This window comes from Vidua chalybeata, chromosome 1 (assembly GCF_026979565.1).
Source record: "Vidua chalybeata isolate OUT-0048 chromosome 1, bVidCha1 merged haplotype, whole genome shotgun sequence".
NCBI lineage: Eukaryota > Metazoa > Chordata > Aves > Passeriformes > Viduidae > Vidua > Vidua chalybeata.
The window spans coordinates 2,811,529-2,953,757 of NC_071530.1; the positions used below are offsets into that span (position 1 = coordinate 2,811,529).

Sequence of the window (142,229 nt, forward strand, 5' to 3'; positions counted from 1 at the left end):
TGGCTCAGATACAACAGCTTCAGTGGCACAGGTCCCCCTGCAGATAACGGCAGTGGCAAAGACTACATCCAAAGGCTGAGGGAAAACCATCTCTTCTTCCATTTTCTTCCCATTATCCATGCTGATATTGTTGGTGAGGTTCCCCCTGCTCCACTTTAAATTAATAAAGGCATTGGTTGCTTTTGGATGTGCTCCTTGGTTTCTCCACAGCCAGGAGAGACCAGAGAGCTCCTTCTCAGAGTTCACACTGGCCTGATTGAGCCAGTAGGACCAGGTGCTCAGTCCTTACCCCAGGGCTGTAAGCACAGAATTCCTTCTTCTCATCACTCATCACCCTTCCCTGAAAAGCTCTTTTTTGTTGGCCCCACAGCAGTCAATTTGTCTCACACACACGCACACACCTCCCACCAAACCCAACACAGAGCCTGTATATGTGAAGCAGTGGCAGCAGTCAACATTCCACAGGATTCCTCACCCTCCCCATCTCTGACTGCTCACACAGTTGCCTGAAAAAAGCCCTTTTAAAAGAAAAGAAAAAAAAAAAAAAAGGGGGGGGGAAGAAAAAGATAAAGCAAAATTAAAGTAACAAAGAAAGTGGTGGAGCTGTCGGTTTTCTTTTATAAAAGACAGATCGTTTATTGATTCAGTCCTTCCACTTGCAACCTCTTTGGTAACAGTCATAACACTTCCAGACTGGGAGAACGCAGTGGAAAGGCCTGGTTCTGACTTCTCACCAATTTCAGAGCTCAGCGAGCCCCGACGTGCCTTGGTGAGAGGCCAAAAGCAGATTTCAAAGCGTGGCCAAGGACCTGGCCTTGAGGGACAACCCAAACCAGCCTCCCTACCGTGACTTTTTGCACTCGTGGGCGGCTCAAAGAGCAGCCCCAGCACCCCCAGGCAGAAGATGGCTCGGGGTGGGGATGTCTGACTGGGAGCTGTGCCCTGGGAGGTGGCTTTGATGAACCTCTTGGGACCTCCTGGACATTGGCCAACGGGACCATTGACGAAGCAAGACTCACCCGTTCCTGCGGTAGACAATGACTTGCCTCAGTTGGCCCCATGGGGATGGACTAATCCAACCATCTCAGCCTCCCCCTCCTCACACCATCCCAAAGAGAGTAACTGCTGTACTTGGAGTTAAAGATAAACATATATTGATTACACATGGTCATAAAAAAAAAAGTAATAATAATAATAATACATTTCCTAGAACATTACTTAAGACGCTTCCGAAAAGCATCCAAGCTTCCCCTCCCCTCCCCGCCTTCCCTTAATCTATACAGAATAAAGTGCTTTGTTTAGTTTGTTCACACTTGTAGAGCCACCAATACACTCTTAACTTGGCATGTTTGGGCAACCGATACTGAATGCCGTAAAATAATTCAGAGCCGAACACCAGGCATGAGAAACTAGTTTGGAGGCAAGTGCTTGGGGTTTCATTCATCTCCTTCAAGTTCCATGCTACAGAGGTTGTTCTTATTCCTATTTTTTTTTTCTTCTCCTTTTTTAAAAATTATTATTTTCTTCCTTTGTAAGTTCAACCCAACTCCCGTCGTGGTTCCGTGTCTCTAGGCAGGGGCTGCGTGTGGGGAAGCTCTCGCCGTCCGTGTGAACAAAGGGCGTCTGTCCGTCTGTCCTTCCCTCCTGACTTCGGGCAAACCAAGAGTCACCTCAGAGGAGTTGTCTAGCAGCGGATGCTCGTCTCTATTGCACTGTCACAGCCACTCCCACCCATCCGTCCATCCATCCATCACCTTCCCACCGCGCCAGGGTTATGGCTGTGGTCCGAAGGGCCAGCTGTGCCTCATGGATACGTGAGGCGAACTGGTCTGTGCTACCAGGCTCCTGGGATATATAAACCAAAAACGACCCTCCCCACATGATTCCCTCCCTCCCCAAAGTTCAAATGAATGGTGGAGTCGGGGGGGTGGGAAAGAAATTTCCGACCCAGACAGGTCTGGGGTTTAGGTGTGTGGGAAGAGCTGTCAGCTGAAGGTTGCGCTATGGCGTATTCAGGAACTGCGTAATGGAAATCAAGCCCCTCTCCACCCTCGCGGTCTGTCAAAGAAGGGATGTGAGAGATTAAGGTGCAAGAGTTAAAAAAAAAAAAAGAATTAAAAAAAAAAAAAAATTAAAGTAAAACATAAAAAGCTTGAAAACAACGGACCCAGCTCTCCTGCCTCCTGCCCTGTCTAACCCCAAGGGGTGCAACAGTGCCAGCCGGGACGGGTCCGGGATGGACGAGGCACTGCGGGAGCGACTCGTCTGAGCTCTTAGTACGCCAACGAAAACCAGACATGGAGACACACTTGGGGCTGAGTCAGGGTGTAGACAAAAGGGCTCGGAGGCCTTGTAGGACTCCTGGGAACTACGCAGGCCTTGGAGAGGGGAGGGAGCAGCAGGGATCTGGTTCTCCAAAGTGCTGTGTGCATGGTCACATCTCAATGTCTCCAAGTGGCTCTACGAGCAGGCTCTCGAAGGGGATCGGACGTGGCTGGGATCGGTCACTGGGCTTTCCGCTGGGCTTCCAGCCTCAAGGAAGTGCTCTCATCTCACAGAGATGTCCAAGGGGGGCAGGTCGTCACTGGGAGAGGATGAACTGGGACAGGAAAAGGGAAAGCCACCTCCAGGAGAGTGGAATAAGGGAGCACAATGTCGGCATGGATGTTTACAGGAGGGGAAGTCTATCGGCTGATGGGCTCCATCACAGAAGACCTTAAAAGTAAGGTGAGCCCTCCTCAGGGCACAGCACTCCCATCCTGTCTCAAGGCTGAACATGAGGGAAAAGGAGCACAAGGAAACCCAAGGGGATGGGATCTGGGAGGCAGCAGAGGAGGACACAGCATGGACCACTCTAGCACCTCCACGGGTTTCACAGAATGCTTCTCTAAAGCAAACATCTTCCAGTATGGGTCATGGTCCCTTCAGACAGCCAATGGCCCCAAGAGCCCTCATGCCTCACAGGTGTGTTTGAGGCTTTGCACCATCCCACAAGCCCCAGGGTCATGGAGGGGGGCAGCAGAGAAGCCTTTGGAACCCACCTGAGAAGGTCAATAAGGTGAGGCAGCTCTGCCATAGCAACCTCCTCGTGCTCGGAGCAAATGGAGATGGGGGTGAGCTCACTGGTACTGAGAGCCACGCTGGGGATCCACAGGATCCCAGCCAGCACAAAGATGGAAAGGACTTTGTGGCTCCAAAATGCTAACATCAGTCAGCTTTCCCAAGATGCTGGGCACCAGTGGGGCACCACTCAGCAGGAGGTGACACCAGTCACCTCAAAGAGCACTCAGGAGAACGGCAGATGCTCCCCAGTCCTGTCCCTGTCAGACTCCTGCATGTCCCCAGTCAGCAAAGCCCCTGAATCCTCCCATGTCTGCAGGGACAGCCTCAATGCTGCCCAAGTGCTTTGCTGATTTGGTCCAGGAGACGAAGCACCAAGACTTTTCACAGTGCCAGATGTGGCTCCCTGTCCCCAGCATTCTGCTGTCACCCAGCACAAGCTGCATATGAGAAAAGGCTCCTGCAGCCCACTCAGTGACCTCTTTCCTTCTTACCTACCAACAGTGCTTCCACCACCTCCTCCATGACCTGGCCCACAGGTGACCTCAACACCAGCTTTAGAAGCACAGGATCAGCTGGAACACCCCCCACCTCTTGCCAGCCCTTCTCTGCCCATGCTGGGTGCTCTCTGACTCCACAGGGGACACTTTCCCCAGTAGGGACCCCACAGCCCTGGTCAAGACAATGCATGGCACCCTGGGGCAGAGCACAGCAGTGAGAGACCCTGCTGGGACCTCAGTGCCCAACAAAAAGGTGACAGCAAAGCCTTCCTCTTCTCCTCCTCCTCAGCATGAAGCCAGCCATATTATTTGTAAGTGAAAACAAAGACCAGCTCGACTTGAACATCTTCAACAAGCACTAAGTAACACCACAGGGCATCACCAAAACAACCACAACTCTCACTGGTCCCCTCTGGTCACCCCAAACCAGGACAGGGCAACAGATACCAGCACCACAAGGAGAAGTGAAGCTTGGGAGACCAAAGCAGGCAACAAACTGGAGATTGGGACATCATCATTCTCAGGATGAACATGGTCCTGCTTTAGCTCTGAACCTTGCAGTGAGACCAACCTGGAGCTCACCTGTCCCTCAGGGGTTTGTTCAGATTGTTAAGGCACTATTCTGGGCCGATTCTGTCAAGAAACAGAAGCGTCCTGCTCCTCTGTCCCAGGCTGCCCTCCTGCCAGTCCCAAAGGTACCTGAGCTCTCCCAGGAACAGCTCCCCGACTCCAGAGCATCCCCAGGAGCCCAGCTCCTCCTGGGATCAGCAGAAAGGGCACATCAGAGCCCAGCTCCCTTAGGGCACCCCAGAACTGAACCGACAGCGAGTTGCCCCGAGATGCAAGGTGGGTGTTTGTGCTTTTGCCTGTGGAGGAGGAAAACCCGTTAGAGGGAAGACGTGTCGAGGGCTGCTAACGAGAGCGTGCTAATGGCTTTCCAGTGGGGACATCTGCTCGCTCGCCACAGGCCATTGGGGCTGGCAGTGGCGGGCTCCCCTGGCGTGCCCACCTTTCAACCCCGTGGGTGAAGAGCCTGACTTGAAAGACCAGCTTTACAGTACAGGGATTCAAGCACCACTAACTAGAATTCGGCTTCGAAATATTGATGCACCGGCCAGCAAGCTCAAGCCCGGATATCCTGCTCCTCCCAGCCTCACCAGCATCCCAGCAGGAAGATGAAACTGAGAGTGACACCTTTTACCTACACCCTTATGGACGGACGGCGGTTTCCCCCCCAACACCCACGCTCCTCGACGGGGAGGGCTTCCTCCTGCTCCCCCTCCCTGCGGAGAATGACTGGTGAGAAAAAGGAATAAAAACCCAAAACAGCCCCAAAATGAGGAGGAAAGGGGGGTAGAGAGCAAGCAAAGCCTTGGCTCCCCGGGGGAAAGGCGTTCCCGAAGGGCAGAGCAGTCCGTGCGGGCGCGTGGCCGGGGTGGCGGGGGGCACCTAATTGTTGTTTGAATTTATCCTCCCCGCGGGAAACAGGGGAGGGGGTGGTGGTAGGTGAGGAGGAGGAGGGAGGGTCTGTGGAAGAGGATGGAGCAGCGGCAGGGGCAGGGGGGAGACGCCGGGGCCGGGGGGCAGCGGAGCCGGGCTGGTGGCGGGTTGGGGGACGGCCGTGTCCGAAGCCAAGGGGTTGCTGACGCGGAAACATTTCTCCTTGTGGGCTTTGAGCATGTTGGAGAAGCGGAAGCGCTGGCCGCAGACGTCGCAGGGGTACGGCTTCTCCCCCGTGTGGGTCCGGCGGTGCCGCTTCATGTTGGGGCGGCTGGTGAAGCTCTTCCCGCAGATCTCACAGATGTAGGGCTTCTCCCCTGAGGGTGGGAGAAGAGGGGCGAGAAGCTGCTGGTTAGGCCGGGTGTCAGAGACTGGGAAGATTTGATGAGACAATTCGGGGTGCATGCGTGTGCCTTGCCCTCGTGAGGCAGTGAATGGCCCCACATCCCAGCCCTAGAGCCTCTATCCCAGCCTGGCAGTGTCTGTCGATCATGGCACATAGTGAGGCAATGCTCCTCTCTCTCCTAATCCACCTCCTGAGGGCCAAATAACCAGAATTCCCATGTGGGAGAAAAACCAAGGGGTATTTAAAGCCAAACACCAGGCCATCCCATTCATCTAGACCCTACCTTTGTCTTGGAAGTTCTGTTTGAACCCAGGAGTTGGTAGCTATATATGTGATTTTCTGTATCTTTTCTGTCTTTCTCTCTTTCCTCTTCTTCTAATTTCCTCTCCTTGGAATATTTTGAGTACCTTAAGATCGAATGTGTTTAAAGTTTGCTAAGTTGAACGGGCCAAGTTTAATGCTGTGAGAAGTGTTTTATGTTGGTTGAATGCTGTACTAAACCTTTTGCCAAAGTTCCCTGATTTTTCTCAGGTTTGCCAGCAGATTTTGTTTTGACCTCTTGAAAAGACCTTGTTGGTATTTCTCCTGAGTGTGAGATGAACCACAGTAAGCCCTTCCAAAAGTCATAGAAGGAGTTGACTGGGGCCTTATCAGTGCCCCACAAAACCCCATCCTGCCACCCACCCAAAGATATTACCCCCATCCCATCACTCTTTCCAGGGAGAGCCTGGCCGCAGATCCCAAGGGGCGGGTCTCACCCGTGTGCGTCTTCATGTGCTCATCGAAGTACTGCTTCATGTTGAAGTCCTTGCCACACCACTGGCACATGAACTGCTTGTGGCCAATGTGGATGCTCATGTGGGAGCGCAGCTGGTACTTGTACTGGAAGCGCTCGTTGCAGTTCTGTGGGGGCGAGGAGTTGTTGATGAGCACCCAAAATATCCCCACATTCCCCTCAAATCATCATCAGCAAGGAAATCCCGTTTTTTCCCCTCAAGAAGCCCCCCAAAACAGGCTTTTTGGGACATACCCAGCCAGGTTTGCAGGCTGGATGGGCTTGGGGTGGGTGCAAAGTCCAGGCACTTGGGAACAGATCCTGGCATTGGACAAGTTTCATCATAAAGTTGGTGGGACTTTCAAGCCAGGAGGCGATGCAAAGTTTGGAAAAGCGTGGGATCAACCCTACAGCTGCACTGGCACAAAGCGCAGTGGATGCCCCAAGGAGTGGAAGATCTCTCCCCAGATCAGTGTTTTGGCCCTCGTTTGCCTTACCTCACATTTGAAAGGCTTCTCCCCGGAGTGCTGGAGCGAGTGGACCTTGAGGGACATGCTGCGCTTGAAGGACTTCCCGCAGGTCTCGCAGGTGAAGGGCATGTCCTTGGTGTGTGCTGGTGGGGACAGGGGCAGGTCAGCAGCCTCCACACACCTCCACCATCCACCTCCCCACACCCCAGCTCTGGCTCCCAACCCCAGCAAACCCAAAGCATCTCTGGAAGATCAGTGGCAACAACGTTTCAAGCATTTCCCTTCCAAACGCCCATTCTTTTTGAACTCTTTGGCGGCTCCAAGGCCCAGGGACCCAAACACTGTTGTCATATGCAATTTGCTTTTCAAAGCCCAGCACTGGTATGGTCTGGTCTTTTTACACTGGTTACACTTCAAACCTTCCTCTGATCACTTCTGACCAACATAAAATAAGTGGAATTCCCCAGCACCACGTCCAAACCCAGCACTGAGCAGACATTGGTTCAGCATTGAATATCAGGTCAAATTTCAAGATGGGGATGTGAGAAAACTCACCCAAGAGTAAGCCCAGCCCTGAAGGCCCAACATGACAGCAACAGAAAACACCTCTGATTGCCAAACTGATGGACCAACACCCCCAAGATCTCCCCGTGGTGCCTCCCACACTCACCAACCATGTGTTTGCGCACGTGGGCCATGGTGTAGAACTTCTTCTCGCAGATCTCGCAGGAGAACTTCTTCTCTGCATAGCCATGGACAATCTTGTTGTGCTCGTGGAGAGACCAGAGCTTCTTGAACCCCTTCCCACATGTCACGCACTGCAAGGACACAGGAGATGGTCAGGGAAGCAGGAAAGGGAAACATGGAAAAGGAATATCATGGTGAAAGCTACAGCTGATATCAAAAATCATAACAACCAGCAAGCCTGATTTAGACCTTGTCACTTCAAAACCTCCAAACTTCATATTTCTATCCATGGGATGAGCAAGGGGGAATGACCTTCCAGGGAAGGATGTGGAATCTCCATCAATGGCTGTATCAGGACTTGGATAAGCAACAGCTCATGTCCTATTTCCAGCTGGGAATTTTATTCCTAAAAGAAGATTTTATGTAAAATATCCCAACCCTCTGTGCATTGGAAATTTGCAAAAAAATATGAAAATAAGGAGAATCCCTATCCAGGGCAGTACAACTTCAGTCTTCAGCAGATATTATGGATACTTCACTACTAAATTAGTTTTCCAAACAGATCTACGATTCCATGATATCCAAAAGGACCAAAATGGACCCAAACCACCAGTCCATCAGCACAAGGAGAACAATGTGACATGGAAGGTCTTCCCCAAAAAGTTAAGGTAGAAAATCACTTCAGCTCTAACAATTTCAATGTTCCTCTGGAAGTTCCCAGGAAAAGCTCCAGCTTCTGTGTGAGACCTCTTGGAGGCATGTGAGACCAGTCCAATGCTCAGGGAAACACAGGAGAGAGATATCCACCAAGGAAACCATGCCAGGAGCCAAGGGTCAACTCCTTCCCCTTTACCTTTCCATGGCTCACGTTCTTCTTGGTCAACAGGGTTAAAACCATCCCTTCTTTCCTTGCAGATTTGTTGAGAAAATAATTCATGCCTTGAAGGCTGAATTGCACCTGTGAACCTGGGGAGGGATTCCTTTACTTCACCTCCTTCCCAGAGGAACAGATGCTCCTTGATGCTCCTTTGCTGTGATACGGTGGAAAACACAACATCATGCTGTGAAGTCACTCTATTTTTCTATATGTATTTATATTTAGGTGCCCCAAAGGAAAAATTAGGGTCACAGAGCCATTCCCAAGCCTCATCATCTTCATCTTGCCATGCTCAAATGTCAACATGAGCACTCCTCCAATTCCTACTGTTCCCAAGTATGTATTTCCATGGATCAGAACAGCTTTGTCTTAAGGGATATTTCAAGGCAAATTCAGTACTAGAGCCTAATATCAAAGACACATCAATATCCATTTTCTCCATTTAATATGAAAGAGGCAGGGGAAATTCAAAATGAAAGGCAGAGGGAAAGCAGCAGAGGTAGAAAGACCCCCAGGGCTGGGCCCAAACACCCTGGAGAACCGAGCTCTGTGTCCTCACTTAGTGCTGAAAATCATCACTCAAAAATATGGAAGTAATGTCCAAATGAGGGGAAAAAATGAGGATATAAATTCTTTCAGGTTAAAAGGAAAACCATACTGAAGCTGGCAATAAAAAGAATTTGAGGGACAACTCAATAAAGCAAAGGATGAATCATTTTTCAGATGGTGGAGGTAGGATGCACATTATGGAGATGGGGAATGAACACAGGGAGCAGGATGATGCTTAAATCCTAAAGCTTTATGGATGAAATCTGGGGACAAAACAAAGAAAGAAAGCAGCAGAGCAAACTGAGAAAAGGTGGATAGTCCATCCATGGATCTGATTAAAACACAAGAAATAAAAAATGTTATAGGAAGAGTGCCGAAAAAAAAATCCTTTTCCATCCAGACATAATTCTATGAGATGTTGATAAAGTTATTAAATATTATCAGATCAAATGGGGTGGATTTGGCTATTTGTAAAATTAAAAATGCTTAATTAAGTGGGAGACAATGATCCCTTTTTCTGCAGAAGGAGGTCACTATACAGACAGTTGTGGTTCTTCCTATTCCAAAATGATTTGGAAAAGGGATAAAAAGGAGGGGGCAAAACAAAAAACAAGCAATGAGGTGACAGCCCCATGTTATCCACCTGGAAAGCAGATGAAGCTGAATAAACATTTCGGTAAAACTCCTTTTTAACTGCCCAGGTTTCATGCTAGGCCCTGAAATAGCCACCACCACTCAGGTATTGGAGCTACACTCATCCATTCTGGGAAAAAGCATCCAAAAAAAGCAACTTCAGTGCTGTGAATTCACCAGGAAGATGCACCAAAGGGTCAGTGACTGCTTCACCTATGAGCCAAGACCGTTCCTGCTTCCATGTTCCCTGCTTGCCAAGATCTGCTTCATTCCCTGTTTTATTTGGGATGCCATCAGTGAAGGGCTCCAGTAGCACTTGGGTCGTGTTACCTTCATCAAGGAGATGAATTCAAAATCTGGTCATTGGTGGGAAGGGTGATGGGAGAAGCTCTCCATAAATTGGTATATTTGTAATTATTAGCAGCAGCATGCTGTAAAAACAGCTCATCAGGAGTTAGGAGACGGGAATTTGGAGGGATCTTCAGTGTTTGCTGCTCTGATTTGGTGCCTCCCTATCCCCCCAAAACTGCAGTGATTTAACAAAGCCAATTTGCCAACACAGGGATGTGCTAATGACCACACCAAGCCCGAGCCATGCATGGATGTCAAACACACTCAGAAATTTGCTAATACGCACAAAAAAAGCACAAAAGGCAGATTAAAACCATTTTAACTCCTGTCAGCAAATCTTCAAATTAAGCTAAAATAGGTTCAGCCCGTGTAGGAATGCTGGAGTGTCTCTCCATCAAGGGCTCACAGTGTTTTATCCAGATTAACTGAATAAACTCAAAAGAAAAATTACTCCTCAAAAATTAACTCGGTGTTTCCACAAAGGTAGTCAAGGGGAAGCCAAAGCCCTGTGGCACAAATCCTCTGATTCCAGGCCACTGTGGGACCCTCCTGAGTCTGAATACAAGTCATGGGTGAAGGAAGGTTCCCTCCCAGCTGCCATGTTCTGCTGGTTTTGCATATAGAAGAAAAATCTCATATCTCAAATTCTCAAAATCTCAAATTAACAACCAAAACCGCTACACATGTGCCAACTGCAACATCAATATTATCTGAGCACGAGCCCATCCCATGGTGGAGCTGGATGGGATGACCTCCATGGTGCTTGGGATGCCCTTCCCTCACTGGGATGTCCCACAGTGGTGGGATGTCCCCCCCTGGTGGGACATCCATGCACTTTGGTGGGGTATTTCCGCCTTGGTGGGACATCCATCTCTAGCGGGATGCTCCACCCCGGGGTAAGGCATTCCCCCCTTGGTGGGATGTTCACCCCGGGGTTCACCCTGGATGGATCCATTCTCACCTGGATGTTCTTCTCACAGTCGGTCTGGTGGTGCAGCAGGAGCTCGCTCTCCAGCAGGAAGCGCTTCCCGCACTTGTCGCAGATCTGCATCCGGCTGTGCGTGACGTTCATGTGCTTCTCCAGGTACCAGCGGTTGTTGAAGATCCGGGGACACTTCTTGCATGGATAATGCTGCTTCTCCTCCAGCTTCACCTTCTGGCCCAAGCCATCTTGCTCCTTCTTTCTCTTCCTTCCCCTCTGGCCTTCTTCTTCCTCCTCCTCCTCCTCTTCCACCTTGGCCATCTCCTGGGACCTGGTTGCCATGGCAGGTTTAGTGGCTTTGGGTGCCCGGCTGCCCCTGCGGGGCTGCCCACTCTTTTCCCTTTTCATCTCTGAGGCATCTTCATCATCATCGTCCTCTTCTTCTGTCGTCTCCTCCAGGTCTTCCTCCTCGCTGCGCTCCTCCTCCTCCTCCTCCCCCACCTCCGCATCCTCCTCCTCTTCCTCCTCCTCCTCCCCTTCCTCATTCTCCTCCTCCCCGTCCTCCTCCGTGTCGCGCCCATCCCCGTCCGGCCGCCCCATCACGGCCGCCTCGCTGGCGGCCGCCTTCCCCTCCGTGCCCTTGGAGACGTTGAGGGTCTGGTTGTTGAGGTTCACCTCCACGATGATCTGCTCCCGGTTGTAGGAGCCCTGGCTGTCCAAGTCCTCCTCGGACTCCTCGCCCTCCATCTTACAGACAGCGCCGGGACCTCCGTCCTTCTCCTCCTTGTAGTACTGCTTGGCCGGGCCGGGGGGGAGCGTCCCACTGCCCGTCCCGTCCTCCACCCGCACCGAGAAGGGGTCGTTGCCCTCCCGGGCGTAGATTTTGGCGTGGGGGGCGTCCACCTCCTGCTTGATCTCGCAGTAGTAGGGCGGGGGTCCGGCGCAGCCCTCGGCGGGCAGGGCCATGTCGGTGGCCAGGCTGAGCGAGCGGGTGTCCAGCAGGTCCTGGCAGGAGGACGCGATGTTGTTCATCTGCAGCACGGCGGCCGCGTTCAGCACGTCCTGCACATTGCAGGAGTTGACGAGCAGCTTGGAGGTGTAGATGAAGTTGAGGATCTGCTGGAGGCCCTGCGAGGTGAGGGCCTCCAGAGAGAGCTCCACGCGCTGCAGCTGCTTGTTCTGGGTGAAGAGGGAGTGGAAGAACTGGCTGTAGGCTGCCAGGACCCCCTTGTGCGCCGGGAAGATGCTCTTGTGCTGCACCAGCACGATGTCCACGTCGCACAGGTCCGGCTGAAAGAGGCGCTGCTCGTTCAGTCTGTCCATCAAACACGTGAAGTGGAGGGCTACATCCTCCACCAGGGAGTACTCAGCCGAAGGGTAGTCAGTCGTTTTTTCGACTATCAGCTGTGGGGAGGAAAGAAATAAAATCATTCAGGGCTCTTTCCCTGCAAAAAAAAACACCCTTCTGGCTGTGCCATCCATCCTTCTCCATGCATCCCCAAGTCAGAGGTGCCACCTGAGAGACTCTACTGCCAGCCCCAGCTTGGAGGTGCCAACCAAAACATTCTGTCACCAATCCCAGCTTGGAGACACTAACCATGAAGTTCTGCCACCAGCCCCAGCTTGCAGATACCAACCAAAATGCTCCATCACCAACCCCAGTTTGGAGATATCAGCCAAGAAATTCCATCACCAACCCCAGTGTGGAGAAATCAGCCAAGAAACTCCATCACCAACCCCAGTTTGGAGATACCAACCAAAACACTCCACCACCAACCCCAGTTTGGAGATATCAGCCAAGAAATTCCATCACCAACCCCAGTTTGGAGATACCAACCAAAACACTCCAACACCAACACCAGTTTGGTTGGACATACCAACCAAAACATTCCATCACCAACCCCAGTTTAGAGATATCAGCCAAGAAATTCTATCACCAACCCCAGTTTGGAGATGCCAGCCAAGAAACTCCATCACCAGCCCCAGCTTGGACATGTCAACCAAAATGCTCTACCACCAGTCCCAGCTTTGGAACACCACAAAACTCCACCACCAGGCCCACCTGAAGACACCAACCAAGAAGCTCCATCACCAGCTTGAGTCCAGGAGACTCAACCAAGGAGAAGAAGCCCCAGCGAAAGGGCAGGTCAGGGCCACACTAGCAGCTACCGATAGCCCTTCAAGGTGGGTAGGAGGCACCATGGCCACCAAGGAGGTCCAAAGGCAGGCTCAGGTGGCCACACTCACTCAGAGATGTCACACAGGAGAGGGGATGCCTTGACCTCTTGAATAAGATGGAGATCCAGGTGGATATTTGCCCCAAGCAGGAAGCCAGTTTTAGGCACCTGCTGAGATGTAACCCCCTAAACAAAAGGAAATTAGGAGTTTATAGCTCCCTGCTTCTGCAGATAATAACATAAAGCCCAATATCCTCTGATATTTCTGAATTACGCCGCGTGCTCTCACTCACGACAGCAGCTCACTCACAGCTGGATTCATTGGGATGATTTATGCACTTTTTAATGCTCATTTTCCATTGCCTGGGGAAAGGCACTACCTGGAAAAATTCAAATCAGGGAGAAGCACAACTGAGGCTGGGAAATGCTGCACTGCCAACCCTCCCCAGGCTGAGTTTTCTGGGTATTTAATCCAACTCCCACGTATTTCACATGGTCCAGACCATCCCTGGTGTTCATCCCCTCTCCTGGTCATACCTCAGCCCCAGGATGAGTCTGCCTGCTCCACCCCAAATCCAAGGGATATCCCACGCCCTAAAACCTGTGTCCTGTATTAAAAGAAGGTGGGACACACCCTTTCCCTTGGCTTCCTTTGCTGAAACACCCAAATCCTCAATGGATACACATCCAGACCCCATAACACCCTCTTTCCTGACCAAGGACATGGTGCAGAACAGTGGCAGAGAGGGGGGGTTCTACCTGCCAGGTTTATCCTGCACCTCCTGCTCCAAAAAGAGATTTTCAACTCCCATTTTTTCTGGAACAAATGGCAGCTCTTGATCAACACACAAATTCCAGCAAGACATGTTCTGTTTGTCTTCTTTTTTTTTTTTTTTGTCTGGTGAGCCAAAGGCAAAAGACAAAAATGTTTAAATAATAAAAAAGGGTGTTTTCGTCTCTGTTTTCCCAACAAGCAAAAAAACTCTTCCTCCTCCCTGCCAAATTTTTTCATTTTCATTGCATTTGTGCTCCACAACCAACCCATCCAACCAGTAGGGTTTGCATGGTCCTGATAGCCCTGGAGAATCCCAGCAAGTGCTGGCACCCAGGAAAAACATGGAAAAACCAGTTCTGCTCCAAATTCTTGGCTCTGCAGCCTGGAGCAGGGCAGAGAGGTAGGAAAAGGGTTGGGTACTTACATATTTTATATTCTTTTTATCGTTTATATATATTAATATTTTCAATATTTTATACATCCATGCTTATGTATAGTTAAACTACTTATATATAAAAATACATAAATGTATAAATTTATAAACATTCTTTATATATGTATTTGTTACAAAATGCTGCATCCCAGCTGGAACATCCATCCACCTCACCATTTTCCGAGCCTCTTGCGACTGCCAAGAACATTTTGATGAGATCTTGGATGGTTCAGCCCGCCCCCAAAGACACGTAGAAAATAATTAAGGATATAATAAATATCAAAAACTGAAGAGACAGCAGGAATTCAGCACAGCAGTTTGCTGTTTGCCAGGTTCTCTCTTGAAAAAAAGCCTCCGGGGATCCATCTCATTCTCCGTTTAGGATACCCCAAGCTTGGCGTAGGGACATCCACGAAGGAATGGGTGCAAAATAGGGGAAAACGGGTCTGTGGGGCGGCATCGCCCCGCCTGGGAAAAAAAAAAGCCGGCTTTTTTTGCCCTCCGGATCGAGGATTTTTGGCAGAGGGGGCTGATCCCTCACCCAGCGGCGCTCCTCGCCAGGCGGCTCTAATCAGTCCCAGCAGCGGCGAGGACAATGCGTGTCTTGGCCGCGTCCCGCCGGTGACTTCAGCCCGGGCTTGTCAGCGGGAGCCTTTTGCTCTTTATTGCTCTCAGATGCTTTTCGTGAGCTTGCCCGGAGCCAGAGCCCCGGCCGAGACAAGAGGCGCCTGCCGGGGTGAGATTCCCCAGAAAGACCCCAACTTGCCCCAAAATGCCCCTCCGGCAGCTCCCGTCCCTGCAGCTCCAGCGGAGCGGAGAAGCCTGACTAATGGGCGACTAATGGGAGGGTTAAATCCGGTGCTCTTCCTCCGGGAAAATGCAAATATTTGAAATATATATCCCTTTTAATATTTCTTGTATTAAAAATACATATTCAGAAAAAGGAAAAAAAAGAAGAATCACGAGTTTTGCTCTTTTCCACCATCACCACCCGGCCCCGCTGGCTCTGTTTAGGGCCAGGAGCAGGTCAGCCATCCCATCTCCATCCCCTGCTGCACCTGGGCAGCTCACTGGATGCACTAAACCCTAAAACTGCGGGGCCCCACCACACACTGCCAACCTCTAAGCAAAAGTTCTGGCATCATCAGCGCAGAAAAACACCCCGAAAAATTATTAGAAAGCAGCGTGGCCACGAATTCCACATGCCGAGGCGCCTCCAGCCAGCCCTCCCCGCCCTGACGCTGCCCTCCAGCTCTATTTTAAGAGAGTTTTCACGTGGTGCTGCCAAAGTCCCATCCCAAAACAGCTGCTGGGGCAAGAGGACGGCCAGAGGATGGGGAGGATGCTCGGGGAGAGGGATGGGGGTTGGATGAGCCCCGATGGCAGGGGATGGAAGGGAAGGATGAGTAAGGAACGGTGGTGGAAGGAGATGCTGATGGTCACTGGGGCAGGGCAGCCTCTCTCCAGCCAAACCACCAAAAATCCCACCACAGGAGGTGGAGCCCAAGCTCCATTTCCACCTGTAGCCTGCCATGTGCCTCAGTTTCCCTAAACAGACCTACCAACACCTGCCCACCTGCCCTGAAAGGTGTTTGCTGCTGGATTTAAATCAATGTACTATGACAAAAAGCACTTTCTCTTAGCAGCTATTGAGAACGAGATCCCTAAATGTTCCTGCAGCTCTAAACCTCCCCAAAGGACCAGAAGGTTGGGCCACTCTGGATATATTTAAATACTCAAATCCTCAGTCCCCCAGAAGACCATCTCTGACATTCACCAGCCTCTTATTTAATTTTTTTTTTTTTTTTTTTCATTTCTAGTGCCCTCATCACCACAGCACTGAGGACCATGAGCAATTCTTTCCCACATAAACACAAGGACAAGGGGTTTTAGGGCATAAAATTCACATTTAAGTGGTGACAAGACCAGCTGCCTGTGAACCACTTTCCATTCAGCACAAAAATTGGGGATTTCTTTAAATTTTTCACCCTCAAGATGTACAAAAAAAAAAAAAGCAATCTGCTTTTCTGTACCATTTCCAACCACCAAAGCATTCATAGTTGACCTTCAGTATTAAATTGCATTAAAGAAAAGTGCTTTAATAAGGAGCTAAATACAATGTCAGCACTTGCTCCTCAAAAAAAAGTCCCCCATGCTCTCTTCTCAATTTGGACATTGCTGCGCTTCAGGACAAAAGAGCTGGGCTGGAACTATTTAATGTCAAAACTTGACTTTTGTTTAAGAAAGAAATAACATTAAACCCCCATTTTTACAGATTAGCTCGGACGACACAAAGGGGCATCGTTACAAATCCCAAACACTCGCGCTTTCGGTTTTAATCCTCGGCTTCCTACAACTTGCCCTCTGCCTTCCAGACCCTTGCATGAAACCTTCAGCCTTTTCTCCTTAGTTTTGAGGCCATCAGAAGATTTTTCCCGAAGTGATGCGACGCTCGTGTCTTCCCACAGCTCCCCAAACCAGCACACACCGGCCCAGAACGAGCAGCGCTGCCTTGGACCGGGCACATCCCGCTGCCCAACCAGCCATTCCCGGAGCTGGGAACCTGGCAGAGGGATAACCCACATCCCAAAGCGCCTGTCCCTCGCCTGTCGCCTACCTTCACCGCTCTGCTGTCCCCTCCCTCCCCGGGGAGCTCTCCGTGGGTGCTTTCGGCACGGGACCGCGCTGGGGGTGGGGTCTGCTCGCTCCTCCGACGGGTGTTTTTATTTAATTACGAGAGGGTTGTCCGGAAAAACAAGCAGGAAGGGAAAACAATAGCCCGGCCACAGCCCCGCCTGGCGAGGCGCCGGGTGCCGGCCCCGAGCGCCCACCGCCGGCATCCTGCCCGCCGGGACGTGCCCGTCCCGCTGCGGAGACCTCAGGGATGCTGCTGACACCATCCCAAGCGGTGATTTTTTTTTTTTTTTTCCTCTCTGTGTTGTCTAAAAGGCTTAAAGGTGCCCAAAGCAGAGCCAAGTGCAGCCACAGCGAGAGCAGGAGAGGGGAAGGGGCTCAGCGATGTTCCCTGAGCCCGGCTCATCTCGGGGGGTTGGGCACCCCAAAAAACATCTCCCAGCCTCTGCTGGGTGAAGAGCATCAATCCAGCTGTGGGACAGCCAGATGCTTCACAGGTTTGGTTTTTTTTTTTTTTTTTCCTCCCTTTCGGTTGTTCCTAGTTTCTTATTAATGATATCCAGCATTTACAGGCTTTGGCTCAAGGATGCTTTTCCCAGGGTAGCAGCACCAGGCCCACCAGTGCAATGGAACAGGGACAGCTCCTTCCCCCATCCCTGTCTCCCTGCAACCAAGAGGACACCTTTGCAAAGGGGAAAAGGTTCACTTGGGGTTTTTTTTTTGGAAGTGCCATGGCCACCAGCAGCGTGGGGAGAGGAGCAGGATGAGGTGGGATGAGCAACACCCACTGGGAGCAGGCACTGCCTTCCCAACAGCACAGCCCACAGAGGGTTAATGGCTTTGTGCTTTTTTTTTTTTTTTTAATCTCATATTAAAAAAAAATATAATAAAAATTAAACCCTATCAGCAGCTCTGGGTGCTTTTCTCCTTTCCTTTTGCACACAGAGCTGCAAAGCCACTGTGACCCTTCCCAGGATGGATGGATCAACCCCACTGTCACACCCCATCCCCAAATCGTCCCAGTGAGGTGATGCTGCTCCTGGGGGATGCCACCACCACGATGGCATCGAGGACACTGTCCCTCTGTTCCACCAGGGTGACAGTGAGGGCAGTGCCATGCCCTGGGAGCCCATCCTGACACGTGGGAAGTCGAGCGCTGTCCCCTGCTCAGACACAGCCTCTGCTGCAAAAATACAGAGGTTTCAGCAATGCCGCATTATTTAATCCCAGGACAAATCCCAATCCCTGCAGGAGAGCAGAGGCACCAAAACCTGGATGGGAGCACCTTTCTGCGTGTCCCTGTTCCCTCGGTCAGGGCTGAAAGAGGTGTGGCTCAGTCAGACCCAACACGTGGTGCAAAAGCCCTGCGGGTGATTCCAGAGCCAGGTCTGGGGGTTAAATCCCGATGGGATGCTGGTGGATTCCAGCAGAGCTGGCACGGCCCTGGCAAACGCTGAGGGCACACAGGACAGCCAGGCCATGGGGGCCCCGCCAGCGCCTGGCACAGCCAGTGACAGCCGGCTGATGGAGATGTCCCTGAGCCACCATGGGATGGGATGGGATGGGATGGGATGGGATGGGATGATGGGATGGGATGATGGGATGCTGCCCTCCATCTGTGGGATGCAGGACCGCCCACAGAGTCACTGCCAGGCTGGAAGAGCCCGGGGGACACACACACACACACACACGCACGCGGGGGACACGCGCACACACACACACACACAAAGCCACTGTCCCCTCCCTCTCCTGCCTGAGAAAAACAAGCGGAGGGAAGGCTGAGGGAGGAAACGAGGACAAAACCCAAGGCTGAACTCCCCAGCCGGGCTGTCGGCCAAGCGGCTGCGCCAGGGGCCAGCTCCGGACCACTGCCCAGCCCGGAGTGCCACGCCAGCCCAGGGGAGGCATCACCCCCAGCGAGCCCCGGGATGTCCCCACTGCCACTGAGGGAGGGCGTGGATGCAACAGGACAGGCGGTGCTCAGAGCCCCCCAGAGCTCCCAGGATCCCCCCCAGGAACCCCAAATTCAGTGCTGGGAGCAGGGATGGCCGCAGGAGCAGGGATGGCTGCAGCGGGGCAGCCACCACATCACTTGTGCAGAGCAAAAGGCATCGTAACCCCGAGCCACCCCATTGCCATGTGCAGCCAGGGATGCAGGAAGGGGCTGGGATCCCCAGCAGGATGGATGGATGGATGGGTGGATGGATGGATGGATGGATGAGGGATGGATGGGGTGGATGGATGGATGATGGATGGATGATGGATGGATGGATGGATGGATGGATAATGGATGGATGGATGGATGGGTGGATGGATGGATGGATGGATGAGGGATGGATGGGGTGGATGGATGGATAGATGGATGGATGAGGGATGGATGGATGGATGATGGATGGATGGAGGATGAGGGATGGATGGATGGATGGGATGGATGGATGGATGGATGGATGGGATGGATGAGGGATGGATGGATGAGGGATGGATGGATGGATGGATGGATGGATGGATGGATGGATGGGGTGGATGGATGGGGTGGATGGATGGGGTGGATGGATGGGGTGGATGGATGGATAGATGGATGGATGAGGGATGGATGGATGGATGATGGATGGATGGATGGATGGATGGGGTGGATGGATGGATAGATGGATGGATGAGGGATGGATGGATGGATGATGGATGGATGGAGGATGAGGGATGGATGGATGATGGATGGATGGATGGATGGATGGATGGATGGATGGATGGATGGAGGATGAGGGATGGATGGATGAGGGATGGATGGATGGATGGATGGATGGATGGATGGATGGATGGATGGATGGGGTGGATGGATGGGGTGGATGGATGGGGTGGATGGATGGGGTGGATGGAGCCTCCTCCCAGACACTGCTGAATGAGGTTTCCATCAAAGGGCAGCATCCCCTGCCTGGCACCACAGTGCCCATCCCTGGGGCAGCCACCACGACCTTCCAGGTGGATCCCAGGTGATGGGATGTGACAGCTCCAGGGCTTGTCCCACACCCAGCCCTCAGTAAAGCCTAAAACCACAGCATTTCCTAACCCAGCCACAAACTTGCCAGAGAGATCCAAGATTCAACCTGTCCCAGCACGCTGGGCAGGACTTTCCATCCCAGAGCATTTCTCCAAACCCTGGCTCTGACCCCTGGGATGGTCCCCATCTCCAGTTCCATCCTAACCCAGCCTTGACCAGGGCTCTTTGGGAAGCACCAGCCATGCTCCTCTAATCCAGCCATGAAATGGTTTGGGCTGGATGGGACCCTAAAGATCATCTTGTGCCAACTTTCCTGCCATGGGCCATCTTCCTTTAGATCCAGTTGCCCAGATCAAGGATCTGGATGCACCAGATCCTTCCTGCCCAACACTTTTAACATTTTTATGAACATGCATTATTTTTACCCTTATTTTTATCACCATTTTTTCTGTAGCTCGGGGAGCAGAGCTTTAACTCAGACAGGGTGTCAGCAGCCCTGGCTCCAGGCAAAAGATGTAATCATAAAAACAATAATAAAAAAAGACAGTTTGTTGTAATTAAGTCTTCTACCCATCACATCTGCGCCACCATGGCCAGTCTTTCCCCATATCCAAAGGCATCCCAGTTATCACCATCAGGAGAGGGGGATGAACACTGAGTGGGCTGCAGAGGGGACAGCAACCCCAGAGGACACGGGGACAAGTCCTCAGGTGTCCCCATGCAGGAAACCCAATGGGGCCATCCCTGCCCTGCACAAACCATCCTAACAGCACAACCCATTTCCCTTAGAAGTAAGGGAAAATTAAGGACAGGAGGCACAGAGCTCATCCTGCCCACCAACGGCCACTCCTCCAGTTTTACAGGGACCCATGGAATGTCAGGGGACATCTGGGATGCAAACCACCTAGAGGATCTAGATGTCCACGTTTTTGGGGCCAGGCAAACGTGGCGGCAAATGAAAAACTTCATCCCTTGCTCTTCCTGGAGAGTCACTTTGTCACGGGCAGCACCAGGTCCCCTCTATAAAGGCTGAAATGCAGCAGCGTGGGAGAGCCCTCAGTTTTCTCCTCCAGCTGGAGCACGGAGGGAGAACTGAAAACCAGCAATTCCCCCAAAACCTTCAACGACCCTCTGATGTTTTGACACATTCAGTTCATCCGCAAAAGGTTTGGGTTGGTTTTTTTTTTTTTTCCCCTCCTTATTTTTCCACGAGCAGAAAAATCTGCATCTTAAAAATAACCAATATTTTATCAACTCGCGGGCAACAGACCTCCCAGTTTCTCCCTGTCTTTTCCAAAGGATCCATCTCCAAAGGCGGCAGCGGGTTATTTTTGCGGAGGGGGGTGGCAATGCCTCTGCTCCAGACGCGAGAGACACGAACACAGGGCCGTTTATCTCGCCTGCTGATAACCGAGCGCTCCGTTAATTCCTCCCGGGGAGAACAAAGCTCCGCCGTCATTCCAAGCCCAGGTGGCAAAGGGGACCCTCCGGCCACCCCGGGAAAAGCCCCCGGAGCGGTGCCGAGCCCAGCCAGCATCCTCAGGGAAACTCTGCAGTTGGAGGCAGAACGTTTGCACCCAGCGAGATTTCACCATAGATCCAGGGGAAAAAAAAAAAAAAAATTTAAAAAATAATAAATCCCTTAGTGTCTTTCCAAGGAGGAATTTTGCTTTGTAAAGCAAATCTTCCTCTGGTTCTTGCCGAGGCAGGGCGTGGAAGGAAGGCTGAATTCCCAACTTTTCCCCGTCTTCCTCGCTGGGCTGCTCGCTCGGGTGGGCTCTGGGTGTCTCCATCTCCACCTCGGGGCATGAAAGGCTCCCAAAAACACCCCGGAGTGTCCCCCGGTCCCTCAGCATCTCCTCTGGGAAGGGATGCAGGCGCGGTTTCAGCAGGGATTTCAGAGGCCGAGCGTGACTGCCCAGCGTGACCCCAAACCCAGTCCCGACCAGTTTAACCCCAGTATGGTGCTCGGGGAGGGGGGGAGGTGCCGAGCCCCATCCCACCATCCCATCTAGCATCGTTTCCTTATTTTTCCAAGCTTGCACTTTCTTCCCCTTCCCAAAAATCCACTCGGACGCTTCCCGGGGCGTTAGGACGGGCACGGAGCCAGCGCTGGGGCAACCACAAGCCCGCACTTTTTGGGATGGGGGAGGCTCCGAGGCACCGGGAGCCGCGATCCCAGCACATCCCGGCGGGATTTCCCGTGGATCTTCCCAGCTCAGGCCTGTCCTCCGCAACTCCAACTAAACCCCCCCGCCCAAAACTCCACCGGCCGATAAAATAGGTCACTGCTGCAGGCGAGAGCCACAGCTCTGGTGTTATTATTATTATTATTATTATTATTATTATTATTATTATTATTATTTAAGAGCAGCACTGGAAAATCCCTTTTCGTGGGGGGGGGGGGGGGAGGGGATGCTGCGCCCTCCCTGCAGCTTTGCTCCTCCGGGATGTCGGGGAGCGCCCAAGACCCCCCAGATCCCCCGGGAAAAGAGGGCCCACGAGGGGAACCAGCCGTGGAGGGGCGGGGGGGAAGGCGGGCAGGAATTGGCAAAAGGATGGAGTCATCCGGGGAATGGGAATGGCCGAGGAAGCGGCGGCTCGTGCGCCCCCCCACCCCCCCCTCTCCCAGCGAATCCTCCGGCCTGGGGGCTCCAAAAGTGTGCGCGTCCCCCCAAATCCTCCCAGGGACCCCCGAGCTGGGCTGGGGTCCTCCCAAGGGAGGGCTCAGACCCCTCCTCACGGCCCTTCCGCACCCCCATCCCCCTCTAAGGCACCCCAAAGGTGCTGGAGGGGGGGGGGGGCGTTTTTAAAGCCATTTTCAGCAAACGCAGCCCATTCTCGCCTTGCGGGAGGGGGGACCCCCATGCAGCCCCCCCCCCCGGCAGAGCAGCACCGGCCCCCAAACCCGGCCGGGCTGCGCTTTTTGTAACCCCCCCCCCAAAAAAAAAAAAAAAAAAAAAAAAAAAAAAGCAACCAAAATCCACGGCCCCCTCCCCTTCACCCCCCCCCCACGCCCATGCAACCTCCCCCTCCCGCATCCACCTCGGCCGCCCTGGCCGCGATTTGGGCAAGTTTCGAGGCCTTTGGGAAGTCGGCAAAGCCCCGGGAGCGGCGGAGGAAGGAAGGGGAAGGGAGAGGGGAAAATAAAAGCGAGGAGAAAAGGGAGAAGGGGGGGTGGGGTGGGGGGGGGTTCAGGCTCTACCATTTTGATGCAAAGGTCTCCGCGCTGAGGAGTCCCGGTCCTCCTCCGCTGGCCTGGGGTTTGTGCTCTCCATGAAAAAAACAAGGAATTGGTGGGTTGGGTGGGTTGCTGGTTTGGTGGCTTTTTTTTTTTTTCCTTTCTTTTTTTTTCTTTTGGCTGCCTTATTTCTGCTTTTTTTTTCCTTTTTTTTTTTTCGCCTTTTGGAGGATGAGGGGGGGAGGAAATCACCGCGCCAGCGCTGCTTGCATCCCCGTCCCTCTTTTCCTTTTTTCCCCCTATATTTCCCTTTTCTCAATTTTCCTCTCTCCCTGTTTTATCTTTTGGGTTTTTTTCTTTTCTTTTCCTTTCCTTTTTTTTTTTTTTTTTTTTTTTTTTAAATTTTATGTTTTCCTCCTCCTCCTCCTCCTCTTCACCTCATCCTGCCCATCGCCATGTTCGCCCCTTTTGGGAAGCCGGAGGAATGCGGAGCGGCGGCGGCTCCGGCTGCCAAGAGCCCCGGGGCCGCTGATTGGAGCCGCCGCATCAGCTGGGGCCGCGGCTGCCCCTTTAAAGCGACAGCAGCCACCGCCACCCCCACGGGGACACCCCCCTGTCCCCTGTCCCCGCACCCCAACCCCTCCGCCACAGCCGCCTCTGCAGCGCAGCATCCCCCGGGGAGCATCCCCTGGATCCCGCTGGGGCGGGGAAACTGAGGCACGCGCAGCCCCCGCCCGACCTCATCAAAACACCCCCCCAGGGTTTTTTTTTTTGGGGGGGGGGGGCAGTAAAACCCCGATTTGGGGTGTCGTGGAGTGACGTCCATCCAATTAAAGTGGGGGTTTTGGGGGTGTTTTCCCGCTGTTTGGATGAAATGGGGATGCCCCCACCTGGAAGTGTTTAAGGCACATTTGGAGCATTAATTGGGAGCATCCCCTGCATCCTGCTATGGAGGGGGAAACTGAGGCACACAGCTCCTTACCCCTCCCCAGACGCAATAGAAAGACCCCAAGGCTTTTGTGGGGCATAAAACCTCAATGTGAGCTGTTGTGGAGTAACAGCGATTTATTTAAAGTGGGATTTTTGGGGTTGTCTCCCACTGTTTGGAGGAAATGGGGATCCCCCCGCCTGGATGTGTTAAGGCAGATTAAACACATCCTCTGGATCCTGCTATGGTTGGGGAAACTGAGGCACACCACCCTCCTCACCCCCTCCCCAAACCCAATAAAAAGACCCCAAGGCTTTTTGGGGCATAAAACCTCAGTTTGGGTTGTAGTGAATTAAGGTTGGTTTATTTAAAAATGGGATTTTGGGGTGTTCTCCTGCTGTTTGGAGGAAATGAGGATCCTCCACTGGGAGGGTGTTTAAGATACAAATGGTTCTTGGGAGCACCCTCTGGATCTTGCTGTGGAGGGGGAAACTGAGGCACACAACCCCTCACCCCCTCCCAAAACCCAGCAATAAGACCTGAACGTTTTTTGGGGCTTAAAACCCCAACTGGCTGAATCATGAGTCAACATTAATTATTACAAAAGGGAATTTTTGTTCTCCCACTGTTCAGAGGAAATGGGGACCCCTCTGGGATGGTGTTTAAGGAACATTTCCTGCCAGCAGAGGGATCCCCCAAACCCCCTCAGGGCCTGGGATAGGACCTGTGGGACACACCCAACCCCCAAAACCCTCCAAAACAAAGCAAAGCTTCATCATTTCACCCCCAGCTCTGCTCGGCTCTCCCTGATGCTGAGCCAGGGGTGGATTTTATCACCCCAACACCCCCAGCCTCACCCAGGAGCTGGGTACCCCAAAATCCTCGTTCTGGGCGCCGAGGGGGCAAAGCTGGAGCAGCTCCAGGGTGTCCGTGGTGGCCCCGTGCAGAGCCCCACGGTGCTCCCACACCTCCAGCACCAGGACAGGCTCTGCCCCTCGGCAGGAAAAGCCCCAGGAGATGCTCAGAGAAGCTCAAAGGGATGGTGACCACCCCAAAAAACCCATTTGTGCCCCCAACCCTCCTGCAGACACCACCCAAAATAGCACACCACCCTAAAAGCAGAGCAGCACAGCAGCTCTGAAGGGCACTGGGGGCATCCCCAGAGCCCCAGGGATTTTCGTCCCACCTTCCCAGCTCCCCTGGTTCCCCCAGCCGCTCCCAGCTGCCGACATCCACGCGGGAACGTCCTGCACTTGTTTAGGCTCAGCCCTGGTTGCCGTGCTCAGTAACTTCTTCCAGATGTGAGCAGCTCTTTGCATAACGTCCCCGTGGCCACGTCCTGCCTGCGCCGGCTTCATTTCAGAGCTTTCCTAATTGTTTTTTTCTTTTTTTTTTTTCTTTTTTTTTTTTTTTTTAATGCTCCTTCTTGCTCTCAACCCTGCACTGCTCTACAGGAAAAAATTCCTGGCCAGTGCCACCAGAACATCTTGCCTGTCAGAAAGCTTTTTGTGAGATGAGTGTTTGGCCTGTCCGACATCTCTCCTACCCTGGAAACTTTTCCAAAAAGCTACATAAGCTCCTGGAAATGCAGCCAGTGCTGGGGGTGAGGGTGAGATGAGGCTGGAGGTGGGAGACAGAGATTTAAGCTCTGCTCCAGGACCCAAATCCCTGTGGCCTTTGCATGGAGGGGCACAGGGGACCAAGGAGCTCCAGGATCTGGAGTCCTCATAGCTCTGGAATATGAAGATCTGCAGGGGTGGCCAAAGCCCTGATGCCTCTCTGAGGGGCTCACCAAGAGGTCCTGGCTTTTTGCAAGAAGCTGAGCCCACCTCTCACCTGGAGATCTGCTCTTTGCCAGGTGCAGTTTTTCCTTCCTGGTGAGGGAGAAGCTGTTCCTGCAGGGGCCTCCAAGACAAGGGGGAAAACCTTGGAAGGCAGTGAGACACTTGTGTGAAACCCTTCACTTGAGCACAGTGGCCACAGCAACGCTCCTGAGAGACCAGCAGGTGGTTTCTTGGCCACGGCCACCCAGGGGCTACGTGGGGTTTGCTGAAACAACTTCCTGAAGCTCCCTGCAAATCCCACCCCACGCAGTTTGGTGAGATCCCAGCCAGCCTGGCTCGGGGGCTTTGTTGTGTTGGTTAATGGGGCATGTGGGGCACTGATCTCTCGCTGGAGCTTCTTCAGCTGCTGGGATTTCTGGCTGAGGGTAACTCCAAGCTCTTGGTGCCTTCATACAAAGTTCTGGAAGTTCTGGTGTCTTCCTGGAGGGCTGCGGGCTGGGAAATGCCTCTGGCATACCTTGTACAGCATCACTGCCTGTGAAAAATGATCAAGGAAAGGGTAACAGGGTCCACAGAGGGATCTGAAGGTCCAGAGTTCAGTTCAGTTGCTGAACAGGGAACAGGTTCTCCAGGAAGGCAAAGTTCTGGAGAAACTGGCAACAAGGGGCACATGGAGCAAGCCTGTTGACACAGAAGTGTTGTGTCTCCTCCCTGGGGCTTTCCAGCAGCGTGGTGGCCACAAAAGGGACATCTCCTGCAGCTTTACCTCTTCCTTTCTCCCCCCAGGCCATGAGATGGCAACTGCAAGGTCACAGAGGGTCTTAAATGAAAGATCAGCCACAACAACACAGAGGAAAATGTTTGGGGAAACCAGGAGAGGTTCCTGTTTCCTTGGTTTGACTGACAACTGGTGTTTCCATTTGCATTTCCATGGTTTCAGACTTCCCCAAAGGAAGTGCCGTCAAGGAGAAGGGACGAGAAGAAAGCTGAGACCCTGTAAGATCTCAGGGAGCTTTGGGTTTGTGAGGAACCACAGAAGAACCTGGAGGTGTTTGTGTAGATGGGGCACCTGGGGACAGAGTTTGGTGGTGGATGTGGCAGTGCTTGGCAGTTAATGGTCGGACTTGATGATCTTGAGGGTTCTTTCCAACCTAAATGATTCTGTGAAGAGCCAAGTGGACCTGGACTGATGAATTCCGAGGTGGAGCCATGGCTCTGCCTGCCCAGGATTCCCTGTTTTTACAGCTGTGCTCTGCTGAGCATCTCCTCTAGGCTGGAATTCCCATGGAGAGGTGTTCCAGGAGATGGTGAGAGGAGGTTCTGTGGTGTGCCCCCTTCCTGAGCAGGTCAGGGCTTGGGCAGAGCAGGAGGGAAGAGCCCTCCAGATTCCCTTGGGACACGGGATGGAGGCTGGGAATGTGGTCAGCCCTTTAGGGAAATATCCTGGGCTTGGCCAGAGGTTTTCACTCAGCAGCTGGTTTTCTGAGCGGGATCATGGAAAAGAAGGGATCAAATCAGGCCAAGGGAGGGAGAAAGAAAGAATAAAAAATAGGGGAAGCAAGAACATTCCTGGAGGCTCTCTGGCCTCTCTCCCTCCAACCTCCTGAGAGGAGCAGGAGGAGGAGACAGACAAAACAAAAGGCACAAGAAAAGAAGGGGCCAAAATAACACAAACACGAGGGTTGTGAGGTCCAAAGCAAGCAGTGCCGGGGCAGGCCCCTTCCCAAAAACCCGTCAGCTTTCGGAGGATCCGGGGGTCCTGCAGAAAACGCTGCCCTTTTATGGCCAGGCGAGGAGGGCTGAGCACAGGATCCTGCCCTACTAAGGGAAAACATCTCCTGCTCAGTGTTTGCAAGGAGAACACCCACAGTGAGTATAGACAAGCTCTCAAAGGACGACTGAAATACTGCTGCTTGTGTTGACCCCGATTCTTCTCTTCTTTTTTCCTTTTTTTTTTTTTTTTTTTCCCTCTTTGAGTTCTCGCTTCTGCTCCAAACCAGGGAGGAGGGGGGTTGGAAAAAAAAAAAAAAAAAAAAAAGACATTTAAAAAGAAAAGTGATGATCCAGGCAGGGCTGGCTGGGTCCAGGTGAAACCCTCCCATCATGGGGTGGGGAGCAGGTTCAGGAGGGTTGGCTGGGGAGGTGGGTGAAGCCCCCTGAGCTGCTCCCCTTCCAGCAGTGGCTGTGCTGGTGTTTATCCTGCCCTGGGCCGGTGTTTATCCTGCCCTGGGCCGTGGAAGGGCTGTGATCCAAGCAGGGAAGACGTTGTTACTCCATCTCAAGCACGACGTCTGCGCCAAGCCCATCCATCCACCGCTGCAATTCCCTGCCCCAGCTGACCCAGAATTTTGCTGCCTGGGAGGGAACCACAGGCTCCCAACGCTGCAAAAGCCACTCTATCCCATGGCAGGTGGTATTGTCACCAGGAATAACTTTTTGCCTCTGCTTGGCTGAGGCAAGGAGAGGAATCCACACTACAAGTAAGACCCTGACTCATGGAAACCCCATTGAATTTGTATTTTTCTCTATTTTTCATGCACCCAAGAATTTATCCACCCACGGGTATCTTCTGGATCTGCCAGCAGCCAGGTTTTAATTCTCAGAGGAGCTCATATTGGATTCTAGGCCTTTTTTCCTACCAATTTTGTAATCACCAGGTTTAATTTTATGTTTGGCAACACCAGTACTAGGAAGTTTTAACCTTTGAGTTAGTGCACAGCAATAAGAAGATCCAAGAATTAATGAACAAATGCTTGGATGAGTGAATTTGGTTTGGTGGCTGGGTTTTGGTGGTGGGGGGCTACAGGGGTGGCTTCTGTGAGAAGCTGCTGGAAGCCTCCCCCATGTCCAGCAGAGCCAATTCCAGCCAGCCCCAAGACTGACTAAGTGCTGGCCAATGCCAAACCCATCAGAGATGGGGGCAGCCCCTCTGGGGAAAACAGATTGAGGAAGTGGGAAAAAAAAATCCCTGCAGCTGCAGACAGAGTGATGCCTAAGGTTCAGCTTTTATATTTTTCAGATTCTGTGCTGCTTTAGTGTGTGGGTCTGGGTTTCATATCAGAGGATGGTGAGCTCTGTGCACAGAGCAGGGAGACAAAACAATTCCCTCTCCAGCTGGGCACCAAGGACAAATGATCCAAATCTCAGGCCCAAGAGCACAAACAAGGTGGGCTGGAGAGAGAAAAACAAGCAGGATGGGAGTGCCTGGGCTAAAGCTGGAATGGGACAATGAACTGCAAGGTGCAAATGGAGCAGAGCTGATCCCAGTGAGAGCCCCCGGGAGCGCTCGTGCATTTTGGGACCATTTTGGTTGATCTTGGGTGCAGCCCTGGCTGGGCTCTGGTGCTGCCCAAGGTGGATCCATGGAGGAGATCCTTTGAATAAATCCCTGCTTTATTCTTTAGCTCTGTCCAGTCTCTGTTCTAGGTCAGCCTGCACAAGGGATCACGAGGAGTGAGGATCTGTGAGAGGAACAGCCCTGCAGACCCCCAGGTCAGTGCAGGAGGGGGGGCAGGAGCTGCTGCAGGCGCCGGAGCTGCGATTCCCCCGAGATTCCATGGCGCAGCTGTGGAGAGGCAGTGGTGTCTCTGCAGCCCATGGATCCTCCTGCAGGACATGGGAAGAGGCCATGCTGGAGCTGGGGGATGCTCAAAGCACCTTCTGACCCTGTGGAGAGCCCGGGCTGGAGCAGGCTCCTGGCCCACGCTGGAGCTGCATCCATCACAGCCCAAACATCTGCCCAGCTGTTGGACTTCAAGAAGTACTTCTTGGCTACCAGAGCTGGAGCCAGGTGAGGCTGTGCTGTGTCTCTTCACGCTGCCTGACTCAGCGTGGCTTCAGCGTCTGTGCATCCCTGGCTGTGTTGATGCTGGCAGACATCGACTCGTTAGCAGCGAGACTCATTAGAACTGGGGCTTTGGGGGACGTTTTCATGGAATTCCAGAATGATTTGGGCTGGAAGGAACCTTAAAGATGATTCATTTGCAACCCCCTGCCATGGGCAGGGACACCTTCCACTATCCCAGGCTGCTCCAAGCGCCATCCAGCCTGGCCTTGGACACTTCCAGGGATTCAGGTCACCTAAATGTGATACAAGTGAGGAGATCACAGACCAGCTGCCATGACCCTGCTTTTGGAGCTGGCTCTGCTCATCCCTTTGGGTGAGTTACAGCAGAGCATTGCCAGGTCTTCATTTTGGGTGGAAAATGGCTTATTTGAGAATTATTTAAGAGCAGGTTTTACAACCAAGGTCTGTGCTCTGCGTGCACCGAGCAAGCCGAGCTGAGCCAAGCCAAGCAGCCCAAGCCAAGCTGTCCTCACTGCTGTTGTGTTGGAGGAACAATCTCTATTAACAACTTGACTTGGCAGTTTCAACATTTTGGGGAAAGAATTATTTTTATTCTCCCACCAGGCCTTTCTCCAGCCATTATTGGCTACTGCTTTCCTGCATGAACAATTTAACCCCTGTGATGTCCAGGACAAAAGTAAATCTAGTAAAATTTAACCTTTTCCTGATAAAGCACATGGATTCTATGATCTAGGTGGGAAAACCACAGGATTTTACTTTTTTTTTTTTTTTTTTTTTTTTTAAGCCATTCACAATACAATTAAAGAAATATATTGCCACATGACTGGAGAAAAGGTCCTTTTGTTGCTTGAAAACTGGTGAAAAACACAGAAAGCAAGAAGTCTCAATGATCATTTCTTGGGATGGAAACGAGTCCAGGGTGTGGTACAGCAGAGATTGAGCCCAGGGTTTTTCAACATCCTCATCCACAACCTGCAGGAGCAAGAGCAGCCCCCCATCTCCATTTCTGCAGGAGAGATCTTCTGAGGGCACCCAGTGCCACACTGAGGGCAAGAAACTCCAAAAGGCTCTCGAGAAATGGAAAAGCTAAGAAGAAATTTCAAATAAGCTTTGATGTAGGAATAGATAAAGTAAAGCATCTGGAGAAAAAAAAAAATTGAGCAACTCTCGTGCTCTGCCAAGGCTGGGACTGGCACCGCGAGCTGAGATCTTGGACTGCCCCCAGAAATCACTGGCTCAGCGTGTGGCCAAGGAGTGTTCAAGGTGGCAGCTGAAAAGAGACAAGAAATTGTTATTTCTCAGCTTTCCCTGTGCACATCCAGTGCTCAAGGCATCTCTTTGCTGCTGCAGGAAACCCCGATGCGTCCCCGTTTCGATAGCCCTGCAGCCCTGATCTCCGAGGGGAGCCTGGTGGTGTTGGAGAAGAAGAAAGAACAATTAAATGACCACTGGGATGGGGCAGCTGCTTTGCAAGGTGAGATGGCAGCTCAGGATCGTTCAGCCTGGAGGAGGGGAGGCTCCTGGGAGCTTATGAATGAGGGGCAGCAAATCCTGAAGGTGGTGAGGTCAGTGAACGTGAGATTGTTATAAATTATAGAGATCGTAGAATCCCACGTTTTGGGTTGGAAGGGACCTTAAAGCTCATCCCATTCCATCCCCTCCCACTAGACCAGGCTGCTGCAAACCTGGTCTTGGAGTGTTACCTCCTTTTGCTTCTGGAAAAGACCAACAGTTTTGATAAACTCACAGAAAAATGGGGCAGTCACTGGAGCAGACTTTTCCAAACGCAGCGAGATGCACTTGGATCACTGCTCAGCACCTGCAGGCTTCACCAATAAATAAACAACAAACTTAAATGAGCAATCAGCTTCATCCCTCACCCAATACACAGTCCAAAGGTGGATTAAGCAGTTCCTGTGTGCAAAGTTAAGGATGGAATTCCTGTGACAGCTCCCAAGGGCGTTGGTGTCACCCCTGGGTTTGCCAGGTGTGGATCTGCGTGGTCTGCCCAGCACGGGGCTGGCAGCTCAAAGGCAGCTTTGCATATCAAAGGAGAATGCGGTAAGAAGCAGCTTTTCATTAGTCAGGAAGTCATAAATTGATACCTTGATTGAAATAATTATCAAGAATTACAGGAAATACCCAGAGATGCATTTAAATTCAAGAGAGTCTCCAGGGAGTTGGGGGAAACTTTGCCCCAAGTAGGAGTTTCTGTTCAGGGATGCAGCTCTGCAAAATGGAGCCCCACCTTTCAAACCCCCCATTATCAGTCCTGCCTTTTGCCTGCTTTCTTAGAACAGATTCTTTCTTTTTCTTCTTTAGATAATCCTGATTTTTAAGGCTGCTGTGGAAGTGCTGGAGTTTCAAAGCTGATACATAGGAACTGCAATAATTTCAGAGCCCCTTCTCTCCCCTCTGGCTTTTGGGTCCCTGGAATCCACAGGGAACTACCCATCAAAACAGGAGTACCCAGAGCAGCTGTGGCTGCCCCTGGATCCCTGGAAGTGTCCAAGGCCAGGCTGGACAGGGCTTGGAGCACCCTGGGATAGTGGAAGGTGTCCCTGCCCACGGCAGGGAGTTGGAATGGGATGACCTTTAAGTTTCCTTCCAACCCAAACCATTCTGGGATTCTGTGAAATCGGTAACGTGAAAGACAAGAAACCATCTTACTCTGGAAATATTCATATACAGGAAATATTCATATACAGGAAATATCCAGTGAGATTTCCTCCCCTGCCTAAGCCATGTTATATAATGTCCCAAACAAAAAAAAAAAAACCCAACCAACCAACCAAAAAAAAAAAACCACAAACCCAAAACCCACACAGAAAAAAAAAAAATCCAGAAAAACAAATAAACAAAAAAACAACACCAAAAAAAAACAAACAAAAAATCAAAAGAAGAAAAAATCCGGGATGAAGATCACACAGAAATAGTGTGATTTATATTAGTGCCAAAAAAAAACCATTAACTGCTGGTATTTGTGCTGAAATATTCAGCAGAGAAGGTTCCCTGCCCATGGCAGGGGGGCAGGAGGAGATGACCTTTTAGGGTCCTTTCCTACACAAGGTTTTCCGTAATTCTATGATCCTAAGGACACAGGGGTGAAGTGAAAGCCTCACAGAGGTGTCTCAGGGTAGAAATTTATCTTTTCAAGGATAAATTTACAGGGTGGGGGTTAGAATCACCAAGGCTCCAAGGGTTGGGTATGGAAAACAAACCACGGGCACCTTCAGCCTCGGCTTTGTAAGACCCAAATCCAGAAGCTGAAGTTCAAATTAAATTAAGACAGCAGCCAGCCCCTGCTCACATCCCTGCAGCTCCAGCACAGCTGGAAGAGGGAAGATGGCAGGGACAGATGACACGGAGCCGGAGGAAAGCAGTGCTGGAAGGAGGGAACATTGCTCACAGGAGTTATTTATGATCCGCCGGGAAAGCGAGGAGATACACAGCCCAGGACTCCCTGGGGATCTGTCCCAGGCCTGGTACTGCTCAAAATATTTTTTTAATAATTACTTGCATGAATAGGAAATTTGCTTCTTACAGCTCCGAATGATACCGAGCCGGGGAGGGACTCGAAGCGCTTTGGAGGATGGGCTGGGACTTCAAAACAATCCTGACGCAGTAGAGAATTAGCCTGGAAAAACAAAATAGTCTGCAATTTAGGAGAAACAAAGGGAAAATGCTGCTTGTATAAGAGGAGCTGGGCTGCAGAGCACGGCCTGGGAAGGGAATGGGGGAGCAGGGATGCGGCAGAGGCGTCACATCCCTGCCCAGGATGGGCAGCCCTCCTTGTCCTGAGGGAAAAGCAGCAAAGCAGAGGCAAGGGCAGGTGGATGTTTCTTGTGGGACACGTGGAGGGGTGATTTAGATCCATGTGGATCCATGGATCCTCACCAGGAGTGGGTTGTCTGCACAGACGTGGGGATTTGGGGAGGCTGTGGGCTGGTGCTGGAGTTCAGGGGTTGATCAGTCACAGAAGCTGGAAGAAAAAATCAAACTCACTCAAACTCCAAAAATCCCTCAAGCTCCCCCAAAATAATCAAAGGACTTGGAGTTACTTATTGCAGAGAAAATCAGGTTTGGGCAAGAGCTACCTTGCTACCTTAGATTTCTACAAATATTTAAGGCAGTCTGTTCCCTTCTATTTAAATATTTACAGGGGTCTGGAGCGATAGGAACAAAGGGGAATGGAATCCCACTGCCAGAGGTCAGGGATGGATGGGATTTGGGGAAGGAATTTTTCCCTGTGAGGGTGCTGAGGGGTTGAAATAGAATTCCCAGAGATGCTGTGGCTGCCCCTGGATCCCTGGAAGTGTCCAAGGCCAGGCTGGACAGGGCTTGGAGCAGCCTGGGACGGTGGGAGGTGTCCCTGCCACGGCAGGGTGACACTGGATGAGCTTTAAGGTCCCTCCCAACCCAAACCATTTTGACATTCTCTGATTTTATTAGAAGGAAATAAGTTGTTCCTGTCCTCTCTGTGACCAGCAGTGGTGAGCTTATGCAACAGAAAAGGAGCTTCAATTTAGGAAAAAAAAAACAAACAAACAACCATAACAATAAAAAAAGTGGGGGGATTTTGTATTGGGTGATTTTTGTTGTTCTTTTTGTTTTTTTTTTTTTTTTTGTTTGTTTGTTTTTTTTTTTTTTGTTTGTTTGTTTGTTTTTTTTTGTTTGTTTTTTTTTTTGTTTTGTTTTGTTTTTGTTTTTTTTAATTTATTCTTTAGTTTTTTTAATAGAGTGCGTTACTTCAGGCAAATTTTGGTTTTGGCAGTCCAAATCAATATCAGCCCTGCTCAATATCAGCCCTGAACATTTTTTTTGTAGATTGGTTGGATAAGAACTGCTGTGATTTATACAGCTGGAGTTGATCCTGACTCTGCAAAGGAGGAAACTGTGCAGAGCTGAAAAGGCCCCTTTTTGCCATGTTCTCTGGCACAAACTCCTTGTGAAAGGTGTCAGCTCAGAGCTATTCATGGAAATGTAAGATGAGCATGGAATCTATGCAGCTTCCTGCAGAAAGTCAGCAGGAAATCCATGGCTGAAGTTGGATTTATCCATCAATATTGGGGTTTATTACAGAAAGTGGTTTTGATAAAAAAGATGTTTGCTTTTTTTTTTTTTTTTTTTTTTTTTTTTTCCCTTTGTTTTCCCTCCTGGTTTCATAGAAGAGTGGTGTATTGCTTCAATCCTGAAATCAAAAATCACACCAGAGACACAAGCAGGCAGCCTGGGTTCCAGGTGACGTGAGCTCATATTCCCAAATTCTGTACTGCTGACCAAATTTTCCTTAGACAGCTCTCGCTTCTGTAATAACCAACCCTGCCAAGCCCAGAAGGGAATCCCATCTTCACAGCAACTTGTGAGCTCTCAGGAGCAGAGAATTGTCCCAGATGATATCCCGTGCCTTTGGTGGCACAGGGAAACCAAAATGCACCTCAAAGTCTTTGCACGGGCTCCCACTCACCCACCCTGCTTCCCACGGACGAGAACACCGAGTCCTGGATATCCTCCCTCTCCCTTGGGCTTCTTTTACGGTTTTTCATTTTTAAAATGAACAATTGTTTGTCACAAGGGGAAGATCAGATCTTTGAAGAAGGGAGAGATAAAGCCCAGGGTCTAAAGCCCACGGGCTCAGGGTGATTGCTGTTTAGCCAGAGGTGAAGGACGTGTAGGTGTGTGGAGTATGAGATTTCCAACATGTTCCCTAAAATCATCACAGAATCACAGAATGGTTCGGGTTGGAAGGGACCTAAAAAATCATCCAGTGCCACCCCCTGCCATGGGCAGGGACACCTTCCACTGTCCCAGGCCGCTCAAAGCCCTGTCCAGCCTGGCCTTGGACACTTTCAGAGACCCAGGGGCAGCCACAGCTTCTCTGGGAAACTTCTTCCAGGGCCTCACCACCCTCACAGCCAAGACTTTATTACTAATATCCAATCTAAACCTATTCTCTCTCAGTTTGAAGCCATTTCCTCTCGTCCTGTTGATGCCTCAGGTTTTAGCTTTTATATTTTTCAGATTCTGTGCTGCTTTAGTGTGTGGGTCTGGGTTTCATATTATGGGATGGTGAGCTCTCTGCACAGAGCAGGGAGACAAAACAATTCCTGCTCCAGCTGGGCACCAAGGACAAATGATCCAAATCTCAGGCCCAAGAGCACAAACAGCGTGGGCTGGAGAGAGAAAAACAAGCAGGGTGGGAGTGCATGGGCTAAAGCTGGAATGGGACAATGAACTGCAAGGTGCAAATGGAGCAGAGCTGATCCCAGTGAGAGCCCCCGGGAGCGCTCGTGCATTTTGGGACCATTTTGGTTCATCTTGGGTGCAGCCCTGGCTGGGCTCTGGTGCTGCCCAAGGTGGATCCATGGAGGAGATCCTTTGAATAAATCCCTGCTTTATTCTTTAGCTCTGTCCAGCCTCTGTTCTAGGTCAACCTTCACAAGGCATCACTATCACTCCAGGCTTGAAAACTTGAAAAGTCTCTCTCCATGGTTCCTGCAGCTCCTCCAGGCACTGGGAGGTCACAATGAGGTCACCCTGGAGCTTCTCCCCTCCAGGCTGAACAATCCCAGTGCTGGGTGCCAAACAGCAGTGCCACTTGGGGAGCAGCAGCTGCTCTGTGCCGGTGACACCGGGTGACACCAGCAGCTCATGGGGACACCCCTGGGCAGCCCCGATCACGGGACACCACAGAGACTGATCTGTCCCTTCAGGGGAGACACGGGGAATAAGGGAAATGAAGTGACGGGGAATAATACATAAAATTGACATTGCTTCACGAAGTTTGTTTTTAAAAATCTTTCTTTATGCTGAAACATGCATCCCTCTCAATGGAACGGGTTCGTTCTCATTCTTTATCAAATCTCATTCTTCTGAAGGCCCACAAAGCTCTGCTGATTGATTCACATCACATTCACAACAGCAGTGTTTCTTCTGGAAGTGCAGAAATCCTTGCCCTCTCCCCTTTACGAAGACCTTCCCAAACCTTCTCAAGCTTTTTTGGTGCCTTGTGCAGGCTGACCTAGAACAGGGGCTGGACAGAGCTACAGAATAAAGCAGGGATTTATCCAAAGGATCTCCTCCATGGATCCACCTTGGGCAGCACCAGAGCCCAGCCAGGGCTGCACCCAAGATGAACCAAAATGGTCCCAAAATGCACGAGCGCTCCCGGGGGCTCTCACTGGGATCAGCTCTGCTCCATTTGCACCTTGCAGTTAATTGTCCCATTCCAGCTTTAGCCCAGGCACTCCCATCCTGCTTGTTTTTCTCTCTCCAGCCCACGCTGTTTGTGCTCCTGGGCCTGAGGTTTGGATCATTTGTCCTTGGTGCCCAGCTGGAGCAGGAATTGTTTTGTCTCCCTGCTCTGTGCAGAGAGCTCAGCATCCCCTAATGTGAAGCTCAGAACTACACACTAAAGCAGCACAGAATCTGAAAAATAGAAAAGCTAAACCTGAGGCAGCATGTTCATTTACCAAAATTCATTGGGGTAAAGTAATGTGGATGCTGCCCAAGTGGGTGGCCAAGGCACCAGGGAGAGGGGATGGATCCTCCTCATCCTCCCTCACAGGGTGCACCATGAGCTGGAAGAAAAAGCAACCCCAAGAGGGAGGGCAGCCCCTTCCTGTCTGCAGGAATTAATTAAGGATTTTTGCAGCCTGAGGCCAGGACAGGGACATAATGGCAGAGGGGGAGCTACAAGTGTTCACAAGCTGTGTTGAGCTCAGAACTCTCCGTGACAGAATCACAAAATCCTTAAGGCTGGAAAAGAGCTCCAAGAACGAGTCCAACCATTACCCCAACACTGCCGTGTTCACCACAAACCCCGTCCCCAAGTGCCACATCCACACGTTTTTTGAGTGCTTCCAGGGATGGTGACTCCACCACTGCTCTGGGTGCCTCACCACCCTTTCAGTGAAGAAATTTTTCCTGATACCAAACCCAAACCTCCCCTGGCTCAGCTTGAAGCTGTTCCCTCTCCTGTCCCTGTTCCCTGGGAACAGAGCCCGATCCCCCCGGCTGTCCCCTCCTGTCAGGAGCTGTGCAGAGCCACAAGGTCCCCCCTGATCCCCCTTTTCTCCAAACTGAGCCCCTTCCCAGCTCCCTCAGCCTCTCCTGGTGCTCCAGACCCTTCCCAGCTCCGTTCCCTTCCCTGGACATGCTCCAGCCCTTCAATGTTTCTTGTGGTGAGGGGCCCAACATCGCACACAGAATTCCAGGTCTAAAGTCAGAGGATCCCTGGGATAAGGACATCACTTTCCCTGGGCTTCACCCCATTCTTGCAAGGACAGATACACAGCAGAAATATCAATTAATCCCAAATTAATGCAAATCCCTTCTTTGTGCATCCACCATGCACAAATTTATTACCTTCATTAAAAACCCTCCCCAAACCTGCCACAGGCCCTCTGATTTCACTCATGCAATCCCATCCACTTCCCAGGGATCACATGGATATGATGAAATTCAGGCCTGGGTCCCTTTAATTGTTCAGATGATTTGTAAGCAGTTTTAATGTACCAGGTGGAAAATCGTTCCTGTTTCACCACCACCTAAAAAAGAATTATTTACATGGATGTGAAGCAGGGGTGGGGCAGGCAGAGCTTGATCTCCTCCTGATTTAAATCCCAGGCAGCGTTCCGTTTGGGAATGACAGCAGATGGGATTCCAGGGTGCAGCCCAAGGTCATCCAAACACGGTGCTCTGCTCTGAACTGTGAGTGGGATCATCAGGAACCACACAAAGCCAGAACAGAAATTTAATCCACTGCCACAGACCCAAGGATCCTCGGGAAGAGCATTGGGAATGCTCCTTCCCCTTGAGTTCAAGGACAAGTAGCCCTTGTTTGGAAGTGATAGAGTGGGAAGGGAATCTCTTGGCACATAGAGAGTGCAGGGAAAGTGTGTTTATGCTGTGCCTTTGTAAATCTGTGATTTATTAAGTAGTTGTTGGAGAGGCAGATGGTTCATTTAATGTTGTCATATTTGAGACAAGGCACTCACCTGCAGCTGGAGACAGAGCCACTCCACAATACCCTGTGGAAAAACTATTCCCAAAACAACCCCAGACCTGCACACCAAACTTTGCTTAGAACTTTTATTCTTAATGAAATCACTCCTAACTGAGCACTAATTTCACTTCATTGCAGGATTTCAGACCTGTTTCAATCCTGAGCAGTCCATGCCCGGGTGTCACCACTCTATTTTTACCCAGCACTGCTCCAGCCCTGCTGTCAGAGCCAGCTCAAGGTGACAGTGTGACCTCCACAGCAGCAGCACCTGAGAGCAGCCCTGGGATCCCCAGGACTGATTCCTGCAGGGAACACAGCTCTGGGAGCATCAAAATCATTGTGCTCTTGAAGGGAAGGTTGGTGACTACTTCTGAGACCCTGCTGGGGAGGGGATTGTGCCCCTTCACCCCACCCTGCTGTGCTCTGTCCAGCTCTGGGGTCACCGTGCAGGAAGGACCTGGAGCTGCAGGAGCAGGGCCAGAGGAGGCCATGGGAATGTTTCAAGGGATGGAGCCAGGCTGGGAGAGCTGAGAATGTTCACCTGGAAAAGAGAAGTCTCCAGGGAGAGCTCAGAGCTCCTTGCAGGGCTTAAAGGGGCTCCAGCACAGTTGGAGTGGACAAGGGATGGAGGGACAGGATGCAGGGATGCTTGAAACTGGAAGAGGACTGGGTTAGAGGAGACAAGAGGAAGAAATTCCCAATTTTCTGTGCAATGGCACAGGTCTCCTAGAGAAGCTGTGGCTGCCCCTGGATCCCTGGCAGTGTCCAAGGCCAGGCTGGACAGGGCTTGGAGCAGCCTGGGACAGTGGAAGGTGTCCCTGCCCACGGCAGGGGTGGCACTGGATGGGCTTCAAAGTCCCTTTTAGGTCCCTTCCAACCAAGTCGTTCCATGACAAGCTGGTTGATGCTGCCCTGTGACACAAGAGCTTCTCCAACACTCACTGTTTTATCTGCTCTGTGGTGGTGCCACTCCCTCTCCAAAGTCAGCCAGGTTATCCAGATCACACTGAAGACCTCACCAAACACCAAGGAACCACCTCCCCCCGTCCTCTTCCCCTCATGCCAAAGCCAGCATTTCCACTGGAATCCAGTTTCTGTGGAACAGAAGGTCTGAAGGACTAATGGGTCAGCCTGCAAGCCCCCACATCTGCTGCCATGGGCTAAGAGCACATTTCCAATATGCTGAGGAAATTATTTGGGAACGTGGATTTGGGAAAGATTTAGCAGAGTGGATTAGCTCAGCCCATTCCCAGATTTCTGTGATCTGTTAAGTGCTTCTTTTCACCAAGGAGAGGAACCTTTTATAGATCTTGAGGAAATGGTGAGACCTCAAATCACTTGGAAATTTCAAAATATTTGTTCCTCCAATGACTATTATGTAAACCCAGAGTCCTGCTGAGGAATCGTTCCCCTATGTAGGTCAAGAAAAGGAAAAGCAACTTTGTGTCTGAGTCCTGCAAGGGACAAAAGAGGATTCTGAAAGTGTATTTTTAAGTTTCCTGCTTGTTTCCTTCAAGCAGCACCACGGATTTTTCCAGATAGAGAAAACAGCATTTGCAGATATGTACAAAAGTTTATTTTACAAACAGCAACTACTTTGGAATAACAAAATTGCAAAAACATAGAGCAGCGTTAGAAAACAAGCTCAGGGGACATTTTCCATCTGAAGCACAATTTAACAGATTTCACTAAGTAAAAATACCCCCAACCCTTCCCTCAACCCCTCCCCAACCTTTCTCCACCTGATGGAATTTCTTTATAAACCTTTGACTATAGATATGAAAGACTTTAGTGACAGTGCAGTAATTTTTGATAACTACAGTTAACTGTTTCACTGTATTTCTATCACCTTTTCCTGGCCTTAAAAAGTCAAATCAGATTTGAAATACAGTAAAAATCTCATCCTGGAGCAATATTTTCATTAATAGGTATTGAAAGTAATGGTTATATTTGTGTATTTTGTAACACCATGAACCCTCTAGTTCTATTTTCTTAATAAGGGAAAAAAAACAAGTTACAGTTGTAGTGAAAATGATGAAACTACAACAAATATCACTGAAATATTTGCTCAGGACTCTGAGATGGCTGCTGCTGTTAGAAACATGTTTGTCAACGTATCCTGACTTGGGTATTAAGTGTATTTAATGCTAAAAAGCATAAGAAGTTCCCCAAAGGGTGGAAAGGTTGCGTGCACACACTTTGTCACTGAACTCTTAAGTAGGAAAGGGGTAAGAGCAGAGTTTTGGGTACTTCTAGAAGAGTGAAAAACCTCCATGGCCAATTCAATTTCAGCAATGTGCTGTGGGTGGACAGAAATGGAGGGAATCATCACCATCTCCCTTTGAACTTGCCTTTCATAAATGTACCAAAAAATCATCAGATTTGGGGGAGCATAATTCAATCAAAGAGAGAAGAAATGGATGCCTCAGCGAGAAATTATTGCTTTTCATTTTCAAAGCTACTGGGTCCTGGTGAGATAAAGAAAAATAATTTCCAATATTTGAAAATAAGCAAAAGAAAGCATCTCCAGATATTACAGAAAATCAATAATGGAAACTTGTTATGGTACAACAGTGCTCGTTAGTCCTAATCAAACCACATTTGTTTTGTCACCACAGACCTCAATTTTCAGATTACATTATGCCATTAAAAAAATCTGTTTTTTCCTCAGTATTCAACTTTCTAAACTCCCCCCCAAAAATTTACAGATTATTTGAAATCAACTCAGTCAGAATATATTGCAAGAATTACTCAATGGTCTACAGCTTGAACCTATTTATTTTTTTTTGCAAGCCATTTACCTGTAACCTAAGAGTAGTTTTGGTACTAAATTTTACTTTCAAATGTATTGTCCATGCTTTTTATGAGGAATCCCAGTATTTTTCTAGTCCTGCTTTTAACAAGATATAGTTCAATATCTGCAATATCAGTATCTGATATTCCCTATGGTGAATGGGATGAATAGCTTTCATAAAGGAATCTTTAAGCCTGGTTTTCTAAAAAAATCATCATCATTTCAGTGTTTGAAAGAGTGCTTTGGACAAACTCATGATACACTCATGGTTTACAACATTCAAAATGTGTTGAAGGATGCCAAGCACTGTAATAGGAACTGAAATCAAAAGCAGGAAGTGTTTAGAAACACTTTTTTTAGTCTCTGAAAGACACTGCTGTTTATCACAAAATTCCTCTTTTAAAAATAAAAAGTTTAGACAAGTTGGATATTAAGCTCCAAACTCATTCATCACACTTTTGCTCACTGCTTGTCAGTTTGACAATTCCCACTGGGCCTCAGCTCACCTCTTCCAGCAGAATTCCAGAACATCACAGTTCAGGAGGGATTAAGACAGAGTGGCAGGCTTTGTTTTCCTCACCTATATCCTGTACAGAATGCAATAATCAACAATCAAGACAGAATGGAAACAGCTTCAGCAATAAAAAAGCATTTTCAACTAGAAATGGCAGCCTTTTTAAGAAATTGACTTCACAGTTTAATAGTTGCTAGCACATCTTTCCTAAGGTGTTTATAAACAGACTTGAAGACAGTCCTGACTCTTGCACCCAAAAAGTGGCAGCAGCAATTCACCTAAGTGTAATTCATGGCTTGGAAAAGCTGATTCAAGGAAACCAAACTGGGTTTTTTTATTATTATTTTGTAAAAGTTGCATTTGACATAAAAAAAAAATAAAAAATAACATCAGCTGTCGAGCTCAGTCCTTCTCTCTGTAAGCAGAGCTGAGTTCACTGTTCAACGGGAAAGTTTCAGCTAATTCAGCAAACAACCTTCACTTGTGACACTTTCAGAAGAGTTTTTTTTTAATATAATACTGAAAAAAAATTCTGGAATGGAGTTTCCATCCTCAAAGGAACGTTCTCAGCTGTATCTGCTGCTCTCACTGGGGCTCCTGTTGTTGGAGTAGCTGCGATCGCTGTCGCTGTCGGAGCCGTAGGACCTGCCAGGAGAAAAAAAGATTTAAATGCCCCAAAGCTGCTCAAATTTGAATTTGAGCTTCGAATTTAAAATCTCATCATGTCAGAAAATTGTCACAGATAAGAAAACACACCAGTCTTTTACAGGATTTTATTTCTTGTAAGTGAAGGATTCATTAAAGGATACTCAAAATGGAAATAATCATTAAATTCCTGTGATGAAAACTCTGTGTAACTCAAGTCAAACTGTTTGTAACATCTTGCTTTCTCTGTTACAGCTAAAAACCATCCAAAATTTATGTTTTGATAAAAGCTAATTGAGCTGAGTGAGAAGTGTGTTTTAACAAGTGGAATTTTACACTGCAAGCATTTCTCAACTAGGATAATTTCACCAATCCTTGATTCACATGTTTTGTTTTCTTTTTTGAAGGAGGGTCTTAAAACTTAGGCCCCTATAACCACAACAGAAGTGTGTTTGTGTGTCTGCAGTGTGGAAATTGTGTTTAAAATGTTTTGGCTCCTCCAGACAAATTCCAAGCTCAGCACCTGGCCAAATATCAACACAGAGCCCAGATGGTTTCAGACAAGCCACAGGACACGTTCAAATTACACAGAACAAGCTTTCAGAGATTTTCCAGCCTCCTGCCTGTAAGGGAAGCTTTCTAAGTGAAAGGTGAGCATTTCCTAATCCCACACTGAAGCGCCTCAACATAAAAAAGCAATGATTTTTAAGTTTATTTTCACATTCTTCATTAAATCTCATTAACTTTCACTCCGACACAAGATGAAAGTTGTCTTGTGCAAATGGGTGAGAGCAAAGTCCATTAAAAGTTAGTATAAAGCTGTGAAAAAATTCCCATGAAGAGAGGATGAAAATGTACAGTAGTCTTAGAAACCTGATTTATTACTAATAGGGGGCATATTAAAAGGTATAAAACAAATCATCAGTGATATTAAATGTACCTACAACTCTCCATATCTCTGATCTCTGTGAAATGTGCTCACTTACACTTCTATAAATCCCCTGGACTGAGGAAAATAAAACTTATTCTACACTCATCAGATCTGCAAGTAAAAATATTCTTTCAAAATACATTCTATGAAGTTAAAAATTAAATCTAGGTTTCAGCAAAACTTTTAGCTTCCCTTCCAAATTGTTTTAGATCCACTTCTGCAGCATAACCAGAAAGAATTTACCATCCACTGGAATTCTCTGCATACCAAGCAGCTTTTAATCCATAACAGAGCACTTGAGTTAAATCTTGTGAGCTATGTGGGTTTTAAGAAACACTTGATATTATTAAAAAAATGTAATAAATCAAATCATAGAATCATTAAGGTTGGCAAAGACCTTTGAGATCACTGAGTTAACCCAGCCCCACTGTCTCCACTATTAAACCATGTCCTTAATGCCATTTCCACAAGTTTTTAACACTTCCAGGGATGGGACTTCATCATTTCCCTGGGAAAAGGTGCTAACTTTGAATGCATGGATACAATGAACTGGAAATCAACTTTTCCTTATCCTGCTTCCCCATCCACATATTTGGAATGTCAGAACTTCCACCTTCCTCGCTCACACGCACGCTCTGATTTTCATTAGAATTTGGTTTGAATCATTACTTTTCCTGAGTGTATTTCTTATTCTTATGGGGAAAAAGCAGCACTCAGGCCTTGTTAAACATCCTCTGTTTGTGTTCAGGAAATCTTTGTGCACCAAAGCAGGGTCAGACCCACCTGGATCTCCGGTCGTAGCTCCGAGATCGCCGGTAGCTGTCGCTCCTCTTGCTCCTGCTCCGACTCCTGCTGTAGTAACTGTCATAGCTGTAGGACCTGCTTTAAAGGGGGGAAAAGTAATACTGAATTCACCATTTCTGGTCTAAAATGCTGTTTTATATGCTGGTTTCAAGGGTATTTATAGAGATATATGAGGGGCTGTATAGAAAGGACTGTCAAGGATGTGGCAAACAATTCCACGCTTCATAAAGGTTTCAACACAACAATCTTCAAAATAACAGTAAAAATCTCAAATTTTATTAGGAAGGACATACTAAGCATTTATAAAATTTTGTGTTTTCTCTTTTTTTTCCTAGTAAAATTCTTGTTTGCTGATACTTCTGAAAGCAAGCCAAGCAATTCCATTTATCACTAAATTTCATTAAAAAAAAAACCAAAAGCAAATGTGTTCACTACTACTTACAGCATTACCTACAACTGTAACGCCAGGATGGTTTGGTTATTTTCAGCTTTTGAAAGTGTCTTGTGCTCATTTAGCTTTGATTCAAGCTGCCATCATGACACTATAATAATAGTTTTAAGCACTACAGATCCCTGGAAGTGTCCAAGGCCAGGCTGGAAGGGGCTTGGAGCACCCTGGTCTAGGGAAGGGTGCTGGATCATCTTTGGGTTCTGTCTAACCCAAACCATTCTGGGGTTCTATGAGATGAAAGGAATCTTAAAAAGTATTTTTATAATTAAGTATGTATATAGATATGCATTTGTATTACAGTATGTATAATAAAATAGGTAGTATGTATGAGATATAATAGTATCATATACAATAATTATACAATAAAGTCTATTTTAAAGAAATGTAAATAAAAGACTTAAACTAAGATGATTTGATGGGCAGCACATTTCTTGCAGAGGTCGTATAAAAGGACAATCTGATGCCTCAGGTTTTAGTTGTTATATTTTTCACATTCTGTGCTGCTTTAGTGTGTAGTTCTGAGCTTCACATCAGGGGATGGTGAGCTCTGTGCACAGAGCAGGGAGACAAAACAATTCCTGCTCCAGCTGGGCACCAAGGACAAATGATCCAAACCTCAGGCCCAAGAGCACAAACAGCGTGGGCTGGAGAGAGAAAAACAAGCAGGATGGGAGTGCATGGGCTAAAGCTGGAATGGGACAATGAACTGCAAGGTGCAAATGGAGCAGAGCTGATCCCAGTGAGAGCCCCCGGGAGCGCTCGTGCATTTTGGGACCATTTTGGTTGATCTTGGGTGCAGCCCTGGCTGGGCTCTTGTGCTGCCCAAGGTAGATCCTTTTTATTGAGGCCTTTTAATAAATCCCTGCTTTATTCTTTAACTCTGTCCAGCCTCTGTTCTAGGTCAGCCTGCACAAGGCATCAAATCCATACCTGGATCGACTGCGGTGACCATAGGAACTGCTCCTGGATCGGCTCCTGCTGTAGCTCCGACTGACAAAATCAAAGCCACAGAGCGGTTTTTAGTCAAGAGAAACCAAAATGCTGAAGAGGGCAGGGGGAGAGGGGGAACAAGAGGAGGAAAACATGTTTGGCTGAACTCACCTACGGCTCTTGTAACTGTGGTAGGAACTACTCCTGCTCCTGGAGCGATCTCTGCTGTACCAGCCCCGGCTCCGGCTCCTTGAGTAGCTCCTGGACCTACAGCCAAGGACACCAAGAGAGAACACAGCTGAGGAGAAGAGCAGCAGAAAATGGGAACCAGAAGAAGTTATGAATCTTTAGCTTTCTAGCTAAATATTTATTCCATACTTGCTAGGTGATACAGCCACTGAGTTAATGCAAGGGCTGGAGCCCCTGTGCTCTGGAACCAGGCTGGGAGAGCTGGGAATGTTCACCTGGAGAGGAAAATGCTCCAGGGAGAGCTCAGAGCCCCTTCCAGGACCTAAAGGGGATCCAGGAGAGCTGGAGAGGGACTGGGGACAAGGGATGGAGGGACAGGACAAGGAGGACAGTTCACACTGACACAGGTTGCCCAGAGAAGCTGTGGCTGCCCCTGGATCCCTGCAAGTGTCCAAAATCAGGTTGGATGGGACTTGGAGCACCCTGGGACAGTGCAAGGTGTCCCAGCCCATGGCAGGGGGTGGAACTGGATGGTCTTTAGGGTCCCTTCAAACCCAAAGTGCTCTGTGGTTCTATAACACAGGGCTGTTAAAAAACAAAAAACACAACCTGAAAAGCATTCCTTGAAATGATAAGAACATTCAATTTAGCAGGGCTGGCTGTGGGAGCAGCACAGGCTTCTCACCTATATGAATATGTAGAACTTCGGGATCGACTTCTCGAGTGACTGTAGGATATGGACCTTGTTCTGTGTCTGGATTTAGACTCAGATTTACTTCGTGACCTGCTGAGACTCCTGGAAGGGCTGTTGTCATCTCTGCTTGGAGATTCCTCCTCACTGGAGCTTTCTTGATTCCTTGGCCGACGATTTAGCCGGGCTGTTTTCCTCACCTCATCAAAGAGAGACCCCGGCCTTACTTTATTTTTTGCTTTTATTTCAATTCTTAAACCTGCTGGTTTAGGCTCTGGCGCTGATGCTACATTTTTAACCTCTGTGGTCATACTGACTGTTGCTGGTTTCAAGTTACCAACACCTTGCAAAGGCTTCCATTTATTGTCTATCATATTGCTTGGTGTAGTTTCAGAAATTTCACTTTTTAAACTACAGTCTTTAGCACCAGACACAGGAGCAGAGTTATTTTCTTGCCTTCCCGTTTCTTTTTCTTCTTTAATATTAATAAAGTCTCTTATGTTGTTTCCCAGTTTGACAGCATCTTGCTCAGGGGTCTCAACCTGTAACTCTTTTTTTACACCAGCACTTAAAGGTTTAGCAGTGAGAATGACAGGAGACAAAACATCCACATCCACCTTCCCTGGCGAGTTACGATCCGGAGTACAAATCTCCATGTTGTCATCTGTCTGAATAACATCTTCCAGCCCATTTTGGTTATTTTCTTCAGCTTGTTTAATCTCACTCTTGCAGGCAGCCACGTTTATTCCTGAGTTTAAAATACCAGCTGAAGAGCTTGTCTCAATGGGCTCTTTAGTAAGGTTGCTGCGATCTGGCGAGGCCCCACATGTGGTGTTTTTATCTAAAAGGTTTTCATTCACACATGACTTTTCACCATTTCCCATTTTATCTGTGACTATTTCATCCTTTTCATAAACTTGTTTTTTATCCTTTATGTCCCTGCTAAGCTGCTTTTCTTTTTTATCATCCTTGGTAACCGGCTTTTCATTTATCTCATCATCCTCTTCTTCCCCAAACTCAAGGGGGGGCTGCCAATGAAACATTTCTTTTCTTTTCTGGACTTTGTGTTTTTTCTCCTTTTTCCCTTTTGATTTTTCTTTTGCTTTTTTGGAATGTGATTTTTTAGGAGTCTTTTTCCACCCATGTTTATGTTTTTTCAACTTGCCTCGAGTGTCTGCTGAGCTGGAACAAGAACTCTCAGACTCAGAAGATGACAACTGTTTGCTTGTCTTCCACGTGCAGTCAGAACCCAAAAAGCCCTCTGAAGAATTGGATTGTTTTTTTATCCTTTTGGTAACACTAAGCTCCGTGTCAGACCCTGAGGTGGCCTCTCCTTCTTCTTTCCCAGAGGAGGGTCTGGAATCACCCCTTTTATGCTTTGCCTCTCCTCTTTCAGAGTTTGACTCCGAGTCCCATTTGCTACCTGAGTAGGATTTGCGCTTTGTTTTTGCACCACCTCCGGGCTGCTCCGAGCATTTCTCCTTAGCTGCTTTCTTTTTGGAGTGATCAGAATCCTGCTCACCCTTGGCTTTCTCCTCCCCTCTCTCAGAACTTAAGCTATTTTTATCCTGTTTCTCAGCATCCCCTTCTAATGGAAAGCGGCCTTCTTTTTCTTGGACCGCTTTGGCTTTGGCAGAGCGTTCGCTGTCGGAGGAGAAGTCTGAGGATGACAAACTGTCACTCTCCTTCAACCCTTGGGAAGACTCGTCGTAGTCCTTTGGATGTGTGTAAGGCAAAGTGCTTTCAGAGCTCGTTTCCTGCCTCAGTTTGAGGCCCCGAGCTTTGGGATCGCCGGATGTGGATTTCCTTTTGCTCCTGTGCCTGTCCTCATCACTGAGGGAATAGTCGGACGTGGACTCGCTGTAGCCCGACCTGTCACTGCGGTATTTACTCGGGGATGGTGACCTGCCAGAGGAAGGAGATTTTGTCCTCGAGCTCGATGGGCTTCTAGACCTTGAGTAAGATCTTGAGTATGAGCGGCTTCGAGAGGACCTGCTCCTGGACCTCGGCCAGCTCTCCGAGCTCCTGTCGCTGCGGCCTTTGGAATAACCGCTCCGATCGCTCTCGGAGCTCCTCTCCTGCTTGCGATAGGAGGAGGAAGTGTTGGCCTCCTTAACGACCACTAAATTGTAATTAGTTTGGGTGGGAATTAAGTGGGTTGTTTTAGCTTTCATCTCCTGAATTCGCTCATACGATGGCTTCCAAGGTTTCTGCCCAGGTTTCCACCTTGAAGGTGGGGGACTGTCACTTAAGGGTATGACAGGGAGGCTTTCTGGGACAACTGGTGGCACGATAACCTTGTCACTGGGCAGTATCACTGCTCGGACAGGCTCAGCAGTCTTGGTCAGCTTAGTGTCATTTAACCGTGCTGAAATATTTCGTGGAGAATTGGGAACAGTCTTTTGCTGCCTGGGGTTAGAACTTGACCGTGACCTACTTCGAGATCGCGATGATTTAGAGGCTGATCTTGATCTAGAACTTCTTCTGGAGTAAGATCTTGATTTAGATCTAGACCTGGATCTGGACCTGTAGTATGATCGAGACCCTCTGCTTGATGAAGATGACAAGCTCTGGTCTTCCTTATCAGATTTAGACCAGTCTCTCCTGGATGAACGTCTGGAAGACAATGAGGAAGAACGAGATTTCCTCTCACGATCACAAGATGATTTTGTCCTCCTGTGGAAGGAATGAGAGGAATCTACATCTGATGAGGCTGATGTTTTCTTTTTCTTTGTTTGCTTGTGCTTCTTGAAATGCTTCTGCTTTTTAGATTTCTTTTTATGCTTCACCTTCTTCTTCTCTTTCCTGTGCTTCTTGTGATGGCTGGAGTATCTCACAGTGCTTAGATCAGCATAACCGTTATGGGACCAAGACCTGGATCTCCGGGATGCACTTCTCTCATCCCATCTGCTGGTACAGGGGTCACTCAACCTGGAAAACAAAGAAACCCCAGACTAAGTGCAAAGTCTTTAAAAACCTTACGATAAATTAGGTATTTTTAAACTTAATTTTAAGTAAGTTTACACAAACCCTAGCACACACACTTTATTACCAGAGAATTGCTTTGAGTTCCTTACACTCATTTTAAGACATAAAATTGTATCATTGTCAAGAGCTACTTCTTCCTAAGAAATAAATCAGCCAACACAAGCAAGTTTTGCATATTTTAGTACCCATGTAAAGAGATTTAAGGTTTTAATTACCTCAGTCTGCAGCACTTTGACCTCTACAAAACAGGATTCTTAACCCACACTTAAATACAAGTTTAAAAACATCTAAGTACATAAAAAAGAATAATCAGAAACATTTGCAATTATGCTCTACTAGCTACATATAATATTTTTAAGTTTTCCTTATAAGATTAATCTCCTGTAATTTGATAGAATATATTCTCATATTTATAAAATACTAAATACTCGTATTTAGTATCAAGCCATCAGGAATTCTGGAGAGCTGACTTCCATCCATCACACAGTTTGCAACTGCTGAAAGAACATACAACTAAAACAATTAAGACTTAGTGGATTTGATTGTTTTATTGCACAGAAACCATGTAATCCACTTTGAGGAAAAGGAAGTCACTGAATCCTTAAGGTTGAAAAAAAAAACCTTTAAGATCACCAAGCCCAACCACCAGCACCCCAAATCCTTGTGGTGCCTTTGAAAGTTTTCACACCTCCGAGTCAGGGCTGTAATCTGACATTTATTCTGCAAAGGTGCACTTTAAAAAAGCATTTCAAGGTTTTCTGCATCAATCCTTGAATATTTGATTTGGCTTCAGAACTTAACCAGAAGCAAACCTACCTCCTGTCTTGGCAGTATGGAAACCTAAAGTCATGATGAGTTTACCCCCCCAAAATAATATTTTATTAGAACATTTCTATATAGAGCTATCATCATTTAAACCATTCAAAATCTGCCTTGTTCTGCATTAAACCATGTCCTCAGGTGCCACATCCACATGTTTTCTGAACACTTTTAGGGATGGTGGCTTCACACTTCCCTGGGCAGCCTGCTCCAGTGCTTTCTGTGAAAAAAAAAATCCCTAATATCCAGTCTAAACCTCCCCTGGCACAACTTGAGGCCTTTTCCTCTCATCCTGGTACTGCTGTGGTACAGCTACACAAGCAGTGAGGGCTTGCCAAAGGTCTCAAAGCTGTGGTGAGGCTCTTACTTGTCTCCTTTGCTCCACTTCTCCCCGCTGGGCGCTCGGTACGTCCGCAGCCTCTGCATCTCCTCCTTCCAGTGGGGAGGGGTCTCGCTGCTCTCCTCATCGTCCGACTCGGAGCAGGAGCGCGACCGCGGCGGGGTGTGATAGCGCTGGGACAGCAAACACACACAGCTGCAGGAAGGCTTCCTTACACAACTACTTTTATACTTTTTATACAGCAATCTGCAGAGCCTGAGAGAGGCCAGCAGCTCGCCCAGCTTTTGGAAACACGAAAGGAAGAATCAAAGGAGAGGCCATGGATTCCCTTTTGGAATAACACAATTACTGCAGATAAACCACCCTCGTTTTTAAAGCACAGATGTTTCACATCAGTCAGACACTTCACGGTTTGAGGGAGCAAACACAAACCCCGTTTCAAAAGTTACTGCTGTTCAACTCTTCAGAAATGGGAATCCAGATTAAGTCAATTTAAAGCAATTAAAGAAATAAAAAACTGAACACAAAAAGTCACAAAAAAACCCCAAACTCTTTCACAAAAAAGAGCCATGAAACTTCACGTTTAAAAAATTATTCTTAGGCAGAGCATTTAAGTAGGCAACAAGAGCTACTTGTGCAGCAGAGAAAGAAGAACTCTGCTATTGCTAACTCATTATTTTCCATTACCCAGTGGGATACACACTTAGGTAAATTCTGTGAGGAAATCAGATGCTCCTTGACTCAATAAAAACACATCTGGATTTGACTCAATTATTTTAAGCCACTTATGAAAGCAATAAAATGGGGGGGGGGGAAAGTGTTGTCCCTCAGAATAAAATCACAAAGATGCATGTATTTATTTATCCAGGTAATTACAGAAGGCTTTAAGACATCCTTCTTATATAAAAAAACAAAATCAAGATAACCTGAGCTTCCCTATTGTTTCAGCTGAAGCAATGACTACTTAAAAAACAGCTTTTACAGAAGAATGGCCTAAAAGATTGCAGGGTGTCATGGACCTCCCTAATTCTCACATTTTATACTCTGGAGTCTCGTGGAACCTACAAACAAGCATTTTGAAAAACATCAACAAGCTTCACCTGGACAGAAGCTGTGCTAATAAAAACTGTAACAGATGGAAGAAAGATGTGTTTCTCCAACTGCCAGCCCTAAATGACATCTTTTTTTCATTCTTAATTTTGCTGAGAGGGTGCCAAAATGATGAAAAAAAATACAGAAACCCCAATATCTGGCAGAAGCCAATGCTACTCCACTTTAAGTTATTTTCTCCCAAGTCTTTATTTACATAAGCATTCCCAAATGTTCCATTTAGGCATTTTTTTCTCCGAACAATCTTTAAGTTAAAAGATAGTAACAGAAGGATGGAAAAGAAGTGTTATAAAATCAACTAACTGACAAGGTTTCAATGCTTTCTACACAGGATCCTACAACATGTAAATAAAGTGTCATACAAAGCCCTCCAGGGAAATTCAAAGCTCAAAGTCAGGGATGTTCCTCTGGGTGAGAGGAAATAAAGAAATAAATAAAATTGTCACATACTATTGTGCCTCTTCCTTTAATTTTTCGTCCAGATTTAGAGACTGATGGCTTCTGGTCAGTCAGAACGGGCGCAGCATCAAGAAGCTTCCTACATAAATTAATAAAGTATGAAGTTACACAGAAAAAAAAAAAAATTAACTTACAATTAGTTTAAGTTAAAAATGAGAAATATTCATCATGTTATTCATTTTCAGACAGAATTCAGTGTTTTTTTCCAAGAAACAAAGCAAGAGAGTTCTGCAACAAAAGGCAAATCAACATGTATTTGTTTTCAACCAAATGTGCAGCTTGATCTCTTGACACAGAAATTAATGCTAACAATGAACTTGCAAAACACTGTTGTAAGAGGTTAACTTGTGTTTGGGGCACAAATCCTGAAGACAACATGGGCAGAAGAGTTTCAGGATCTCAGTTCAGGATAGCTCACAGGTTCTAAAGCTTTGCTTCTTTCAGCCTATGGAATATCCCCAAAAGCAGTGAGTAAATCTTTGGGAACCTGAGTGATGTTCCAAGAAAAGACTTACAGGAGACCATTAAGGGAAAATAAAAACCCAACACCAAACGAAGCCAACACTGATTTTAGAGGTAATCCACTGTAAGGGATTAGCTCAGTCACAAAAACAATGAAATGTGACAGTGGAGGTACAAAATACACTGAAAGTATCTCGTGAATTTGTGACTTCCTTTGTAGCAAAGGAAGGACTTCCTTTGTATTTTCTCTTATTCTCAAACACTGCTAAGTCATGAAATTCCAGGTGATTGATTCTGAACCAAAGTTTCTTCATCAGTCTAAGAAAGACAAAAAATCACCTCTCCCAATCCCAAGTTCCCCTTGCAATCAAGGTGGTTTGCATAGCGTGATTACTCTGAAATTATTCATTAATTGTTTTTAATTGAGTTTAACACCTTGAAGACCAATGAAATCATCTCGAGATCTCAGTGAAAACCCCTGGCAGAGGTCACAAAGAAAAGAAACTGTAAAAAGGACAAAGAAATGACCTCATGCAGCATTTCTGACACTGCAGTCAGCAGCCCCAGGAAGAGAATGTTAACAGGAATATTTCATGCACAGTTTTCAGCAAGTCAGAATAAAAAGCTCGGAGTTCCTTACGGTTCAGGCTCTATATTGACAACAGGCACATCTCTTCTGAGCAAAAATCTATTTTCAGGCACTGGGGGGATTTCTTCAGGACGTACCACGGGCTTGTCCCGCTTTGTGCTAAGGTCGACTTTGTCTGCGACATCGCTCTTGTCAGAAAGGCTGCTAAGGGAAAGAGCAGCGTGAGACATCACAGTTAGCTGGAAAAATCCCTTGTCCAACTGGATTCCAAGACAAGATGCATCAAACTTAAAGCTGGCTTACCAACCAAAATGTGTTCCACAACCCATTTTAGGCTAAAGGGAGGATGGGCCACTATTACTGGAGAGAAAGTTCAGTTCTTGCTTTACAGCAAGTAATTCTGTTTTTCATTTAGAGCTTGTGAGATATTTAAAAAATATAATCAAATATATGTACAAAGATCTGCAATTTGCCTAAAGTCTCACTTTTACACAGGTGTGCTTAGCCCTGAAGAGTTTCACATGCTGGAATTTAGTCATTTCAACATCACTCTTGCTTCTATCTACAAAGATCTTCCATTTAATGGAAAACTCAACAAGCTCAGCTTTAGGGTTTTTTGTTTGTTTATAAAATCATGCACCAACCCCCAAACTTAAAAGCATTCTCATATTTACTGCTTGAGCACTTCATGAAAACACAGCAGAATTCCCCACATTTTACCGCAATTGTTAAATTTTAAAGAACAGTCACCGTCTTTGGCTTGAGGTTCGCTTGCACCTTGGATCCTCCTTCTTCCTCTCCTCCTTCCTTCGTTTCCTGGACTGTTTGGTTTTAGCTCTTCTTTTCCTCTTTTTCCTCCTGCTCCTTTCATTCTCAGCCTCACTCTCAGATGAGGATTCAGAAGAGCTGGATGCACTGGAAGAGGACTCTGAGGCTTCTGAGTCAGAGCAAACTTTCTTCTTCTTCTCCAAAGCTTGAACAGATATTGTCAATTGACACTGTGCACATGTGAGTGCATGTAAAAGCACAAAGCACACAATTTTATAGATTTATAAATACACAAATGGGCTATTTTAGAGAAGCTCTGTGAACTTTTTCTCAATATCAAAGAATCAAAATAAAAATTCACCTAAATCCATGTTGGTATTATACAAATAATTTCCAGCAAAGACAGAACACACAGTAAGTAAAGACCACTTATAGTAAAAAAAAAAATCAGGTGCTTTTGGAAACAACACCCAGGCTGCAAATCAAAGATTAAGAAGAAATTAGTTGCTGTCCCAGCTGTGTACTTTTTATTTTTAAAACTTTGTTAATTTCTCTTTTTTGCATCCTCACACTTTTACACTAGAGCTCTAAAGGACATGAATAACCATCTTATCCTTAAGGAAAATCAGAAATTAGGTAGAAAATGCACTAATTCACAGAGACTATCCAAACATATATTTAAGATCGTTTATTGTCTATGAATCTTCATGAGAAGGAAAATAAGCTTGACCACATATATTGCATATATTCATAGAATCTTAAAATAAACCTTTGGAAAGTGCACAAAATCCAACTTTAAGAGAAGCGCCTTTGTGTCTCCTCCTTTCAATCACAGAAAAGTACACTTTTGATTCTTTTCAGTTTGTCCTGTCAACCTCTAACATGAACAGGGGACAAATGTTGAGGGCAGAAAATATTTTTTTTTTTGCTGTGCCCTCTTCTCCTACACCAAGATTTACGTTTTACAGGCTCACAAGAATTAAGATTCTACACGTCTACCATAATGATTTTTAGCTGTTGGTGGAATTGTACTCTCTGAGAACATGAGTGTTGGATTAAGCCCTTTTCTGACCCACTCATTTTTGTTTAAACTTCTGATGCATCATCACCTGTCTTACTTTTCAAATCTAAGTGATTAAAGTCCCTCCTGTTCTAGGGGAAATCCTTGGGTCACACTGGTACAATTATATTGATTAAACTCCAGGAGACCTTGAGTTCTTCCCTATTTGCTTCAAGAATGGACAAACCACCCTGAAACCCATGAAGAACAAAAGGAACTCTGTCATTCAACAGGTTCTGTAGCACAGCAGGAAGAGAGATCAGGAACAGCTCCTGGGAGGGGGGGATGTTGGATTGAGCCCTTTTCTGACCCAGGGGTGAGGCACCTGAGAGGTGTTTTAAAAACTTTCATTCCATTTTCAGTCTCATGAGAAGGGTGAGACAATGCAGATGTTATAATTCACTCCATCACAACCAGAAGCCAACTATTTCCTAATGACAATACACTGTCAGTGTTTCTTGGCCTATCAGCCTTAGCCACACCATGCTGAAAATGCCTTAAAGCCAATCATCTGAAATTACCCCTCGTGGGTCCTACTGCAATGCATCTTTCACAGTTCTATTTCTCCAGAGTATCTGGTCTTATTTGCAAGCCCATCCTCTGAAACTTGTTTCCAGCTCCAATTCTCTCTCAGCAATGTCTGTCCTATTCCATGGCATTTCTAAGTCAGCATTTCTTGTCTCAAGGTTTGCACACACTGTGTGAGCCTCCTGTCAGGCTTGGAGAATTCTCTGCAAATTTCCCCACACATGAACCTCACTAATTTTGGGAATGTTGAATTAAAGCTAATGAAGAATTCTGGGAACTCACCATCTTTAGCTGATCTGGTGACCAGCACCCCGCAGTCAATGACTCGGACGTCTGCGTAGGGCCTGCTCGCTGTATCGGTTTTGAGATTTTCTATCTGTTCTATGACTTCAAACCCAGAAATAACCAGCCCAAAGACAACGTGCACACTGCAGGAAGGAAGTATTTACAAAGTACAAGACATCTGTGAATCACTGTGACGATTTTGCAATTAATTTCACATTCAAAAAGTCTGTCTGAGATAGAAACATTGAGCTGTTAATGCATTAAATAAGTTTTTTTTAAGGCTTTTAACATTAACAATGCTAAGATTTTATGCAATGTGAAACAAAGATCCACTCTGACATCAAGTATTTCCCTCAAACTGAAGCAGTCTCATCTCCTCTACAAGGGCAGGGTAAACAGATGAAAATTCCTACCCACCCTTCTATTTTTGCAGTTTTGTGCAATAGAGATCAAGAGCCCATCTATAAACATGACAGAACTCCTCCCCAGAGAAGAGTTTATAGATCTCTACAAACCCAGGACACAATTCCCCCCTGGCATTGCAGGGACAGTTAAAATAAAGGAATCCTTGGTTTGTTCTATGGTACCACATTTCTCTTTCTGTCTTCCATGTGCCCCATAAATTTTAGGGATAAAAACATGCCCCAAAAGAGATGACTGCTCAAATATATTAAATTCAGCAATTCAACTCCCAGATTTATGGGCTGAGGGCAGCAAGCAGTTTCAAAGACGTAATTCTAGGATTTAAGACAATTCAAGTTTTTGTCCAGCTTTAGGAAATAAGTTGCGAGTTGAAACTTTTATAGATCTGAAACTTTTGTTTTCCATCTCATCCCATTGTATAATCTTCCACAGAATTAAGGATTTGTTTCCCCATTGTTGCCTACTTTCAACATAACCCTCAAACTTCAGCAATCATTTGAGAAAACGGAAAGGAATCTTACCCATCGAGATGAGGAGCAGGTTTTGTTGTTCTGTTGGACAAACAGCAAGATGGGAAGATGGTAAAATAAAATAAAATCAGGGATTCAGATGAAGTAAGAGGAGAATGACACAGAAAAAAAAAAAAGAGGTGAAGGTAAGACAAAAATAGTGAAAAAATATAGTTAAATACATAGAATTAACAAATTAAAATTACACACAGGCTTTCTTAAACTTTTACATGGTATTTGTTTGAAGTTTAGCTAAGTGTGCATACTGAAAGCTGTACCAAGTATCATTTCATGCATGCAGTAAACAATTTCCAAGTAAGTCTTTAAATACACGTTTAATGTAACTTTATGATTTTTAATCACAGAGAAGATACAATTTGGTGATACATATTAGGTGACCAGTGGGATTTAAATGTTTCTGAGCTTGTTAGCTTCTTAGATTGCAAGGTCACTTTAAAGACAGTTTATTTTAATAAAGAAGAGTTATGACATATGGGGGATTCTCTGCTTCCCCTCACTTCCCACCACTTTTCACTCCCCATTTACCTGCTTGGCCTCCTGACTCAGAACACAAAGCAGTATTTCTGTCTTAAATCATCAAACACTTCAGCTCAAAAACTCACAGGCTTCCCAAAATCAACAGCAGACATTCTGTGTCACCTACACTTCACTGATAAATGCAGATTTCCTCCCTATTTTTCAGCTTCTCACATTAAGCCTGAATGGAAACTGCAACTGCCTTTTGTACAAATCTTTTGGATTCTAATGCTGTGACTCTCTTTCCAAAAGTAAACTAAAATTACTTCTCCAAGTGAGCCTGAATTTCTGCTGCACAGGGGATCCTACTATGCAGGAATATTGAGTAAAGAACATCAGAACCCGCTCAAATATTGGGGGTGAAATCACTTCTGAAAACATTCTCTCTCTCTCTCCTCCCAAGCACTATTGTGCTTTTAAAGCCTTCTTCCAATGAACTCCCTCTCTCAAATAATCCATCACAGGTGATTTTTCTGGATTTACAATAACACAGATGTGGTATGAAGAAGTCAGTTTTTCACTACTAGAATAAAATATTACTTCTTAAACACTTCTCTTCCCTTGAGTTTTGAACTATTAGGTCACAAAACCCTGCAGTGCTGAACACATCCCAAAAGGTGGAACTGTGAATCAGGAGTGTTTACACTCATGATATTTTTTTTTTTAAGTTCCAAATGTCAACCAGCCCACCCACTTCTGTAATACTGAATGATACAGAAAGCTTCCTTGGGTTAACACAGGGGAATAAATGCTATTAACACAACATTAAATTTCTCAATAGCAGTGGGTGTTCTTTGATTTTTCCTTGCTAACACAGCATATTGCTACAAAAAGAAAAATCCTTATGGCTTTTGAAGCTCTTGAAGCAAGAGTTAACTGCATTAACAACCCGCTGTTAAGTAAACAGTTTAAGTGGCTTTAATTATGAAGCTGATTTAAAGGGGTGAAAAAACCAGAAGTGGGTCACTTCAATGAAACCAGCAGTAGTGAAGACAGTGTTTAGAATTAGCTGGAAACAGCAAATGGCTCAAAACCAGGGCTGGGGAGGCTGCAGGTGTTCCTGCCATGCTGCAGCAGCATTGGAGACTAATTAAGCAAATTACCTAAGCAGGAGCTGCCTTTGGACTGGTACTTATTGAGCAGAGGAAGGGGTGGTTGGTGCATTAAAACCCGTGCAGAGGCTGCCCCACTGCCCTGGCAGTTTGAGAGCTCAAATGGACAGGGTTTCTGTCCTTGTTCACTAAGAGAGAACACCAGGAGAAGCTTTGTCCCACAGGGAAACCTTTCAGATGCACCACAAGGACTTGGGTGACTGAACAACTTCCCATGGGAAGCAGAGCCCCAAATCCTTGTGGTGCCTTTGAAAGTTTTCACACCTCCGAGTCAGGGCTGTAATCTGACATTTATTCTGCAAAGGTGCACTTTAAAAAAACATTTCAAGGTTTTCTGCATCAATCCTTGAATATTTGATTTGGCTTCAGAACTTAACCAGAAGCAAACCTACCTCCTGTCTTGGCAGTATGGAAACCTAAAGTCATGATGAGTTTACCCCCCCAAAATAATATTTTATTAGAACATTTCTATATAGAGCTGTCATCATTTAAACCATTCAAAATCTGCCTTTTAATAGACACTGTTATGCAGGTTATTTACAGAAGGACAAATACCTTTCTTCACTCAAGTTTAAATTGGTTTAAGATACTGCTGAAGAGAAAATCATCTTTTTGATAAAAGCACGTTCTCACCCACCCCCCCCAAAGAACCTCAGGCCTAAGAAAGGGTTCAATGCACATAACAATATGATCAGAAAAACAAGAAAGAGAAAAACAGAAAGAAAAGGAAAGGACACAGCCTTAGAGGAATGAGACATTACCTTTGGAGCGCACGATGTAACACTGTTTCTGTAAATTTTACACAAAAATGGCAGAAATAAATTGTAATACATTTTCAGACAAAACTGAGTCTATGTTTTATTAAATACAAGTTTAAAATTATTATTAATCAAGTTGTATGCAAAAAAAAGGATGCCTAAAAGAGGGCTCTAAATTTTCTTTAGAATACACTTTGAAAACTAAAGTTCTCCTTAAAAACAAAAAGAAAACTCGAGACAAAACCTGCTTGCAAAACTACTGCAAAAACAAACAGTTAGAGAATGCCCCCACTCCCCTCTAAGTCTCATTCCAGCAAAAAAAGCCCAGCTTGAAGCAGGTGAATAACCAATTTCTGTGGGTTTATTCACATGCTTGCAGCTCCACAGGGGTTCAAAGGTTCTGCTGAATCCATTCCTAACCAGAAACTCCCCAGGCTGGCACACAAATGTTTGGACTCACAAAGGAAATCTGTAGAGCCAGGAAGTTCACCGCTTCAGATATTTCACTGTTAGCTAACATCCTCCTCCTACTATGAAGCTTTTCTACAAGTGAGAAAAATCAGTGCATTCTCTAAAATATGTGCATTGATTGCTTCTGCTCAGAATTTTAGAACAAAAACCACATTGCAGGTGCAAAAAAGCCCAAACAGCTGCAGCAGCTGGTACTGGATTTTACCCTGGTGTAATTCTGAGCAGCAGCAATGTTTGAAAACTGCACTATCAGCTGAGCTCACCCACAGCCCTCCCCCACCCCCAACAAACTATCAGTGATTAATTATCTCTGCACAGTCAAGTGCTAAAATGATCTTTTTGTTATTGATTATGCATTAAAGTATCCTGGGAATGTTTTCATTTTTCCATAAACTTTTGATCAAGCCAATGGGACCTGCCTGTGTGGGAAGTGCACATGTACCAATAATGCTCAAAGATAATGCAACATCAGCCCCTTCCATTTGACATTTTTTCATTTTTGTATTAGTCAACTGTTCAATAATTAGCTCAAAGGTATTTCATTCACAATAACAACAACAAAAAAGGAAATTATTAACTGTTGATTAGGAAAATACCTGGTTTGGGAGACCAAAAAGATATGAACTACTGTTAATGAGCTGGTAACATTCAGAAACAATTTGTAAAATCAAAACAAGAGTACTCCCAAATTATTTTATCATTCATTTAGCAGATCAAAGTGGTTCCTTTGTTTCAGTTTATGAACTGGGCATGGCACCACGCATTAAAACATTTTTAAACCAAAAAATCCTATTTAGTTCTGAGCAAGAAAGCAGAGCTTGAGAGACACATTAAACCAACAACACCCTCAATAAGGAAAAAAAAAATCTGTCAGTAATAGGAAATCAGACTCCAGTTTTAAAAGCTGTGGAACAGAGAGGCATTTGAACTGGTAAGGAACAGAATCCAGGACTCCTCTTTAGGTTGCACTAAGGGCTTACTCCTGAACTACAACAAAATAATTATGACACAAAACTTCCCTCTTTTCACAAAGAGGTTACTTTGTTTTGCTTCCTATTGTTGCTTTACTCTTCCTTCAGCAGGGGCACTTGTGCTTTGCTACAAATGCAGCTTGGCAGATTTGGTGTGAGAGGGGAAACAGAGCTGAGCAGTGGGAGATCAGGAGTCTCAGTAATGCTCCTTTATTCCCTCATTTTCACCAGAGCTGCACTCACTCTTCTGTACTGTGAATTCCTCACTGGCACGTGGGGGATGGCCACAGGAATGATGGAATGGCTCTAAAGAGACAAGATATTTACAGAGAAAGAGAAAGGGAGCACATGGCTCCAGAACATCACCCAAAGGAATCCAGCCACTGAGCTGGAATATCCAGAAGAGCCCTGGGTACCAATGAGCTCTGTTTGTGCTCCCCCAGGAACTGCTGCTGATGTTTGCAGCAGCAATTCAAAGCAGCTACTGGAGATACAGAAAAAGAAAAGATGATTCTGGAGTGGTTCCTGCCAGTCTCTGCCCCATCCTAGGGATTCCTAGCTCAGGACCCACATGAAAACAGTTACAGATCTACATCCCCAGATGGGTTTAGCACACTTGTAAAATCACTGAGGGCTCTACAGGAAGTTATTTACCAAAAAAAAAAAAAAAAAAATCAGAGTGGGGCTCCCTGAAAACACCAATTTCTAAACTGGTGCCTTTCCAACAACTCTCTTCAACACAAGCCTGCAATGAACTGCTACAAACCTTTGGGTAAAGAAAACTGAAAATGCAGTATTTTACAAATCTAGAGGGATTCCCTCTGGATCCTTTCTGCTGGACTGCAAAATGCTGTGCTCCTCCAGAGCAGGAAATGTTTCTCAGGCACATGAGAAGAGACTTGGCCTATTTACAGCACATGAGCATGGAACTCACAATCCTCCTTCAGCTACACTTTCTCCTTCCCACCCAACTGTTGCTCCTACTCAATTAAGGAAAAAAAAAAGGGGGGGAATTAGTCTACAAGCATTAAACCCAGCACTTCTGATACTACACAGACATTTCTGACTCCTTCCACCTCTGCACTGTGCCACTCTCCAGCACTCTTTGATTTTAGTCCATGCTTTTCCCTGAAGCTTCCCAATATCACTTCCACTGCCTTTTCCATGCCCAGCTCTCACTGTTGCCCATAAACCCTCCAAGCTCTTTCATGCCAGAGAAATCCCTGACTACTCCAAGGAAGCTGATGATTTTTTAGGATGGCTCAGATGCCTGTTTACATTAAGATGAGTCTGGAGATTCTATTTCAAGTAAAACTGTCCACTTTAAATCAACTTTTAGGCATTGCAGAGTCTTCTTGTGCCTGGTTTGCTGGTGCAATATGCCAAAGAGACATTTGCTGTCTGATTATTTCCTGTAAAGACTTATTATTCCAAATACAACTTTTCTCTGGAGACAGGGAATTCTGATGAATTAACAGAACTCTTAGGATAGTCAGGATCCTTGCTATTATTTTCACCCTACTTGGACAAACTGTTATAGAAAAGAAAATCACTTATTTGTACTCCTTATCTGCTACATTATATGTGTACAAAATACAGAGTTCTCATCCCTGAAAACAAATGCAGAGCTCTAAAGAAGCTCAGGTGAACTATCTCCCTTTCTATAAATTTAATAAATGAAATGAAATATATACAAATATTAAGAAGAAAAAATCTGAAGGCTACCACTGAATATTGCCTTTCACACACATTTCAGGTTGAACATTTGAATAATATTTTTCCTAATGATAAACTACAGAGAAACTGAGCATTACTGGGAGTATAAAAAAAACACATTTTAATTTCAGCTTAAAGTGTAAAGGAAGAAAGTATTTTACTAAAGAAAAGCTCTATAGATGCACTGCACATTCCCTAAAGCAATCAGACAAATGCCACCCAGCAAGACTAACTGCTTTAATAAACTGCATTTTGAAGTGAAGGCACAAACTGCCTAGATAAAACCTTTAGGAGCTGTTTCCCACTTGCAATCCTGATTCTCTTCCCTGGCTCCAGGGCAGGCTGGTGACTTTTCAGACACTAGAGATAGCCCAGAAATCTGCATGGGAAGGCAAGAGCTCCAGAGCATCCTCATCCTGAAGGCCACAGAGGACACCCCAGGAGCCTAAACCTAAGCCTAACCAGAGCTAAATCCAGCTCTGGCTTCCTGCAGGCAGCTCAGGTGAATCCAGCTCACGTGGGAATTTTTAGGTCTCTTACTCTGCCTCAATTCCCACTGAACTCACACTTCTCCTTCGAGTGATTATATGAAAAAAAACCCTGAATTTTTCAAGGAATCTGCATCTTTCAAAACACTTCAGTATTTGATGAAAGTGCATTTAAACAATCTTCATTTATTGTCCTGTATTAATTATAATTTAGTATCCAACACAACCTTGGGTTGTTTTGGTGTATGGGGAAAGACAAGGTGCTTAAATCTACTTGAACAAGCTGAGCCTACCAAGCATCAGGGAAAGAAGATGACTTTGGAATCAAATGCAGGAGAGAAAAGAAACTTTAGAGCCCTCAAATGACAGCTGCTTGACTGATGTGACATCATTAGGTTTTCACGTTTAATGTTCAGATAAGCTTAAAAATGGAAAATTAAGGCAAGAGAACCCAAAGGCAAGTCATCAAGTAAAAAATAATGAAGCAATGCCTTCAGAGAGCTTATTAAGCCATGGAGTTGTATTTATGTAAACTGTTTTCCATATTAATGTGCACACATATCCTTTCAGATTTATTGTAATGAAGCACAGCAACTGAAATTTCCTTTGAAGGGAACAGAAAACAAGCTTTTGAAACAATTTTATCTCTATGGAATGTCTAAACAGTGCTAAGTGTGAGACTTTCTTTTAGGTTCCTATGCATCTTCCATTTTCAGGACATTTTTTAGGAAAAGACCTAAAAATGTTTCTTATCTGAACTACATCATATCATACTGAAGATCTTTTTCAGGCAAAGAAAAAAACCCAAGATTCTTGAGGACAATTTACTCCTTTACTGAAGACAGGGAAGCGCCATTCACTCTTATCCCCCAAGAAAGATGGCAAAGAAGACTTTTTCTAGTTAAGTAACTATGCTAAAATTTACTTTTCAAACCCCAGTGTTGTTCTACAAAGTGTTTCTAGACTAAAGTTATCAACCTGCTCTTTCCAAATACAAACTGGTAAACATTAACAGGAGGCAATTTTGAAAAGGGAGTTAACAAAAGAAATAATCACATCAAAGTTTGCAAGCTTGAAAAAAATGATACTCAACCTAAAATACACCTGCTTTGACCAGGAAACCCTCAATTATCACACCTGAGTGTTTTATTTATGAGTAAAGGTTATTGTGCTTTCTGTAATTTCTATAATTTAATAGAATGTGGTTACTGGAATGGCATTTTTTAAAGGTAATGAAGGAAAAATCTGGTTATCAGCACATAATTCTACATAGTGTTGGTATATGCACAAGTTAACAGAATTATGCAGAATATGTATTAAAAAAGCAAGTCAGGAATAAACACTCAAAAAAAATTACTAATAATCACAATAATCAAATAAAAATCCCCACTCATTCTCCTCCTGAAAAAACAACAAAACACTCTCCCAAAAGTTAATCATAAATCACCATTTTTTAAAGAGCAAAACCATACAAACCACCTCTATATCTCACTCCCCCTTACATAAAACGCTCATCATTGTCTTTTGCAGATAAACTGATGAGATTTGTGCACCCAAAAAGGCAAAGAATCTATTTTCTGGCCACTAAGAACTGAACATAAATCGTATTTTTTAGGGAAAAAAGTCACAAAGGAAGAACATTCATGGAGCACCAGCTTTAATCTAAATGAATGCCACAAGGAAATAGTGATCTCTAACAATTCCTCCTGCAGGTGCCACTCACTCCTAGCCAGGATCAGATGGAGAACATGGATATGGATAATTTAGCAATACCATCTTTCTCATGAACAGCGCTTCTCTGTGTAAGAAAAGCTCCACTGTGGGATCACATCTACTCACATGAAAAATTGGGAACCATTGGTATGTTTCCCTCGGTTTGCCATTGACAAAAGGAACGCTCTGTCATGTTTGAGAATAAAGTTTTCATCTGTTTGAAGAAAAAATATGTTTGTCAGATTTTCCCTGGCAAGGGAGGCAGGTTGTTTTCTTAGTAACTTATGGATGGTCTAAGGAGAAATTCTGCTGCTGCTGGAGAAATGGGAACAGGTTGGAGGAAAAACAACAATCAGGTTTAAACAAGTCTCTTCAAATTACAGTTGAGACAAAGCTATGTTTCTTAAAATGATGCAGATACAGTGCAAACATTCCTAATTAAAAATAATTCAAGTCATTATGAGTGTCTTCAATAAACATTAGATAATGGATTTAAACACTGAGTTATTTGGGTAAGAACAAGGTTGGCAGAATTATTGACATTCTCAAACAATAATTAACATACATGATGCTGTTATTTACACTCCAGGTGGAAAGATCAGGAGAAAAAGCTGTTTATTTTCCTGGTATGCCACCTCTACACTCAAAACTGGAAGTCTCAAAGCATAGAAGAAAAAAACATCTCTGTATCTGGATCTAAGTAGAAAAGCCATTAAGAGTAAACTGAACATGCATTTTATATTGCAGCGAATTAAAAAGGAGTTCTGGTTGTACAGCAGAATATAAAACCAGATCTTCTCCAGGTCATTTCCAAAGATAAAAATACTAATTTGAATGTACAAAGCTATTAATTTTTAGATCACATATCAAAACACAATCCTGCATATTTAGCACTCACCATGCGAAACAAACCCTGAGTAACTTCTTAGTAAATGGATCTGTTCAAGCCTTTCCTTGACTAAAAACTTCACTAGTCCCACATCAAACCATGTCTCTTTTTTAAAAAAAACTTAGTTTCATGCATCTAACCAGAGCTACTTGCAACACACACAGAGAACCAGAGGCTGTAAATAAATATAATCACTGTCTTAACAATTGAGTATCACAGTAACCACCTGTTTTTTTTTAAGAAATAATTGTAGGTCTTTAAACAAATAATTTAAAAACTCACCATTTTCCTTCCAATAGATTTTTACAAGAGGTAATTGTACATTTATTTACCAATTCTTTGCAAGGAAAATGACTTGTGTAGCATATAAATAAAGTCAGAAATGAACCCTAAGCATACAAACCTTGAGTAGGGAAGGGGAGGAAAAGGGACAATTAACAAAAGAAGAAATCACTGTTTAGACTTGGAATTATGTGGATTCTCTCTGAGAATAAGTCATTAACCCTCAGAAAGGTTAGATACAAACTCTTCATTTCTCCAAGCACCACAGATATCCATCTACAAAGGGATTTAGCAGTTGTCTATATATTTACTAGGGAGGGGACAAGGGAACAGAGTTTGAATTTGTGTTACTGAGCTTTTGTCTCTTACCTTTTCATTTTGCAAAAGACCACATTCTCTATAAACAAAAGAATATGTTGACAGTTTTAGGCAGGAAGATAGGAGTTTATTCATGAATAAAGTTGCCTAGCCTCCATGCTGAAAGTCATGTTTAACCAATTATGTTAGCCTTAATTAATTGTCAATTTAAGTTAAATATTAACAAAAAATTATCCAAAAGTCATGCATATAAAAGGAATTCTCATGCAACATTAGTTTCATGCAAAAGGTGATCTATGAGTGAACCTGTTTTCATTAAGTAGTTTGGGAATCAAGACTTATTTATCTCAGAACTGAATAGAGGATCTGCAAAGACATATTTGCTCTTACCTTTAAAATAGCCACCATAAATAGATTCACCTCCTTTTCCGTTACCTACACATTAAAAAGCATCAATTAAAACTTTTTGTTTCATTTATACAAAAGCTGTGCAAAACATTCTACCAGCACTTGACTCTCAAAATAGGATATTCCCTCCTCAGGCTCTTTTGGTCAGGCCTAGGATTGCAGGACACAGTGAAAACAAACATTTTGGTAAAGACAGGTATTTCAGGAAAGGAACAAAAAAATCCAGGAAAATTCCTGGAGATTTTTAAAACATTTCTTGCTCATTCAATATTTTATTATTATTTTTAAACTTATTCAAACAGTTACATTCCTGTACCAACAGAACATCACCAGTGCTGCCTCTGCTGCAGACCCAGAAGTGAAAAGCAGTTCAGACTAGAGTCTGCATTTGAATTGTTTTAATAAGATGGAATATCATAAAACCCTCTAGTGAGGAGTTTTTTACACACTTTTCCAAACAAATATTGCATCAGTTGAAACATTTTAGAACTTCAAAAATTAACAATGAAATGTGTGATCTATGCTATACTTCACAGCAAATGAAGGATTTTTATGGCATTGTAATACTTTCACGGTACTTTCTGAAGTTATGAACACATAAATGATAACATTTCTGTTCCATTTCAAACTTGGCAGTTTTAAAAGCCCATTTTACCTTCACTGAAGTCCCCACCCTGAATCATGAAGTTCTTAACCACACGATGGAATGTGGTGCCTTTGTAGCACAGCTTCTTCCCAGTAGTTTTGCCAATTCCTTTTTCACCTGCAAGAAGATGAGACAAAAGGAATCTACAGATTGTCACTGAAGAAATTCCAAGGGTTTTCCCTCCCTAGTTCTAATGGACATGGAAGCCATAACTAAAAGATAACACAGTCCTACCTGATGGCTTTTCACCATCCAGAAGGGGGATCTTTACAAGGGGACTCTGAGGTGAAAATTAAGTTGTTTCTTAAAAAAAATCCCTTCCCCCTTCAAGAAGGAGTGTGTAAATCTACTCAGGATAATTTATAAAAAACAAAGAGTTCAGGATAATTTTCTGTGGGTACAGCTACACTCCAATGCAGGTCACAGTATCCTTTTCAAACCACTCACACATCTGGATGTGCCAGATGATTCCCAAGAGAAAAGCCAGGAAAACAGGTTTCAACTCAGTTTCAATGTGATCCACACTTGGAAAAGTGGGATTGATCTACTCCAAGCTTCCACACCTTCCTCAATCCATGCACAGTGTCTGGCCACCCCTTAACGCCAGCTGCAGATCAGGTGGGCTGGTGATTTTTGAGTTAGTGGTCCCACAACCTCAAGTTTCATTAGCACATCTTCCAAAATTCAGAAGAGAAGCTGCCCTGGGCTTGTTGAAGAGGTCACAATGACTGGCAGGGCTGAGGTTCTAGGCAGTAGATCCATGAGGGATTTATACTGGTTAAGAGACACTGACTTGAGCTTCCCAGAGGAGGGGAGCTGGCAGAATGTGGCAATTAACAGTAAAAGGTTATAATAATAATATTATACATTGTGCAACAGTTAAAACCCCACATTACCCACATGTACAGGAGATGCTGGGTACTGGAACACAAATCAACAGGATAAATAACAGGACAAATAACCTAATGTTCAGTTCCACCCCACCACTGGTTATGGAATAGGTATTTGACACTGGGTTAGAGGACATTTCACCAAACATTCTGCACTCTCAGAAATGCAGGTACACTCATTACCCAGAGCCAACACTCCCCTGCTGCAATCTCTTAGTCTGCCACCCTAAATTACTCTGCCAGCTCAGTCACCCCAAGTTTGCCATTCCAAGCCCATCACTGCCAGGATGAGGCCAAAGGGCAGTTTGTGGCACAAAGCCCACTCAGGGCGTTGCTGTTTATCATCCTTCACTCATGGAATACAAGTTATTTACCTGCCTCTCCACACCCATAATCCCAATCCACACCTCCTCCTACCCCAGTTTTGTTTTCCACATGAGTTATGCAAGCAAAGCTGTTTATTACAGGGATGGACACACCCCTCCCCAAAACGTACCCCTCTGTGCTACAGCACTGAAAAACTGGAAACCTCTCATCAAACAACACCATGGAATATCTGCCTGCATGTTTGGTCATGTTCCAGGATGTCCCTCAGGGCTATGGAAAATCCCTTAGAGAATGGGATCCTGCATGGCACTTGAGCTGGTACAGTTACATTCCTCTACCAACAGAACATCACCAGTGCTGCCTCTGCTGCAGACCCAGAAGTGAAAAGCAGTTCAGATTAGAGTCTGCATTTGAATTGTTTTAATAAGATGGAATATCATAAAACCCTCCAGTGAGGAGTTTTTAACACACTTTTCCAAACAAATATTGCATCAGTTGAAACATTTTAGAACTTCAAAAATTAACAATGAAATGTGTGATCTATGCTATACTTCACAGCAAATGAAGGATTTTTATGGCATTGTAATACTTTCATGGTATTTTCTGAAGTTATATATTATGAACACATAAATTATAACATTTCTGTTCCATTTAAAGCTCTTAAACAGAGCTGGTACACTGAGATGGGAGCTTTGGCCGTGGCCACAAGTCCCAGTCCCTTTTCTCACTCTCCTTTAGAGTACTGCCAGTGCTTTCCCAGTCAGGTAAAAGACACAGCAGCTGTTCCACTGGCAAGAGCTGCAGCACCTCCCCAGGCTCAGACACTTTCACACAACAGCCAATACACTGCTCTTGAGCTCAGCTTCTCTTTTGTTTCAGGCCAAACACCAGCCTTGTCCTTTTTGCTCTAGACATGCACCAATTTTGTGAGGGAAAAGAATAATCATTAAGCAGCTCTTTCCACGCCCTGCAAACCCCTTGGAAATGGGATGGCAGAGGAGAACTGGCTGCCCTGTTAGCACCTGGAGTGGCAGCTCAGTGTGACCCACTGTGAATCAGGTGCCAGGCGGTGCCTGTTTGAGATCAGAAGGGAATCAGCTCCTGACAAAGCACCACAGCAGATGGGCCCGTTTTTGTTCCATAGGTGGGCAGCATCTGCAAGGCCAGCTGTTGGAATTTCAAAGCCTCTCTCTCTCTCTCTGGGCAGAAAGGACCTTTCCAGGGGCCAAATCTACTTCTGACAGCAATGCCACAATCACCCTGTCCTCCTCCATCTGCCAAAAATACCCTGGCTTGATGATGGCTTTCTGCACATCCTGTGGTCCAGAATGGGACAGCATCCCCTCTCCATTATAATTTACCTCCTCAGGTGGGCACAGGCCTTGCATATGGCAGGGGTTTGTACTAGTATAAACAAATCATTATTAACAATAAAAATTACTATTAACAATAAAAATGTTATTCATTAACAATAAAATTTTGAAAAATCAGCTACGTACCTGAGCACAAGCAAAGGAAGTTCTTACAAGTCTTTGGACAAATGTCTGAGAAGAGCTGAAACATAATTCGACCAACTAGAAAATAATTTAAAAAAAAATAATTAAGAGTTTTAGAACTGTCTGGAATAAGATAATCTGCATATAAATCAATCTGTATGTTCTAAAAATGTGATTTTCTGAGAAAAGGTTATTTTATCAAGCAGGATAAAAAAACATCTAAAGTATGCATATATTAAAACATACAGCAAGAAAGAAGAATAACATAATTGAAAAAAAAAAAAAGACATAAATTGGATGGAATAATACTACTTAATCAGAAGTCCTAGAGATTCCACTGTGATTTGAACCTGGAAAGCCAAGCTGATTTACTAAAATAGTTTAATCATGTCAGATCTTTTCCATCTTGAAAATGATTTCCCATAAATACAGGTCCTCAGAGAGCTGGAGCAATTCCCTCCCCAATTACTGTGTTTATACAAATACATTAATAATCACATTTCCACAGTTTTCCCTGTGATCATTACCTACAAAGTCCAACTGGCTTAGCTCCATATTGTGCTGAGGATTACAGCTGCATTGGCACTCTTGGCCTAAAATCCTTCAGTTTAAAAAAAACCCAGATGAATCAAACAGGGAAGATGAAAGGCAGGCAGGACTAATGCTCCACTTACCAGGTATTATTATAAACCAAATATTTTCTCTTTGTTACTAGTGGTAACTGTGCTATGCACCCTCCAAATCTATTAAAATACTGCTGAAAAGAGGTTGAATATAAATAAAACTGTTTTAAAACTGATTCCATTTTCTATTTTATTTTCCAAGATATTGGGATGTACAGTACTAAAAAACCCGCAACAAATTGCTCCCAAATGTATGAAATCTTTAAAAAATACATAATTAATAAAGAAAAAATTGGCATCTCTGCAGATTGTAAAATAATCCATAGAAGTCTCACTGTTGGGCAGAATTACAAAGAGACCAGTAATAATCTGTCAATGAGCACTACACTCTAGTGGTGCACACTGGTAAGACTTCATCATTTAAAAAAGTAACTACTCCAGGAATAACTTCTCTTTTCTTTCCTTTAAAGAAAAAAATTAAGTTCAAATGTATTTCATTCAATACTTAGTCACCAAAAAAACTTTGGAGAGGCTCCTAAGAAACTACATTCAATTTTAAGGCTTTGTCCAAATATATGCAATTGTGAATTGCATGGTTCAGAAAGGAAGAAATAAAATAACAGCACCAGTACTTGATAATCTTAGATAAAAATTCAAGATGCCTTGAGCTGTTGAAAGGTCTGTATCTCATTAACTGCAGCAAGAATGTTCTCTAAGCATTTATCACTACAGTAGGAAAATCCAAAGGGAATGGGTAGGGAGAGTGTCCAAAGAATGAAGAAATAGGGACTATCAAACAGCAGTTCTATAACTACCACTATGACAGGGTGGCTATTTGCAAATGAACAAACCATTCTAAGCTGTGAGGATTGAAGATTCCTACAAGGAACACAACAGACAAGACAGTTCAGCTGAAGAGTTATCCATTTTCATTATACAGGAATTCAGGAGAACACAAATCCCATTTCCATTCCTCTGCTGCACAAGCACCGAACTGAGCAGGACCGAGTGCCTCAGAGAGCCACATCCAGGTTCTGCAGAACCATGGAAGACAATCCCACAATGGGTTGGGTTGGAAGGGACTTGAAAGTTCATCCAGTCCCAGCTCTACTGCCATGGGCAGGGACACCTTCCACTATCCCAGGTTGCTCCCAGCCCTGTCCAACCTGGCCTTGAGCACTTCCAGGGATCCAAGGGCAGCCACAGCTGCTCTGGGCACCCTGTGCCAGGGTCCCAGCACCCTCACAGGGAAGAATTTTTACCTAATATCTTATATAAACCCATCCTCCCTTCAGTTTAACACCTTGTCCCATTGCTCCATGCCCATGTGAGTCCCCCTGCAGCTCTCCTGGGGCCCCTCTAGGTCCTGGAAGAGACTCTAAGGTCTCTCTGGATGGAGCCTTCTCTTCTCCAGGCTGAACAGCCCCAACTCTTTCTCTGCAGGAGAGGGTTCCTCTTGCATTCACTGTGTGAAATAACACACGACACTTTCCAGGGAAAAAGCTGTCACTACCCCCATTCTGCGCTCCAGCCCAGCTGCTGCTTCACCAAGGCACCAGCTGCCAAGGAACTGAGGGCTGTTAGTCCCTGCAGGCTCCAGAAGGGGCTTTTACTCTGAGGCATAAATTGTAGGAGGATTTTGCTGCAAACCCTACTTACAAACCCAGCACATTTAGCACCTGAAGCAGCAGACACCACCACTGTGGTGTTCCAGTGGAAGAACTCTTATGTTCTTGCAGATGACAAGGCAGAAGATGGAAGGAGACATCCATAACCAAGGTATCAGTTTCAGCAGTATTTTTCACCAGTGCTTTGTCAATAACAAAGTCTGCCAGGTGCTCGTAAAATCACAGAGTGTTTCCTGCTGGAAGGGACCTTAAATCATCCAGTTCCACGTGCAGGGATACCTTCCACTAGAGATCAGGTTACTCCATGCCCATCCAGCCTGATCTTTTCATGCCCTTTAATCCTACAAATTGTAATGCACATATATCCAAGATCCAAAGATGACAGATCCAGTTTATAAGATGAGGGCTGTCTCCTCCATAAAACCTGGAGCACTGCTTACCCAGCTCCATCCAGCCACAGAAAACGCTGCTGTCTGCTCCTGAGACACAAACCACACACTGTGAATCCATCTGCTGGGTTACTGGCTGCATTTTACTGCAACTGCATGAATACCATTATCACTGAAAGGTTGTATTTTCCACTGACAAACAGGCAATGAAATCTGCCAGAGAAAGATCAAACCCATTTTCACACCTTGGTCAAAGATGCAAGAAAGAACAGCTGCTAATAAAAAAATGAATAGAAGTATGTATGATTAGCACCTATGAATCCTTCTCTTGCCTCATCCCTCACAAAAAAAGAAAAATCTCATTTTAAACTTGGAGCTGAGGTATATGCTGATATAGCACAGATAAAAAAAGCATTTGAGATGCTACTTATTTCCCCAGATTTAGACACCTCTCCTCTGAAATGATCACCCTCACTGCAGACAATTTCCAATGCTTTCTTCAGCTTCATTTCCCCGATGCAAAGGTTAAGTGATCTGATCAGGGAACAAGCTCTCTGTGACTAACCATAATATTTGAACAGTAAATTAAAATAAACAAACAAAAATAACTAAAAAAGAGTCAGTCAAGTAAGCAAAAGCTGCTCACAAACGGATGCAAAGGTTAAGTGATCTGTTCAGGGAACAAGCTCTCTGTGACTAACCATAACATTTGAACAGTAAATTAAAATAAACAAACAAAAATCACTAAAAAGAGTCAGTCAAGTAAGCAAAAGCTGCTCACAAACTTATCCAGTCCTCAGTTGGCTTTAACCAAGAAATGAGCCTGCACAGACACCTCAACTCCGGGCTAAAGTAAAAACTGCTGAGATTGCATTTGCCTATTACTTATGAAACAATAATTTGATAAAGTATTATTTGTAAGCAGGCTTTGAACTTGTTTTTTTAAGAATCAGAGTAAGTGGTGAAAGAAATATGTACATTACATACAGCAAGTGATGCCTATATAACATCTAAGTTGTTTGGAAATTTGATGAAGTGCTCTCTGCAGCTAATGAGCTGTACCAATTAGAGAAACCAGAAGGCAGAATGACCAAAAATAATCCAATTTCAGAGCTCTGTCTTCAAACTAAAGATGAATTTTTTTTCTTTTGTTTTTGAACTCCTTAACAATTTCCAGCTGAGGAAGAGCTAGTACTTGATTCAAATTAAGTGGTAGAAACATCCATGCTATACTGAAATAAGGGCTCCTGCTAGCAAAGTTTATTAAAATAATTATTGATTTCAAATATTTATTGTTTCAAAGGTAATTCCCCCAATCTAGCTGCTTAACTTTTTGGAAAAAAAAACCTTGGGAGCCAAACACACATTGTTTCAAGTTATTTTCCAAGTAATGTGAACTCTTTTGCTAGATTTTATGTTTGAACCACACAGGTATCAAGTTCAGCTACACACTCCCAAAACAAACCTGGTTTTTCAAAACTGTATCTACAGGATTTTATCTTTTCTCAATTTCTTAAGAGTAAACCAAACAAGAGGTATTTTTCCCAGCCTATCAGCAGGAATAGCCTGCTGAAGGAGAAAGCAGGGATTACAACCAGTGAGACAATGATGCACAGCCCAGGATGGCTGCCAAGGGCCCAAAGGCTCAGACAGATTTGCATACAAGTTTAAACAACAGCTCACTAAAAGGACACTATTTGAATTTTATTAATTTGTTTATCCCTAAATCTGCCAATGCTAAGGCACACGAATTTAAAAAAAAAACTGCTTCAAAGTAGAAATGTGGCTACAGTTTTCAAGGAAGTAAAACCTCAGTGTGGAACAAGAATAGATTTTATTTAAAATAGGAGTTTCAAGAAGGGATGCCCCAGTTGCCCTGAGCAGGGATCTGTAGCCCTGACACATCAACACTTTGTTCACACCTTGGTGCCCCACCTGCACTCTTGGCAAGGAAAACCTCCATAAACTTCTCTCCCTGGCTCTCTAAGTCCATTCTTCCACAAACACCACCTGAAGTTCCTTCCGTTCTCCACAAAACCAAACTTCTTTCAGTCCTGCACACATCAAACACTCGCTGGGTTCAGTTTCCCAGGCATGTGGAAGTGAGAGGCAGCACTTGGCCTTCTGGCAGAAGAGGCTGATCAGTTTTTCTTTTATTTACTGATCCAACTTGTTCCAGACCTCAAGGTGAGACTTCAGGGTATTTCATCCTGCACTGACAACAATTCCACGTGATTATTCTGAATAAATTTTTTATTGAATCAATTCCTTTCAAATCTCCATCTTACCACCCCTGAGAAGGGTTTTCTCCATATGGGACCTCCCTTGGCTCCTGCTGTCCCACGCACAGTGGTTGCCCATGGGATCATGGACAGACAAAGTTCTGGGTTCTATTTTCTGCCAATACCAACTTTTTCCCTTCTAAAGACTAAAAGTTAATGTGGAACCAGCTGACAACAGCTTCTGTCTTTAGGAAAGGTAACAAAAACCCCACAAGGCGTCACTGGGTCTATTACTGGAGGCACAAGAGAATGACTCTTGCAAAGGTGCTCCTTTCACATGAATTCATAACAGCTGAAATCCCAAAATACACCAAGCTTCAGGCTCAAGTGACTAGAAAGAGACTGACTGTTATGGGAAGGGACACATCCCAGGAATGAAAGAAACTCAAGTGGAACAAATCAATGAGCCAGGGGTCAAACAGTAATAGAAAACAGGAGAAAAAAAATTGATTAATTGATAAATTATTCTATGAATAAGAATGAAACAAAGCAAAACTGAGTAAATTTACCAAACTTCATGATGGATGAAACCAGTCAGGGAGTGGGGTGAGATGTGGGAAAAAAGACCTTGGATGGCCACAGGAGCTGCTAGAGCAGCCGACTGCATCGGTGACATCCTAGTGGGACATCTGTTCCAATTACCACGGTACCTGAAAGGCTGCAGCTTCACACACATTCTGCCTCACAGAGTAAAGACAGAATTATTTAAATAGGCATCTGCTGCCATCCCAAAATTCTTTGGAATACTGTAAGCAGTTTAATCCTGTGTGCACACTCAATGTGCCCAAATTCACTGGTGGGGGGCCCAAAAGAAGGGAGAAGCACTGTTTGTGCCAGTATCGAAATAAATGATTCTTCCTGATTTGTTTTCCGTTTGCCCTTTAAAAATTATGAGCCACAACCTGCATTCATTAAAAAAAAAAATGCTTAACAGGCAACTTATTTAAAAGCAGACTAAATTTAGCTCTAAAAAACACCAAGCCAACAAAGTTTGCCCCAGTGCAAGAGGCAAGTACAAGCTGGCACTGAGTTTTATTCCAAGATTCTATAGCTATAATAAAATATAGACACAAAAGCTGTAATAAAGCTTCTGGAAGCACAGCCAAAACAGAGATTCACTCCTGCACATTCCAAGGGATCTTATTAGAGTAAAACTGACCTGACTTTTAATTGCTACAGGTATCCTGGCACACCCTGGGCAAGCAAAGCCTGGAAGGGCAGAGCCAAGATTTGGCAGCTGCGTGGGGGGAATGTTTTTGGACTCACAGCAAGCTACGGTGTGAAAAAGGAGACAGTTTTGTGTTCTGCAGGCAGAAAGATGCTTCCAGTGCTGCAAGAGGCACATCCCCTTCTCTCTGCATTTTGTGGAGATGTTGGTTCAGCTTTTCAGTGCACACAAGATATGGGCAAGGCCTTTTTTCTTGGCTAGCAACAAAATGCAGGGTTGTTCTGCTCCCCACTTCTCCTAAAATGTAATAAGCATATCAGCTTATTTATTGAAATCAAAATAAGCAAAATGTTCGTTTGGAAATCTGCTGGCAGCTTAGAAGTTAAAATGAATACCTCACTAATGCCAGCAGGAGAGCACATCTCTCAGAGTTAGTGCTTGGTGTCATCTGGAAGCACTGATTTACCACTTGATTCAGCTTTTGAAGGTCATCTTAGAGCTAAGAGAGCAATGTTAAAGCTTTTTAAATATATCCTTAAATCCCGAGACAGAGCTGCATGGTGAATTAATAAACAGGCACCAGAATAAAGCAGCATGACCAGACAGCACACAAGTCCCAACACCAATTTTACAAACTGGCATTTTTCCTGCAAAAATCCAAGCCATGAGTCAGGTGTAATGAAACCAGCAGAGCTCCAAGTTTGATGTGCAGCTGGGAGATTCCTGTTACTTCCAAGAGAAAATAAATGCAGACAGCCACAAACAGAGCCAAAGCCCTGGGTCTGCTCCAGGTAACCCAAGCTCTGCACCACCAAGAACACCAACGCTGCAATTCCTCCCTGACAGCTCTATCAGTCACCAAACCCAAGGAGGTTTGGGGGAAAACAAGGTAATCCACTTTCACTCGAGGTGCACAGCTCAAGGCTGAGGAGGGGACGAGGCAGGAGGAGAGATTATGAAATGGGAGCAGCAACCTGTGCTGGGAGAGCAGAAAAAACAGTGCAGGGAGAGATCCTTCAGGTGGAGTCAGAACAACAAAAAAAGAAAAAAAAACAAACCCACACTAAACCTAAAAAGATTAACAGCAAATGAGATGGACAATGAAATGTCTTTGCTCTAAATCAATCCCATCAAACTACCATTCCTAAGTGGAAACCCACCCAACCTGAAACAGCTCTAGTTGTCTCATTCCATAGCAAATTTCACCTGAAATTAAAGCAACGGAACATGTTAAAACTCCATTTACATCATCACTTATCTCCTCACTGGAAGTATTCAGAAACCACAGTGCCAACCAAAATAACTCAGAGAGGAGTTACAACAACAACAGATTTATAGATATGCTCTATCAGGTCTCTGAAGTTCGAACAGAGCCTCTCTTCTGAACCTGCGGTGAAAACAAAACGCTAAGAAGGGTTTCAGTTGCATCTGAACAAGGCTGAAATTTGGAATCTCTGAGATATAAGCTCTTAATTCAAAGGTTTTCAGAGAAACATTGGAGCAGAAAATGAAAGTGAAAGCCTAATGAAGCCATCACATACATTCATTTTTCTAGAGACAAGTGGCAGCAAGATAAAGCACGGAGTATGTGTGAGACAACTAATATGCATTGATAAATGCTTGTTCAAAGAGACGGGTGAGAAAAATCTCCACTCCCATCTTTACAGAGAAGGGGGAAAACACAAGAGGGGACCAAGCTGCTGTTCAGCATTAAAACTCACAGCCTACAGCTTCTGGGCATTACACTTGTATAGGGACAATATGAGTTAAAAGATGGATTTATTTTAATTACTGGGGTTTTTTTAACAGGCCAGCTGGTGAGGTGTTCTGTGCTTCTATGGTTGAATGCCCAGTTCTTCCTTAACATTCAGAAGATGCATTTTGAGCAGGACAAGGAAAGATTTAGCCCAGATGACCTCCTAAGTTCCTTCCCAGTTTTAATTACTGTATCATTAAAAATACTTATAGGAGTAAATATCCAGTCTCCTCACAGCCTGCCCCGATTTTCCACAGTTTACAGAAGTGCTATAACAAAGATATAATAGAAACGGTAGAATACATCACCGGACGGCTTTTTACCTTCAGAACAGCGTTCATCAACCCTGCCGAACCTTTATATCCACGTGTGGAAACAAAAATCGATCTCAAGGGGGAATGAGGAGCACCCAGAACCCCAGAAAACATCCGAAGTTATTAAAAAGTAACTCAGAAATAACGCATCAATGGCCAAACTCGCTGCCAGCGGCTTGGGCCCATTATGCAAGCAAAAACGTGATTTAAAAGCCCCAAACACAGCCTTACCTGGCTCCCTGTTGATCTCTATCTCGAAGAAGCACTGGGGCCGGTCCTGCACCCCCATGGCCGCCCCTCGGCCTCGCCACCTGGACACAAAGCAGAGAAGGAGCCCCCGCGGTCCCTCCCTCCGTCCGTCCCTCCCTCCTCACCCAGGGGTTCAATTACAGCGGGGCGGCTCCGCCTCAGCCCCGACCCCGGCGGCGGGGGAAACTCGCTCGGAGGGGAAGCGGTTCCTGCCGCGAACACGCAGCCGGGCTCGGCGCCGTCAGCACGGCCCACCCCCCCCCCCCTCCTCCTCCTTCCAGCCGCTTCCCAGCCCGCCCCATCGCTCCCTTCCCCCGGGGGTTTTACCTGGCGGCTCCGGCGCTTTGTCCCCTCACGGCGCGGCCCCCGCGGCCCCCGCTGCCGCCCCGCCCCGCCGCCAGGCGGCGCCGCCGCCCCCCGCCGCCATTACCCGCCCGGCCTCAATGGCCGCGCCAGGCCACGCCCCCTGCCCGCCCTGCCCGCCGCGCTTTCCCGCCCTCTGCGTGAGGGGCCCGCGGGGGCGGTGCCGTGAGGGACGGCGTGGGCGGCCTCCCCCGTGCCGCGTTTGAAATGAGGAATGTTTAAATATTAATAATAATAATAATTATAGTGTGAAAAATAAATCCGGCTCTTAACACATGTTTTGCCGCGGTGGGCGGGAAAGGGAGTGGCGCCATGAGGGGAAGGGGGCTCCGCTCCCTGCTAGACATGGCGTGACCGAGCTTCCTCGTTGCCGCGTTTAAAACGATGAATGTTAAAAAAACTAAAAAACCCAACTCTTAACTCGTGCTTTCCCCCAATGGGAAGTGTAATTGCCTATAAGTGGTGGGCTGTGAGTTTGAATCCTGGAAATAGCGGCTCGATTCCCTCCGGTGTTTTCCTCTCTCTACAAACGGGAGTGGGAATTTGCTTGCCCACCTCTTTGAACGCGGCTCGGGGAGGAGGAAGGAAGGCTTTACAGAATACATAACGAGAATAAATAGCATCATAAATAACCTTTGCGGAATAAATACAGTGAATTAATAACAGAATAAATAACCTTTACAGACTTAACTGCCATGGTGGGGGTATCTCGCTGCCCTGACCCCTCACCCTTATGCCTGTGCTGCGAGACCCCCCAAGTTCTTTCACCCCACGTGTCTAAGACAACTCTCCATGAAAGAAAAAGATTTTTGCGAGTATAAATAAGCCCTCAGAAGATTATGGATGGAAAATGTTTGCTGCAATGATATTCCTGATTCCCCCTCAGGATGAGAACGTGGCTGCTGCCAACCCGGGATCATCCTGCCTCCTGCTCAGTCTCAGTCTTAAAAACTCAAAAAAATTTAAACCAAATACATTTTAATGATTGCAGCAGGCCAGAGGTTATTTATTTTGCCTTGCAGATGTTGGACCGTGCTGGAGTGCGGAAATGGCAACAAGAAATTGAAGCATCAAACTGTTTAGGAAGGAGAATTAAATCAGTAAATCCTCAGCCTAATGCATCCTTCAGGCAAAGTTGCTTCACACCAAGGATATCCAGAAGATTAAAACACTTTGGTTTATTAATTTAATTTATATGAATACTCTTGTAACAGTACCTGTAGTAATTCCAGAAAGAAGTTTTGTTTCTTTCTAAGCAGGAAGGACACTTAGTCCTCAGCACTCAGAAAGCAAATTATTTCCAATGTTTCCCAAAAGTTGTACAAACCAGAACTCTGCGGTAATTTTACCTGGCAGCAGTATCTGCAATTATGTCCTTGTCTGAGGAGAAATTCAGAGGTTTTAGATGAAAAAAAAAAAAAAACAAAAAACAAAAAAAAAAAACAAAAAACACCTGCTGAGAATAAAGTAGCAGTGCTGAAATCACAGGATGTTTTAGCATTTGGGAATGCAGCAAAGTGGGATTGTTCTAGGTGTAATTTATCTACAGTTTAATGGTTGCTGTCACGATAGTGTTTGCGGATCTCTTGAAGTTTTAACAGCCAGATTCTGTCATTCTTTATTAGGTCTAATAATATATGATTGTGCAAGTGGTCCCTCAGGAATCCTGTCACTGGAGTTGTCACGCTGGTTTGCAGGGTAAGCTGTCAAAAAATGTGAAAAAAAAAAAAAAAAAAAAAAAAGGAGCAAGTCTGGTCCTCAATTATTTGACTGTGAAATGCTCTTATAAAGTAGAAGGGTGTTATTTGCCTCACTTTTCCATGGGAGCTGAGAAACAAAGCTACTGAGAGGTTGATTTGCAGGAAGTCTGCAGGAATTCCTTGCCAGAATTAAAATTTGAAGCCACATCTCCCTGATTTCCTTAATCTTCAAATAGATTATTGATTCCCTTTCACCTGCAGTTTCTTGCTTTTCTGTCCTCATAAATGAACTTGCTAGAGGCAGATGAGCAAATAAATAAGCAGAAAGTCTCAAAAAAGGCATGAAAATGTGCTGCTTGCTCATGATGAAAATAGCAAAGATTGTGAGCAATAAAAAAAAAAGAAGAAGTTGATTTCAAGCCCTGATTATTTTAATAAAAAACCAAATTGGAAAGAAGTTCTGATCGCTTGGGAGATAAGCTCCTAAGATCATGTCTAGGACTGGAGCTGATAAATATGCAGCTTGGTGGAAGAAAGAGATACCCAAAAGAAGAGTTTCCGAAGCACATCTGAAGCCGATCTTTTGAAAGATGAAACACTGAGTTACAAATGAAGATTTTCTTTTTCCCTCGTGCTCCTCTCTGGGAGCTGCTGCAGATGCTGCTCTGGTCACATCCTGTGTCCATTGAAAGCAGTGACAAAGTCCCCTTTGATGGCAGTGGCTCTGGGTGCAGGCTGTGTGAGGGGCATCACACTCAGCACGGTTATGAATAATTGCTTCTGTGTCATTCTCATTTTTGATAAGCCATAAGTTTGTGAAACACTCTCCTTTTATAGGCTAGAATTTTCCTGGTTATTTTCCAGTCCAAGACAGAAGTTCTGTGCACACTGAGATCCGCAGATCCAACTTTATCCTACCTTTTGAGATTTCTTGGTGGTACAATTCATGCCTAAGAATGCACGTTGACAAATCTTGGCTGGAAGCTGCATTCTTTCCTGAGACAGAGCCCTCTTGGTCTGCGAGGTTGAAAAGTAGGAGGCTGCAAAGCTACAGAGCCTGCGGTCACTTTGGGGTAAAACTGCTCGAATGGGGCACAGACTTTAATTTCCAAACAGTCTTTGATTGCCTTAATGACTATGAGTCTCCATGTGGCCATGAAAGCTTGAACTAAGCAGCTTTTGTTTAGGTATTTGTTGAGGCTTTTCCTTATCTTTTTTTTTGCAAATCCCATGCCTGGAACCTGAGACTGCAATGGGAAACGAGTTTTTTTTTCTGAGCAATGAGTTGTTGGTAGAGGGCCTAGTGCCTGAAAAACCTCTGCTCTACTCCTTGGTGCTGAGTATTTTCCTACCTAGTTTGGTACTCAAGGAGGAGAAGGAATTTCCAACAAAGCTTTTCATTATCTGGGACATTTGGGTTCAGGGGCTGGTGCTCAGAATACTTTGGTGAGACAAATTCACGGCTGCTTGTTCAAAATCTCACTCTTCACTGCTCCATGCAGATTTTGCTCCAGGAGGGATACAAAGAGTTGACACCAGGAGAAGAACTGTCTCAGAGCTGTTCACGGGGGTCACTGAGGTTTTGAGCATTGAAAGATAAAAAAAGAGCCGGAAAATTCTACATTTAAATTTTAAAGAACTTGTTACTGAAGAACAGACGAGCACCTGGAGTGTTTCCTTCAGTCAGTCAGTCATGCAAAGCCATTTCTTTGGTATTTGTTACAAAAAGTAAATATTGCAATCCAGAATAATTTAAAAGGGGCTTTAATTACGCCAGGCCTCAGTGCTGAGCACACATAAAATTAAAAGTGAAAGGCTGGTAGGCAGTTTATCTGTTGAACAAATGGAAACAGCAAAAAGGGGCTTCATTAAAAAATCCCCAGGTCAGCATTTGAGTATGGAGAGCTAAAGGGGAGGAAATAGCACATCTCAAGCAAAACCTTTATCCCAGGACTTTTTCTGGGAAGGAGCACTGATGTGGGGACACACTTGGACAGGGTACAGGGCTATCTGTAACCTCAGACATCCCAACGCTGCCTGTGGTTCTCTTCACTCAGGCTTCCCTTTGCCCTGGGATTTCCTGTGAACCCACTTAATACCTGAACCACTTACACACTTCCTGAAGGATTACTGAGCATCCCCCCATCCTGCCCTGGAGCTTTAGGAGTGTTTCCATCCCTGGCACTAGTGGGGTGGCCCCATCTGCTATCCAGGCAGTAAACAGAATTTGTTAATGACTGCCCCAGCGTGATAGAAATATCAGCAAGTCATTAATCCATTATGTGTGAATTGCTTAATGGGGCAGGGAATATTCCTGTGCTTGTGGCTTCTTCAGGCCTTGAAACCCACATTTCATCCAAGCTGCTGCAGGGTGATCTCTACCTCCACAACCTTCCTGTCTGCCAACATGCTTATTTGCTCCCCTGCCTGCATTAGTATGAGTTCTCCCCAAATAATTTTACAAAAATATCTCCATTTTTAAAATATTCTACTGTGTGTAGATAAAGGGGTTGATGCTTTTATATCTCCTTAACTAATAAATGCCTGATGTGTGGGTCGGTGTCTTGGGAATGTCTCAAGATCACACTTGGCCTGATCCCAACCCCAAAGTGATATTTTTTTTTTCATTTACTTCAGGGTGTTATAATTCAGAATTATGAAAAAAATTCCCACCCTGATGTCTTGCTAGCACTCAAAACTATTCTTTATGCAAAGGCAGAAATGTATTCCCTCATATCAGACACGATTTACCCACTCAGTAACACTCAAACTAGGTCAAAAACAAGAGGTTCGTTTCTACAGCGTATAATTAACCAGTGAATTTGGGAGGTTAACGATGCCATGTCTGGTTCTGCATGTGGAGTCTTACGTGGAAAGCCAGTAAGTGGGACACGCTGCAGAACAGCAGCACAAGGGAGTTTTTACCCTTTCCAATAAAATTAGACTGTTTGTGCTACTGTGTTCTTGCCATATCCCATCTGTCTCCCTGCACCTCTTGTCTCTCGTATTGAATCCTGAGCTCTCGGAGTGGGTGACAACAGAGAGCTTTTGGTAGGGACTTTGACAACCTCTATCGGTCTGCTGTCGGGAAAAGGGATAAGGCAATTTTGCCTAAAAGCCTGCTCTTGTTCAGAAGTGACACCAAGGCAGAGATTAGAAATAAAAAATGGTACTGAGCAAGTAGGAAAAGAAAATTCATGTGTACTGCTGGAGGCAACCACACAACCCTGTAAGATGCTGCAATATCCCCAGGATCACTCCGATTGGAACTAATATTTAATTAATACCTTTTTGAGGGGAACATGGCACGATGATTCCTCTCCCCTAGATTTTTCCTTTTATTTTTTCCCCTTAATTTACCTTTTTGCCTTTGCATTATTAGAGACGTGTAAATCCAGCTCGATATTCTCACCCAGCACCATCTGAGAACACTCTGTTATGCAGCTTGAAGCGCTTGAATCTGAGTCAGCTCAGGTGCTTCAGAGCTTGTTAGCTTTAGCTCAGACAGCTTCTGCAGCCCAGTGCCAGCGCCGTGGCTCGCAGGAGGGATTGTTAATTAGCTGAGATGCAAATATAGGCAGAGATTCGGGGCCCTGCCTGTGCTGGGGACCATTAAAGCAGCTCTGCAGAGCGGCAGAGATTCATCACTTTGCTGTGCTGAGCCAGAGGTGACTTCACGGAGTGCTGGTGGGACACCTTGTCACTGCTGTCCCAAACTTCCTGCTCCAGGGGTGTGACATGTAGCACAGAGAGGCTGGAGCTGGCTCCAAGCAGAACCAGCTGAGCTCTGCATCGCTCCGAGACCCAAATTGGCTCCGGAACAAGTGCAGCTCCATTTGTATGCACTGCTGGTCCTGAACCATTCGATCATATGGAAACCACGCTGACTCCACACAAAGCCATGTCGGGGACGGATAAATCCATACAGCTGCCAGGGCTTTAAAAATAAACAATTCAAGGCACAGCGCGAAGGGAACTGGGTGAAATGTACTGGCCCCTGTGAGCTGGGAGGTCAAACTAATTGATACAGTGCTTTGTTCTGGTGTTAAATCAGTGAATCTGCAGCTGAGGCTCCAGAGCAGAGTGATAATAACAGCAAGAGCAGTGCCAGGAAGGAAAAGCCGAGCAGTTGGCAGAGCCACAGCTGCAGCGAGCTGGGGAATTCACAGAGGATCTGAGTAGGCAAAAGGGAACAGCTCCCTGCTCTTGAACCTGAGGAATGAACAGAGAAACCTGGTAACAGATGGGGGCACAGAAAAATTCAGGTCAGCAGGTCAAGGGAGGTGATTCTGCCCCTCTACTCTGTCTTCATGAGACCCCACGTGGGGGTGCCCTGTCCAGCTCTGGAGTCCTCAGTGCAAGACAGACATGGATCTGCTAAAGCTGGTCCAGAGGAGGCCATGGAGATGCTCCAAGGGCTGGAACACTTCTTCTCTGGAGCCAGGCTGAGAGAGCTGGGGGTGTTCACCTGGAGAAGAGAAAAGTCTGGGGACACCTCAGAGCCCCTTTCAGTCCCTAAAGGGGCTCCAGGAGAGCTGGAGAAGGAATTTGTCACGCCTGGAGTGACAGCAATAGGGGGAATGGCTTCAAACTGAGAGAGGGCAGGGTTAGGTGGGATATTGGGAAGAAATTCTTCCCTGTGAGGGTGGTGAGGCCCTGGCACAGGGTGCCCAGAGAAGCTGTGCCTGCCCCTGGATCCCTGTAAGTGTCCAAGGCCAGGATGGACAGGGCTTGGAGCAGCCTGGGATAGTGGGAGGTGTCCCTGCCCATGGCAGGGGGTTTGGAAGATGATGATCTTTCAGGTCCCTTCCTTCCCAAATAATTCTGTGGTTCTATGACCCTGTGAAATTCTGGCTTGTGGGCACAGGCAGGATGGATTCCTGCAGGGAATTCTGGCAAAGAAGGGGGCGGTTTCTATCGGGGGAATGAAGGATTGCCAGAAGTCCTGGACTGGCACAGTGCCTTTAGAGAACAGCAGTAATAAAACACTCAGTGCCTCCTGGTAGCAGTGCTGGTAAAACCCATCCAGATGAATATTGATGTTGATATAAATAAAGCTCTATGCAATTACAATCAGCTAAGGTTATGAAGATATTATATTTCCAGATTGAACAATTAAGTGCAGTATGTGCACTTATGGATAGAGCAGGTTGGAAGAAGGGAAGGATTTATATTGTCTTCTGAAACATTCAGCACTGGCCACTGTCAGAGACAGGAAACTGCATCGATCTGTTTGGGAATGACAATTTCTCTTTCCTGCAGCAGCAGCAAAATATCTGTGCTGGGAGTTCAGTGCCTCACTTAATTTGATAGTAAAAGATATCTTGGTGGACAGAGATATATAAAACTCTGGCATGATGTAGTGAAAATCTTATTTATGCCTCTGCATAGCAAGGGTTTGCCTTATGGTAAAACAGGAGCCTAAAGTAAAACCTGAATTCAAACATGTAAATAAAATGTGAATCAGGAAGCAGCCAAACTCCAGCCTACTTACTTCCAGTGCATGCCAAAACTTCCCTCCCAGCGCGAGAAATTAGGATTGGCTGTGTGAGAAACCACATGGCCAAGATCATCTTTTGCAGGTGTCATGTAGGTGAAGTATCCTGTACCTGCAGCTTGGATGTCCTGATCAAATCATGTGTTGTCAGTCAAAGACAAATAAATGTTGCTTTTCTGATGGAGGATTATGGATCAGGGAAATAATTTCTCTTACATTCTGCATCACCCTGTTAGATTTAATCCTGGTGCTCAAATCTGCCTAGTGTTTGTCCAAGGGATCTGCCTGGCCTTTGGGACAGTAATAATGAATAACTAAGCCTTTTACCATCACAATAATAATGAAGCTTTAATGGTGAATTAAGGAACAGAATGAGGGAAAATCCAGCCATGAAGCTGTTACTGCCAGTTGGTATCTAACTAGACAGTCAGATGTGGAAGTGTTAATGGATGTGGGTAAATGAAGGAGTGGTAAAATCACACAATGTCTTTGAACATAAATCAGGATCAATACAAGAGTGGCTGCACAGATTCAGCCTCAGATTCTGAGGCAAGAAACAGCTGTAAACCTACACATAGGTTTGTATGTAAACCCCCACATAGGTTTGTATGTAAACCCCATGGAACTGGGGGTTCCAGAGAAAAGGAGGCTCAGAGGTGCTTTTGATCTCTACAATTCCCTGATGGGAGGGTGCAGCCAGTTGGAGTTTGATGACTTCTCCCAGGGAACGGTGACAGAAGGAGAGGAAATGGCCTCAAGTTGCACCAGGGCAAGTTTAGATTGGATATTAGGGAAGATTTCTTCATTTGAAGGGTGGTCAGGCATTGGAAGTAGGACAGTCACCATTCCTGGAAGGATTTAAAAGATGTGTAGATGTAGCACTTAGAGACATGGTTTAGTGGTGGCCTTGGCAGTGTTAATGGTTAATTTTGATTTCAGAAGACCTTAGCAACCTAAACAGTTCTGTGATTCCATTCTGTGACTCTTTCTGCCTAGGCTGTTAGATCCTGGCTACACTAGAAAGTCTTTCTCCCACATTCTGTAAAGTGCTGGCCACTTCAGTGCTGCTGACCAACATCTGCAGAGCTGACCAAACTGAAACCCACAGAATAGAAAAAGGTTTTGAGTATAATTTCTGACCCAAACACTGGATGCACCTGGGTCTAGCTAGAACATATGAGCCAAGGAAAATAATTGGAAAACTTCCTTAAAGGGTATTTAATCAAATCTCCATGGCCACGTTTTCTCCTGCATCCCTGCTGGCACTGACAAGTAAGGTGTGGCTGAATCAAACTCTCCTGGTGCTATAAATGGGAGTAATGTGTCTGTTAATTCTGAGGTGAAAACAATTCATTTCTTGAAGTAAAACTGTGTCTCTGCCTTAATTTTTCTCCTGTTTTCCTGCCAGAGCACCACATCAATCATTTTCCTTCTCTAAAGTCAACCTCAGCCATTGACTTGTCTCAAACAATTGTAGGATGAACCCGCTGTCAGAACCACCTTCTGCTGCTTGGCCTGACTGAGCTGCCACTGACCCCTGGCAGGAACTCACTCACACCCTCTCTACACCTTTTATTTGCTGTTCTACTTACAGGGAAACGAAGAAGAAAACCATAAAAATAACGAGCATGTAAACAACTCTGCCGGGGAGCAGACAGCTCCGAGGAAGAGCCGTGAAAAATCACACAGAGCAGAGAAAGTCTCTGGAGATAAATGGGACTATTTAGGGCAGCCAGACAGTAATTGCAGCATTTGCAAAAGTCAGCATGAATATGCCACATTATTCCCAGCAAACATCATGTTTGAGGGACACAGCTCATTTTCTGTTCCTGAGGCCGGTGATTTTCTTTTGGTTTGTTCTCTCCCTAATGGAGCAGACTTTCTGAATAATTTTCCCGTTGCTTTGGTGTCTCCCTTGCAGTTTTATGGGCTGTTACCAGCACTGGTGGTACCTGATGTGTGAAAACTGAGACAAGTTAATTTGGATTAAATGTAACTGGAATGCTGTAGTGCCACGGTTGGATAAGCTTTGTCCTAGAAGGGAGGTTTCTGGGAGAAACAATATTTGTGAGCAAAGGCATCATTTGCTGAGAGCAGTGAAATGTGGGCTCTTGGGAGGAAAACTGAGAAAACAACAGTGAAACCACCTGTAAGGCTGAGCCTGCCTCCCTGACTTCTGGGATTTGTGCAAACGCGAGCACATTGTCATTTTCTACATCCTTCCCTGCTTAATACCCACCAAATATTTGTGCTGCAGACTGCCAGAGATTGCTCAGGAAGCAGCTCTAGATCAGGCTGCAATGAGGTCTTAAAGGATGTGACAGCAAGATGGGAAAGTTTCTGGCCCTGGCACAGGTTGTCCATGGAAGCTGTGGCTGCTCCACCCCTGGGAGTGTCCAAGGTCGGGTTGGACGGGGCTTGGAGCAGCCTGGGAAGATGTCCCTGCCATGGCGCAGTTTCTCTGGATATATCACCTCCAGATGCTCATCCCCCGAGTCCAACCCCAAGGGATCATAAACCCGAATTAAAGCCTCTAAGAATTTTAAAGCAAAGACAGCTGGGATGCTTTAAAAAAAAAAAAAATGTTTGCAGGGATTCATATTTTTGTTCTAATCCCCTGTTATGATACCTACAAAGTACCTCGCTGTGGAAAGGATTTTCCTTGGTTTCATTATCCCAGAATTTTGAACCTTAAAACCTCATATTTTACATATTGTAGTAAAATACTTCCCTGAAAGTGCTCAAAAAATGGGTGGATGTGGCACTTGGGGACATGGTTTGCTGGTTAATGGTAGGACTTGACGATCTTAGAGATCTTTTCCAATCGAAATGATTCTGTGAATCCATGAGACATCTCAAAGGTTGCATCCCTGTGGACAGGGACATGAAGCAGGGGTGGAGGGAGCAGTAATTCCACTGTTCCTCTCTCTTGGGATGAGCAGGGTGTGCTATTTCAGTAGTGTCACTCACTGCAAGTGCCACAGTTCCTCCTGTCATCAGGATTCATTAAGCAGCAGCATTTTAGAGGGGCTGTGAGCTCTGGTGCTCCTGGGTGCTGCTTCCAGACCTCAATTCCCCCTCTAATTATCCCTGGCCACTTTTGATAAGCTTTTTTTAAAATGTTCAACTCTCCAGTGCTGTGTATTCAGCATGAAGGTGCTCCAGCAGGGTGTGTTTGTGTGGTGGATGATGTTGTTACTCTAAATCACTAATTCTAAGAATCCCCAGGGGGGAAAAAAAAGGTTCTTTGAACATTATAAAACTGCATATTTGCCTACTGCTAATCAGTCAAACATAACCTGCAGTCTGAATCTTCTTGGAGACTGGGAAGAATAAAAATACCCTGAGAGCAGGTGGGGAAGGGTTAACGAAGGAAACTCAGGCTGTGAAATTGAAGAATTCCTTCTGGCTCGGAGAAAGCAAGAGCACTCATCAAGCACAGAGGCTCTTTATCTGGTGTCTGACAGTGCCACAGGGGACAGGAGATGCTGCAAAGCAAGGTCGGTGCTGCCTCTCTGAAGTGATGCATTCCTACATGCTGGCACTGAGGGAAAAGCTGGACCCCCAGCCCAGCCAGGCTGGTCAGTGACACAGGTCAGGCAAAAAAAAAAAAAAAAACAAAGCTGGAAAAGGCAGAAGGATCAGCCTTGTGACCCAAGTCCTCAGATACTGAGAGCTAAAAGGGATGAGGGGATTGTCCTGTCTGACATCACTTGGGATTGGATTTTTCCACAAGTATTTCTCCACATAGTCTATAACTTGTCGTGTAAGAGGGGGAAGTAAAAGTCAGCAACTTGTGGATGGCAGGTACATTGAAACTCTCCCTTTTTGAGTTGGGAATCAGAGGAGAAAATGAGTCTGTTTTTAGGATCAAATCTTACTTTAATTCTTTTATTCCTAAAGAATTAATTACATATCCACCCCAGGGACTACATGGACACCTACAAACCAGTGAAGAAGGTCAGACACTGGTGTGGACACTTGTCTGTGGCTGTACTGTGCAGATGGTGGCATTGCTTTGGGATGCTGTTGGCATCTCCTGACTGACTCAGGCTCTGAGAGAGCCATGGACCAGCAGAAGGAAGGAGCCAGCCTGTCCTGGGGGGAGATCAGGAGCACAGTTTAGCTGCATCAACAGGAGCCCTGCTCTCAGATCAGAGGATGAACCCTGACCTTTATTTACAGGTAGAGATACTGTCAATTAGCTTATTTGTGGGGCAGAAAAATGGCTGAGCTTTTAAACCATGTCCTGTCAGTGCTTTCAGCTGCCACAGCACCTCCTGAGGAGGAGGAAGAGCAGCAGTGATGGAAGAGCTGTCATAACATTTATTCTGAATGACCTGTTAGTTCCCAAGAAACACCAAAGCTCTCCAGTATGAAGCAGTTGACAATTTTTAAAGCCCGAAGGTGCTGTGAATTACAGGGGGAAAGGGAACAGAGAGAGGGAGGCTCTGTTTTAGGGAGCACAAAGCTGCAAACAGCTCCCTCACAGATCCAGTCGGCTGGAGAGGCTCCTGGCCTGTGTCTGGCCTTAAATGTTAATGCAGCGTGACAAGAGGATGTACAGGGAGAGAGGAGACCTCATCAGAGCCTTGCATGCACCACTGAGCTCTACAGCCTCCTCTCTTCCCTGGGATTGTGGCTGCCTGTGCTGGAGACAGCTCTGACAAGGTTCAGCCATGGCCTTGGGTCCTTCTGCTGAGCTCTGAGTGTGTGGAGGGACCTGCTTGGGGTCTCTTTCCTGTGTTTCAGGAGCTGCACTGAAGCTCATTCCCTTGCCTGAGGGATGCTGAGGTCTCTCTGTGCCCTGCCTTGTGCCTTGCTGATCCTGACCTGCTCCTGGCTTCCTGGACCTGCCTCCATGCTGTGCATTTGTCTGGCATCTGCTGGACTCTTGGCCACTCTCACTGGACCTGCTGTGCTCCCCTTGCCCAGGTGCTGTGGGACCAAGGCCGTGCCGGGAGGCTCTCAGGGGTTGTCACCTGCATTTCCATTCCCCTCCAGGTCACTGCCCCACCTGAGTGCTCTGGCTCTGTCCTGCCCTGGCCTGCACTCTCAGGATTAGGTCTCTGCCTTGCTCACAGGATTGTCCCCTTCATTCTCAGCCACAGTCCTGCATGAATGAAGTGACTGCCAGCACCTTTCATAAAATCAGAGAGTGGCCTGGGCTGGGAGGGATCGTCCAGTTCCACCCCCTGCCATGGCAGGGACACCTTCCACTATCCCAGGAAGCTCCAAGCCCGTCCAGCCTGGCCTTGGGCACTTCCAGGGATCCAGAACAGGCACAGCTTCTCTGGGCACCCTGTGCCAGGGCCTCAGCACCCTCAGAGCCAAGAATTCCTTCCCATTATCCCATCCATCCCTGCCCTCTGGCAGTGGGAAGCCCCCTTGTCCTGTCACTCCAGGCTCTTGTCCCAAGTCCCTCTCCAGCTCTCTTGGAGCCCCTTTAGCTACTGGGAATTGCTTTAAGGTCTCCCTGGAGCCTTCTGTTCTCCAAGTCTCTCAGCCTGACTCTAGAGCAGAAGTGCCCCAGCCCTCAGAACATCTTTGTGGTCCTTTGAGAGGGGACAGCAGGGGACAGAAGCCCTGACACTTCCTTGAAGGGGACAGAAGCCCTGCCACATCACTGCCCCATCTGTGATCCCAGCAGAGCAAAGCCTGTTGGGAGCATCCACAGAGCTTTGCACCCCAACCTGGTGTCCCCTGGACACCCTGGGGTGAATCTGGCCTCTGAGGGACGGTGTCTGTGCACCAAGCATTTCACACCTGCTTCTCCAAAGCGGGACCTTTGTAACACGTGGGGACAAACAGGGATGGGAAAGGAGGTGACTGTCACAGCCCTGAGTGCACCAACAGGTTCTGCAGCCCCTTCCCTGCCCCTCCCAGGCTCTTCTGTAGCTGCAGGTGCTTGGGGTCAGCCCTGGTGCAGGGCAGCTGGAACGTGGGATCAGGCTGCTGTGGAAACCCGAGAATTCCTGCTTGGAGTTTTTGCCCGTGAACCTTGTGAAAAACGCTAATCACTTTTTTTTTTTTTTTTTAATCTTAAAAGCTTATTAGTAATAAAATAGTTATGAAAAAATAGTAATAAAATTGGAGTAATAAAAATTTGGACAGTGAGGGTTAGGACACTACGAGACAATAAAAAGCAAAGAATTACGGACGTTTTTACTGGATGTTTTTGGGCACTGAGCTGCCAAAACCATGCCTTGGGAACAAAGGAATAATCCTTAAAAGCAACAGCCTGTTGCATATTCATATATCTCATACATGGTGCATAAAGTCCTTGCAAATTAAGAATTTTTCTGGTTTTTGTCAACTTCTTCCCCTTAATCCTGGTGGTTCCATGAAGATGGAGAGAAGGTGGAAGAATGTTTGTCTTTTCTGATAAGGAGGCTGTAACTCTTTGTGTGTCCTGTCGCTGTTATCTCTGTGCAGAGTTTCTTGATTATCTTATCCCTTTTCTTACATCGCAGAGTTTCTATTTTAACATTATGTTATAACCTAAAACTATATTTAACACACTACTTAAGAGAATTAATATAATTCTAACATTACACATATAACATTCATTGTAATATTTACGAAAAGCCAATCATAAAATATGCATTTTTTCACAAACCTGCAGCCCTGGGCTTGAGAGCTCTGTTTCAGCACCGTGCCTTGCCCCTGGTCCTTGCCTGAGCTGGGCTGCAGATCTGGCTCTGCCTGCCCTGCTTTGCCAAGCAGCTCTTCCTGGCAGAGAGAAGTAGGAAATAATAGAATAAAATCAAAGCTTATTCCCATTCTGGTCACTTATGTATTACAGTGGTGGGTTTATGGTTTATTTGCCGGTATAAACATGAAATTGATTATTAATTCCCTTTCCAGAGGCATCGTGCCCTCTAGTCCCCGTTTCACATGGACTGCAAGTGGACACAGAGTGAAACCTCGGTGATGGGGCTGAATTTAGCAGACAGAAAGCACATCTGGTTTATTGCTTATGCTGTTCAGGCTTTTAAAAGTCAAAGTACTCGGGGCTCCCTGCTGATAAAAATATGCCGAGCTGCTGCTTGACTCCGGAGTGAACGTAACGTGAAACCTCCTCAAAGCTCAGAACACTCTCACCTCCTCCTGAACTGCCCCAGGGCTCCGAGCACGGAGCTGGCAGAGCTCACACGGAGGAGTGGGTGAATCTCCTCTTTTTTTCTGCCTTCATTCTCTGATCTGCCCTCACCAAAACCATCGTGGCAGAGCGGGACAGGGATGAGCAGCAGGGTGTCAGAAGACTTCAAGCCCGTTGTGTCAGTTGTAGCACCTGTAAAACCTGGGCAGAAAAAAGCTGCTGGGAGCTGCCTCGAGGGTGCGGCTGCTTTCTTTGTCCTTGGAGCCTGAGCCAAGGAGTGGAAGAGGAAACCCAGAGGCTCCGGGTTTGCTCAGCGTTCATGGGACAGGGACAGCAGGAGCAATGGAAATTATCTGTATGTAAGCCATGATAACATGGCAAAGACACGAGAACTCAGGGTAAATTCATCATTAAAAAAAAACCAACAAAAAACAAACAAACAAACAAACACCAAACAAAAAAAAACACCCAAAAAAACCCAAAAAACCAAACAAAAAACCAAACCCAAACAACAAACACAGAAATAAGGTCAGCGTGGATTTGCATATTTCAATATTAATACAGGGGAAGAAGAGATGTCTCCTCATGCTGTGGGCAGGTGAACCTTAGAACTCCTTGCCAGAGGTTGTGGATGGAGAAAGCTTTCCTGGCTTAAAAAGGAAATTAAGTCGGGACTTTAGAGAGTCCTGCTGAGCATTACCAAGTAGAAAAAACACATAAGGTTCACAGAATTCTCTGGGATGAAAGTAGTTGGAAGCTCTAGTTCATGTGGGAAATATCACTTATCTTTTCTTTGACATGTGCTTCTAGATACTTTTGAAAACTACTTACACATTCCATCTGAATCAGTATCCCTGTCCCTTTTTATATATTAACAAGAAACTATTAACATGAATATTAAAAGCAGAATAATTATTCAATGATTCTTCCCATTTTAAGTTTTAAACAAACCCTATATCCTGAACACATTTAAGCAAGCCACAATTGCATTTCTTAAAGGCATGGATGCATTCAGTTCAGGGAGAGCAGTCAGACAAATAAACCTCCCACGTGCTCATCAAATGCTCACAAGACTGAGGATTTGAATTACAAAATATGACATGTTCTTCTGCAATAATGTACAGCAAATAAAAGGATTTTCCTCCTGCTAAAGTATTAAATCAGTTGTTCTAGAGGTTAAGAAATCTGGTTCCCAAATTCTTAGGAAATGGAAATTTAAGGCTTTATGTCCTAAGTTACTCCATCATGGTTATTTTGGGAAGAAATGACTTGAGCATTGTGATGTGATTTGGAGACTGTCATTCCTGTGTGAATGTCGAGCTCAGCCAGGGTCTTACACTGATGTGTTGGTGACACAAAATGTTTAATGGCATCTCTGGTGACATCCTGTCACCCTTCTGACAGTGTGAGACAGAAATGTGCCTGAAGGTGCTGAGCTACCTGGTCTTGCCAGCCACTGCCACAGGAGTGAATGATCCACTCTTGTGGGTAAGACATCAAACCTCCACTCAGAAAGTGACTGATAGCTCCTCCTGCACCTGTTCATGGAGGCCCTGGTTCCTGGACAGGTGTAAAATTGAGTGTGCTGAGGTTTTAATTTTACACTCCTCCCCAACTTTGCAATGTTTTGTGTTCCCTGGTTGCATATCTAAGGTCACAGAATCCCAGAATAGTTTGGGTTGGAAGGGACACTAAAGCTTATCCCATTCCACCCCCTTCCATGGGCAGGAGCACCTTCCACTATCCCAGGCTGCTCCAAGCCCTGTCCAGCCTGGTCTTGGTCACTTCCAGGGATCCAGGGGCAGCCACAGCTTCCCTGGGCACCCTGTGCCAGGGCCTTCCACCCTCACAGGGAAGAATTTCTTCCCAATATCCCATCTAAACCTTCAGATACACAGCAGTGGTTTAACTCCACTACTCAGACACCCACAAGGTGCATCCACATAACCATAAATAAGCATTTGTGAAAGGCGTAAAGCCTGCCAGAGCTTTGTCTGTCAGACCAGGGTGTACCTTTCCTTTCAGGCAGAGCTGTGTGTATCACTTGAGTAATTCACAATTATTTACCTTGGAACCAGCACTGTGGCCTTTTAAACCCAGGATTAGTGTCCAGCCCTCCTGCTCACTCAGGAAGTGGTGGTGAAGACATTTGAGCTCTAACAAGCCATTATGTCTATTTTAACACAACCACCAAATGCCAACTTGTGTTCATCCAGAGAGCTGTCAAGGGTTTTGCATGTCAGTGTGTTCTCTTCTGGTTTAATTTAAATTTTTTAGGGAAAGTTACAGTATTTGACATGCTCTGTTCTTTCCCAGTCATGGCTAGGATCATTAAATCCTAAAAAAAAAAAATCCCAAAGGCAAGCAATCTAATAAACCAGTCTTTAGTTCTGAGGCTGGCAAGATAATTCAAACAGGAGGTCAGTCAAAAAATCACACTCTCCTGAGTGCTGTGGGGAGCTGAGTAGATGAGTGCCCTGCCTCTTTCTAACCCCCATGCCATGGCAAGAAGTGAATTTGCATTTAATACAGCCTAAAAACCCATTCAGTGAAATAACTGCAAGGTATTTTCACAGCAAGGCCCTACTCATGTTGGCTGGCACTTCCCCAGCTCCCTGGGGACTTAGAGAATAATGCCTGAGTTTGTGTGATCCCCTTGGCTGGGCTGCCTGACTCTGCATGTGCCATTTCTAAAGTGTGCTGACCCTACTCCATAGCACCCTGAGGAAGGAAACCTTCAAATATATTCCTATTTTATATGTATAAACCATGCTGCCATTTCAGAATGTGCCCTGGGTTTGGTTGTTTTGTGGATTTCTTGTTTGTTTGTAGTGTTTAACACAGAAAAATTCTCCCAACACTCCAGTATTTCGGTTTATTTTTATGTCTTTTGCCCCAAATACTCAGTCCATGCTTTTCTCTACAGTTTTTTTTCTTTGACATAAGGATTTTCTGCTTAAAAATGGAACCAAAGATTGGCTTCAAATTCCCTGGCAAAGCTTCTCATGTGGGGTACAGATTGTGTCAGCTTATCTGGCTCAAGCCTGTCTGCATGTAAACTTGTTTTCTTTGGAACTTCAGTGGTGCTCTGTGCCTCATTGTTCACATTCTTACAGCTGAGGTTGTGGCAAAGGAAAAATCAGCTTTTTGTTTCTCTCCTGCGCCACTGGGTAGATCATTGCTGGTGTGCAGATGAAAATATTTTTTTTCCTTATAGATGTTTAGACTCCGCAATCAAACTGGAAGTGTTCAAAGCCAGGCTGGACAGGGCTTGGAGCAACCTGGGCTAGTGGAATGTGTTCAAAGTAGCAACCCTCAGCAGGGATGGTCAGACTGTGAAGCAAGGCAGACCTGCAGCAGTGGGATGTGCTCGTGGGGAGTGGAAGCTGTCAGAGGAACAGCAGAACACCAGTGGTTACTCACTGCACGTGGTGCTGAGCAGGGCTGCTACTGCTTAGAGACAGCAACACCTCAGATAGCAGCTCCACATCATGGTTTTTGAGTTCAGAGCTCCCTTGTTCAGGAATGATTTCTTGTTTACTCTTTTTATTCTGCTGTTTTTTTCAGATGAATGTCCTGTGAGAGCAGTTTGTGTTGTGCTACTGCTGCAACACCTGCAATGCGAAACACAGACTGGTTTGGGTTTGGGAAGATTATTAAAGGTTATCCAGTCCCACCCCTGTTGGAACCATGGTTACTGAGAATTTCAGACTTTCTGTGCTGACAGGCACTGACCCCCGAGAGAACACTGCATTGACTTGAGGCTGTAAAGAAGACTTCCAAAATTGAATGATAAAACTGAGATTATAAGTGTATAGTTTGAGTAGAAGTGTGTAATATCACATAGTAGAAAACTTAAAGGTTTTAGAATATAGTAATATATATAAAGCAGATAAAAATTTTAGGACAGAGACCAATCCTTCTTATTCACCTTCTTCTTCATAGGTTTAGGTGGTATTAGATAAAATCCACATTACAAGCCATGGGTAATTAGTTGTTAGGTTAAAAGTCAAAATAATTTAAGTGTCATTTCTTAATTAGACAGTATATCTTTAAAAAAACCTTGTAGAGAAAGAGATAAGACTCCATTTTTAGTTTGTCAGAGTGAAGTGCTGTAGAACTCACAGTCTGTGAGATTGTAACATAGATAAAAGCTAATAAACATCTAAGTCCAAACAAAAAATACCGTCTCGGGTATTTAATCCCAACCCTGCACCCATCCCTGTTCCCACACTACATCCTCATCTCCAGCATCATCCCCATCCCTACACCCTGTCCCCATTCCCATTTTCATCCCCAACCCCATTCCTGGTAGGGAAGATGTGTGCTGATGTCTTTACAAGCAATTCCATGGGTGAGGGGATGGTTGTGAACGGCTTTGAAATGGGGCTTAATTTCTCAGTATTATAAACTTCAAGCAGCAGATTTGTTACAGAGCCCGGGCAGTTTGACTCCTGAAACAGCCAAATGGGGCTGCACGAGCCTGAGTTCCTAAACTTTGGGGGTAAATAACGTGTTCAAGGGGGGATGTGAGGCAGGCGGGTCGGGAAGGCTGCACCTTCCCGGTACCTGGGCCAGCGGGGGAAGGAAGAGGGCAACGAGCGGCCGGGAGTTTGGGATAAAGGGAGGCTGCGCCCTCCGAAACCTCGAGAGAGAAAACCCCGCGGGGATGTGCCCCAGTGGCCCCGCTCCCTTCACCCGAATAAAGCTGCAGGACTCCTCTGTCTCCTTTATGGACACTGGCTTTTCCCAGCGGGATTTCCCCACACGCCATCGCCATCCCGAGGCACCCCCAGTCCCGGTCCCATCCCCGCTCCCAGTTCCCACTCCCGTTCCCAGCTCGCTCTCCATGGTCCCATCCCGGTTCCCAGCCCGTTCCCCAGTCCCGGTCCCAGTCCTGTTCCCCAGCCCGGTTCCCAGTCCCGGTCCCAGTCCGGTTCTCAGCCCCGTTCCCAGCCCGCTCTCCCCGGTCCCAGCCCCGTTCCCAGCCCGCTCTCCCCAGTCCCGTTCCCAGCCCCGTTCCCAGCCCGCTCTCCCCGTTCCCAGCCCCGTTCCCAGCCCCGTTCCCAGCCCCGTTCCCAGCCCGCTCTCCCCGTTCCCAGCCCCGTTCCCAGCCCGCTCTCCCCGTTCCCAGCCCCGTTCCCAGCCCGCTCTCTCCGTTCCCAGCCCCGTTCCCAGCCCCGTTCCCAGCCCGCTCTCCCCGTTCCCAGCCCCGTTCCCAGCCCGCTCTCTCCGTTCCCAGCCCCGTTCCCAGCCCCGTTCCCATCCCGCTCTCTCCGTTCCCAGCCCCGTTCCCAGCCCGCTCTCCCCAGTCCCGTTCCCAGCCCTGTTCCCAGCCCGCTCTCCCCGTTCCCATCCCGCTCTCCCCGTTCCCAGCCCCGTTCCCAGCCCGCTCTCCCCGTTCCCAGCCCCGTTCCCAGCCCGCTCTCCCCGTTCCCAGCCCCGTTCCCAGCCCGCTCTCCCCGTTCCCAGCCCCGTTCCCAGCCCGCTCTCCCCGTTCCCAGCCCCGTTCCCATCCCGCTCTCTCCGTTCCCAGCCCGCTCTCCCCAGTCCCGTTCCCAGCCCTGTTCCCAGCCCGCTCTCCCCGTTCCCAGCCCCGTTCCCAGCCCGCTCTCCCGGTCCTCCCGGCGCTGTCCCGGCGCTCCCCGCGCGGCCGCTCCCGCCGCTCCTCGCTGGTGATGCGGGCGGGGCCGGCGGCGGGCGGAGCGCGGAGCGAGGCCGCGGGGCCGCCGGGGGAAGGGAGGTGAGCGGCGGCGGGTCCCGGCTGGGCAGGGGGACACTGACCCTGCTCCGGAGGGTCCCGGCTGGGCAGGGGGACACTGACCCCGCTCCTCATCCTCCTCCTGTGCCCCCGTCCCCTGCGCGTCCCCGGGGCGGGGCGGTCCGGGATGTGTTGGGGGAGCGAACCGGGAAGAGACGGGGTTTAACTTGGGGTTTGGGGGTGTCTGGGGGAGTTGGGGTGCTTGGGAAGGCGATGAGGGGAGTTTGGGGATGTGGGGAGCACGGGGATGTGTGTGTTGGGATATAGGATATAGGATTTGGGGGTTCCTTGGGGTGCTTGAGGGGTAGAGGAGGAGGAGGCGTGGGGTGGGTTGGGGATGGCTTTAGGGTGAGCAGGGATAACGGGAGGGTTTGGGAGCTGCGGGATGGGGGTAAGGTTTTGGGGTGTCTGTGTGCTTGATGTGTGGAAGGCCTTGTCGGCACAAAGCAGAGCCCCGAGTGGGGGCACGGGTGTGTTTGCTTTCAAGGTGCCCGGGTTTATTGAAGAGTGTGGGACGGGGATTATTTTGGGGATTTTAGGGTGCTTAATGCGGGGGAGGAGAGGTGTGAGTAGGGGGTAGTTCCGTACAATGGAACAGGATGGAGGTGGGATGGGTCCTTAGGTGGGCTGGTGAAGGCACAGGGTGAGCTGCTGGGCTGTGGAGGTGTCAGGATTCAGGCGGATGGGGTGGGTGAATATTTGGGAACAGGTGAAGTGGCTGGTGTTTCTGAGAGATGAAGGTGGGGCAGAGCCTCAGAGCATCACAGAGTTGTTGCAGTGTGGTTTGGAGGATTGTCTGTTGGAATAGTGGGATTGATGTGGGAGCTGGGTGCTGGGGTTGGAGGTTTGTGTGTGCTTTATTGCTGGTAATCCACAGGAGTGTGTGCAGACAGATTTGTGATGGTAAGGGTTTTTTCCACATGCTTCCCCTTGGGGATAAGAGTAAGCCTGTAGGATTTATGGGAGCCTGAAAGCTCTGGATATGCACAAATCCTGTGTTAAATTTTGAGACAGCAGCACGTTTTCAAATTGCTTTTATTCAGTGCTCAGTCTGGAGAGTGGGTCTGGGGTGTCTGTAGCTGCTCAGCACTGCTGGGGGCCTGGAGGGAGATCAGCTGGGAAGGATCAGGTGGATACTGCTGCAGTCGTAGAAAATGAGAAATTTAACAGTGTTCTGGATTTGATTTTTTTAATATATCTGAGAAGAAGATAAAATCCACTTTGTGATCCCTCAGGGATGTGATAAATCTCCCGCATGAACCACATCCTTGTTGGGTGAGCCCCAAAGCAGCACTGGAGCTGCAGCTCAGGTTTTGTGTTTGATGAGTCAACCTGAATCTCTTTCATGTTCATCCCACCTGGAGCTGTCCAGGACTCCCTCTGGAGATCACCTGCCCGAGGAAAGATGCTTTAGTGCAGTAGTTGTGGTCATATGTCATGTGTCCAAAGCTGTCATGTGTCCAAAAAACTTCATATTCTGCTTCAGGGCTGTGGGAACATCTAAAGCATTTGGCTCTTCCTTCAGCAGGAAGGTGAGAACTGGACAAAGCAGATGGGGTTGAAGCTGGACACCTCTAGAGAGCAGGAAAATATGTCTGAACAGGGAGAGACAGCGAATTCTTGAGAGAAATCCTGGTCAGATATTTTGGGAGCACTGTGCCATTCTTGGAACGAAACCTGCTTTTGATGGTGAGATAATTTCTGAAAGAAGCAGGTTTTTGATATAATCTCCCTTATGAAGTCTCAGCTGGTTTGCATTTGCTCTCACAGCCTCTTGAGCAGATTGTTTTCTAAGTCCAGCCAATACAGCAGGAGTTTGTTGAGCATTTGGGGAAGTGTGGCCTGGTGGGTTGGGTGTAATCTTCTTATCCAGAAGAGCTTGTGTAACACGCAGTGAAGTGCAGGAGGTCTGATTGAGGCTGCCTTGATAATCCCTACTCAGCCAGGGCAGAGTTGGCTGCTCCCTGAGAAGTGAGGGAAGGGGGAATTGTGCTCCAGGTCACTTAGATACACCAAGGAATTGTTTATTCTGAGGTTGGGGCTGTTAATGTGTGTCTTGCACTAGGCAGTTTTACTCTGAAGCATTGTTGCACGTACAGGTGCTTCAGGAAATGAAAAAAAAAACAACTTTGTTTCCTTCAGTTCTAAATTAGAAGTTGTTCATCTGAAATAATTGCTTGAAATGCTTCCCAAGGTTCTGCTTTGTGCCAGATGCTGCCATGATGTTATCACTTGTGAACTCTGCAAGACTCGAATGCAGAGCCTTGAGTTCATTGTCCAAGTTCAGAGCCAAGGTCAAAGAGCTGCCACGTCCAGGCGGTGCCAGATCTTTGGGCTGCTGATGGCTGTGCAAACAGAGAGACTGCAGGAGGAAAGGGCAGGCAGGGTGACACAGTGGCAGCACCGTGCCTACGTGCACACCTTGGCCAGCTGTGACACTCTGTGCTTGGTCACAGGTGACGTGGCAAAACCGCCTTGCGAGTAGTTAAAATTCCAAGGGCAGTGCCATTGGTGGCTGTCACTTGCCAAAACAGCACAGCTCTGAACATCATCTGATGGGAGAGTAGCAAGGGCTGGGCCAAAGCAAAAGGAAAACCCAACCCTCTTTTTTCTGAGGAAGGAGAGTGGACTCCCTTCTCCAGTGAAGTCTGGCATTTAATTTGGAAGTTTTCCTGGTGGACACCTGATCTTTCTTTCCCAGACCAAAGGATCCCTGTGATGGGCAGCTGACAGCATTAGGCACTGCAGCAGGAAGGTTTGTACGTCTTGGAAAGTTGGAAAACTCTCTATGTGCAGTTGGTTAACTGTAGGTGATGTTATCCTTGGTGATTAGTAACAAATATAGATATTTAAACTTAAACTCTTGCTGTTAGTGGCATAGGGAGCTGAATAATTTCATGGGCTGGGTACATTTTAGGAAATGTCTTTGATTTCTCACTTTGGTGCTTTTTCATTGTCCTGATCATCTTCTGGCTGTTTTGGAGTTATTTTGGAGCTAAACTTCATCAGCATTACCAACCCTTCACTCTAAAACTGCAATTCTGAGCAACTGTGCTTAGAAGTTGACTGTGTTAAAATTAATATTTCTGTTAAGTTTACATTTTTTGGGTTTATTTAACTTTCATGTGAAAATATTCTGCACTGTTTTGTCAATGGTTATGGGCGCGTTGAAGATTGATGGGATCTTTCAAACTGATTTATTACAATCACGATTATTGTTGAAATGCTTTCTGATGCGTGTTGGAGTTTGTGAGCTTAGTTTGCTTTTACAACTTAAATGACAGCTGGAAGAGAACTGTGAGAGGGATTGTGGAAAAAAAAACCCACATCTAACTCTTCAATCTCCATTTAAAAAGTTCAAGATAACACTTCTCAGGAGATGTCTGATCTTCTGTGGTTTTAATCTGCTTTTCTAAGGAAACAAGTTTTGTGCCATTGTGCTTTCTGCTAATTCCTCTGATGATTGTCCTCTGATAATTGCAGTTGCTTTTATGTGCTGGCACCTTGGACAGAGGGATGGTTCCCACAGTTTCTGTGGCAATGGTTCCTGTGGGGTAGAAATGAGACCCTCTTAGTGCTGCCTGTGGCAAGAACTCAGCCCTTATCAGACATCAGGAGAGTTTGTGGTGCCTGACTTAGAAAAGGTTTTGCTCTCTGGACTTCTCAGACAAGAAAAGCTCGTCCTGATGAGCCACATTTCAAAGACACTTTGAGCATCCTAATGAATTGTGTGATACAGGGCTGGTCAAAGCAGTTGTTTTCTCTATCAAAAGTTTGAGTTCACAATGTGATTTTTTTCCCTTCTTTTTATTTCCTCAATGCTTTATTTAGGTAGTTTGCCGGAAGCCAAGTAAATGCCTTTGGTTTTCCTTTTTTCCTTTTTTTTTTAATTCCTTGAATTGTTTGTGATAATTCCTTAAAACCTGCTGATTTAGAGCTGCTCTTTTACTGATATAACTTTAAAAAATTATGATTGGGGCATCATAAATATTTTGCATATCATTCCACAGCATCTTTGAATGAGTCTGGAAATGAATATATTGGATAAGAAAATGAGTTGTTTGTTTTCCTTCAGGCAAAACACTTCCTAGGATATGTTTTCCCACTTCACAGGGGATCCGACAGTAAATATGCATGTAAATGCAGGTAATTAATTAAGTTTTTAAACTAATTTTTAATTAGTTCATTCTGATTCTCTTTCAGAGATGATAGGAAGTGCTGTCAATCCTCTGACACCGTGCCCTGGATCCTCATGGTATGTCTGAAGGACACATCTCTGCATGTTCTGAATATGCCAGGTGAAGCCCAAGAATAACTTTCCACGGGAGTTTGTGACCTCTTAAAGAGGAAGAAGTCAAGAGAGGGCAACTTTTATTCTGTATTTAGCCCTAGGTGAGTCTGTAAAAAGAACCTGAGGGGCTCTAGCCTAAAATTTATTTTTGGATTTGTGTGTTACACTAGAAAATAGAGAAGTGCCATGCTCAGGCAGCTTTTTGGAGCTCCAGTGGAGGTGCAGCACATCAGTGGGGCTGAGCAGCTTCCACAAACACCTGTGAGAACTTTACTCAGCCTTTCTGATGCTTTGGGCAGAGGAGGAGGGAAAACAGAAATATTTTTCAAGTGGATAATTGCCCTATCAAATCTTCTGCCTCACCTTTTAATCTCAGAGGCAAGAATTGGGCACAGTTTTGAGAACAGTTTGGTTGCCTTGCAGTGGCAGAGGTGTCACCAGAGGTGCTGTTCAGCTCCAGTGGTGAATTCACTCTCACCCTGCCTGGAATTTCACAGTGAGCTGACTTAAACCTTTCCTTTCCAGGTTGTCCTCATGAATACTCCCGTGGAGAATGTCCATGATCTTCTTTGCCTGCGTGGTGAGGGTGAGGGATGGGCTTCCCCTCTCAGCCTCCACAGATTTCCATCTCAACCAGGACTTTCTGGAGTGCAGGAAGAGGCTGAAGGCGTTGTCCTCCATCCTGGCGCGGTACCCCAGTCGGGGCACGGCGAAAGGACGTAACCTGAGCATCCAGTGAGTCCCTGCTCTGCTTTGCTGGGGGTTTTTATGGCTTTAATTTCTAAAATATTGCTCTTGGGGGTCGGGATTATACTGAAATAATACCATGGGTGTGGACTGCAGTGCCTGATTGCAGTCTGAAATCCCACATTGCTTGTCTAGGGTGTGAATTCCAATGATTTTGAAGCCTTATTCCTCAGTTCCTGCTCAGTGTAGTGAGCATGTGCTTAGTTATATATTTGTATATTTTTGTATGTTCATATATTGTATTTTGTATGTTAATTTATATAAATACACTTACATAACTGTTACTTGTTTTATACTGTATTATATTTACATAAATTTCATTTACAATTACATTTATACATATAAATACACATACATTTATACATATTTACATATACATACACAAACACAATATTTATACACAGTTATATATTTATAGATATATTCACAATATTTATACACATTTAGTTATATATTTATACATATATACACAATATTTATATACAGTTATATATTTATACATATATACACAATATTTATACATGTTTTGTTATACATTTATAGATATATTCACAATATTTATACATATTTTGTTATGTATTTATACACGTATAATATTTTTATATATTTAGTTATATATTTATAGATATATACACAATATTTATACATGTTTTGTTATATATTTATAGATATATACACAATATTTATACATATTTTGTTATATATCTATAGATATACACACTATACACATTTAGTTATATATTTATAGATATATACACAATATTTACACACATTTAGTTGCATGTTTATAGATACATGCGCAATATTTATACATATTTAGCTATATATTTATATTTATTATTTATATATGTTTTGCTCATGTTAATTTTCATTTCGTGTGGCAAAAATGGGCAGTGCTTGTTACTCCTAGCAGTTGGAGAATCATGGATTTCTACAAATCCCTTTAAGAAAGCATCCAAGTGCTTTGGAATGATTTTAGTTTAGGAGAAGAAATTTATTAAAGACATTACAGAGAAAGAAGTGAAGAAATCTGTTTGAACTCATTTAACAAGTGAATTTTAGCTTGTCATTGCATTTCTGGTGAGCAAATGGAAGAAAACTTTAAGTGACCCTAAGCTAAAACTAAGCATCCCTTTCTGTGGGAGTTTAAAAACACATGAATTTACACGGAGACAGTCAGAAAAGCAGAGATTTTCATCTCAATTCCTTTTCACTCAAAGCAAACTTGTGCCCTCTGATGCCAGCAAGTCCTGCTGCTTTTAATCTGCTGTGGTCTGTGCCTCTGGAATGAGAGCAGTGCAATTGGATCCGTGGCAAAAAGGCCATAAATTATGGACAACTTGGAAAAGGTGCTTTTAGGCAGGCATGGTGTTGATCTCAGCTGGGAAGCAGCAGGAATTTGGGGAAGCTCCCCAGTGGAACTGGGGCTGGCAGAGCCAAGCAAAACTGTAAATCCCAAGTCCGCAGTACAGCAAATAAATAAAAATGCGCTGAAATGGAAACTGTTGAGTGGGAAATGAAGTTGGGGTAAAATATAGGAACAGGAGGAAGGAGACAAACTGTTCAGTTTCAAAACTTGGGTGTTAAACTGATTTCCTGCTGACAAATGGCTGCAAGGGAAGATATCCCTGAGAAATGTCCTGGAAGGATTGGACCATCTGCAAGTGGAAATTTTTATATAAATAAAAGTTTATTTCTATATAAATAAAAGTTTATTTATATATAAAATGAAAGTTTTATTTATATTAATAAAATATGGATTCAGTGTCAGAGGAGCCCCTTTTAGAGTAGAATTTTTATTGTGATGTAGCAGGAAGTGTTTGCAAATCTTGGGTTGTGCAAATTTGCAAATATTCCTTGCTGTTAATATGATGTTGCCATGTTCAAGGGAAGCAAGGAGTCCCATCTGCTTCCTGGGAACAAACTTCCTTGCTTTTATTTTTTTTTTTCTGCATTTTCTTTCAAAATTAGTTTTCTGACCACCTTGGTTTTTATTAAGGTGACTTAAAGCCAGCCTGGGAAAAGAATGTCCTCGATTTGTACTGATGTACCAATTTAATAAAGTCTGTGTTGTGCTTTTCACTGTGCTCAGGCATCGTGGATGAGTTAAGAATAAATAATTGTGTAAGAAAAAATAGATCTGCAGGGATTGCAGGACTTTGACAACAACAAAAATCCCCTTTTTTTTTTTTTTTTTTTGCAGTCTGCTCTCTCAGCTCAGTCTGTACATTTTGTTCTGACAGACAGCACAGCTTCATCCTCACGTTCAGCAGGACTTTCACCTTTTTATGTTGATGTGATTGATTTTTTTTTTTTTTTTTAATTTCTATTTCAGTTTCCTTTCTTCTGGGGATATTGCCTGCATGGCAATCTGTTCCAGCAGCTACTCAACCATCATGGCCTTCTGCTTCCTGGAAGAGCTTCGCTGGGAATTTGCTGCTTCCTACAACACAAGGAGCATCAATTCAGCTTCCAGACCATATGCTTTTATTGAATTTGGTTTGTAACTTTGCTCTCTAATAGTAAAAATCCTCTCTCTGCCAGGTTGATGGTGTTCAACAACACCTCCTGGCTAAAGGCTGATGATAAAAGTGACTCTGGGTGTGCCTTTGCCTGCATGTGAGGAGGAGGGGGAGATCTTAATGCCCTAAACTATTGAAGTATTTGGTTTGGAGTTCCTGGGAGTTCATCTGTTATGAACAAAATGCTGTGGTGATTGATGAACAAGCAGAGAAGAAAAAAGAAATTGATATCTCAGACACTTTCTGACTTAATTAAAAAAATCTGACAAGCGGGGACAGATGAGTACAGAAAAAAAGGGAGACAGAATAGATTTTTATGGGCAGCTTTATTTCTGGAATGACTTGGAGTCAGAATACTTCAGAACCATGCCCAGTGATTCTTTTTTCACCTGAAATAATTGGTTTTCTTGCCAAGCAGCAGCTGCTCTACTGAACCTCACACCTTTGAAAGACACAATTCCCTTGCAGTGAGAAACTTTTCTGGGAAAGAATAATACCCTGCAGTGTGTTTGCACTGTTCAGTCCAGATTTCAGTAACGGTGTTAAACTCAGTCTTAAAAACTTGAGAAATCCATTAGGAAAGCTCCTTCTAGAGCCATCTTGGATTTTGGGTGGATTCCCTGCAGGGCAAGTTACAGCCAGGATGTAATTTCATATTGAGAATCACATTGCTCCTTTTTTTTTTTTTTTTTTAGACTTGAGTAGGGGAATTGGAGTTGGGAAATTTCTCTTTTAATTGCATAGAGCTCATTTTTCAAAGAAAAAATACATTTTAAAAATAATTTTTACTATTCATTAAGTTACTGAGTGCCTAATATTGCTGTGTGGTTATTTATTTATTTATTAATTTAATCATCTTCTTTCCTGTGTTTGGATCTAAGATGCTCTTGATGCTCAAGATTTTAATGTTTTGTTTGGTAGCTAGAGATTATTTTTATTATTTTTTAGAGTGGTTATTAGAAGAAATTCTTTCCTGTGAGGGTGGGGAGGCACAGGGTGCCCAGAGCAGCTGTGGCTGCCCCTGGATCCCTGGAAGTGCCCAAGGCCAGGTTGGGCAGGGCTTGGAGCAGCCTGGGATAATGGAAGGTGTCCCTGCACGTGGCAGTGGGTAGCATTGGATAATCCTTAAGGTCCCCTCCATCCCAAACCTTTCTGTGCTATAAAATACCTAAAATGAAACAGTAAGAAATGAAACAAATTAAAACAATCGAAGAGAACGCCGTGATACGATAAAATACCACCACAATTAAGGTTTTAACAACACTAAGGACTAATTAAGCAGTCTTTCAGAGGTGACTTGAGCAGCTTTTCCTGTTGTTCCAGATAACACCATCCAGAAGGTGAAGCACCATTTCAACAGCAGCCGTGGCTCCCGGGCCAGGGCCAGCTGGGAGAGGGTGGAGGAGGAGCTGAAGCTGCAGCCCCCAGTGCAGCTGCAGCTGGAGGCCACGGAGCTGCTGAACGGGCTGAGCAATGGAGGGCACGCAGGAGGCCATGTGGAGGTTGGTAAGTTACTTCTCCACCAGGTGACAGGAGATTTCCTCACCCTGCACATTGTTGCCAGGTGGCAGGGTGGTAGATGTGAAAAAAGGCGCTCGCTCTCCTGTGAAAATGGAAAAGGTTTAATGAAGGATGGTAGGAGACAAGGACCATAGAGCAAATGTTATCACAGCCAGGGGCATCTTGGCACTGAAACTGTTGGGATCTGTGATGTTTAAATGATCCTGAGATTGTAGAAAGTCTCTGTCTTTCAGCCCCTGCTGCCAAAGAAGGAGTCATAATTTGTCTGTGCTGGTTTTCAAGGTTGTTTATTTCTTCTTGTCTAAAATATTTTCTCTCTGACCTGCAGCAGGTCTGTCCTGCAGGGCAGCGTGGGGGCTCTGCCCCTCAGTGGGATGTTACAAACATTCTAGACTAGAAAATACATGTGCTGTATTCACAATAATGTGCCAAATCCATCACCCATGTTGAACAGTGTGTCCCCAGCCCAAACCAACAGAAAAATGCCAACACCACAGTGAGACACGGAGGGCGTGAAGGAGAAGAAAAAGGACAAGGCACGCCCAATTTTCCTCCATCTTGCCCCCTTTGAACCCTTATCTAGAATCCTAAAATTCTACTTTTGCACCCGTGCCACACTAATTACTACTTGTATCAAACACTCAGAGCTTGTAATTCATCCTGTAAGAATGAAAACTCTTTTCCATGGACAGAGATCAGAGACAGTGTCTCTAGGGGCTCTGTACAGGGGGGTTCCTGACCCCCTGCCAGGGTCCCAGACCTTCCAGGGCAGCCAGAGGGATGCCCTGGATTCCCACATGAACCAAGAGCACCCTGTTATCTTTGGGGATACCCCTTAAATGCCTTTTAATGACATCAACCTGTTGCATATTCATAGATCCTTATGCATAGTAAGCTTTTCCCCAAACTAGTTTACATGTTCCAAGAGCTGTTTAGCCTGGCTTCTTCTTGGGTTCACATTTTTAGAGCATGCACATTCCTTGGTTGTGGTTTTAGTCCATTTTTTCACCTCCAGTTTCTGGGCCTTAGTGCACACTGTCTTCAGAGGGTGAGTGCTGATGGTTGGCAGATCTGTAGCAGTGTCTTCATCCTGTGTTCATTGGGTGTTATCCCATCCCAGCAGGCATTTTAACACAAGCAGAGCTATTTATTTCACTACTGTGTCTAAGCTTAATTAACAACAGAAATAAAAACTATATCATGATAACAAAGTTAATTTAGCATTACACATATAAAATCTATTTTAATATTTGCAAAAAGCCAATACTGTAATGTTTATCTATAACAGTAGAAATGCTGCAACCTCCCTGGAAGCATCTCCTTCAGAAGGCACTCAGAGTAAGGCCACCAGAGCAGCCATTTCAAGTCCATGCACACACACACACCACAGAGAGCTCAGGGGAGGAAGGACAGGAAGGGTTTTTGTGTGATGCATTCCAGCAAAGGTTTATTGCATCCACCACGCCAAAGGGATCAGGGACGAAGACCCAACCATGTGCTGTGGGGTGGGGTCAGTGACTTGAGGGTACAGGGATGGTGCAAAGGGCAGCAACCTGTAGGGGGGATGAGGGATGAACAGTTGGGGTGGGCAGGGTGAACTGGCCAATGGGGGAATTGAAATAAAATTAGAATAATTCAGAGGGAGGGGGCTTTACATTTTTCCATTTCAGGGCATGCTTCTGCCTTCCTGAGGCAGTTTTGTCCTTTCAAACCAAGACAGATTTCTAATGTAGATTGGCAATAGCGCTGCAGAGCACCATGGGGGAAGTCCTCTCTTTCAGCCTAGGTGGGGAAAACTCTCTGGTAGGTTTTTCCAGGGCAAAGCCTGGTTTATTACGTTCCCACAACTCCCCTGTTTTTTCCTACTATGAAGACTTCCCCAATGGATTTTTGTAGATACTTAACTAAACAGGAAAACGTGAGTAAAATGATAAAAACAATGATTACAACCTACAAAATCTGTTTCCATCTTGTCAACCCCATTGTCTGAAAAGTTCATTGATATCTGAGTTCTTCTCAACTTTTAAGCCCTTTGCTTTCTCCTTCAGCCTCTGGATGTGGATGGATGTTGAGTGTGAAGAAAGGTTGAAGCAGCACATCCTTTCAAAGTCTTGGCAGCTGTGTCCACGGGCAAGCAGTGAAAAGTCTGTTGCTGCTTGGTTTTATAGTGTTACATGCTTGGTGTTATTTGCTTTTGTTGGCAGCTCACTCAGTGCTAAGGATGCAGCACTGCTTTGCTTACTTAGCTAGCACTTTCAATTCTCCTAGCATTTTTTAAGTTTTTGCAGCAGCAACCCCAGAGGCCAACACTGAGGCTGCTATTTTCTTTTTTCTACCTCAAAAGCCAATTTTGTTTTGGCAGTCTGATTTAAATCGATGGACAAATCTGCTGTGCTTAATTTTTTGGTCACGAATTATGGCCCACAGCACGTGGCAGAAAAACACGTGGGGGTTCCTTGTGTACCAAGAAATGTTTATTTACATCGTGTGTGTGGGACCAAAAAAGGCTTTTTCCATCATAGTAAACAACATATGGGCTTTACATTGCAGCAGGTATGCAGCAGAGCTTTGGGGACTGCTGTGGAGTCTTTTTCCAGCCTTACAGCTTCTTCTCTGTATGGAAAACATAGGCTGGGCTTGATATTTTCCATGTGGAATTCTCTTCTCTTCAAATCCTTGTTTGTTCAAATTTCTAAAGAAGCTCTGGTGATTCATTGCTTGTTGCAAACTCATAATGAAAGATCCGTAGTTACAGTCTGAATGAGTTTCTTCAGCCTTGAGAGAAAAGAAGATGAGAAAAATACGAGCTGAGGGTAACCTCTTGTTCCTGCATTGTCTGGCTTGAGCTGTTCTCCCCTCTTTGCTTTTTCCTTTTACCTTATTTTTTCAGAAATTTAATCCATTTGACTAAAGTTGTGAAAGAGGCTTTGTGTATCTGTATAAATATCACAGAGGCCTTTTTTATAACAAAACCTGATGTTTTACCTGCTTTTGAAGTACCAACCTCTAATTCTTTATAAAATGGTACCTCTTACTTGTGTTTCAGTTGCACAGTCAAGGTCCTGCCTACCTCCTCCACAAATGGGATCATAGAATTATTTAGGTTGGAGAAGACCTTTCAGATCATTGAGTCCTACCAGAAACCAAACCTTGCCAAGTCCACCACTAAACCATTCTCTATTTTAATCCTATTAGCATGGTGGTTTAAATGCAGCTGGAGTGTCATGAGCTTGTATTTCCTTTTTTTTTTTTTTGTTGTTGTTGTTCTTGGCTTATGAAAGACTAATAAAATTAATTTCCAGTTGCTCAATCTTACTGTTTCTGATAGATGAGCTGGAATCTAATTTGACATAGGTATTTTAAATTAGAGTATGGAAGGGCACTGGCCAGGAGGAATTAAAAATAGAATGGAAACCACTTTATTTGCCAGTCAGATTTGTGAGTGCTCCTCAGAACTGTGCTTGAAGGTTAAATCTTTTCATGTTTTGACAGGGCTTAGAAATTCTTTGCACTTTTTCTTTTAAATTTTGAACAGCTTTGGTGCCAGTAAATATTTGTGATCTAGTCTGTGTCCACAGATCAGAAATATATTTTCACTTCCCTCTTATTCCTAATTGCTTTCCTTTACTTTCCATCTGGCTTTTTATTTCTGGCTGTTCTCTCTGGTCTCACCCAAATACTCTCACAGATTGTTCTGCCTTTATTTTAAGGATCATGTTTATGATCATCTGTTTGCCTCCACTGGAGTCAGCTTTCCTGGCTTGTGTCTCTCTCCTCTCATCATCCCCTCCCAGCTGAATCCCACTTTGCTGCTCTAAGTTTAGCTGTGTGCATAGTGTTTGTTCCATATTAATGTTATTTATGTGATGGCTCTGCTCTACAAGAGGCTGTTTGAAATGCTGTGGCTGCAGGAGAGCAGGATTGAATTGTGACTGCACTCCCTGGTGCAGATTGATGGATCCAGGGATGATCCAAACATCCCTTCCTCACGTGGCTGGAGCTGCTCCTGGCCTCTTTGGAGCTGGGTGAGCTCATCCTCTGGCCCTTCAGTTTGCTGTGAAAAGGGCCAGAAAAGTCAGGGCAGCTTTGTCCTTGTTAGTATTCATGAGAACAAGAGATTTTTCCCTTCTTACTTCCGTTCTTTCTGCTGTTTGTTCTTTCCTTTTGTTGACTAAACCCAGCCCAACTCTGGCTACAAAAACCCTTCCCTTGTACCCTCGATCAGCACCCCCACAGCCCTGGCTGCTGCTCAGAGCCTCTCTGGTGCCAGTGTGGGCACAGCTGGTGCTGCTCAGAGGACTTGGGGCTGTGTGCAGGGCACAGGGGGCTCTGAGGAGCTCTCTGTGGGCAGGGGGAGTTTGCACATCACAGCTGCCTCTGGGAAGCAGCAGAACAACTTGTGCCACTGGTGTTGTGAGAGAGCTGGTGAATCCTGCAGCTCCCCTTGGTGAGGGTTCTTCATCCTCCACAGGCACACAGGGAGTCCTTCAGAGGCCTTTTGAAGGGGCTGTTTTTGAAGCTGTCTCACTCTCTGCCTTTTGTGTGCTTGTATCTGAGTTTAGGCTGGTGCAGTGTGATTTCATTTCTCACTCCTGGCGCTCTTTCTGCAGAGCTCGGAGCGAGTGACTCAGTGTCCAACCTTGTGCTGTGCCTGCAGGAGGCACATCCAAGCTGCTGCACACTCTGTCTCCTTCCAGTGAAACAGCCACAGGCCTCTGCCAGAAAATCTTTTATGGGCAGAGGTTTTAATTTCTTCACTGTGTGAGGGTGTTTGCAGTTATCCTGCACGTGTTCAAACCTGCTGGAGCATCACCCACAGCTCCCAGAACGTTTCTCCGTGTCTTGTGCTCTGAAGTGCACAACTTCTATGCTTGAAGAGTCAGATCATTGTGAAGCCTAATTAGTGTTTATTTGTGCTTGTGCAGAGTGGTGCTGTCTTGGACTGAGTGTTTTTTCTCTTATTTTCCCTTATTTAATATAATAGGCCATTCCAGTATGAAATTCTCTTTATAAAAATATGACTGACTTCACCCAAGGAAATGAAATAATTTTCCCTTAGCAGGACCCATCTCACTTCTCTGTGCAATTTCAGTTTGTGAGTTAAACCTCAGAATTTAACAGCACAAATAAATAAATCTCTGCAGCAAATCATTTCAAGGCAAGTTTTCACAGAATCTGAACCCTGAGCAACTGGATGTTTTAATCTCCCCTGCATCTGTGACAGCAATTCTTTTTATCCTCCTGGACTAAAAAAATGTAACTTTTACATAATATTTCATGCTGCAGAAGCAATATATTGAGACCTACATTGTTCTTCCCTAGGGACTGGGAACTTTTGGCACGTGTAGTTTGCAGGGTTCTGCTCAATGAATGACATTTGTATTTGATAATTATAATTTGTTTGAGAGACATTTATACCTCTGAAGTAAACCTTAGAATTTGAGCAACAGTCTTTATTAGGAAATATCTGTGGGAGAGTTATATACATATATAGCTGCAACATTATTTAATTAATCAAAAGCAGGAAATAAGAATAGCAGGAAAAAATAGAAGGAAACTGAATTCTGGGGTCAGTGAATGAATAAAGATGCTGCTGCAAGTTCTTTGTAAATGTCACTGTGTAGCAGAAGAAAAGGCAAATTGCCTTGGAGTGACAGAGTTACACCATTCTGTCTGTAATATCCAGTAATGCTCCCTAAAGTGACACACATCAAATTGAGTTGATCCAGTTCCTTTGGAGCTGAAATTATGGGTGTGTGAGAGCATGCCAGACAAATTAATTACAGGGACACGGATGAAAGGTGCTTTACATCCCTCTGTTAATTTGGCAGCAGAGTTTTTTACACCCATCTATCAAAATCGGGCTTGAAGGAGAAGGCAGAGGTGTTTTCCTCTCTGAAACCATGTGGTGGCTGTTGTGGTGTTCCATCTGTCCCTCTAAAGGAAGCCAGGGGTGCAGTTTATCTGTAATAGGCAGGATAGGGAGAAGATCCTGAGGGCTGGATGTTTTTTTTTTTTTTTGGAGGGCTCATTCATTCTCTCCTGTGTCTTGGGTACAGGAGAAGATCTGGATTTGATATCTGAGCTGCAAATTATCATTTTTGATTAAACTGACAGTGTCCTACTTGTGGTGATCCAAGGGCAGGGATGAAATGTGGGTGAGGATCAAGGTATGGAATCTGTTGTTGAACAAGTGCAGGAAAACTGGAGGTGTGCTCTTGGCCAAGCCTGAATTAAAGGCAGGAGATTCCAAAGCTAAACACACATTTATGGTAATTACTTTGACCTTAATTAGGGATGTATCAATGAGATTATCCTGCAGAATTGCTGTTCAGCAGTGTGGGTGTTAAGCAGTAGCAGAGAAGGTGAGAAAGGAAGGAGGCAGATAATTCACTACCTGTGCAATGGGGGCAGCCTGAACCCTCAAGCTGCCAGTGGGAAGAAATGTTTAATTGCTGGTTAAGGAGGAGATGAATTGCTGCCTTGCTCTGATGGGTGGCTGAAATCTAAGCTCTTCCCCAGACCTTTGGGTGGTGAAAGCCTCTGGCTTTTCTGCTGACCTGTGAGGAGTGCTGAGCATCCTCATCTGCTGGAATAAACAAAGAATTATCTATGTTCACCATAGTAGAAGGCATTGATGCCAAATAGGTCAAGAAAAATCTGTTGCTGACCTGTTTAAAAATGCTTCAGAGCTCTTGATGATTTCTGGATGTGTGAAGAACTGAATACTGCAATGCAACAACGACAAAAAAAAGGAGTTTCTGTTCATAATCAGTCTTCCCTGGAGCAAGCATGAAAGGTTTTGAAAGTGTTAAAAACCCACACAAGGTAATTGTGGTGTTTTCTATTAAAAGATTGAAAGTAAAAGTGCAAACTTCCACTAATGTCTGGTTTTCATTTCAAGTCCCTACTTACAGAATGCAGCCTGTGACCGCCCTGGGGATTCTGTCACTTGTTCTGAACATCATGTGTGGAGCTCTGAACCTCATCCGAGGAGTTCACCTGGCAGAATATTCCTTTCAGGTAACCCTGATTGCTCCCAGACCTGAGAGTCAGTGAAAGGCAGAGAGGTTTTGGGTACCCACTTCCAGGGTGGCTGTTCTGCCCCTTAGCTGTGCACACATCTTTCCACAAGAAGAGTTTTGATTCTCCAGGGAATGTGCAGTTGGTTGCTCACCTGCTACACCTTCTGTATTTTGCTGTACACATCACAATATTCTGCATTTTATTCTGTTCTAGAGAAGTTTAAATTTTGAGAGGTATTTTATTCTTACCAGGCTGCCTGTTTTTTTTTTTTTCTCCATTCTTGCATTTTATTTTAGATCCTCTTCTGTATTTTTTTAAATAAACATGAGTCTGTAAACAACTTTAAAAAAAGGGGGGAAAAAGGTGTCCTGATTGTATCCTGACAGTTTTATTTAGCAGGAACTGTCACATAAGCCTCAGTTCTTGGTGTCTTAGCCAATGATATTGATCTTGGTGTTTAACACTGTTACAGTCAATCAACATAAACTGGGCTAAGAGGTTCTTTTCTATATTTATAATGTTCTCAAATATCAAGCAGCACTTGCTAAAAGCTGTGCCTGACGTACTTGTCACTTCTTTAATCCCAACAGGAGGACCATGAAGGCATTGGAAATGTGATAGCTTTTTTTCTACCTTTTCTAGCCTGTGTTTTTCAGGTATGTTAACTGCAAATAAAAATTTTTTTTTTGCTGATTATTTTGCTGTTACAATTCACAAGACAGACTAACTTCTAGCTAAGCAGAGGTTTTTAATATCCTACCTAGGTCATTCCACTGATTTATTCCAGTGAAGTGGCACAAAAGCAGCTCAAGGCACATTTTGACCCTTGGAGAATTGCATTTGCAGGCTTTTTCAGTGCTTCCATGTTCTGACAAGTCAGGGGGGGCTGGGTGTGATGGATAAAAGCCATCCCAAAGATGGTTTCTTCCCAAAGGGATGGACACATCTTCCTGTCAGTGTCAGACTTAGTGATGGGCTTTTGCAGCACAACCACCTCGAGGACTCAGCAAAAATTGGACAGCAACATTATTGAAAATGCTGTAATTTACATGAAAAATCACAGTGAATCCTGGTGGTTCCTTAGAATTTTTCCATAATGGGGTTATTTTCTCTGACCTTACACAGAAGAGTTTGAATGAGGAAAACACTACATGTTCCAAATCGGTTTTTCTTGAAAGGCTCCTTGAATTCCTAAAAAATTCCACAGCCTTTAACTTGAGGTCAATATATGCTGGAAAATCTTCAACTTTTAGCCTGGCATTGCAGAAAGGTGCTGCAGTTTTGTTTCTAGGAATAACTGGTGCCTACAGTGTATTCATTACCTTTGTTGCACTTGGACCATGGTTTGGGCACCACTATCTGCAGACTTTGATGTCTTTATGGGATTATTTGTTGTATTATGATACAATTTAGTGTCTTTTGGCTTCTTTGCACCTTTGCTCCTGGTAGGGCTTTGGGATGAATAGATTTATCTAGACTTAATAGATTTGTCTCAATCTAATAGATTTATTTCAATCTAATAGATTTATTTCAATCTAATAGATTTATTTCAATCTAATAGATGAATTTAGATCTAATAGATGAATTTAGATTTAAGTACCTGATGCAAGCTGTTTTTCACAAAGAAAGGCTGTGTGCTGCCTCTTTCCCTGTAAGTACCTGAAGCCAGGGAAGCTGAATAAAGGAGAGTTCTCTCTTCTCCTTTTGATTTACAGCAGCTTCTTCCCAAAGTGCCTGTGCACAACCTGCAGCGCTTTCCACGTGCTGACCTCTGCCTGTGGCATCAGCACAGTTGGGAATCGTGACCTGAGCTGATCTGTCACTGCCTGAGGGGAAAAAGTGACTCCTCAGTCAGCAGTGGGAGCTTTTCATGTTCTCCTGGGAGGGTTTTGCCCTTCACATGCTCAGTAGATGGGTCCCAGGCAGCAATTCCCAGCCGGATCCTTGGTTTTGTGCAGGGTTCAGTGCTAACTCTCCCTCTCTGCTCCTTTTGCAGTGTTACCTGTACCTCTTCTACAGCTCAGCCAGGAAGGTGAAGACATTTGTGCTCCTTTTCTGTGTCTGCTCATGCAACATCTACTTGTATGGATTGAGGAACCTCTGGCAAATCTCCTTCCACATAGGAGTGGCTTCTCTTTCCTCTTATCAGATCCTGACAAGGCAGCTCCTGGAGAAGCAGCCTGACTGTGGCGTATGAAAAAAACCAAAACTTGGGGTTTGCTACTCTGTTTTTACAACTCCTTTTTTTTGTATTCACCTGGCCAAAAGTAGCTCAGAGCGTTTTTTAGTCATCCATGGCAATGGTTCTTGCAAGGAGAACAGTTCCAAGCAACTTGGGATAAGCAGGATCCTGTAATTGTGTCCAGCACCCAGCAAGGGGTGCAGCTGGATTTCACATGGTGCACGGTGGAGCTTGTCAGGTGTCACCACAGATGGAAGTTCTTACCATCAGCAGGCTTTTCCTCCTTGGGTGCCACCATCCAGGCAGCATTTTGCCATTTGTCTGTGACAGCTTGGCAGGTCAGTCTTGCCCTGCTGCTGCAAATACTCAAATTGTGTAGTAAAACAAAGGTAAAGTGATGGGCAACATTTTTGTCTCTAGATTGTCTTGGTAAATATGAGTAAAGGGGTTGTTTGCTGTAATTAGGTGAGTGCAGTATCAGTGGGAAAATGCTGAGGGTGAGCTTCAGGATCATTTTTCTAAGTTTGGAAGGACAGGGAAAAGCTGTGGCTCTTTTATAAACCATAAATTCTATAAATATCTCCTTGGCTGAACAGCACATTGCAGTTATGTGTGTGCTCATGGGTTAATTGCAAATATGCTTGGGGCAGCAGAAAATAATCCAAGTGGGTGTAAGTGATCTGTCAGCTCTTGTGGCCTTTGTTTCCTTGGCTAAGGTCACTTTTAGGATAAGGGCAATTCCTTCTTTGCTTGGCCTGTATGGATAATAAATCTTCCAAGCCTATTTGTGACAGGCCACTGACTCCTTCACCTTTTTTTAACAAAATGAGTAGCTGGTGAGTAGAAAGCCATTTCCAGGAATGGAAAGCAAGAGCAGGTTCTCTTTGTTCTGTAAAACACCTGTGGGTAATGGAGGTGAATTCTTACACTCAGATGAGTTTCTGGGTGTGCACTTTGGGGTAGGGGACTGGAATTCCCAACCTCTGCTGCACTGGCTGTTCTGCTCTGTTATGGATCCAGGTGCACAGGGGCATTTTAGGGCATAGATGAATAATTTAGGCTGGCTGTTAAAAAAATGCATAGCAGTTTGATGCAGCTGTCCTTGAGGGGTTGTAGAGATTCAATCTGAGATGTAGAGAAGTGTGGGTATGTTATTGTGGAATTACAGTCCTAAAATTTCCATTTTTTTTTTTTCTTTTCTGGTCATCCCCATTTCTTTCACCAAAGATTTCTTTTTCCTCTCACATAGTCTCTACCTCTGGTTGCAAAGAGATTAGCATGCAGCAGAGTTGTCTTTTTTTTTTTTTTTTTTTGCAGGAGCACTTGACAAAATTCCTTTCTTTTATCTCAGTGAGTTTCCCTGGAATCTCAGGGAAATCAAACACGAGGATCAGACCAGAAATTTGTGGTGCTGGAGCTTGGAAGCACTTCTGGATGCAGCTGGCTGCAGCAGCAGCATCCTTGGGCAGCCCATTACAACATTCTAGGACATCAGGGGACTTAGTGCCAGAGCTTTTCCCAGGAGGAAAATGCAGGGATTTCTTTTTCTCTGCACTTACTGTAACAGCAACGTGATAAAAACCTCCAAACTCTAAGGAATAGTCTGGTAGGGATGATGGAGGAATATTTTAGGCAGGCATTTTAAGGACACAGCTCGAGCTGTGTGCCATAAGGGAAAGGTTTTCTGTTATAAGGGAGGGGATTCAAGTTTGTCTGTCATTATCCCAGTTTTCTGTCAGAGTGCAAGTGGAGAAATGGAGCCACAATTCAACCACTGTCCCTGAGACACCAAGGTGACCCCACAGATGTGAGGGGTTTTTTTGTGCTGCTCTTAATTTTCATTCTGTTCACTCCCAGTTTTCCCTGGTAAAAACTTCTGGAGACTGCAGGGAACTCATGAGTTTGGATTACAAGTTAAAAAAAAATAAAAAAAAAAATCTGAAAAATGAACACCCCAAAAATCTGACACTAGAAACTTAACACTTTAAGGATCATGGATCTGGTGACTGGTGGTGTTTTCCAGGAGGATAAATTGGATACCAACCCACTGAATTCCTGTGGGGAAAGGATGAAGCATTTTGTACTACGGACAGACAAATCTTCATGAAAAGGACTTCAGGACAGGAGCCAACTCCCTGCTCCTGCCTTTTTATCCTAAAGAGTCCAAAAGAGCTTTTCCTCTTTCTCCTGGGCTTGGTTAAAGCCAGCCCTGCTCTGGCCTGAGGCACACAGAGCATTTCCTGAGGGCATTCCTCAGAGCTGATGGGAAAAGTTGTGACATTCCTGATGCTTCCCCAGCATCCAGCTGCTCTGTCCTGAAACAGATCCATCCCTGAGCCAGGGGATGGCAGCCACAGCTCTGCAAAGCAGTGCTAGCACAGCGTGTCTGGATAATTGTGCAATTAACAGAGAGTGGAGAAAGGTTAAATTCAGCTTTCTTTGAATTGGTTTTCCTAAAAACGTTTCAGTAGAATCACACCAGATCAGTTGGTTCAATTCTGCCTTTGCCTAAACTTCTAGTTTTCTGCTTTGTGGATTTTTGGGGAATGTGGCTGAATCTTCAGGTGTTTTCTACCCAGTGACAAAGCTCTGTTTTGGTGCTGGTCTTAATCCCTTTGCAACCTTCTATTTTCCTGTAATAGGCATAAATCATATTAAGGAATCTACATGGATTTGTCTGTGTGCGCTCCATAGGTTTGGGTTGGGGTTCCAGGGTGAGGCAGAGCACACTGAATTTGACCTATTTTTATTTTTAATTTGGTATTTATCCCATGTCCACACATTAGTTATACAGTTAAAACATTTTCTCCTGGCAAAACAGCAAGAGGAATAGAATAGTTTACATTGATCTCAGTGCTTTAAGATTTGATAAAAAAGAATGACTTGCAGTTTGAGAAGATAAAATCTGACTCATAATGTGGAATTTTTCCTGTATTGAATCAAATCCCCAAAGAGAAATCCATCCCTTTTTTCAGCTTTAAACTGGTTAATGTGGTTTGAATTGCATCTTCTTCATTCTGTCACTTTGCAAGATAAGTATTTTGGAAACTCTTCTCACCCAGCAGCTCAGCACAAGCAAATTGGCAAAGAATAAACTTCAATAATTTCCAGATTTGCTTAGTCAGTGCTTAGTCACTTTATGAAGCTGGTAATTCTGTTCTGTTTTTTTTTTTTTTTTTCTCTTTTCTCCCAAAGACCTGTTGAGTTTGTAGAAGGTGGGCTGGTACCTTTTTAGACATTTTTGCACTGTATTAATAATTGAACCTGTGTAAATGTGTATAAAATCATTTTGCATGTATATGTATATATGTACATATATCTAATAAATGGCTTTTTTTTTTTGTAATGGTTGCCTTCATTCAGTGTTTGGAATTTATTGATTATAGGAGAAACAAGGTTGATCAATCATTTCATTTCTGCAGGCACTTCCAGTGATCCCTGTGGCCAATTCATCAGCTGAAGTGTAGAAACATATTTATAAATACATGTATAGAAATTTAGTTATCCAAGCAGGGGATTGCAGGAGGCTGGGATAGAATCTCCTTGTGGCTTTGACAAGCTTGCTCTTTAGTTTCAGGGACTCTCAGAGGCTTTTCCTGCAAAACCTGTGTGCTGAAGTGGTGAAATGAGATGTGACACATCCCAAAGGTGCCTTTCCAGCAGCCTGGCAGGGAGTAGTGGGGATGTGGCACTTTGCAGGTGCATTTTTAGCCTTAATGAAAACAGGCCTGTTAATTAGTCTGTCCCTACTAAGAACTCGTGGACTTTTTTGGGGGGAATTTGAGCCACCTTTGCCAATGGCTCTGAAGACACCAATTTAAAGCAAAAAATGCTTTAAAGCAATGAAGGGGTTAATGTGACAGAAAATTCAGCTTTTCCATTGCTGGAATGGGATGGCTTTGTGGGACAGGACTCAGAGGATTCTGCTCAATCAGGAACCAGAAAATGAAGCAAAAATCAAAGAGCTGGAAGAAATCAGGCTTGTGGAACTTACTGGTTTCTTCACATTTTTCTGCTCCCTGCTTCTCCACAGGATATCTAATGGCTTCAAAGTGACAGAGGGCAGGGTTAGATTAAATATTAGGAAAATTCCTCATTCTGATGGTGGGGAGGCCCTGGCACAGGGTGCCCAGAGGAGCTCTGGCTGCCCCTGGATCCCTGGGAGCGCCCAAGGCCAGGTTTGGAGCAGCCTGGGACAGTGGGAGCTGTCCCTGCCCATGGCAGGGGTGGCACTGGAGGAGCTTCAAGGTCCCTTCCAAGCCAAACCACTCTGGGGTTCTGTGGCAAAATCAAAACAAAGCTCAGAGAGAGGGAGAAGCCCCTGGAATGAGGAGAGAGGCAGAGCAGGGGGTGGGAGTGAGGAGGAGAAGAGCCTCATTCTTCTGAACTGCTCTGCCCTTTGAAATCCAGATGTTATTTTTGTTCTGTAAATAAATGATTGCTCAAAGCATGTTTCTTCTCAGGATGCCAGTGGAGGGGAACAGCAGCCTCTCCCTTGCTTCTGTGGTGAGGGGAGAAAGCAATTATAACTCCCTTTCTCTTTTGAAGATGCTGATAAAAGGAGGTGGGAGGATCAGAGGGTCCCTGTGCCGAAAGAGAAACAACTCCTGAGGTGATAGAAATACATGTTTTTATTTTAAACAAAGTAACTCCACTTCTGCTGACTTTCAAAGGTGACCCAGTTGCATGGAAAAACTGTTTGTGAAGGGGGGAAGGAAACCATGGCCACAAAAGCAGGGGCAGGCAGGAGCTGGGGACAGGTGAAGTGTCCCTCCCAAGGGGTCGTGGCTTTCAAAGCCCTGGGCCACTTGTCCTAAGCTCAGGCCAGGGCTTGGATCAGCCTGGCATAGTGGGAGGTGTCCCTGCCCATGGCAGGGGGTGGAATGAGATGATCTTTAAGGTCCATTCCAACCCAAACCATTCTGGGATTCCTTTGGGCCACTTTTCTCTAGCCCTTGGAAGAATCCTTTGCAAAGTAATTAAATGGCAACACCAAACAAAGAGCCCTAAAAAGTCTTTGCTCCCTGCTGCCACTTAAAGTACACGGTAAGCAAAACACAAAATGCCTTTAAAATTCCCTTTGGTGGAATAAATGTCTTTTGATGTAAGAATGGTAAGGAAGGCTTGAAATAATGACCATTAAAAGGTAAAGCACCAGTCAGTGCAGCATGGAAGGCTGAGATTATTCCTTTCATTATGCAGGGGAAGACATTAACTGTTGGAACCCTGGCTGCTGAGAATTTTGGGCTTTCTGTGCTGCCAGGCACTGACCCCCAGGAGAACTCTGCATTGACCTGAGGCTGTGGAGAAGCTTCCAAAATGGAATGACAGAGCTGGGATTGTGGGGGTGGAGTTTGGATAGAAGTGTGTGATATCACAGGCTGGGAAACTCAGAGTTTAAGGGTTTAGAATACAGGAATAGATATAGAGCAAGATGGAGGATTTGGGGTGGAGGCTGCTCCTTCTTCACCTCCTTCTCCTTCTCCTTCTCCTTCTCCTTCTCGTTCTCCTTCTCCTTCTCCTTCTCCTTCTCCTTCTCCTTCTCCTTCTCCTTCTCCTTCTCCTTCTCCTTCTCCTTCTCCTCCTTCTTCTCTATGGGTTTGGGTGGTTTTGTGTAATTGGATAAAAAAGTCCCCATTGCAGGCACAGGTGGTTGGTTATTGGGTTAAAAGTGAAAATAATTGAGGTGTCATTTCTCAGTGGGACAGTTGATCCTTGAAAGGCCTTGCAGAGAGAGAGATGGGGCTCCATTTTTAGTTTGTTGGAGTGAAGGGCTGCAGAACTCAGGGTTTGTGAGATTGTGACAGAGATAAGATCTGATAAACATCTGAGTCCCAACAAGAAATACTGTCTTGCACATTAAATTCCAACCTTGGCAAAAAAGAAGCAAAGACTCCACAATTAACAACCCAAATCCCTTATTTCATGGGCTCTTGTAGGGAAATAATAGACAAATTAGGCAGAAAGTTCAGCCTTGAAATTCTTTAGTCCCCACCAGAGGGCAAATGTGTCCTGGGTGCTGCTCAGAGGATGTGACAGTGCAACCACAGCTGCTGAGGTGACAGGGGCTGGGCCAGTGGCATTGCCTCACCCTGGCACTGCTGTCTCTGCTTTAGCTGTGACCCAGGTTTATGTACAAGTGGTTACCTTTGCCAGGTAAGGGACAGGACCAGAGGAAATGGCCTCAAGTTGTGCCAAGTTCTCCTTCAGCCAGGGGAGAGTTGGGTGAGATTTTAGGAGGATTTTTTTTTTACAGAAAGGGTGGGCAGGCACTGGCTGCCCAGTGGTGGTTGAGAAATACTGAGATGATCCAGAGTGGGAACCTCTGGTGCTTGAGGCATCCCAGAGCTGGCAGCTGAGTTTTTGGTTTGGACTCAGAAGCCAAAATCCCCCTGATGAGTCACAGTCACAGAATCAACGAGGCTGGAAAAGCCCTCCAAGGACTGAGTCCAACATCCTCAATTCCACCACTAAATCATGTCCCAAAGAGCCACACCCACAGGTTTTTTGAACACTTCCAGGGATGGCACCCTGTGCTGGTGGTACTGAAGCTTCTGCTTTGTGTCTGGCCCATGTTTAAGTAATAAAACCACTTTTCTCCTCTTACAAACTTCTTCCTGGTTTGTTCTGTGGCTGGAGGGGGCAGGTGGGGAGCAGCAGCACTTTGTGGTTGATACTCTAAACCCAGCAGGGAGAAGCCTTGTTCCCCCCATTCCCAGGGCTCCTTGGCTGTTCCCTGAGCTCACACAGGATTTCCTGATTTCCCCCAAGCATGAACAGGTACAGAACATTCCCCTACACAGGTACAAACACATTCCCCTGTACCTGGCACAGGTGAGGGCACACCTCGAGTGCGGTGCCCAATTCTGTCCACTGAGTTTGGGAAGAAGAGGCAACGAGGCTGGAGAGGGGCTGGGAACACAAACCCTGTGAGGAACGGCTGAGGGAGCTGGGGGTGCTCAGCCTGGAGAAAAGGAGACTCAGGGCTGACCTCAGCACTCTGCACAGCTCCTGAAAGGTGCCTGTGCTCAGCTGGGCTTGGGCTCTTTCTCCAGGAACTGACAGAACCAGAGCACACAGCCTCCAGCTGCACCAAGGGAAATTTAGGTTGGATATCAGGAAAAAGTTTTTCACAGAAAGGTGATAAAGTTCTGGAATGGCTGCCCGGGGAGGTGGTGCAGTCACCATCCCTGGGTGTGTTTAACAAAGCCTGGATGTGGCACTGGGTGCCAGGGCTGAGTTGAGGTGTTGGGGCTGGGTTGGACTCTTGGTCTCTTCCAACCTGGTCATTCTGTGATTCTGTGAATTACACTTCCCTGGAGGTGCTCAAGGCCAGGTCAGATGGGCCTCCTAGCAGTGGAAGGTGTCCCTGCCTCGGAACTTGATGATCACGAAGGTTTTCCCCAAGCCAAACTATTCTCAGATTCTGTGATTCCATGGTAGCAAGAAATACTTTGATTTAAAATGAAAAATACTAAAACAATCTTCAATTCTTCCGAGCTTTCTGCTTCTCCCTTTTCCAGGCACTGGGAGGCACCAGTGCACAAGGCTGGGAAGGAAGCTGAGGGGAACCTGCCAAACTTCCTACCTGCTCCTAAAAACGCTACACTTTTTCTGGCAGATTTTGCTGTAGGATTCCTGAAATGGAGATCAAACACCCTGGAGACTGTAGGATGATCACTTTGGGGCTGCAAATCTGCTTAATTGTCAGGGCTGGAACCAGTTTGTTAGAAGCAAAAAGTCACTGCAGCTTTTATTTTTTGGTTTTGCTTGTCTTTAAGGAACAAAGCCTCGCTCTTTGTGCTGAATAGTGGCGCTCCAGGTCTGAACCCTGGGGTTTTGTTCTCAGCCTGAGGGATTCAGGAAGGGACTGGAGGGTTTCTGAGGCACACATCCATACATTCCTGGCCCTTAATCCATCTGCAGAAACTGCCTGGAAAGTTGAGTTTTGGAAAGGGACTCGAGGCAAAGCTGTGGTTCCAAACCTGCTGATAAATGGGCAAGGGGTGATGCTGCCCTTGCAGCCTGTGCCTTGGCAAGAGCAGGGGGCACAGAGTGCCAGGAACAGGCAAACAGGATGGATTTTCCCCAGCTTCATCCTACAGTAAATTTGCTGCTGTTGAGGAGTGAAGAGGAGGAGAGTCCTGTGCAAGAAGTTGCCTACTTCTGGTATCACCTGCGGTTGGGAAAAAAAAAATTCCCAATTCCCAGCCACAATTTTAGGGATTTCTTTCAGCAATTTCTTTCCCTATAGTGTTGGGGTTTTTTTTTTGTTGTTTGTTTGTTTGTTTGTTTGTTTTGTTTTGTTTTGTTTTGGGTTTTTTTGGTTTTGTTTTAAATCTCTTCCTGATCGTTGCATGGAGAGTGCTGAGCTGTCATGTACCACATCTTCACTGGCAAAGAGTGAAGGACTGCTGGGGCACCTCCAGTCCTGGGGTCAGTTTTGGGAAAAAGGACATTGAGGGGCTGAAGCATGTCCAGGGAAGGGAATGGGGTTGGGAAAGGGGCTGGAGCAGCTGAGGGAGCTGGGAAAGGGGCTCAGCCTGGAGAAAAAGAGGTTCAGGGGCGACCCTGTGGCTCTGCACAGCTCCTGACAGGAGGGGACAGCCAGTTCAGGCTCTGCCACCAGGGAACAGGAACAGGAGGAGAAGGAATGGCCTCAAATAGTGTCAGGGGAGGTTTAGGTTGGACATTAGGGGAAATTTCTTCATGGAAAGGGTTTTCAGGCATTGGAACAGTATTGTAAAAAAGGCAACCCTGACTGGGAAGAAATGCTGATGTCTGGCTCCAGCTCAGAAGGCTGAAGGATAGCTTTATTAAAACTATACTATATTACATTAATATACTATTTAAAGAGATACTATACTATTCTACATATTTACTTCTTACTTACCTATCAACTAACAAACAAACTCGTGACTCTGCTGAGAGTCTGAGCCACAGCTGGATCCCACTGGTCACTGACTCCAAACAATCTTCACCAGAATCCAACCCAGCAATCACTGCAGGTGAACAATCTCCACGCCACATTCCACATGGGGAAAACAAAGGAGCAGAGATAAAGATTGTTTTCTCCTCTTCTCTCAGTGCTTCTCCTGAGAGACAGAATTGTGTCTGTCTGTCCAGAGAATGGGAATGTCACAGAGCAGGCTGTCCAGGGAGGAGCTGGAATCACCATCCCTGGAAGTGCTCAAAGCCGTGTGGATGTGGCACCTGGGGACAGGGTTTGGTGGTGAACACGACAGTGCTGGGTTAAGGCTGGACCTCAGAAATCTCTTTGTGGTTCTGTGATTCTGTGACTGCAATTGGCAGGTCCAGGCTGGATGCTGGATACCAATTCCACCAGGAGGGAAGTGAAGCCCTGGAACAGCTCCCACAGGCTGGGGTTTCTCCATGCCCAGCCTGACCCATCATGGCTGGGCAGAGTTGATGTGCCCCAGTGCTGGTGTCAGTCCTGCCCCGAGCCAAAGCTTGCACTCCTTGTCCCTTCCAGCCACATCTCCCTGATTTAATGCCCCTTCCAACCACACCCCTGTGGTTTGACAAACCCATGGCACCCTGTGATTTAATGTCCCTGCCCACCAGCATCTCTGGCACTTCACCATCCTGTGATTGAGGGTTCTGGGTGCTGCTCAGCTGCTTCACAGCACTCAGGTCCTAAATTAGCACAGCATTCAAAAAAATCCCCACTAACAACCCCAAATCAAATTTTTCTCCCTGAAGGCTCTCTGGATAGAAATCGAACATCAGTAGAATTTAGAAAACCTTTTATTTTTCCCCAGTTATCAGCAATCTGACTCAATAAACTTTCAATTTACAAGTTTCTGATAGGTTTATGGGAGAGGTAGAATGACCTGACACCAGCAGTGCCTTCCAAAGCAGTCAGGAAGTCTGCTGGGGATAGAAATGTGGTGTTGTTCCCATATCTTAAGGTAATTAACTTTTCTGATGATTGAGACACATCAGCCTCAAAAAAAGACCTAAAATTACCTTTTACTGCAGATTTGCATGGCTGTATCTCCCCATTCCTGGAAATGTCCAAGGCCAGGTTGGACAGAGCTTGGACTAACTTTGGATAGTGGAAGTTGTCCCTGCCCATGACAGGGGATTGGAATCATGATCAGATGATCACTAAGGTCCCATCGAACCCAAACCATTCTGGGATTTCTGGTGTTTCAGCCACAAACAGAAAAATCCAAACTTGTCTTTAAGAAAAACAAACTTCAAACGCTGCAATTTTCATTCAAACTGATACTTCCCTGTCAGCCTCAAATCTCGATAAAAGTAAAAAAGAAAACATCCTGAAAATGAAATATTTTGTTCAACTCAAGAGAGTTTTTGTCCAGAAAAGCCTAGAAACAGCAACAGTGGGCTCTGATCAAAGAGTTTAATCACATAAAGATTTTAAAGGCAGGCTATAACTGCTCTCAGCCCTTGTTCTGACAATCTTGAGTCATTAAAATTCACTGCTCAGTTTTGTGGAGACCCCATTGCCTTTTAAGACTGACTTAAAAATTTAAGTGCTTAATAAATTAATGATTGCAAATTAAGTCATCCTTTGGTGCCTGGTCAGCTGTGTAGTCCCCAAATCCATTGATGTACTGAGGAATTATGGGCTTCAGTTGGTTCATTATGGCACCTCCTGCTGCTTTAGGCACACTTGGGCATGTGGGCAAGAAAGGAAAAGGCCTTTGAGAATATTTTTGACCCAGGTTATTAAGCAGCTCTTCCCCCTGCATCGGATCTTTCCATCCATCACTGCCTGGGAGGCAAATCAATCCTTTTTACAGCAACGAGCATATTCAATAATGCAAAAGGTCACAGCATTAAACACGGTGTGGAGGTGTCTCCAGTGAGTGATGGGCTTTGCCTTTTCAAACCTGCACAGCCCCACTGCACTTTGGCAGCTGGGGCACCTCCTGCACACCCACCTCCCTCAGGATGGCCAAAAAAACCCTGGTGTGAGGACTCCCTGGTTACTTCGATTTTTAAAAGTGTTTTCTTTTATAGTTCTTTTGAAAGCTTTAAAGTTCTCGTAAAACTTCTTTAGCTTTCTAATAATGTTGACGTATTTTTACTCCAGATGTTGTTATTGGACACAAAATGAGTGTACAGAAGCTTGGTGAGTTTAAGAGAGAAAAAGAGTTAATTTTATTTCTGATTTTGTAATATATAGAATTCTAAAAGTGACAGTGGATTGGAGGATGAAATTGCAATTTCTCCCACCACACTGTCAAACTAAGAGTTTATCAATTCTTTCTTCTCACAAAGAAGAATGTAAAACTATTATTATTTACATGAACAGTGTGTGAGAATTCTACTAGAAATATGTAAACGTTATTAGAAGGCTGAAGAAGTTTTATGAGAACTGTAAAACTTTCAAAAGAACTATAAAAGAAAACACTTTCAAAAATCAGGGTAGCACTCCCTTCCCAGAGGAACCCCCTCTATTCACATGGCCAGGAGGGACTGAATCCCCAGAGAAGATGTGGCTGCCCCATCCATGCAAGTGTCCAAGGCCAGGTTGGAGCAACCTGGGATAGTGAAAAGTGTCCCAGCCCATGGCAGGGGGTTGGAACAGGAAGATTTTTAAGATCCCTTCCAACTGAACCCATTCTGGGATTTTCCAGCTCCCAGCTGGGTGTTTGCAGTGGAACAGGTTTTGGTGTGGTGGGTGCAGAGATTTATGCACAACTGAAAGACCGAAGAGTTCCTGAGAGCAGCTTCTGAGGGCTCAGTGAAAATGATCCCATCTGTGACCTGTGATGTTCCATGAGTTACAGACAGGGGGAAAAGGGCATGCTGGGCACGTGCCAAAGGTTTTCTGTTGGTTCTTTATCTTCTCTTCTGCCTTGGTCAGGGTTGGGATTGAAAGTGCTTGAGATGGAATTTCATATTCAGACTCAGATGTTTATCAGTTCTTATCTCTGTCACAGCCTCACAAACCCTGAGTTCTGCAGCCCTTCACTCCAACAAACTAAAAATGGAGCCCCATCTCTCTCCCTGCAAGGCCTTTCAAGGATCAACTGTCCCATTGAGAAATGACACCTGAATTATTTTTACTTTTAACCCAATAACCAACCACCTGTGCCTGCAATGGGGACTTTTTTATCCAATTACACAAAACCACCCAAACCCATGGAGAAGGAAGTGAAGAAGAAGGAGAAGAAGGAGGAGGAGGAGGAGGAGGAGGAGGAAGAGGAGGAGGAGGAGAAGAAAGGAGAAGAAGAAGATGAAGAAGATGAAGAAGAAAGAAGAAGGAGAAGGAGAAGAAGAAGAGGAAGAAGAAGAAGAAAGAAGAAGAAGAGGAAGAAGAAGAAAGAAGAAGGAGAAGAAGGAGAAGAAGAAAGAAGATGAAGAAGAAAAAGAAGAAGAAGAAGAAGAAGAAGGAAAAGAAGAAAGAAGAAAGAGAAGAAGAAGGAGAAGAAGAAAGAAGAAGAAGAAGAAGAAGAAAAAGAAGAAGAAAAAGAAGAAGAAGAAGAAGAAGAAGAAGAAGAAGAAAAAGAAAAAGAAGAATAAGAAGAACAAGGAAAAGAAGAAAGAAGAAGAAAGAAGAAGAAGCAGCCTCCACCCCAAAACCTCCATCTTGCTCTATATCTATTCCTGTATTCTAAACCCTTAAACTCTGAGTTTCCCAGCCTGTGATATCACACACTTCTATCCAAACTCCACACCCACAATCCCAGTTCTGTCATTCCATTTTGGAAGCTTCTCCACGGCCTCAGGTCAATGCAGTGTTCTCCTGGGGGTCAGTGCCTGGCAGCACAGAAAGTCCAAAATTCTCAGCAGCCAGGGTTCCAACGGTTTTCCTTGGCTGCTGAATGCAGCAGTAACTTTGGAGTGCAAACCATTCCTGCCAGGGATCAGTGAGCCCTGTTGATGAGAATGTTTGAGAGCTCAGTAAAATCAGGAGAAAAAGGAAAAGTGCAGGTCCCAGGTGGCCTTTGGCTGCTGGGGGTGCTGGTCACTGCTTACAACAGTGGGAGAGAAATGAGGATGTAAATGTGGGGAAGAGGGAAGGAAAGGTAAAACCTGAGGAACTTCAAAAGAGGAGCTGGAGTCAGGTTAGGAGATATTGATGTGTTGGGAGATATATATGGAGATATCAGGACACACTGAGCTGCAGGAATGATTCCAGAGCACCTCTGAGAATTCACCTGTAGTAAATATATATGGGTTTTTTTTAGGATTTTTCATAGAGATGCACAGAGAGAAAGAAAGAGAAAACAATTTCTATTTCTACTCCTTGTTTTTTCCATGTGGAATGTATTTGGAGAATTGTTTACCTGGGGTGATTGCTTGATTGGATTCTGGTGAGGATTGTTTGAGCCTGGTGGCAAATCCAACCCACCTGTGGCTGGACTCTCAGAGAGGGGCACAAGTTGTGAGTGAGTTAGATTTGGTAGTTAGAAAAGTAGGTTTGTAGTTTTAGTATCTCCTTTAAATAGTATATTAATGTATTATAACATAGTTATAATAAAGAAATCATTCAACCTTCTGAAATAGAGTTGAACATCATAATTTCTTCCCATTAGGTTTGCCTGCATTTTACAATATTCACCTCCTTCCTTTAATTAGATTTTGAGACAGATTTCTAAAATTCATCCCACTGAACCCAGCTTACAGCATAACTCAGTTTGACAGTGCTTTTCCAAATGGGAGACTTCAACTGTTCCTATTTTGGAGTGAGCACCCCAGGGATCACTGGAGAGTTCCATGAACCAAAGGGGTTGCCAGGCTCTGACACAGCTGAAGGGACCTGGGATCAATTCCTGCTCTCCAGGAATTCCCTGTGTGACTCCAGACAGATTTAGGGTCATGCAGAAATCAGGTTTTGTGGCCAGCCAGTGTTTCTGAGCTCAGGGAAGTGAATTGGAGCATCTGCTGTCCAGGATCAAATTCCCTTGGGATCCACAGATCCCACACCAACGTGAGGCTCTTGTCATCCCCGCTCAGGATATGGGGATTTCTCACTTTCTCTGTGCCTCACTTCCTCCTGCATCAAACAGCTGCAGAACCTTTTTTGTTGAACTGTTCTCTTCCAAAGAAAAATTCATTCTCTTCAACAGAAAAATTCTGTTCTCTTCCAAAGAAAAATTCAGAAAAAATTAAAATGCCCATTTTGACGAGATTTCACTTGAAATTACCAGACAGCATTTTGAAACTTCCAATGAAAGAAAAGTGAACGTTTTCCTACAGCATTCCCCTTCATTACTCTGTGATCAATTGAACAGCCCTCAGTAGAATTTATTCAAAAACCCAATAAACAAACCACCTTAGCTTTTTTTTTTTTTTTTTTTTTTTTTTTTTTTACTTCTTTTATGTCTTAACAATATTTTTGCAGGCACACCTGAACAGAAAGGAATAACCTGATCTCCAAGCTGATATTCCTCTCTTCTGCATTTAAAGCAGGACTTTCAGGAGTGCCTTTGCGCTGTGTGACCTTAGGCCAGGTAAGTTTTTATGGCACATTTGCCCAGAGAGAGGCCACCCTTTGTGGCTGCAGCCTGCAAGCTGCGACTGCAGAGTGGATGGGGCAGTGTTTCAGTGCCCAAATGCCTGAGGGCAAAATCCACAGCTGGTGAGGCAGCAGATGTGGTTGTTCAGCCTCTTCCCAGGGGAGCATCCAGTTGTTCCTGCCATAAAATGAACTTTACACGGGCAGGGAGTGATGGGACAAGGAGAGACAGTTTTAAACTAAAAGAGAATGTGTTTAGAAGAGAAGTTTGGCTGAAATTCTTTACTTAGAGAGCAGTGAGGCATTGGAACAGGTTAATCAGAGAAAATGTGGCTGCCCCTGGATCCCTGGAAGTGTCCAAGGCCGGGTTGGATGGGGCTTGGAGCAGCCTGGGATGGTGGAAGGTGTCCCTGCCATGGCAGGGGTGAGGCTGGATGTTCCTTAAGGTCCCTTCCAACCCAAACCATTCTGTGATTCCATGATTCCCTGAATTTGCCATTCTAGCAGTATCAAAGTGGGTAGATCCACTGGAGGGAATTCATTCCACAGCTAATCCTGATTTTCACCAGTTTAGGACTTAGGTGATCTTTAACCCATGAGAATCAAGTTAAGCTGGAATTTCTCTTAATTTCTTCTCTCCCTTTTTATTGTTTAATATAAAATATTGCTGGGCTGCATTTCCCTCACCATCACCCCCCCCCCCCCCCCCAGCAGAGGAGTAATTACATTTATTGGAAACACTTCCTGATCACATATTCATTTACCAGCTGCTAAAGGAAAATGAACTGGGCAAAGTGCCACTGGAGACTTGGATTCACAAGCTGGGGAAAGCAAATGAAAGAACTGCTCAGTGTGCATTTGCTTTCCCTCTCCAGCAATTCATTATCCTCCTGTTCAGCTGATTTAGGAAGTTAAAAGGCAGTCAGGCTGGCAGCATGTGATACTTTCCAGCACGAGCACGGCTTTGGGGTTGCCAGATTTACCTTTGGCTGCACTTTAAAGGGCACTAAAAATATTCCAACTTTACATCTTGAATATGATGCAATAAATAAAACTTCAACCACTACATTCTTATTTATTGGTTGCTCTCAGTCACTCTCATTGGTGTTGTCATTCACTCATTTTCATTCTTCTTGTCCTTCTTCTCTCTCCCTCTATCCCAGTGTGGGATATCCCAGTGTGGCAAGCACATTCTCTCAGGATTTTTTCCTCTCTCAGGATTTTTTTCATAGAGGAGCACAGAGTGAAGAAAGAGAAAACAATTTCTGTTTCTGCTCCTTGTTTTTCCCATGTGGAATGTGTTTGGAGAATTGTTTACCTGGGGTGATTGCTTGGTTGGATTCTGGTGAGGATTGTTTGAGCCTGATGGCCAATCCAACCCACCTGTGCCTGGACTCTCAGAGAGGGTCACGAGTTGTGAGTTAGATATGACAGTTAGAAAAGTAGGTTTGTAGTTTTAGTATCTCCTTTAAATAGTATATTAATGTATTATAGCATAGTTATAATAAAGAAATCATTCAGCCTTCTGAACTGGAGTCAGACATCAGCATTTCTTCCCACCGGGTTCACCTGCATTTACAATATCCCAGTATCTCCTTTCTGTTTTCTGGACCCCACAATCAGCATGAAAAACAACCAGCCCCAAAACACCACACGCAGAAACCCCCCACACGTCACAGAGACGCCTCTGACACCTCCAAGCCCACCATGGAATGGTTTGGGTTGGAAAGGAATTCAAAGATAATTTTGTTCCAACCCCCTTCCACTGTCCCAGGCTGCTCCAAGCCCTGTCCAGCCTGGCATTGGGTACTTCCAGGGATCCAGGGGCAGGCACAGCTTCTGAACCAAATTCCAAGTTTATCTGTAGGTATCCATAAGAAATGTATTAGTACAAGATTGCCCAGACCCACTAAGTCCTGGACAAAGAGAGAGATTTCATTCCAAGCACTGCCAGAGAGCCCAGGAACATGAAAAAACCCAGCCACGATGAGCAAAATAGTCAAAATAATACAGTCAGAAACCCTCCAGTGCCCAGCTGAGAATATTTTTTGCAGGCTTCACCCTTTTGTGTCTGCTCAGTCATGTTCACCACCAGGGAAGACCAATAAAATCTGTTGGAACATGAGCCTTTCGAGTCAAATAGATCAACCTACTGGATGTGGAAAATCGATGGGCATTGATTTTATGATATTTTACATTGCCCCCTCCCCATGCTGTGCTCATTCCCCCCAGGCAGTGGCAGGCAATAAATGACTAATTAATTTGATTCCCAGGGCTTCCCCATCCCATTATTTTGTGTCTCAGGAGGTCTGATAAACTTTTAACCCTGCCTGAGTTCTGCAGGTGCGAAGTACTTGCTACTTGCAAGGTGCCTAAATGTCTGGTGTCATTAGATTTGGGGTATTTCCCTCTTATTTTATTTTTGCCTTCAGTATTTGTGGTTTTATTTCAGCCTGAAGGTTTGAGCTCACCCTCTTTGGACTTATTTAACACATGAAGGGAAGGAACTGGTTAAAAACCTGTTCTAGTGGAAGGTGTCCCTGCCCAGGGCAGGGGATTAGAACTGGGTAAGCTTTAAGGTCCCTTCCATCCCAAACCACCCTATAACTCTGTGATATTTGTAAAGAACACGGGAGACTTCTCTGATTTTAAATTTAAAAGTTACTTGGTAGTCTTTCCATCATTTTGCACCTCGGGTGCTCTTTGACAGCGTGGATGCAATGTGGTTTTTATCCAGAAATTCAGACAAAACCTGTATGTCTGAAAATGGGTTATAAAACTCATACAATGCAAACGGAGTGTGTAGTACACATCCTAGACAAGCAGACACTGGGACTGGATGAAAAAGGCTCAAATTACTTGAAGAGAGCTTAGCATAATTGCTGGTTTTCTTCTGCAAAGAGATTTCTACAAAGCACACAAAAGCAGCTCTTAAAGAGGAATGATTTGTGGCATAAGGGTGTGATAAACATCTGAATATTAATGTGGTTCTGGTGAAGAGCCCTGTGAACGTGTGTCTTTGAATGTTTATGTTCCTTAAGTGCACAGGGACACTCAGCTGTTTGGATATCCATTTTTGGTTTTTTTGGGGTCTCTTGTTTGAGGTCTCTTGTTTGGCCCCGTGGTCCAAACCCAGGAGGTTTGGGTCTCCTGTAGGTTGTGTTCCAGTCCTGTGTGCACATCTCAGGTGTCCCAACACGGAATCATGGAACCACAGCAAGCCAGAACTGCCTGGGGCTGAAGGAACCTTAAACATCATCCAGCCATGGGCAGGGACACCTTCCACCATCCCAGGCTGCTCCAAGCCCTGTCCAACCTGGCCTTGGACACTTCCAGGGATCCAGGGGCAGCCACAGCTGCTCTGGGCACCCTGAGGCCTTGTACTGGCCTCATCCTTTCATGTTTATCTGCAAATGTGATTTATTTCTTGAATCACCACTTTGCCAAATCGGTCAGTGTCTCACAAACGGGACGGGACCCTGACTGGTGCAGACTTAGGATTTATTATCTGTCTGTATCACACAAGCAAAAAGCAAGAGACACAGGGAAATAACAACATCCATGCAAATCCAGATCAGAGGCAAGATGGCAGCTTATGCAAACCCTTTTTCTACATATTCTTTGAACCAATAGCATAAAAGGAAAGGTGTAAAATCATTATACTCTAACCAATAAGAAAAGGACCCATGTGGGTTTAACATTAACAAAAGGACTTCTATGAACCTCAAACAATACACAATAATTCATCATTTAAGACTGAAACTTTTTCTATCTTTGCAAAGCGTATATCTAGGACTTTTCACATCTTGAGCTACCAATAAGTTCTTGTTCTTTCTTGTTCCTTATGACAAATATAAATGTATTCACTTGGTTCTTAACTTCCTAGCTTCCCATGAGAAGGTTTAGAAATTTCCCAGCCTTTCTTAGCTTTATGTCTACTTTCTGGGGCCTTTTTGCACTTTCTAAAGTCTTTTACCTTTTTATATTCCTACACACCGCATGCAATAAAGCATCTCAGAACACAGAGCTCCCTTTGTCCCAGGCATGCAGACATCAGTGAGCACCCACCCAGCTGGGGAGTGGGGGCTGATGATGGAGTTAATCCTGCCCAGCTCCTCTTGGATCTGCTGGATGGCTCTCCTATTTTATCCAGATTTCCTGGTTTAGATTGTCACCGTGGTGTAAAGCCAGTCCAGCTCAGCTGTGGCTTGTCCTCTGTAAGTGAAGTGATTTCTTTACTTCTCTATTTTCCATTGCTTCATTTTGTGTTTACCTTGAATTTATTTGGGGTAGATTTACCTTTTTCCAAGTCGAGTCACTGGAGGCAGCTGCAACCCTGGTTCGAATGGGAGCACCAGGTGACAGTGGGGTCATTCCTGATTCCAAGGCTTCAATCAAGGGCCTTGGCTTGCTAATTCTCTCTATATTCTTGCACAATTTCAACGTCTGAAGCTTTAGGAAAACCACAGGTGCCACAAGACTGACACATACTCCTGAGCTGGCAGCAAGGGTGAGTGATGTAAATCTTCTGTGATGATGAAAATCTTTGTGCCTCTGTGTTTGCACAGAACGGCTGAGGTCAGAAAGGACCTCCAGAGTCACCAGGTCCAACCCCCACCTAAATCAGGCTGCCCAGCACCATTCCCCCTTCAACAAGCTGGATTTGCTTCTGAAGTACAACTTTTGCCTCTAGAGCTTGGCTGGATCCTTTAAGCAGAGTGATGAAACCCATTTATCTCTGCAGAGGGAGGTTTGCCCAGAGCACCCCTGCCCTGTCTTGTACAGGGGGCTTTTGCTTTGTTCCGAGGTGAGTTATGCCTGTGATCATGTTAAAAGACTGCAAATGGGCTGCAGGAAACAAAGCAGACAGTCAGGGTGTAAAATACCTCCCATCCCAAAATTGTATTCAGTCTCAAGGATCCCTCTCATCCATTAAGTATTGATTTGAGGGGAGGACACAGAACACAGCTCCCAGCTGGCCCCGATGTGTTTGAGAGGCACAAACCCAGAGCAGCTCCTCGGGAATCGATGAAATCCCATCGATTCAGAAATGCTGCAATTAAATGAGCTAATGCATGAGGATTTGGGGGAGGGAGCTGAGTGACAGTGAGAGGATCAGCCTGGCCAGGTGGCAGAAGAGGTGAACTCAACACCTTAGACCATGAGGGGGTTTGGGCATGTTTTTTTTTTTTTTTTTTTTTGGGTGTGTTAATTTGTTGTGTGTGTCCCCTGGGTGCGGCCAGGACCCCAGGGTGGGACATTGCTCTGTTAGCAGTGATGGAAGCTGGTCTGGAAAAACTTTCCATCGTGGGAAACAGAAGACTCTTCAGATTTCAAAATAAAAGAGCCAGAGGTTGAGCTCAGGTGCCAAAGGCTGGGTCATACTCACTTCTAAATTGCCTGTTTTACCTACAGCTACACCTTTCCAAGAAGGAGGGATGGTGGCCAATAGTTGAGGGGCTGATTGTCTTAGGTTGGAAATGCAAGATGTGGCAGGGGGTGTGTGTTCTATCCCCATCTATCAGAGCTGGGGCAGTTCTCTGCTGTTCATTGGGCAGTTCTCTTTGTCTCTCCCACAGCCAATCCTCCCTCCAGGAGATCTCTTCTGTTCATGGGCCATTAATTATTAATTATCTTCTGTTCATGGCCACTGAGTGTCCCTGCATGGCTGAGAAAATTCCATCATCCCATGGGGAGAGGCTCTGCCCAGGGGAGGAGCCAAGCATTCCTACCTGGATACAATCTGACTCCTGCAACACCACAGCAGCCTTTGCCCACTGCATTCCCAGAGGAGCAGCTTTCTTCCCACTGCATTCCCAGAGGAGCAGCTTTCTTTCCCACTGCATTCCCAGAGGAGCAGCTTTCTGCCCCACTGCATTCCCAGAGGAAGCCCAGGCCCATCTCCAGCAGCCCTGGAGCTTCAGAGGAAAACTCCAGCCTTGTCCAGGATCCTGCTCCAGCAGAAGCACAGCTGGCACTGCAGGAGGGCTGAGCCACCATGGAATGGGACTGCTGCCACCACCCTTACCCACAGGGGGTCAATTCATGTTCTGACTCTGTGTTTTGTATTACTGCATTTTTAATTTTCCTTTTAAAGAACTGTTATTCCTACTTCCATATCTTTGCCTGAAGGCCCCTTAATTTCAAAATTATAATAATTTAGAGGGAGGGGGTTTACATTCTCTATTTCAAGGGAGGCTCCTGCCTTCCTCAGCAGACACCTGGCTTTTCACACCAAGACACTGATTCTCCCTCTCTACTCCACTCTCACGAGCCCCCACCTGCAGTGTCACAGGCCTGGGGTCCCAGCATCAGGATAAGGAGCTGCTGGGGTGGGTCCAGAAAAAGCCACGGAGATGCTCCAGGAGCTGGAGCCCTCTGCTCTGGAGCCAGGCTGGGGAGCTGAACAAGTTCAGTTCTGTTGTTCAGTGTTGGGAGAGAGAGCTGAGGGGATTTTATTATCTTTGAGCAAGTGAAGGGAATAAACTCTTTCCCATCTCCGAAGGGAAAGGTACAGAAATCGTAGATTTATGCTACAACAGGGGATTTTTAGTTAACTGTTAGGAAAAGCTTCCTCATGTGAGGCTGGTTCAAAATCTGAGAGGATTTGGGAGAAGTGTAGCTGTCCCTGGAGGAAGGAAGCCTAGAAAAACATTTTCACAACCATTAAGTATCATCAGGATGGTTTAGGCAGCTGATTTCAGTACCTATTCAATCATTTCTCCAAGGAGAAAGCAGGGACAGGAGCAGAGACAAAACCCTGTTTTTAAGAGGTGTGGGAAAGAAGATGAACTTAAAAAAGCTCAGGAGAAATGGGATTAATTCCTTGCCCTGCTGTAGAATTCCCGGGTTTTAGCCTTTCCTTGCCTTGACTTCCTGCCCATGGGAATGGCATTATTATTTAGCATTATTCATTTTTTTATGCTAGTAAATGTTTTGTGTGTTAAAGAGGGTTTTTTTTTTCCCACTTTTCTCCAAAGAAATCTTTTCCCAAACCAATGGGGAGAAGGACCACTTAGATTTGCTTTCTAGAGGACCCCAGTTCAGAGGTGTCATCCAGAATTTGCCCTAAACCAGAACAAACACAGGCAGTAAGGACATAGCTGTCAGAGGAGCTCAGGCACAAGGACAGGAGGATTTAAGGGCAGGGCAGTGACATTGTGGGCTGGCTCATGCTGTCCCAGAAGAACACAAAGTCTCCTTTTCCATCCAGAAGAAAGTTTTGGGTCTAGCACTGAATGTCTGAGACTTGGAGGAAAGAGTTGAAAAAACACCTTTCTCTATGTTGTGTCTTGCCTTAATCACCGAATCCCAGAAGGGTTTGGGTTGGAAGGGACCTTAAAGATCACCCAGTGCCACCCCCTGCCATGGGCAGGGACACCTCCACTGCCCCAGGCTGCTCCAAGCCCTGTCCAACCTGGCCTTGGACACTTCCAGGGATCCAGGGGCAGTCACAGCTTCCTTTAATTTAGTTTAATTAGGCTGTCATGAGGCACTGTGCTGTTTTTAACAGCCTGCCTGCCTTGTGCTTTATTTTCCTGAGTGTGGCTGCTTTGCTCATCAGAAGTCAGGTAGGACTGGAAGACTTTGGATGCCCCAGAGCTGGGGCACCTGAGAGGTGTTTTAAAAACTTTCATTCCATTTTCAGTCTCATGAGAAGGGTGACACAATGCAGATGTTATAATTCACTCCATCACAACCAGAAGCCAACTATTTCCTAATGACAATACACTGTCAGTGTTTCTTGGCCTATCAGCCTTAGCCACACCATGCTGAAAATGCCTTAAAGCCAATCATCTGAAATTACCCCTCGTGGGTCCTACTGCAATGCATCTTTCACAGTTCTATTTCTCCAGAGTATCTGGTCTTATTTGCAAGGCCATCCTCTGAATGTTTCCAGCTCCATTTCTCTCTCAGCAATGTCTGTCCTATTCCACGGCATTTCTAAGGCAGCATTTCTTGTCTCAAGGTTTGCACACGGATGCACACACACTGTGTGAGCCTCCTGTCAGGCTTGGAGAATTCTCTACAAACCCATTTCCCACATTTGGGCACTTGCCTGAGGTGTCTGGCCATGCCCTGGGATGCACAGAGCCCCCTGGGAAGGATTTTTGGAGATCTCCAGTCCATGCCCACTGCTGAAACCAGTCAAGGAAGGCAGGATGTGCACCCTTGGGTTTGGAATATCTCCAAGGATGGAAATTTCTTGACGTTTCTGGGCAGCCTGCTCCATGCTTTGATCCTGAATAAGCTTTTCCTTATGTTTAAGTGGAATTTCCCCTTCTCTGGGTTGAGCCTCTTGCCTCTTAACCTGTTAGTGAGCATCACTGAGAAGAATCTGGCTCCATCTTCTTCCCTCATCAGGAATTTGAAGGAATTAATAAAACCCCCGGAGCTTTCTCTTATTAAGGCTGAACAAACTCAGCATTTTCAGCAGAGGATTAATTTTACCTAACATGTAAAAATTAAATTTCCAGTCTAAACCTGTCACCCAGGAGTCCTTTTCTAGGAGAACAAAAGACACCAGTGGCCCAGAATTCAGCTCCCTCATCCTGCAGACCTCAGGTGTGACTCAGTTCCCCCACACAGCTGCCAAATACCATTTGGGATGGCATCTGAGACATTTTTATGGGACTGGCAGGTGTCAGAGAGCATTTATGAGGGACCAGCATCCTCCTGAAAAGGCAGCTGGAGGCCAGGAGGGATATCTGGGGGTCCAGAATGGATTTAGGAGGGCAGAGCCTGCCCTAGGATCAGAGTTCCTGTTGAGGGAGGGTTCAGGATCCCACGTGTGAGCCTGGCTTAGCTGTGGGACTCCCAGAGCTGGAGTGAGGATCCCAGTGCCACTGGGGAGAGCAGGAGTGCCACACCAAACCCTCACCTCATCCACCAGGTGTTCCTCCTCCCCAGCCTGCCTGGTTGGGATCAGCTGAACCCCAAGCCCCGTGGCCCAGCAGTCCTTTGGGGAGCTTTGCAGGCAGCTAAAAACAAAAACAACCCAGAAAAAGGCTTAAATTATGCCAGCCTGTGCAAAGTTTGGTGAGGGGAGGTGTCAATTCACACTTGGACACTGCAGAGCTGAGCTAAAGCACAGTGGGAGCTGAGGTGGCTGAAATTTGTGTGCATTAGCAAACAGAAAGGTGGTGGTTTGCCTCTTTATTTTCCCTGCTGGTTCTGTCTGTACAAAGGGGATAGAAAAAGTCTCAGGGTGCTGGTGCCTTCCTCTTTGCTCTGCAGCAGGACCTGGACAGGTTTTATGTGGCCAAGGTAAATGTGGTGCTTGTTTTCCTGCCAGGAGAGAGGCAAATGCCCACGTCAGCCAGCAGGGAGAACCTGCTCCTTCCCCCTCCTGTCAAACACAGGGACTTGTCATTCCAGCTCCTGGAGAAAAGGCAGCCAGAGCTGTGAAACTGGGTGTGAGGAGAAAGCAAATTTAACCCTGGGTGTGGGTGGTGGAGCAGAGCCCTCTTCTTCAGCAAGCTTGGTATGAAGTGGCATAAATAATTTTAGTGAATAAACAAGGTAAGATTTCTCTTGCTGGAGATGTAGAGAGGTTGGAAGAAAAGCAGACGCCTTTCCCTGAAGTATCACAGAGTCATTAAGGTTGGAAAAGAACTACAAGACCTTGGAGTCCAAGCTGTGACTGATCCCCACAGTGTCACCAGCCCAGAGCACTGAGTGCCACCTCCAGGCCTTCCTTGGGCACCTCCAGGGATGGGGACTCCAACACCTCCCCTTTCAACGCCTGACCACCCTTTCAGTGTGAAATTTCCCCTAAAATCCAATCTAAACCTCCCCTGGCACAGCTTGAGGCCGTTTCCTCTGGTCCTGCCCCTGTTCCCTGGGAGCAGAGCCTGACCCCCCCCCAGCTGCCCCCTCTTGTCAGGCAGTTTTAGGGTGAGAAGATCCACCCTGAGCCTCCTTTTCTCCAGATCAAACACTCCCAGGAGTGTGAAATGAAGTTCTATTGGGGGAAGCCACACCACTGCTGCTTTCTTCCTCCTGCAGCAGCAGCTGGGGATCCTGAGTGGAGCAGGATTGTGATGGGAGGCTCCTGACCCTCCATGAAGGATGATTTCCCTCCTTGGAGACCTGGGATGAGGCTCAGCTGTAGCAAAGCAAACTCCCTCCCTGTGTTTCACCTTTCAACACATTCCTGACATAACATAACATATAACATAACATAACATAACATAACATAACATAACATAACATAACATAACATAACATAACATAACAACATATCCTGATTTTTCCCTTGCCTTGCCAGTGGTTTTCAGCTCTGGCAGAATCTTTTTGTTGTACCTGGCAGTTCAAAAAGATTTTTTTTTTTTGTTTAAAACCAGGGAAATGTTTAAGCCTGGGTGATCTTTGGAGGGGAGATGCTTTAAAGAGCATGGAGATAAATCTCAGTGTCTCATTTTGTCTCATTGCTAACCCAGGCAGGCTGTGTGGTTTTAAACTTTCACTGAAGAGTCTCATTAAATAATTAAACCCCTAAATACCTCCTGGCACCAAAAATCCTGAGCCCAAATGCAGGATTTATCCATATATTGCATGTTGGAGGTCACATAAACCATGAAGCATCACGCTGCTGTGCAGGAAAAGGTCAGAAAAACCGGTGGCTTTGCTTTGGTGTGAGGGGGAGGCAGAATTTAAATTGTCCTGTGCCATTTATAACTGTACAAATCCATTTGGAAGGGCCTGGCTGTGCTGAGCAGTCCTGGACTGGCCCAGAGCACCAGGTACAGGCTCACAAGGAGCAGGGAAGGAGCTCTGGGTGCTTCTGGGATGACAGAGAACCCGAGTTCTTTGACAGGCAAAGATTCTAAGGTGATTTACCTGCCCTTGAAAACAGGCATGGCAAAACTCAGAGGATTTGCAAATTGCATTACTGAACTTCTCAGGTGTTTGTTCTATTCAATTTCCAGATCACCGTCTTAATTC

At 45.5% G+C, this 142,229-nt stretch overlaps 3 protein-coding genes and 1 long non-coding RNA gene across 8 annotated transcripts; 1 reads left to right on the forward strand and 3 right to left on the reverse strand.

Annotated features, from left to right (window-relative positions):
• Positions 1–610: 610 nt before the first annotated feature.
• ZBTB47 (zinc finger and BTB domain containing 47) lies at positions 611–23,388 on the reverse strand. The gene is made up of 6 exons (XM_053954181.1): positions 22,890–23,388; positions 10,710–12,074; positions 7,322–7,469; positions 6,679–6,794; positions 6,165–6,309; positions 611–5,377 (listed from the first exon to the last, which is right to left on the reverse strand). Exons 1-6 carry the CDS (start codon positions 22,890–22,892, stop codon positions 5,010–5,012), a joined length of 2,145 nt encoding a protein of 714 aa, XP_053810156.1. The 5' UTR covers positions 22,893–23,388; the 3' UTR covers positions 611–5,009.
• An 18,621-nt stretch (positions 23,389–42,009) lies between these two features.
• Positions 42,010–78,165, reverse strand: NKTR (natural killer cell triggering receptor). Of its 3 annotated transcripts, none has more exons than XM_053947562.1 (16): positions 78,095–78,165; positions 69,707–69,781; positions 67,000–67,107; positions 66,327–66,371; positions 64,574–64,661; positions 56,694–56,723; positions 55,747–55,892; positions 53,859–54,081; positions 53,160–53,312; positions 52,049–52,136; positions 50,516–50,661; positions 46,336–49,272; positions 45,633–45,728; positions 45,462–45,521; positions 44,060–44,155; positions 42,010–42,345 (listed from the first exon to the last, which is right to left on the reverse strand). In XM_053947562.1, exons 1-16 carry the CDS (start codon positions 78,150–78,152, stop codon positions 42,267–42,269), a joined length of 4,428 nt encoding a protein of 1,475 aa, XP_053803537.1. In that variant the 5' UTR covers positions 78,153–78,165; the 3' UTR covers positions 42,010–42,266. The 3 variants fall into 3 exon arrangements, with proteins under 3 accessions (XP_053803537.1, XP_053803529.1, XP_053803549.1); XM_053947554.1 differs by having other exon boundaries at positions 44,060–44,158; XM_053947574.1 differs by lacking the exons at positions 67,000–67,107; positions 69,707–69,781; positions 78,095–78,165 and adding an exon at positions 65,988–66,015 and having other exon boundaries at positions 44,060–44,158; positions 66,327–66,366.
• Positions 78,166–95,635: 17,470 nt separating this feature from the next.
• Positions 95,636–97,569, reverse strand: LOC128792168 (uncharacterized). Its single transcript, XR_008432330.1, has 2 exons — positions 96,245–97,569; positions 95,636–96,160 (listed from the first exon to the last, which is right to left on the reverse strand). It is a non-coding gene; the product is annotated as an uncharacterized LOC128792168 (long non-coding RNA).
• Positions 97,570–98,489: 920 nt separating this feature from the next.
• SEC22C (SEC22 homolog C, vesicle trafficking protein) lies at positions 98,490–118,770 on the forward strand. Of its 3 annotated transcripts, none has more exons than XM_053963840.1 (8): positions 98,490–98,517; positions 102,739–102,927; positions 103,352–103,561; positions 105,909–106,072; positions 107,419–107,601; positions 114,521–114,639; positions 115,233–115,298; positions 116,639–118,770. In XM_053963840.1, exons 3-8 carry the CDS (start codon positions 103,380–103,382, stop codon positions 116,837–116,839), a joined length of 915 nt encoding a protein of 304 aa, XP_053819815.1. In that variant the 5' UTR covers positions 98,490–98,517; positions 102,739–102,927; positions 103,352–103,379; the 3' UTR covers positions 116,840–118,770. The 3 variants fall into 3 exon arrangements, with proteins under 3 accessions (XP_053819815.1, XP_053819824.1, XP_053819831.1); XM_053963849.1 differs by having other exon boundaries at positions 102,739–102,790; XM_053963856.1 differs by lacking the exon at positions 98,490–98,517 and adding an exon at positions 101,272–101,290.
• Positions 118,771–142,229: the final 23,459 nt, after the last annotated feature.

Excerpts from the sequence above, each read along its gene's own strand:
- ZBTB47 (XM_053954181.1), bottom strand. Across the intron at positions 6,795-7,321 it reads CGTGCGCAAACACATGGTTG|CACACACCAAGGACATGCCC; the intron begins GTGAGTGTGGGA and ends TGTCCCCACCAG. Across the intron at positions 5,378-6,164 it reads GCACATGAAGACGCACACGG|GGGAGAAGCCCTACATCTGT; the intron begins GTGAGACCCGCC and ends TCCCACCCTCAG.
- NKTR (XM_053947554.1), bottom strand. The coding sequence starts at position 78,152 with ATGGGGGTGCAGGACCGGCCCCAGTGCTTCTTCGAGATAGAGATCAAC. Across the intron at positions 55,893-56,693 it reads CCTGCTCCTCATCTCGATGG|TGTGCACGTTGTCTTTGGGC; the intron begins GTAAGATTCCTT and ends TCCTTCCTGCAG. Across the intron at positions 54,082-55,746 it reads CACCAGATCAGCTAAAGATG|CTTTGGAGAAGAAGAAGAAA; the intron begins GTGAGTTCCCAG and ends TATCTGTTCAAG.
- SEC22C (XM_053963840.1), top strand. The coding sequence starts at position 103,380 with ATGTCCATGATCTTCTTTGCCTGCGTGGTGAGGGTGAGGGATGGGCTT. Across the intron at positions 114,640-115,232 it reads TGGCAGAATATTCCTTTCAG|GAGGACCATGAAGGCATTGG; the intron begins GTAACCCTGATT and ends TAATCCCAACAG. Across the intron at positions 115,299-116,638 it reads TTCTAGCCTGTGTTTTTCAG|TGTTACCTGTACCTCTTCTA; the intron begins GTATGTTAACTG and ends CTCCTTTTGCAG.